The 119,046-nt window shown below is 33.7% G+C and overlaps 8 protein-coding genes across 11 annotated transcripts; 4 read left to right on the forward strand and 4 right to left on the reverse strand.

Annotated features, from left to right (window-relative positions):
* Window positions 1–4,203: 4,203 nt before the first annotated feature.
* On the forward strand, window positions 4,204–12,203 carry LOC130657070 (uncharacterized). Its single transcript, XM_057460035.1, has 9 exons — window positions 4,204–4,689; window positions 4,909–4,974; window positions 5,048–5,215; window positions 10,160–10,290; window positions 10,448–10,510; window positions 10,586–10,691; window positions 10,832–11,061; window positions 11,593–11,787; window positions 12,125–12,203. Exons 1-9 carry the CDS (start codon window positions 4,360–4,362, stop codon window positions 12,201–12,203), a joined length of 1,368 nt encoding a protein of 455 aa, XP_057316018.1. The 5' UTR covers window positions 4,204–4,359.
* A 1,217-nt stretch (window positions 12,204–13,420) lies between these two features.
* On the forward strand, window positions 13,421–15,534 carry LOC130657716 (uncharacterized). The gene is made up of 4 exons (XM_057460727.1): window positions 13,421–14,155; window positions 14,944–15,061; window positions 15,286–15,360; window positions 15,441–15,534. The coding sequence occupies exons 1-4, from the start codon at window positions 14,091–14,093 to the stop codon at window positions 15,522–15,524; spliced, it is 342 nt and encodes a 113-aa protein (XP_057316710.1). The 5' UTR covers window positions 13,421–14,090; the 3' UTR covers window positions 15,525–15,534.
* A 251-nt stretch (window positions 15,535–15,785) lies between these two features.
* Window positions 15,786–30,621, reverse strand: LOC130657709 (uncharacterized). Its single transcript, XM_057460718.1, has 16 exons — window positions 30,507–30,621; window positions 28,451–28,546; window positions 26,999–27,981; window positions 26,677–26,868; window positions 22,047–22,342; window positions 21,878–21,959; window positions 21,430–21,681; window positions 21,010–21,083; window positions 20,477–20,659; window positions 18,712–18,888; window positions 18,048–18,203; window positions 17,367–17,447; window positions 16,817–16,997; window positions 16,606–16,666; window positions 16,393–16,456; window positions 15,786–16,318 (listed from the first exon to the last, which is right to left on the reverse strand). Exons 3-16 carry the CDS (start codon window positions 27,173–27,175, stop codon window positions 16,273–16,275), a joined length of 2,022 nt encoding a protein of 673 aa, XP_057316701.1. The 5' UTR covers window positions 27,176–27,981; window positions 28,451–28,546; window positions 30,507–30,621; the 3' UTR covers window positions 15,786–16,272.
* Window positions 30,622–32,544: 1,923 nt separating this feature from the next.
* Window positions 32,545–52,270, reverse strand: LOC130657707 (uncharacterized). Of its 2 annotated transcripts, XR_008985202.1 has the most exons (15): window positions 51,739–52,270; window positions 44,976–45,176; window positions 44,182–44,477; window positions 43,047–43,131; window positions 42,578–42,847; window positions 42,194–42,267; window positions 41,533–41,715; window positions 41,185–41,382; window positions 40,106–40,255; window positions 39,818–39,904; window positions 35,383–35,563; window positions 34,946–35,006; window positions 34,754–34,820; window positions 33,416–33,563; window positions 32,545–33,381 (listed from the first exon to the last, which is right to left on the reverse strand). XR_008985202.1 is itself a non-coding variant. In XM_057460717.1 (14 exons), the coding sequence occupies exons 1-14, from the start codon at window positions 51,874–51,876 to the stop codon at window positions 33,527–33,529; spliced, it is 2,028 nt and encodes a 675-aa protein (XP_057316700.1). In that variant the 5' UTR covers window positions 51,877–52,270; the 3' UTR covers window positions 32,545–33,526. The 2 variants fall into 2 exon arrangements, 1 of the variants encoding a protein (XP_057316700.1); XM_057460717.1 differs by having other exon boundaries at window positions 32,545–33,563.
* Window positions 52,271–52,602: 332 nt separating this feature from the next.
* Window positions 52,603–67,983, forward strand: LOC130657703 (tight junction protein ZO-1-like). 3 transcript variants are annotated; one of them, XM_057460711.1, is made up of 25 exons: window positions 52,603–52,933; window positions 57,737–57,778; window positions 57,862–57,989; window positions 58,096–58,198; window positions 58,279–58,911; window positions 59,216–59,667; window positions 59,996–60,146; window positions 60,391–60,493; window positions 60,838–60,883; window positions 61,036–61,209; window positions 61,391–61,536; window positions 61,998–62,045; window positions 62,219–62,314; window positions 62,406–62,863; window positions 62,972–63,102; window positions 63,387–63,515; window positions 63,593–63,683; window positions 63,758–64,377; window positions 64,484–64,604; window positions 64,712–64,888; window positions 65,007–65,563; window positions 66,211–66,401; window positions 66,529–66,669; window positions 66,838–66,948; window positions 67,030–67,983. In XM_057460711.1, the coding sequence occupies exons 1-24, from the start codon at window positions 52,895–52,897 to the stop codon at window positions 66,945–66,947; spliced, it is 4,887 nt and encodes a 1,628-aa protein (XP_057316694.1). In that variant the 5' UTR covers window positions 52,603–52,894; the 3' UTR covers window position 66,948; window positions 67,030–67,983. The 3 variants fall into 3 exon arrangements, with proteins under 3 accessions (XP_057316694.1, XP_057316695.1, XP_057316696.1); XM_057460712.1 differs by having other exon boundaries at window positions 52,604–52,933; window positions 65,007–65,389; XM_057460713.1 differs by having other exon boundaries at window positions 52,604–52,933; window positions 65,007–65,251.
* A 1,313-nt stretch (window positions 67,984–69,296) lies between these two features.
* On the forward strand, window positions 69,297–79,586 carry LOC130657705 (tudor and KH domain-containing protein-like). The gene is made up of 10 exons (XM_057460715.1): window positions 69,297–69,820; window positions 74,384–74,474; window positions 74,699–74,843; window positions 75,045–75,203; window positions 75,993–76,217; window positions 76,599–76,755; window positions 77,219–77,280; window positions 77,443–77,594; window positions 77,806–77,863; window positions 77,956–79,586. The coding sequence occupies exons 1-10, from the start codon at window positions 69,534–69,536 to the stop codon at window positions 79,089–79,091; spliced, it is 2,472 nt and encodes an 823-aa protein (XP_057316698.1). The 5' UTR covers window positions 69,297–69,533; the 3' UTR covers window positions 79,092–79,586.
* Window positions 79,587–82,516: 2,930 nt separating this feature from the next.
* Window positions 82,517–91,922, reverse strand: LOC130657715 (transmembrane emp24 domain-containing protein 7-like). Its single transcript, XM_057460726.1, has 3 exons — window positions 91,459–91,922; window positions 84,072–84,189; window positions 82,517–83,499 (listed from the first exon to the last, which is right to left on the reverse strand). Exons 1-3 carry the CDS (start codon window positions 91,612–91,614, stop codon window positions 83,147–83,149), a joined length of 627 nt encoding a protein of 208 aa, XP_057316709.1. The 5' UTR covers window positions 91,615–91,922; the 3' UTR covers window positions 82,517–83,146.
* A 1,199-nt stretch (window positions 91,923–93,121) lies between these two features.
* On the reverse strand, window positions 93,122–118,495 carry LOC130657704 (tyrosine-protein kinase Fer-like). Its single transcript, XM_057460714.1, has 15 exons — window positions 118,110–118,495; window positions 117,164–117,440; window positions 115,712–115,898; window positions 115,012–115,149; window positions 113,622–113,750; window positions 112,986–113,040; window positions 111,818–111,891; window positions 111,627–111,705; window positions 111,418–111,540; window positions 109,018–109,164; window positions 107,858–108,043; window positions 95,793–96,180; window positions 95,370–95,600; window positions 94,911–95,077; window positions 93,122–94,334 (listed from the first exon to the last, which is right to left on the reverse strand). The coding sequence occupies exons 1-15, from the start codon at window positions 118,392–118,394 to the stop codon at window positions 94,164–94,166; spliced, it is 2,637 nt and encodes an 878-aa protein (XP_057316697.1). The 5' UTR covers window positions 118,395–118,495; the 3' UTR covers window positions 93,122–94,163.
* Window positions 118,496–119,046: the final 551 nt, after the last annotated feature.

Below are 119,046 nucleotides of genomic sequence, written 5' to 3' on the forward strand. Positions count from 1 at the left end.
TCACGCAAGGGAATTAATATATAAGACTAGCTGAATACCCGTGGGGGAATCCACTGAATCTCTCATTAAACCGATGTAAGGGATACCAAACGAAAACATACAACACAGTAATATGAATTTTTAAAAGTCACAATTTGTATTATTCTAGTTTATAACCACTAGAACAAAACGTCCAAAAAAATAAATATGTGCAGCAATAAAAAAAAAAAATAAAAGAGAAAAAAACCCTGGGATTGAAGTTGCTCACAATCTGCATTATATTTGTACCCGCTGAAACAGAACAATGTCCAGCAACAAATAAAAATGCAAAAAGTTTAACAAAATCGAAGGTGGCTAACAAATCTGTTAAAACTATATACTTGCTTTGCCATACCCGAAACATAAAAGGGAAAATGGTATACCAGACATTAGAAAAAATCGATAAGTCACACAAATAAGGTTATTGCAAAGTTTCCACAACGTACAGATTCTAATGCATCATACCAAATTAGCTATTTAGTCTATTGCATATAGCAACCTTCCCAATGCGCAAACGTGCAGTGCATGATAACAATGCAGTGTTTTCGAATTGAAGAATCGAATATTATTTTACACGGTAACGTAACAAATGTAAACATTGATTTAACTTTGTTTACATTAAGGTTTATTATAACGACATCAACCACTTCGCAGCGTTAAAAACAGTAACAACGAAAAAATACTTTCTACATTTTATATAAACTCTTCTCTATTATATACACGCTGTATTTTATAAGAATAGCGTTTTATTTTCCCCGTTTCGGCCTTCATGTTCTTAGCTTTCCCTGGTGTACTTGCCCATTGTTTTGGAGAGAAAAAGGTTCAGTCATACAAATTTTTATATTAAAAGAAACAACCAAGCTTAGACATATTCTTAGGATATTCTGACCCATTGTTTAGAGTATATTCTTACAAAAAATGTTAAATATGTTCAGGCTAAAGACAAAACATATTTAACTTCATATTAAAGGGAAAGTTTAGCTGGAAGCGTGTAAACGACTTAAAAACGTCGCTTTACATTATAGATTCTTATAAAAATTGTGTCAAAAGAAAACGCATTTACGCTCAAGACTCAACAAGGAACTAAAAATTTAAAGGAAAAGCTGAGCTCTGAAAGTCAAAACGGTTAAAAAAAAACGTTACACACCTAAACTTATCTCTTTACCAGATAAACTAAACAACACACCTGCCTTTCTTTGGCTTTCTCAGTTAGCTAGCGTCTCTGGATAAAAGACCAATCAGTTTTTTACTTCGATTATTAAACTTCGCTTCATCCCAAAGAAAACAAATTGAAAATGTATAGCTAGCTACAATTGTCTGATACATTTCCAATCAGTTCTCTTTTTGACGTTATATTATCGTACGTCTTTCTTCTTTATAACAAATATTTCTGGCAACAACATAAACTTTTTTTATTCTCGCTCGACATCAACAGTCGCTCTACAATGACAACAGTTTTGTTTACTTCTGTTTTGTTTACTTCTTAGATTCGAATTATCATTCGAATTTGATAGTTTTTTTAAAAGAAAGCAACTTCGGTCCCAGAACACAAAAAAGATAGAAGAAACAAATAAGCTTTAATCTAACCTCGTGATGAGTAAACCTTGTTTGAAATAACTTTTTTCAGGATTACTTTGAAAAAGAGACAACTTTCTTCGCTTCGGTTTTCATTTTTCAGTTAATAAACTTTGTTTCCGTGAGATACGGCGCGCACATGGTAAACCGGGGGTAAAATTTAATTATTCTATCTTAAACGACCAGCGGGCTTTTACAACAAAAAAACAAATAAAACCATTTGAAATTAAAATAAAAATTAATTTTAATGAGTAAGGAAAAAGAGTTTTATTTTAAAAAAAAAATAAGAAAAGAGAATTAAATATTTATATAGTAACCCCCTGATTTGCGTTTTCTTTAACTTGGTAAATTTTAGCGTAACGCCACGTCGTAAGAAAGTGACCTGTGATTTGTGTGACGTGGCCTCACCGTGCGCACACACACACAAGGCGTATTAATATATAGATTCATTAATTTTACGCCTTATCAATTCTACGCTTTTTATTTTACGCCCTTTATTTTTCGCCCTCAAATTTTCGCGCACCCAATTGTTATATCACATTCGCGCGACCTTGAATTTTCGTCGTGCAATTGAAAAAGGTGAGTTTCAAACCTGTTTCTGTACAACGAATGTAGTTATTATTGTACTCTCAATATAAAAAAGTGCAATATCTTTGCTAAAAATTACATCATTTGAACACATCAAGCAAGATTGTCGATGACCTTAGATTTTTTTCAGATTTTATGATCAAATCAGGTTTCTTTTCAGGAATCTTAAATTTGGGAACAGAAAAAAAAGCCTTGGGAAAGTGGTTGGATTAAGTGATAAGGTCAAAAAGTAAAATATGTTATTTTATTTTTTCTGATTTCTTACACCTTCAATTTTAGCGCGAAGATACGCGCGCGAAGATACGCGAAATTCAAGGAGATTAACGTATATCTGGTCAAACGTAGTTTGGAAATTTCAAAGAAGTTTATTTGTTTTTAGGGGAATTAACATTTATATTTAAAAGCTTTCTCAGATTAACCTTAAAAACCTGGAATATCCTAGAATTAAGATACATCCAAAAATTTTTACATAAGGATTGAAGGTACCCTTGAATAATTTCCAATGAGTCGCTTCTTAGTCTAACGTAAGATTATCAGTACGAAATATAAAGATGAGTTGCGAGAGAATAGTTTTAATTCCTGGTCCAAAATCAGATTTAGTTGAAAAAGACAGGTTAAAGGTACTTTTAACAGTAAAATTGTGAGATTATAAAGAAAAAGAAAAAAGTAAATTTATACATTGACAGGATAGTATGAAGCAGGGGACATCAGGGCTGGCTCAAACATTCTTAAAGTGTGGCAACCTCGTCCCTAGGTCTTTTTTTCTCTTTCTGACAATTTTCGACGGCGAGATTGTTAGCCGTCATTGTCTTGTCATTTACAGGTTGTTTCGCGCAAAAACATATACAGGATACAGCTAAATGGAGGTGGCACATGCACTACCTGATTCGCCGTCCTTGGCAAACGTTTAAAAATTCTCCTTGCAGTTAAAAACATCCAGGCTAAACCCAACCTTTTCCTCAGGACTAAATAATAACTTAATAAATAAAAACCTAACAAGTCCTGGGAACGAAGCTGGGCTATATTATATTCAAAGCAAAGAAATGTAATGTCAACATCATGTTCAGAGCCCCCTTTTTTCGGTCAATTTTTGTTTAACTGTATCAAATTATTTTTCAATTGTCAAACGATTGTTACAAAAGAGAAGGAAAAACAACTGTTTGAACGGGACTTCGATCACTAGCACTCTTTACCACGGGTGTTTTGGACATCGCGTTTTGTATTTAGATACAACATTTGCATTTAATTAAGAACACCCAAGGTTTGTCGCAATTTTTAAACATAAAATCCGCAGCCGAGCTCAAATGCGCTTTTGACACGGTATTCTCTTGCTTTTAAAGGATGTTCACCCTCGTCCCCAGGGTTTTACCAAAAATCCATAGGACGAGGGTGCATGGATGTTGAATGAATGTTTTGGGTTAAAAGTCAGGAAAAGTTGCATGTAAAACTATTACTTGGAAAACATTTTTAAGGAAGGCATGACGTAGACAGCATGCGTAATGCTTGTGTCTTCGTTTGCTGTTAATTCTACTTCTGTATTGGCTTCATAAAAAATGTGAACTGGGCTTTAATTTTGATTAAATTGAAAACGCCGTTGCAAAAAACAGAAAAAGGAAATTATTCCATCACTTATTTTTTTCTAGATAAATCTTGTACCGACTAAAATACAAGAGCTGCATCTATTATTTGTTGCAATAAGAAACGACAGAGGTAATTAGAACCCATTATGATTTGTTATGGATAGAAAGCAAACCTTGTCCCCGGGCTCTTCTACGCCTATGATGTTCTAATAGGGTGAAGTCCTAGGGACGAGGTTGAATCGAATCGAACTAAAGCTTTGGTTTACATAGATACTTATCAAAGAAACATTATGGCTTAGTGGTTCTCTCTGGTATCAAGACATTTTTCTGCGGCAGTGTCATTAGCAAAACTACTCTACTACTTACATATTTTTACATAGTCTTACACTTTTCCTGAGTTTGTCTTCCTTTGCTAGATTTTATTGTCGACACTATATTTTAAAATTGGGATATTCTCGACGGACTTCACTACGCTTGATGGAGGCGCGGGTTCTTGTACTGAACTGAACTAAGCTTAATGAAGCCATTACACTTTTTTCGCTAGTTCGACTGGATTCGGTTAATAAAACGTAGCTCATTCTAAGGAAAATCGATCAAAATGGTTACTTTACAGAGTGCATCTTTACCATCTTTGCCAACAACTAGCAATGCAAGCGAAATTACAAAGTATATAAAGCAAAACATTGACCTTAATCATGGTCAAGAATACAGATCAGAAAAAGTCAAATCAAGGTCAGGACATTCTTTTGACTCTTATCGCAGCGACGATCAATGGAAGCTTAATATGCTTCGAAGAATGGGTCAAAAGCAATGTGGCTTTTTCGCAAAAACAGATATTCCTTACAAAGAATGCGGAAATGTCGAATTGTTTTCAAGACGTTTAGTACTTAACAGCCTACAAAAGCTTGGTTATAACTTTGAAAATAAGGTTAATTTCTTCTTCTTCTTCTTCTTCTTCTTCTTCTTCTTCTTCTTCTTCTTCTTCTTCTTCTTCTTCTTCTTCTTCTTCTTCTTCTTCTTCTTCTTCTTCTTCTTCTTCTTCTTCTTCTTCTTCTTCTTCTTCTTCTTCTTCTTCTTCTTCTTCTTCTTCTTCTTCTTCTTCTTCTTCTTCTTCGTCTTCATACTTGTCTTTTTGAAATATTTGCAGGTCAACCTTCATAATACAGAACCAGGACTTGAAGACAAAAGTAAAGAAAATGGCGACGTTGAACAGGTAACTATTATCTTTTAATAGCAACAAAAATAGTAAAATAAATATTTAAAATATTCACTTTTCGATTATGTAGGGAGAGAAAACAGTTAGAAAGAACTCGAGTCGTCCTCGCCAGAAAATGGAAAATGAGAATGGCATGTCAGAAATAAAAGAATGTTTGCGAAAAGCGGAGAAGAGGATAGTTTCTGTAAAAGCTGGTCAACCACTCAACGCTTACATACAAAAAGAACAAGAGGAAAAGGTATATTTCTAAAAGCAAATAATTTGCATTTTAGTTTACAAGTATAGCAACAAGCTTTTTTATCTTTATTATTATTATTATTATTATTATTATTAACATTTATTTGGGTTCAATTTTGTACAAAATTGTTCTTCTCCCTAAAATGAAATATAAAAATGAAAAAAAATTATAGATTAAGAATAAATAAGTGTTCAAAAAATAAATTTTTTTATATACATTAAATAAAAAAGAAAACCGCGATGAGAAAAACTGAAAAGGCTTGAAAGAAATTGAAACGCTCAAATCGACGAGAAATTAAGAAACGATATATGGAATCAACCTAAATTGTAACTAGACAAAAAGCAGAGAAAACGATAAATGGCCTTGAAAGTAAGGAAAATATAAATAAACTATAAATAAAGAATAAATAATTGTTCAAAAAAATATTATCTTTTTATATATATACATTATAAAAACCGCGATGAAAAGCAAAATTAAAAATAAACTTGAAAGGCTCGAAAGAAATTGAAACACTCGAATCGACAAGATAAATAGAGACGATATTGGAATCAACCTAGATAGGAGTAACTAGAAGAAAAACCCAGAGAAAACGATAAATGGCCTTGGAAGTAAGAAAATATAAAATAAACTAATTGAATTATGAAAAAAAAAAATATTTCATATATATACTTGGCTAGTCGCAAAAGGAGAAAAGGCAAAAGTAAACACAAGCTGAAAATGAGTAAGGGTAGATTGTGAACAGGTCGATAGAATATTGGCACCCAAACTTCGGCGAACAGAATTCAAACAGACAAGACTCTAGCGACTGCCTTATTTAGATAAAATTGTTTTGCTTCTTTAGTAAATTTTTCTAGAGTTTCAATAATTTTTATACTATCCGGGATTTCATCGTAACACCGTGCTTGGTTTTGAAAAGTGCCATTTCCAACATTTTTAACAAGAGGCTCCTTCGTAGAAGATCTCAAATTTCGTGTTGGTACAACAAACTCTACGTTTAGATAGCTTGGATGGTTGTTATCAATTCTCGATTTGTGTACAAGTTTACTTATACTGAATTCAATATGTTCTTTTACGGGAAGCCATTTTAGATTCGTGACTTCTTGCAGATTAGCATAACGGCGGAGAACGTAACCAGCAGCCATGTTTTGGATCTTTTGTAGCCGACATATCAGATAATCAGGTATTTGCGAGAAGACAACATTACCGTAACTTATCCTTGATAAGATCAACGTTTCCGCCAAGGTTTTGCGTACATGGAAAGGTGTGAAACGACTAAACTTTCGTAGAGCACGTAGTGTTGAGTGCGAGGATTTTATAACATTGTTTATATGGCAGGTCCATGATAGATTTTGATCGAATTGAATGCCAAGTAACTTAACATTTTCTTCCTGCTCGATTGACATACCAGCACAACGACAAAGATAGCTTCGGTCAGAATCAGATGCTCTCAGTCGCTTAGAATGGAATATGATTAACTTAAGCTTGTCACTGTTGAACAAAAGATTGTTTTCTTTTGACCAAGCTAGAAGGTTATCTACATCATTTTCCATATCTTTGATTGATTGAAATAGATCTCTGACTTTGCAGTGTTTATATAATGTTGTATCATCAGCATATTGGATACTGGCGGAGTTGATTTGATTTGATAACTCGATGACGTAGAGGTTAAACAGGACAGGGCCAAGTATGCTACCCTGTGGTACACCGTAAAACATTGATTTTAAAGATGAAATTTTGTCTTCAATTTGAACGTATTGTTTCCTATCTTTCAGATAACTTGATAATATCTTTAAAGCACGAAATGAAAAATTCATATCACGTAGTTTCAGCAGCAGATTTTTGTGATCAATCGTGTCGAAAGCTTTGGAGTAATCGATGAGGATAGAGAGTGTCACTTCACTTTTCGCCATTGCTTTTTTTATGTCGTCACGAAGCTTAAGCATCAATGTGGTAGTCGTATGACCTTTGCGAAAACCGGATTGTGTTTCATTGTAAAGTTGATTACTTTCGATGAATTCACATAACTGAGATAAGATTACTCTCTCGTAGATTTTTGACAATACTGGCAGTACTGAGATTGGACGATAGTCCTTTGTGCTAATTGGTGTGTCGATCTTTGGTATTGGGCAAACACGAGCAATCTTCCATTGCTGGGGAAATATTTCTTTGTTGATGCAATTGTTAATAATATGGACCAGAGGGGATGTTATGAATTCTGATACTGGCTTGATAAATCGTATTGGAATATTGTCATGACCACTGGAGCAGTCATTCTTGAGGTTTTTTAGTATTTTATTTATTTCATTGTAAGTAGTATGTTGAATTTTGAACGATTGTTCGTTTTCAGTAGTTTTGATATCATCTGGTAATGTAGACTCGACGTTTGATTTCCCAGTTAGGTTTGCTGCTAGATTGCTAAAATATTCATTCATTTCTGAAGGATCGTGTTTGATTCGTGTTTTTTGATTGCTCAGAATACGATGAATAGTATTCCAGACAGATTTTTGATCCTTTGACGATAACGATTTCTTGAAGAACGAGTTTTTTATTTCCTTCAATGTCTTTCGATAATTAGTGCGTTTTTCTTTATAGTCATTTTGTAATTTAGATCTTCTTGGGCTTTTTTACGATAAAATTCCAGTTGGTTTCGACTGTCTTGGATGGCAGGGTCTTTCATCCACGGAGCGATCGGGCGTGTTAGCTTTACTCGCTTCAGTGGGGCATGACGTTCAATACAGGATAATATGAGATGATTCAGTGTATCTATTTGTTCATCTGGATCATCGAATGTAAATATCAAACTAAATGGTAATTTTGAAAAATCGTCGATATAGGAATTCATATCCAGATTTTTTTCGTCATGAACGAATTTATATCGCGGTTCGAAACGTTCTTTTTTAATGCTAAGTAGAATATATGGCGTGTCATGATCACTTATTTCGTCAGTAATAAGCACGTCACTGTTTGTCACTTTACCAGGAATGTTAGTAATAATATGATCAATGAGAGTAGCTCCCTTTCTGGTTGGTTTATTGACATGTTGATACAAATTGTACGAATTTAGTATGTCTTTATAACGTTTGGTGGATTCTTTTTCTTGGCCTTGAAGGTCAATGTTCATATCACCGGTTACAATAATGACACCGCTCCATTTAATAGATATTTCGGCTATCAATGTTTCAAAATTATTGAGCCATTCGATCTTTTGCTCTTCCTTTGAGCTTGGTTGATATACTGTAATTAGAAGGTAGGGTGTATTTTTGTTCCGACCACGAAATTCGACGCATAAAACTTCCATTGAAGAATGTTTTGTCAAATCATCTCTCGATTTAAAGTGTAGAGAATCTTTGGCATAAATCCCAACTCCACCCCCTCGAGATTTTCTGTTTTTGAAAAGTGTCTTATATCCTGGTATGTTGACGTAATCTAACTGTTCCTTGTTGTCTTGAAGCGAAGTCTCGCTTAGGGTTATGATGTCAAAGTCATAAATGTTTAACATTAAAGAGAATTCTGTGAATGTCGATAAGAGAGATTGGGTGTTTATATGAGCGATAGACGTTTGATTGCGATGCTTGTTTAAAAGCTTTAGATGACTGTTCTCGGTAGTTATTGGGTTATCAGTAGTGTCTGTGTTAAATGCGATATTACGTACGCCAAAGTAGGGAAGCTCTGATAATATACATCCACTACATGTCCATTTAACAACAATTCTGGATGTCATACGATTCTGTTCAAAGATGGGAAGGTTAGAACATGATGCATGTGTAAAACATAAACACTTAATACATTGTAAACGTTTTCTATTTGTTCCAACTCCTTTATTACACTCAGTGCACTTGGATGAACCAGGTCCTGGATTCTCTTGAATATCTCCTGACAAAATTATGTTAAATGTTGATACAGAGTTCGCATAATAAACGATAGGTGATTTACCTCTCTTTATCTTTGTACGAATAACATTTGCTTTATAAACGTTTGTATTATCTTGAGATGCAACATCATTAAATGACAAAGTGTGAAAGATGCCAATTAAAGCAATTAAAACGACGATATTTCTCATGTTTATAAAGTTATAAATGCCTGGTTTCTCCGTTCGATGTTATGAGAGAAAAAATGTGTTTTGAGTGTAAAAAAGATTTCTCCAACATGTAAGCAAAAAGTACATAACTTGAAAAAAAATTCAATATTCACCACAAAAAAACAAGTCAAAACCATTAAGCATGACTAGTATAACCAGTAGCGTTATTTCGATCGATTTCGTCATAAATATTCAAGTTGAAGTAAATCGAATAAACAAAACAAATTTATAACAACTTTATAAAACCAGAACACGTCTGCTCTCTCCCAAAACGTTTCCACTGGTTGGTATGTCAGAAGAAGGTCTAGTTACGTAATTACAAGGTCCGTGGTTCGGTCCACAGCACGCCATGTTTAGCAAAGTGCCTTTACCACAACTACGGGTTAACGCATGCCATGTGAGAGAAATTCGGTAGGTACTTAATGTATACATTCTGAACACAGGACCCATATTGATAACAGCTACAGGTTAACCCATGCCTTGTGAGGGAAAATAAGTTGTCAATGGCGGTGTATACCTAATGTATACATACAGTGCTTCCAACACTGAAGTGGCTATATCCTGCATAAATATCTTATATAATAATTTTATATAATTTTTTTTTGTATATGCGCTGCTGATGTTAGTAAAATCTGCACAACAACCTAATATTTTACCTGAGTAGATTCTTCCACGGGCCTATCGACTAGTTCGTAATAATAATACCATTTTCACAGTTGCCCTCATTTTCATTTGCCAAAATTCCCCTTGGCTAGAAAAGGTTTATTTGAATGTACGCAATTGGAATTCAGAATAAATTTTGTCGAATACCGCGTTTCGGAAACAGCGAACAAAGAAAAATGATATACAATGTGTCTGGTTCATAGGAGCTGCGTTTAAAACAAGAAGAAGAGAAAAACAATAATACACTGGATATGCTTTTAATAGATCCACTGGAACCAGGCGGCATGGAGGTTGCCATGACAATGGGAAATGGCGACAAGCACGCTAAAAAGGAGTATGTCTTGCTTATTTTTTGCATTTAAACTATAGTCTTGATTGTGATAAGCACTCGCTAAGTTTTCCAAATTTTGAAAAATAAGATATTAAAAAAAACAATTTGCAGCCAAGAAACTAATTCGCTAAGCTAGCTTGAAAATTTTTCTTTTTTCTAGACTTTCTGAACGAATTAAAGAACGTATCCTCATCAAAAATAAAATAATTTTTCAGCCAAAAAGGTGAGAAAATAGTTGTTTGGAAGTCCATCCTGATCAGCAGATTATAATCTTTTGTTGCACTTTTTTATCTTTCAGACCTACACAATGTCGTAAAAAGTCAAATTTTGTGAAGAAGCTGGACTGTTTAATTTCACTCTTAACCAGCATAAACAATTTGAAGATGCGTGACTTAAAAACAAAGGTGATGGAGTTGCACTACTCCTCCCCCACTTCGCTAACCTGTCTCTTCTTTGTGTAATTTGCGGAATCAAAACTACGCCCCTTATCGTTCAAATTAGTATCTCCTATGTTTTTTCATCATTGACATAATTAAACTTTTAGGTACCGTTATCCAAAGAATCACTAAAAATACTTCGCAAGCGACCGCTATGCGATCCGTTACAACCTAATCGACTTAGCAGGAAATCTATTATGGTAACCAATAATGTAGTCCCACCTGCTCAGCATTTGGAAACTAACAAAACGAACAGGCTTTTACCTCCTATACTTTTTGAAAACACAAGTCGACTGGAATTAGCAAGCCCAGCGGCGACGACAATCCCTCGGAAAAGGTTTGTAACATCCGCTACAATTTTTTTTAAATGAAAAGGATGAATACGACAAAATAGGAATTTCTCTTTGATTTAAGATCTTACATTCTTCTTCTGTGGTCTAAGTGTTGTTCGTTAAAGGATTGTTCTTTTCGCTGTTTCTGAGAATTCCCTCACTAAAAGGCTAAAAATGGTCCTGACGTTGGCTGTTGTTCTTAGCACGACCGTGGTCTGTATTTTTGGTTGGTTTTAACTTGTTCTCCAAAATAAACTTATAAATGTGCATGGCTTATGTCCAATTTTAGCTCCCATCTTTAAAATATATTATATTTTGACTTTGATAATATTCTCACTATATAAAAGTATTATATTTGATTTTTTCAACTTATTCCCGGGTCTTCCTAGTAACGAGGTTGAATTGAATATATAAACAGGGAAGATAGAAAACTTAGTAAAGTATTCAACCCCGTCACCAGGGGTCGTTAGCGGCCATCGGGCAACAAACCACGGGGACAAGGGTGTGATATATTCCGTATCTAATTCATTCGTCAGAAATTTTCACCAACGACACAAGAATTCTCCCGTGGTCCCATCCATCAATGTTACGAAGATGGAGACCTGGGACGATTTAATGTCAACGGAAGCCAACTCATCACGCACAAACAGCGCGACATTGGAACTGTTAAACAATAATTTGAGAGGAGCATCACGTACGGGCGTCATTCGAAAATACAGCATGTACAAACGGTACACATTTTTTTAATATTTGTATCTCCTCTTTTTTCTCATATTTGTAGTGTACAGTCAAACCTGTATATAGCGTACATGCCATAAAGCAGACATTTGTAAAACTTGTCATCCAGGGGATTTTGTATCTTTTTTGACATCGGACGGCGATACAAACATGTTGGTTTAGCCGTTCTGGTTATAGAAAAGCAACAACAGGCGCAGGGAACGAAATGGATATCTATTAATTTTTTTATGCATCGTTTACTGTCAATTCCTTATAAAGTAACCTTTACATAGAAAACACCTGCACATAGCGGACATTTTTTTTGGAAACACAGGTGAATGCTACATACAGGCTGCATCAGCATTATTTTTGTTTAACTGTTAACCAAACCAAAAATTTTGCTCAAAGTAATACAACTGTCATTAAATAGTATCATTCTGACAATCGCCAATCGAGTTAAAAGAAAAACAAGTCTTTTAAACAAAAAAGTTACATTCACAAATGTGTACTTCACAAATTAATGGCCCTCAACTGTTCTGTATGACACTGGTGTTTCTCTTGGATATGAGAGGAGTAACTGTAAAAAAGGCTAACGCGTATTGCGTTCGTTTAGACGAGTTGCATCATGGAAAACTGCGTCTGAAATTCCGCCATGGCAAAAAATATTACAAGAGCATCGTGACATTTGCGATAAAGGTAAAAGAATCGCTTAGAAATTAATTACTTCACAAAACTTTCGTCTAGCATTCAGCCTAACCTATCTGACTTATTTGATCGTTTTTGACTCGTTTTTTTTGACTCATTTAAACTTACAAGTTCACTTTTTAGTAAGATCTGATAAGAAACATCGAGCCAAGGTTTTGCCAGTCAAGAGTTAAAACAGTATTTTTCTCGGAATATTTTATTTCAATACTTTGCTTCGTCATACTCCTCGATATTTCTACAATCATTTACCATTCTTGAAATGAAATTTTAATAAATTATCATAATCTTTTTTTAGATGGACAAAATACACGAGGCAAACATAGGTAAGTACAACCTTGTTCCCAAGACCTTTTCATAAGAGTTGCAGCAAGTTCGACTTGTAAAAAAAAATTGTTGCATTTTTTAGAAATGATACGAAATCGCGAAAATTCGGTGCTACATTGGAGAAATTAAAAACTGGATTTGAACATACAAAAGAATTTCATGCGAATAAAATGAAAGAAGAACTGGAAAACAGGATCGAGTAAACTTGTTTTTGTCGCCATTTTGGAAAACAACAATGTTTAACCTAACTCTTATCGGTTGCGAAAATAAAAGCCCTTCGGGGAGGCTTAATAAACACTTAGAAAATTATAAAGAAATTTTAAACAAAAAATAAATTTCGGGGCAAAATTAGAAGCTATCTTCAGTGCAAACAATTATTTCGAAATATTTGGTTTAATATTCAATTGCTTTTACGGTGATTGAAACATTATTTTCATATTTATCTGCCGTATTTTGGCTCGTTGCTAGGGTAAAAAGTTTTCTCAAATAAAGTCTTTAAAATGTATTTTAATTATTTCACAAGCAAGTTATGAAAAAGAGATAACAAGTTTTGGTATGGTTTACACATTAAGCCTTTCGTATGACACGCAGGGCGTATCATCTTTCTTAGCATTTTGAAAAGACTATGTCTTAAAATACTGTGATCTATGGACACTCTAAGTATTGACAGGTTGCCTCCTGCGAAAAAACAATCTGGACTCGTATGAAAAATCTTTATTTAGAAAGTTATTTTTTATATTTTTACAAAAACTTTCTTTGTCTTCAAAGTTGCGCTAATGATGAGAAATAAATGACATCCTGAACCAGCACTAAAAACTTGTAATTGTTGTTATTGAGATAAGTATAGTAATTAAATTTTGAGATTTATGTAAAATGTTTAAAACATAAACTGAACTAGCCAAAACACATTTTTACCCTATATGCTTTGTCGAAACTGTTGAATACAATACTACACTAAGAGCTAGTTCATGATGTCATGCATAATTAGTGGAACTTCTAGGTCGAATTAATAGACAACCTTTTAGTTCTTTCATATAAAAATTAACTTGTTTTTGTTGCGGGAAGTAAGTTTTAGAAGTAGAATTGGTATTTGCTATGTTCGCTACAATCTCGTCTCTAGAAAGGAAAAAAGAAGCGCTGGGAACGAGATCGATGTTCGCTATTCCTTTATTTACATGTAAAACATACAATATAGCTTTTCTCCTAATTTGAGTAACGTTTTAGGGCGTATAGAATACAGTTTGAATCGTTAAAGCTTGGTCATCTAAAAGAACAAGATTTGAAAAAGATGAGAAATGATGTCAATGAATGGCGGCACAAGATTAACATGAGTGGGGCGCGGCCACCATTGTGGTAAGTAAGAAGTTGGAAGTTACCTATATTATTTATTATGATATAGCTGTGTTTAATACTTGAGATACAAACGTATAAACCTTTGAATACCAACGATGTGTCAAAATACCGTTCCGTACAGGGTTCATTCTTTAAATCTCAATATTTCTCATAAAAGGCGTTTTTGGCTAGCACAATTTCGCACGTAGTGTAGTAGATTTGCTTGCGGCTCGCAATTCTGGCGACAGTGGATCGAATCCTTTCACTACAAGTCAGTGCGTTACCGATACACCTGCACCGTGCTTTAATTATATTACACCGATATGCCCATCCGACATAATCGGAGGTTAACTCGGGGCGAACCATTCTAGCAAAGAATGCGTATGGATGCAGCCTTTCTAATTCAACTTTTTTAGCGTCATGCCGGCAAACTTTTATTGCATGTCAGCAATTTATATTACGTGTTGCAATCGCATGCTTCTATAAACAAACCACAGTTTGATTAAGAGAGAAAATAAGAGCAAAACTTATGAAAGTTTAAGTTGCGCTAATTTGAAGATTCTCTCTTAAGAGAGAAAATAAGAGCAAAACTTATGAAAGTTTAAGTTGCGCTAATTTGAAGAAAAAATGCGAAACAAAAAGTTGCCGACGCAAAGCAGAAATTTTTGTAAACACGCAGGAAAGTGCCGTAGAGAATTAGACTGCGTAAGAATGTGACATGATGAATCTCCATTCTTAGACATGACCATGCAAAAAATATATCCCAGTGCTGTCAAGTGTCATAAAATACGCAATTTTTGTGCTGGTAGGTTCGAGCTGCTGCAACAAGAACGAGAAAACTGTCAACTTCAAGATGATGACCAAACAACTGAAAAGTTAAAACATTTGACAAAATACAATGACTTGAAATATTCTCCATGCATTCACGTAATATACAGTTCGTTGACCATTCTCGTAACTTTTGTTCCTTCCTTACTGCTAAGAAAACTAATGACTCTCTCCCCTCATCTTTTGGCGAGGCTTTCAGCAAAATTATTGTGAATTCCAACAGAGGTACGATAACTATAACTTTATTGCCTCTTCACTTCTCTCAGTAGACCTTTTACCTTCTCAATTTTTTTTGGTTAATCAAGTCGTATTGATTTATTTAGGCGAAATTATGTCTGTTGGTGTATTCTCTCCCTTTGTACGAGTTATGCGCCCTTCACATGCTAGATGCTGTCAAGGTCAAGATTAATTTTCGTTTATTGCACCATATACCTCTTGACACGTGTTCCAATAGTCTGACCTCTTTAATTTTTTTTAGTTTTTCGTCTGTCACATATTGGAACTACCAGAAGGATGCCACAACGAATGGCTTGAGGAAAGAAAACTTTTAAGAAGAATCTAAGTAAACACAACCATATTGTTTTTTTTTTGTTTTCACAGGGCTGGCTTCAGTTCTAAACTAAATTGTGAATTAAAGGTGAATTTTGAGAAAAGCGATTTTAATCGATCCTAAAACCTGTACTACCTTGAGGGAAAAGAAAAGTTGCGCATTTTGGATAATAATGTTCTTGTAGCAAATAATTGTTCCAAAAAAAATTTTCGAGACGCGCAAAGAAAAATTTCTATGGTAGGGAGGCTATTATCAACATAAAAGATACGTATGTTTCTCCTAAAGACCATTTATCTTTCCATTAGCAATGTTTAAAAAAATAAAAATTATGATATAATCGAAAAATATATACAATACAACAAAGACTAACAAAATGTCCTTGTACCTAGAACTTTTTCCCCTGGTACCGCACGACAGCTGAAAAACGTATAATTATATATAGATATCTTATTCGTACAATTTTTGCGTGTAATTAAATTAAGAAAAATATGATTTTTTGTCCATATTCCTAGTGCACAAAATAACCACACTAATTTTCCCGCGTTTTTTAATTATTGCGCATGCGCACATGAGTACGACAGCAATTGGCTATATACATACATTTAGTAACGTCATAAGAAAGTCAACAGGAAAACTCTTCTCGATACAGTAGGTAATACCATGATGGCGAGCACAAAAAAAGCTTTATAATACACGTCAAATTGTTATGCAGTTCTGTTTTCTTTTGTCTCGTTGCTCCAATATAGTATCGCCGCATATCTTAATCATCTTTTTCTTTTGTTTTCAAAACTTTGCTCATCATCGTTCTGAAAATAATCGAGACAAAAATACAATTTTTGTTGGTCAAAACATTTCGAACACCGGTAAGCCTTAGACTTACTTTATGGCGCTTTTCGAATCGTCAGTTTTGTCGCCGCGTAGTTTCACCCAATCTTGAAGCAGTTCTAAACATTACCACGTGACTAAATATTATGCATCATGTGACTAAACCTTATGCATCACACGACTTTGATATGTCATAAATTAGTGACGTCACAAACGGTAGATATCATTCTTTCATCCCTCGTGAAAAGAATGAGAAAAACGTCCTTACCTGACACTAGAGTGTCGTCACTAACATAATCACCTTCGACATAATATGCCATGCGTACATTCTAAAGATAAGAAACTCCTATCTATAGTTGTTAATCTTTTTCACAGATACCTACGCGGCTTTTGTTAGCTATGCACAGAAGACCAGTCAATCTCTTTACACTAACAGTGAACAAGCACCTGGTAACTTCAAAAATCCATCGTAACCTCACCCTGTTTCGAAATCTGCTTTTCTCTAGACGTGTAATAAATTTCGCTTTATCAATACTGTACTGGATCTCTGCTTCTTCTATGGCAGTTTCGTAACGGTAGCTTAACTGACCAATTAAAATGTTGACCAGAATGACAATGATGACAAACATATTGATCATAATGAGGATGATTACACCCACACTAAAACGAAACAAGTATTTTGCAAGCATTAGATATTTTAGGTATACTTACGCGCTATTCCCTTTCCTAAACTGTCATACCATCCATGTTTTGCGTAACATTCAGTTTCGAATTGCTTAGAATTAGTTCACTTCACACGCGACTATTGAAACTACTCGGTAGCTCGTTAGCCCGTCTTTTATATAACGCATTTTGTGTTTCCGTAACACGACTTTTCTTATCGCGCACAAACAGACAGGCGGAATACGGTTATTATTAAAGAGATGGTGTCTTGATTTATTATTAAAGTATGGAAACGAGGGCACATAAAGACGTCACACTTGTGGTGAGGTATTTCCAATTTAGAGGCTTTTGCTGACGTCAGCGTACCTGTAAGCATCGTAGCTTTCATCAAATGGATTTCCTTCTGCTAATGCACGCACTTCTTTCAACAAAACTTTCCAAAAACTCCTAAACGAAATAATAGGGAATAATTGACAGAGATGTATATAGTAAGCTTGAGTGGCATACCTTAATGAAAAATCCGTCGGTTATAAGTGACGATTTGTCAATTTTAGCCAAAGTACTTTTTTTTACCGATGAAATTAAAGAAACGAACATTTTTGGCCGTTGAAATTTTTATTCGACAAATTTTATTCACTAAGAAGGTTTTAATTAAATCTAAAAATACGTTAAAAGGAAGAGCCAATTTTAGATTACAGGTGATGATTATAATTATATACTAATAATTTGTTTTTGAGAAAGCCAAGAAGTTCCCGGCCTGCAATTGCTAAAAATCGATGATAAATAAGAAAATACAATGAAAGTTAATATTACCAAAAAAAATGTTTTCTCAAAATATACCCGGTCAGAAAATTTCGTTAGTTAAAAATGACGAACTTTTTGATAAAATTAATGACCAACGGATTTTTCACCGATAAGATACTACGTAGAGGAGTTATTAAAATAAAAAGAAAACGTCTACAACTTATTCATCCATACATTTCCACTGACACTAACTAGACTGGTTTCCGATATCCAGCAATCACTTTTTAAAATAATAACACTCACAGCGAGTTCGTTCCAGGTTTGCCAACAGCCACAGCTTTCAAAGACATGAAAACAAATCCAGTGAACGCGAACAACACGATAACATAGAGCACGGCGAACTTCGTGATATCATAGTAGATAATTTGTGCAAATGTTTTCGAATACACACCAAGTTGTCTAAAAAACACAAAAAAATATCAAACTGAAACATCCACAGGAATCAGTGCATTTCAATTACATTATTGCTGGACGTACGTTGAACACATATAGCCCATATATATTTCGCGGACGATGGATTAGCGATTTTCTGAAATTAATTTTGCGATTATTTTGCGATAGGTTAAGTAGCAGCATAAAACTTCACGTTAACACGTCATAGATTTACCGATAAAAGCAGGTATAAAAATGTAGGAGCTTTATGTGGTCTAAAAACAATGTCTAAGTGCAAGAGTTTAACGCCAAAATTCTTTTACACAAAAAATAATTAAGTTCGCTTCGTCTGTTTCTATATAAAATAAGTTTTTAAAGTAACTTAACAACCACAGAAAGACAAACTTTGAAGATCTTTTTTCAGTGAAATCTAGTTATTGTATCAGGGATGGGCAAGGCTATAAGAAAGCGCTCGTATTAAGGAACCAATTTTACTGGGAAGAAAAACAATCGTGCTGTCAAAGCAACAACTTACTTGAATGCTGGGAAATATTTGAACACTCTCAAACAGTTGAACAAAAACGCAACGCCGGCTACAGCAAATTCAGCTTTGCTATGATCAGTGTAGCGTAACGGAACGATCAATGCTATTAATATCAAGCCAATCAAATCCAAGTAATTGAAAGGATCTTTCCAATAGCTCACGCGTTCTCTGCAAAAATAAAAAATGAAAAGTCGTAGCTCTTGGCTTAGAGTAATTTTGTGTTCGAGAACACTGCTCTTTTTTTCAAGAAAATATTTCACAAAACAGGTCACTAGAAACAGGAAACTATATATTTTCAAACTTAAATGGGGTGAATTTTTTTCTTTTGTTCCAAAGTGTAAATTGATACAACAAAAAGGTATGGAAATAATAAACAAAAATATCAATAGCCAATCAAACTTCAGGAATATTCTGTTTCGCTTTGTTCTGAAAGTGAAAAACCTCATCACGAACACCGTGTATGTAATGTAATAGTAATTTAGCTTAAAAAGGACCTGTCCTTGTAATCCCTCATAGAAACGTAATCCTTTAAAATAAGTGAGGTTAACCACAATAAAATAATAATAAAAGAACACATGAATTTTAACGAGAAAATAGAAAATAAATATTTCCATGAAATAACTAACTGCCTTCCACAAAATAGTGAGTCATTATTTAAAAATGAAGTAGACAGTGTAATGCCGTTGTCAAAACTGTGTAAAAAGTAAACAATATCACAAAAATAACACATACTAAGTAAAAAACACACAATAACACATACAACAAGTAAACAACACACAAATAACACATACAACAAGTAAACAACACACAAATAACACATATAGCAAGTAAATAACACACAAGAACACATATAACACATATAACAAGTAAATAACACACAAGAACACAAATAACACATATAACAAGTAAATAACACACAAGAACACATATAACATGTAAATAACACAAATAACACATACAACAAGTAAACAACACACAAATAACACATACAACAAGTAAACAACACACAAATAACACATACAACAAGTAAATAACACACAAATAACACAGATAACAAGTAAATAACACACAAATAACACAGATAACAAGCAAATAACACACAAATAACACATACAACAAGTAAATAACACACGAATAACACACACAACAAGTACATAACACACAAATAACACATATAAAAAGGTAATAACACACAAATAACACATACAACAAGTAAACAACACACAAATAACACATACAACAAGTACATAACATACAAATAACACATATAACAAGTAAGCAACACACAAATAACACATATAAAAAGTAAATAACACACAAGAACACATACAACAAGTAAATAACACACAATAACACATATAACAAGTAAACAACACACAAATAACACATATAAAAAGTAAATAACACACAAGAACACATATAACAAGTAAATAACACACAATAACACATATAACAAGTAAGCAACACACAAATAACACATATAAAAAGTAAATAACACACAAGAACACATACAACAAGTAAATAACACACAATAACACATATAACAAGTAAACAACACACAAGAACACATATAACAAGTAAATAACACACAAATAACACATGCAACAAGTAAATAACACACAAATAACACAGATAACAAGTATATACATAACACATAAATACATACAAATAACACATATAACAAGTAAAAAAAACAGAAAAACACATAAATAACAAGTTAACTACACACACAAAATGTTGATGGTTAAAGTCTTACTTTTCCATTTGATCGATTTCTGATATGAGATAAAATAATGCAAAACACAAGGTGAGGATTTCACATGTTCCCCGAAAGTAATCCAATGAATTGGTGTACTTGCGATGGTCGTGAGAGCCTGTGTCTGCAAACAATGCAATGCCCATGATAATCAAAAAAGTGACATATTGTAAGAAATGTAATCTAAAATAAAATTGTAAAAAATTTGTCAATACAAATTAAAAAAAGTTGTTCTGTATACGTGAAGATGACAACAAAAATGTTAACACAAGCATAGACATTGAATCTAGGGATGTCAAAATAGTTATTTTTACTACACTAATAATAATGATGAAACCGATGCCCAAAATTAAAAAAACAAACAAACAAAAAACCAGGGGTAATAAGAATTTACTGACTCTTCCAGGTCTTGATACTAAGTATTTTTAAATACAATAGTGCTTTACAAAGGATTTTTCCCTTCAAAAAAAATAGGCTAAAAAACCAACTAAATAAAACATAACACATTAAATAATGAATAAAATAACGTGTACCTAATCTTGCTTCTTCCAAACTTTTCCCATTTTCTGTTCACTAACATTCGTATAACAGGGTGACTTATAGCATCCTAGAAATTAAGAATAGGCAAATTATATACATGCTTTATACAAAATCGAACTTTTTTAGCTTCAGTTTTAATGCTTCCAAACTTCTGAGCAATCTTTCTAGGAATCTATTAACCCTAACTCTCTTTCAGCCTAAAGTTTCTTTTTCCAGCTTGCTTTATTAATTAACAGATTCCCCTATTTAATCTCTTGGATATATCGCAACCTGTTAAAGGTATCCATAATATCACGGATGTAGAAGAGGTCAGGCCCAGAAAAATGTTTGTCAATCATGATTAATATAGAAAAGAAATGTTTGAGAAAGTATACTAAATAAAAAGTTATTTGAATTTCTCAAGTAAAACATACTTCACCATGAGGACTGTCAGCAAGTAACTGCAAACAAGATGGCGACCAATGATCAAATTCAGGATTCATTTCGTTGTTAATTTTAGCTGGCTCACTTTTTTGATCTCCATCCAAAAGTCGGTAATAAAAATGGTATCTCAATGGCATATCTGGTATTTTGGACCATGCTTCTTCCTTTCGTTGACCACTTTTAACAGGAACATATGGCCAATCAGCATTCACACAGCAGTCAAGAATGGTGATAACTGTTTGCTACAAAAGTTTTTTAAATCAATGTTTACAAGAAAGAATTTATTTTATTTAGAATTTACTTTACTTGGAATTTACAGGCAAATCTTTGTTCAGACATAACATGATCAGCTCTGATGTCTTTGATTTATACTACACTTTGACTCAATCAAAATACTTTCATAAAAAAAAGTAAAAAAAATGATATATATTTGTGTACCTTCATTGTTGGATCTTTGATAATATCAGCCAGCTGAAACCTTGCATCAAATGTTTCATTAGATTCAAATAAATCTCTTACTCTACACAAAAGATAATAAATCATTTGTTATTACATATCTTTCCTCCCTGAAAACTGGTATGTTTAAATATAAAAATGCAAGCCATACCTCTCATGAAGCATATGCTTTGCTAAAAAACTTGAGACATCGTCATATCTTTTTAACAAAGAAAGCTCTAAAGGCAATCTATCCAATCCTTGACCACTTGTAGGTTCGTATACCAATCCTGGATAAAAACCAACATAGATTTCAGCTATCTCAGTTAGATTGCGTTCAGCAACAAGATGTAATATTGTCTTTTTTCCTTCATTGTGTATGTCAAGTGGCCATGCATAAATGCGATTCTTCTGTTCAAATGTAGATTGATAGTCTTCTGTGATGATGATATTTGCAAACTCCGAGAGCTGAAATATGAAACACAGTCTTAAATTGTGTGATCATACAGCTGCCAAAAGTGGGTTAATTCTAAGAAAATTATTTTTAGGTTATAGAAAAGCTCATCTAAATATATAAAAAACAGCTTTTGAGAGTCAATCATTTTTTGTATAACATTTACCTTTTGTCTAGTATTTCTGGTGAATCTTGCACTACTAACATTTAGACAAAAATGAGTATGCAAAAAAATAGATGTAAAATCGTATTTTTGAAAAAAAACCTACAAAATGATCATTTTATACCTTCTAAAGAATCAAAAGTTGCTTATCAGGTTTTTCACTCTTAAAAGATTTTTTTTTAAATTTCCATCCTGATCTTATGACAACACTATTGATGATTTCATAAGATCATAAGGTAGTCAGCAAAAATTTGTTTTTTAAATTACAAAATAAAATAAGAGTATTAAAAATGAGTAAAATGATTTTGGGGAATGTATGCTCCTAAAATTTCAATATTTTATAGGAACTGTAAAATATTGTTTTTTAAATTTTTTTCCTTGACATATGTGCCCCTTGACAGATTTTATTTATTAATTTGCTTCACCAAATTTGCTGTATATTATACATGCAATGTTTGAAGCACCTACTATACTAGTTACATTTGAAACAAGTCGGCAAACATTGCAACCATTTTAATCTTGAAATAGGCTTTAGAAATAATTTTAATAGGTCTTGTATTAAAATAAACTTGTTGTACAATTTAGATAAAAATTAGGCGACTAGGGCATTTCAACACAAGCCTGGTCATGAGTTTTTCACCTGGATTTTTTTTACATATGAGTTAAACCTCAATTTGTGAACTTTGCTGGAACTCGCTCTTCGTTTGTTGTCCATGTCAAAACAAAAGCCAACCTGTGCGGTTACAGCTGGTAAAGAAATATTATTATTACTTTCAACTGCGAAATATTTATTTCATAAGATATCCCATGCACCACATGTGTTCAGTCGCGTCCTTAAGAATTAAGAAAACAAACTTTCCTTCACGTTTTATCGCAAGTTTATTTCCTTCGTTAAATATGAATGAAATCAAAGATTTTCCTTGTGTATATTCTGTCAAAACCCATCATGTAAATATAGGCAAATCATGGGAAGTTAAGGATTAGCAAGCAATGACTTCCCTTACTGCAGCAACAAAAATTCATGCGCAAGAGCAACAGCAGTCTGTAAGTGCAGTCATGCAGAATTGTTTCATCTGTGCTCCGTCAGTGTTCACCTCCACATTAGTTAAGGACTGCATGGCTGGACTTCTTTTGGAAGACCTGGTTACCAACAACGAAGTGGCCAGGCAATTGAGATTCATGTCTACGTAGTTTTTTTAACTAAGTCAGGAGTCGTTGATTTAGCTAGATAGTCAGACAACTGAGTCATGGATCAGGGATATTCAATTATTACGTCATGTAAATAAATGGAAGTGGTTGACCAAGAATAAAATCTATTGATTGTCAGATGAACATTAAAAATGAGCTGTGGAAACGACCAACCAAGCTGGAAATACGATGGACAATTTTTCCAACTGGTCCAAAAAAAATTATTTTGAGGGCTGTTACGGTTGTAATTTCCCATTATTTTATTTATTTTTTTGCAACAAGTGGTAGTAGTAGTATTTATTTGCTGCTATATAGATTGTACAGTATATAATATATAAATGTATAAATGTATATAAAGTTGTATGTTGAAAAATAAAAATAATACAATACAAGCTATAGTAGTCAGGAGACCGACCACTAGCAAAAGCTAATCTAAGGAGGTCACCTTTAGGTATAGTTTCAAAACTATTTTTGTTTATGTGCAATATGCAAAAAAAGTTGTGATTTTTTTTGAGAAATGTACAGGTAAATAATTTAAGTCTAGAAAGATTAAGTGAGGTAAGATCAATAGAATGGAAATGCTTTTGGAGAGAGTTCCAGTTTTTTATTGCTTGATAGTGAATAGAATCCGTACCATAAGTTAAAGTCCTAATAGATGGTATAGAAAGAAGTTTGTAGGAGCATCCTCTAGTTACATGATTATTTGGCAGATAAGTCAGATTGAAAGAATTTTGTATATACGAAGGAGATAAGTTGTTAAGAGTTTTATACACTAAGAAAACGTTTAATGTGAAAATTATATCAGCAAGGGGAGGTATATTTAGAGTATCAAAGAGCGGTTCAGAGTACGCATAGTAATCAGAAAAAGTTATGAGGCAAACTGCAGATTTTTGTAGTTTAAAAATACAAGAGTTGAGTGGAAGATTTTGACCCCAGACTTGAGTTGCATATGATAGATGAGAGTGAAAAAGGGCAAAATATACAGTGCGTAGGTTTTTCCGAGATAAGTAATAATGTAATTTTGAGGGAATACCATTGGCTCTACGAAGTTTAAGAGCAAGAGTGTTATAATGATAGAACAAGCTTAAATTTTCATTTAAGTAAACCCCCCAGGTATTTGACTGATGATGAGAGTGGGAGATGTTTAGAACCTAGTTTCAACTTGATGTCATAGTTAATTTTTTTCCTGATATTTCTGAAAAAGGATAACTTCTGTTTTGGTCACGTTAAGAGCTATCTTATCAGCATTCAGCAATTGTAGTAAGAGTTTTAGATCAAGTTTAACTTTCTTTTTGATAATGCTGAGATCTTTATGAGAAAATAGGAGACAGGTGTCATCAGCAAATAGGAAAGTTTCTGAGTTAATTACTGCATCAGAGATGTCATTGATATAGAGTAAGAAAAGGAGGGGTCCTAGAACAGAACCTTGTGGTACGCCATTTGGAAGAGATTTGAGATTAGAACTGTGGCCATTGATAGACACATACTGGTTATGATTGAGAAGGTATGATTTAAACCATTGCTTAGGCAAACCTCTAATCCCATAATGATTTAATTTGGATAAAAGAATTGCATGGTCTACAGTATCAAACGCCTTTTGCAGATCAATAAAGACCCCACATGAGAAATGTCCTTTGTCTAGGTCTGAGTGAATTTGTTCAGTGAGACTGATAAGTGCATGAGAGGTGGAATGCTTACTTTGAAATCCGAACTGTTTGTTAGTAATTATGTTATGTTTATTTAGGAAGGATGTTAATCTAGAATGTACAAGTTTTTCAAACATTTTATCTATGTTGGAAAGAAGAGATATCGGCCTGTAGTTAGTGACTTCAAAAGGGGAACCTTTGTTTTTGAAGATGGGGACTACTTTAACTAATTTTAGTGCATTGGGAAAGATACCTGTTTCAAAAGAGAGATTAAATATATCTATTAAGATTTTAGATATGTCTATTAGGAGAATATTCAATACTTTATTTGGAATACTATTTGGTCCAGTTGCCTTGTTTGGATCCAAAGATTTTATTATTTTTATTACCTCATGTTTCTTTATTGGAGAAAAGAAAAAGGATTTAGCAGAATGGTTGTTAAGAAAATGTTTAAAAGTTTATTAGAGCATGGGATATGTTGTTTTATTTTGTCTGCTATGGTAGTGAAATAATTATTGAATGTGTTACTTAATATGTTAGGATCAGTCTCAAGCTGATTATTAATGTTTAAAGAGATTTTAGGAGATTCACTTTTACATTTGATATTGACGAGTTTCCTTATTCCTTTCCACACTGACTTAGAGTAATTAATATTTTGGTCAAAGAACTTTTTATAGTAATTAGTTTTACTTATACAAAAGATTGACAATTTGATTTCTGTAGGATTTATACTGATTATGATAAGTATCTTTAAGAGACTTGTTTTTATTTAATAATCAAAATTTAATTTTCTAACCACAAGCAGATAAGCAGGGGTAACTTGTTAATGTTGACAATGATTTACCATCATTGATAGTGGTGCAGTGTTTGAGGTTCACTGCTCATGGCGCTTGCCCTGAGAATGTCCCCCACCCCTTAAAATAGATAAGGCTTTGTGCGCAGTGCGCAAAGTAATGGAAATGGTCTTGTTTGAGTCCATTGAGTACCAAAGTGGCCTAATCATTTTGGTGCAACTAGGTGTTAAGTAAGGCATAAAATTTATCATAGCGCATTTGATTTTGTAGGTATGCAGTTTATCACGCATCTAGCTTACAATAGGAACATGCAGTGGTGTGGGCCTATAATCACACAACGTTTATGACCAGGCTTGCAACATATTCTTTTTTGCTTGTTCCTATTTGAACACTTGTTCCGTTCTCCAAAATTTTTACCACGTTGTTTTAATGGATGTTGTAGTCAAAAGCATAAGTTATGTAGTCGGTGGAGTTGCCTTATTATCGTCAAATCTGTTTATTTAGTTAATGACAAAGATGTTATACGAGCTAGCTACAAAAAAAAGTATTAAACTAACCTGCTGTTTAAAACTTGACACGATTTGAGGATCATTGGCATATTTGACATATTCATCATGAACTTCTGTTAATAAGAAAACTAAAGGGTCTTTCTTTTCTAATCTACATCTTTGTTGTATATTGCTAACTCTTACTTTATTTAGTGCTGTGCTCCATCCTATTTCTTTGCCATCACCAAAGAGTTTAGTAACCTAAATTGAGTTTAGAACCCGATAAAAGATCCAATAAAGAATTTACTAATTGAAAATTTGCATAAAAACAATAAGAAACTAGAACTGCTATTATTGTGGCAAAATCTAGAAAAAAAAGATTTTACAATACCTCATCCCAAAAGTCAGAGTTACTGAAATCTTCGTTAAATGGATTTTTAATAAATTCTTGAATACGATGATCTACGTCAACGATAGCTTGTCCGCCTGCTTTCACAAGCGGGATATTCTCAGTTTTACCAGCAGATGTGTTATTTGACTCTTTTTCATCGTCAGTACTTCCATACATTTTAAATTATTACCAAATAGCTAGCTAGAGAAACTGCTTGCAAACAGAAATATTTTCCAGAGCAGCAACACAGCTGATAACCACCCCCTTTGGTCCACATGCGTCCGACTGTGCATTTTTAATTTACGGACCCGAAGTCAAAACACGATTTTTATTTATAAAGATTGACGCTTATTATTTTCAAAATAAAATAAAGCAAAATTTACAATAGAAATAAAAAATTTACATGCTTTTTCAGACCTGATGTTGAAAAGCATAAAGTCTTCACTCTCTGAAAGTTATAACGATGTAACGATGTACCCCTTTTGCTGTTTTACCGTCTCTTTGCAATAATTTGAGCAATGACTTGGTTAATAAATGCATTTTCGTTCCCTTCATTTTTCACCACTGGCATGCCGGTTAAACATTTGGGCAGAGTCGTGTCTCCGTTTAATGATACAAGGATCAATTTATGAGGTGATGATTTGACTTCTTTTTCAACAAACTTTTTTAAAACTGTCACGCAGTCTTTATAATTTTTTAGCATCACATCTGGACATTTTGATTTATCTTTTTTATCAATAAAATTTGCAAAGTTTTGTGAGCAAATAATAATCACTGCATGTGCGTAAACGTTAAGAACATTCTCCAACTTTTTTGCGAACGTTGCCCCTTTGGCTTCCAACACGTTTTCCATTGTTTTAAGCGTTATTGTACCACTCGTGGTTCGAAGAGTTGTTGCAAGAGTTGCAGCTTGGGATTCAAGATCTTTATCGCATAATAAGAGAAATCCACGAGCAAGTTCCGAACTCATCCTTGTTAAATTTCTAAAAAAATACAAAGCCGCGTAATTATTATATATTCAATGCGTAATTACGATAATCTGGTCCTTAAATTATACATGTCACTTTAAATCAAAAGCCACGATGTTTGTAAACAAAAAATAGCAGTAAGAAAATCCGGACCAGATAACGAAAGTTATAAAAATCATGACAAAGTATTCACTTAAATTAATATGGTTGGAATACAGGATATAAAAATAAAGTGAATAAAATTATCTGTTGAAATAGGTTGTATCAAGTAGATGGCGATACATAGTTTAAACACATACAGCAATAAAGGGAAACTTACAGAAAAAGAAAATAATATGTAAACAGAGAGTAGGTAAATTACGCACATTTCACAAGGAGTACATTTTAACTGGTACATACGGTTTAGGAAAAATGCTAACTAGTTTTTAATGAACGTTAAAGATAAAAATTCACTTTGTTCGATTTCTTTTAAGAAGAAACTTACCAGAACAATAAGCTCTTATGTCAGGTGATTTTATAAACTCCAAAATAAGATCGTGGATACTTTTGTGATACGAGCGTCAACTGTCAACAAACACTCCTGTAACGATAAACACAAGGAGTTAAAAACCCTTACATGCATGAGTGGAAAATGTCCATCATACTCTCTCAAATTAACCAATAGTATTATTCAACTTCTATAGCTTAACAATTTCCCTTTGTCCGCGTGTGATTGACATTTTTAACAGAGTTAAATAGCACATAAACTAGAACTCAAGCCCTTAATTTGACAAACAGCACGTGATTTAATAATGGTAGAGTCATCTCGCTAATTTCCGCGGGAAAATTTTCTTAAATGCGCGTCAGCGATACGTTCCGAAAATTCGTCCCTTTCAGACACCGCTTTTCACCTATTTAAAACCAGATTTGTAAATTTTTCTTTCTAAGTTCTAATAACAGCCGCCAGAGGAATATAATAATGTTCGTACTTAATGTTTATATCTTTTAAATTCACTAAACTGTTTACTGGAGGCGTATCATAGAAGAAGAAACATCTTTTTATCGTCAATTTACGTAAATTAAAAGAGGAGCTATTGTCATATTGAAGGCCCAGTCGGAAGAACAGCATCTAAAGCACTTCTCAAAAATATAAAAAACACATCTTATCCATCAAGAACCTCCGTTTCCAAAAGTCTAAATAAACTAAAAGTGATACAGAACTTGTTTTAGGTTCAGTCATCGTGAACGGCAAAGAACGTAATTTGCAGACCAATCCGGGTCCGCAGAATACACACTATAAAATTGAAATCAAACTTTAGCAAAAAGCTTAACATAACAAAAAAGCTATACCCTTATATTAAAAAGTCAGGCTAGCACTCTTTCTTAACATTCAGATACTTCACATTTACACATTATTATTTTATGCCCTACTTTGCTTTTACAATTTTCATAGGTATATAACATTTGACGCTTTTTTATGGTGTCGAGCCTCGTTTTAAAAATAGTAAGCTCAGTGGCTTTGATACACGCACTTAGCGCGCTGCACGCCAGCACGCGGTTTCACCATTAATCTTGTTGTCTTGTAAGAAAGCGATTTATAAGAACGGTGTTACTATTCACATTTTACTAGTGTTTTATCAACTCGTTGATAAAAATCAATTTCAAAACCTACCTTGTCCCCAGGACTCGTTTCTATTTCTGACAATTTTTCGTTGTCCGAGATTGTCAGAAATAGAAAACGAACCTAGAGACGAGGTTTTTCTACAACAATAAGATAACTTGTGAAACATACCATATAAAAAACGGAATTTTGGGGAAACAAGGAAGGAGGTCGTTAATTAAAAAAAGCTTTTCTTAGTCCACACATGCCATTAAAATTAGTAAAACAGATTTTTTGGAATTCATCTTTGTCATTGCACGAATTTTTGCGCGGATTCATTTTTGCGAAATTTATATAAAAAATAAATCTTTATTATTATTTCAGCCTCTTGATTTTATATCAAATTCGCTAAACTCTCGAAAATCAGTGTACCTGCTAAGTTGAGTACTCTTAATAAAAAAATGCATTGAGAAACTTTCTTAAATACCGTAGCTGCAAAAGTTGAGAAACATTTAAAGCAAGACCATTTTCTTGGTTTCTTTTATAAAACGTGCAATTATGGAGAAAAATGTTGCTCACGCTTTTTTATATAATATAAGAGCATTACGCTGAAATATACTCGAAGATTAAAAATTATCTTAAGAATAATACAATACTCAAACGACTTATTATTATCAACCTTTTTTCTGTCTCGCTTCTTCAAATGCTATCTTAAACTGGTGAACCGGGTCAATATTGCACATATATAAGAATATGTTGAGAATAATTTTAGCCTGAAAGCTGATGAAAATTAAGAACATATTTGTCTGCTCAAAAAAGGCCGTTAGAAAAAAAGCGATCGCTTCTTATTTATTTGAAAATCGCATAAAAATTTATCATAACCAAAAAATGTTCCCCTTTTAAAGTATAGCTAACAAAAAAATTGTTTCTTTGGGAGCATAGCTAAAAAAATATTTCTCACCTTGCGTTCCACAAAACAGAATTAAATGGAATTAACTTTGCTATGATCCGAAACAAACATATGTTTTTTAATAAAAAGAAAAAAGAAAAATACAGATACGTTACACTGATAGAATATTCTTCTTTAAAGAATCTTCTTTTTTAATAATTTTCATTCACCATGTAAAATATTGTCTATTCATATAACGCTTCTAGGTTGTTTCGATCAACTTGTCACAGGGCTTTTTTTCTCTCGTTGGCGCTGCGCTTATTGATAGATCTGTCTCGCTGTCAGATATGCAGAGACAACGGGCTTTGGGATTGGGGTTGTGTTTCGACGAACCTAAATTATTTCTGTTACAAGAACCGATAAAAAACAGAGGAATTAATTATTTACATCCTCGCAAATACGTTTTTCTTTAAACACGGAGTTATTAAACTTTATTTGCCGTAGCATCTGTTTAAATAAAATGTGTCTATCATGAATAGACGAAATAAATATATATTGAATTAATAATATTGCCATGGCAATCTTATCACGTCGTGTATCGCGCGCCATCTTATAAATGTTGTAGCCTCTCTTCACTCTCCCACTTCCTCGTAAAACTACATTTCATCTTCACATTATCCTCGTCCCAGGGTCTTTTAGCCCCCGACTCGTTATCATGGACCCTCGTACAGATTTTTGGCGATATTAAATTCATCAAAAGGCAAAATGCCCTGGCAAAAAGGTTGTTTTTTTTATTAGACTGGCCGAAATTTAAAAATCCATAAAAAATTTCAATCACCATATTTTCAGTTGCTCTACCTTTTTGTAATTTTAAACGGTTTTGAGTTATGACTGTTTCTTTATTATTTTTTCGGATATATATAAGTTGGTATGCTTCTAAATTCCAACCTTGTACATTATTATATACAGTCAAAGCAAACGTAGTTACCAAGACCCTGGAAACAATAGGTTTTCTAACTAACAAGCTTCCATGACACGCCTGAGTTAAAATACAACATATGACAATAATTGCTAGTAGCCTAACCTCGTTCCCATGGCATTTGCCTTGTTGATGAAGTTGATAGCGTTAGCCACTCCGTAATAACGACTCAGGGGTCACAAAACCCTGTGGATGAGGTTGGTAGTAGCCGTCTATTTATTTGCAGAATAGCACCAATTTTTTAAAGCTTGTATTTGGGTCATTTTTGCAAAATTTATTTTCCCTAATTCATTTCTTAAAGAAAAAAAATTAAATATTTATTTAAAATTTTTAACTCTCACTAAAAATTATTGAAAAATATAAAAATTAGCCGTTGCATTACCGTCACATGATAGTTCGAAAAAGTCTGTTTTAATAACAACATAATAACACGGGCTGCATAACGTAATGGGTTCATAACAGTGAAACCGTTAGCAGGCAGGGTAAGGGTCTTGAAAAACCTCAATCCCCAGGGCTCTTTGTTTTTTTTACACTCGCCGTACCATATCAAAAAGAGAGAAAAAAGCCCTGGGGCGGGGGTTGTAACTTTCGCTGCAGAGAGGTGTTTACTACGTAGAGGTTATTTTCAAGTTGATTTATGGCGATAGTTAAGCTGAAAGCAAAGAGCATAAAAGGGACAATATATTGTGAATAATTATATTTTATTACAGAACAGAAGTTCTTTCCTAAGAAAAGTGTCCGTTGACGCATGAGGTGTCCATTATAAGGAAGATTTCACTGTAATTTACAGTTAAAAACCTTCATTTTAATAAAGTCATTACCAATTGGTATTCTCATTAAAAAACGAGAATGCATCTTTTAGGGCGTGCGAATTCGAACAGGGCGGTTATTACAGCGTAAGGCGTTATTTTTAATCATGTTTATTGCGACAATACTTACAGGTTTGAAAGAACATTCATCAACTAGTGTTGACGCGAAATTAGTTTTAGCAGCTTTTTAACGCGCTTAAAACATATAGTAGAAAACTACCGCCCTTAGAGCCGCCTTAAAGAAATTGAAAAGACTTGCAGTGTGTTTTTTGAAGAAACTCAAACACAAAACGTTTATTTGCATTCAAAGTACAACGCAAGATTGTTCTTAAGTTTTTATTTCCTCCATTGCCCAAAAAAAGTATCAAAAGTTACAAATACTTCAAAAATAAATAACTTTCAAAGTGAGAATATTTAAATAATAACGAGTATAAATACATATTTGAAGTAAGATGAGTAGAATATGTTTCTGTCGACTCATAGCATTGAAATTACGTGTGCGATGTGTATACGTTTTTAAAACAACGGCTGTCTGAAAGAGTTTCTTCGCAAGAACTTATTTAGGCTACCCATCACTTAACTTCCTAATATCTACAAACAGTGCGAATAAATACTTACAGAGTAAATACTTGATATAAGCGCTCCTATAACGCTTTGACATTTTAAGACAGAATACGGCTATTATTGAAGAGAATAGCCGGTAGTCCGTGGAAAAATCTACGGGGTCGCCCATCCTTTATATATCGCTTATTTCGTGTTTCCGTAGCACAATGTTCTTTTTCGTGTACAAACAGTCCTTAATTTAGTCCTTATGGTAATGATCTATTAAATAAATGCATTGAACCGGTAATTATTCAGTTTAAGTCAAGGATAACAATAAAGAATATAAAAAACAACGTGCTTATAAAAATACAAAAATAGGTGTTTTTTAAATACAAAAATAAAATAAAAAATAAAATAAAAAAATAAATAAATAAACTTAGGTAAATACTCAAAATATTAACGATGAGCTTAAAAAATTACAAAATAAGTGTTGAAAATTCAAATATTTATCCCTCATACAAAAAAAATAATAAAAATAAAATGAATAAATAAAATAAATAAATACAAAATTGAATAACTACAAAATATCTGGAAAAACTTAACTCAACTAAACGCCAAAATAGTGTCCATAGTTCAAAAACAACAACATAAAAATAGTGACCATAGTCAAAAACAACAACATAAAAATAGTGTCCATAGTTCAAAAACAACAACATAAAAATAGTGTCCATAGTTCAAAATGTTTTCCCACATGCTACAAATTAAAATTTCTTCGAGCAAAATTTTTTCATCAAGGATCTAAATAAAAATGTGTGTTTAAATTATGACATATAGCCTAACTTTCTGGTCAATTCTGATCTTACTGTAGCTGTGGCGATGATGTCCTTGAAATTGACGTCGACGCTCGGTAACTACTGTGGGGCTTGCCGTAGACACGTCCGAAAAAATATAAATACTAGTTGTTACCCCGTGGAAAAATACACGTGCCCGCGAACACATTCCGGTCCTCAGATTATTGCCCGTCGTACATACGTCGAACATCGCTCTTTCGTGCATCCTTAGCACGAATGAGCAATCGGCTACCATTTTGACCACACAGGCGAGTATTTTTTAAATCTTAATCATAAAAAAGCTAAAAATTGCCGACATGAAATCAGCTTTTGCCGACAGCACTCATTAATCTCTTTAATAATAGCCGTATTCCGTCTGTCTGTCTCTGCGCGGACCCCCCGCTGAGTTAGAAGAACGTGCTACGGAAGCACGAATATCAAATGCGATATATTTTATCCACTTTGTTGCGACGGGTAAATATAAAGGACGGGCGAACCCGTGGATTTTTCCACGGGAAACGACTAGTTCTATATTATAATGCTCGAATACGTCTGTCTGTCCATCCGTCCGTCTGTCACGCAAATGGTAGCTTAGCTGCGACGGGCGAACCCGTGGATTTTTCCACGGGCTAACGACTAGTCTCTATAATAATAGTCGTACTCCGTCTGTCTGTCTCTGCGCGAACCCCCCGCTGAGTTAGAAAATGATGTTACGGAAACACGAATATCAAATGCGATATATTTTTATCCACTTTGTTTCGACGGGTAAATTTAAAGCACGGGCTAACGACTATCTATATTATTATGCCCGTATACGTCTGCCCGTCCGTCTGTCACGCAAAATGGTAGCTTAGCTGCGACGGACGAACCCGTGGATTTTTCCACGGGCTAACGACTAGTCTATATTATAATGCCCGTATACGTCTGTCCGTCCGTCTGTCTGTCACGCAAAATGGTAGCTTAGCTGCGACGGACAAACCCTTGAATTTTTCGACTAGTATTGCTTAACTACCCACAGTAACTACAAATAGCGGTGCGTTTCATAAATGGTATTACAACTTTCAAAATGAACCTATGAATCACAAAAGTTAATGTTGATGTTTATTTTTTCAAAAAAAGGTCTAACAACACAGTTTTTCAGTTGATTAGATAGCTTACCTTACGGACTCCTTCCCATCGTCCTTAAATTTAGCAGGTGCAATAGATTCCCAGTCGTTAAGTAATTCTAATAAAAACCATTAAACAACTATTAAAATAAAGAACATGGAATGGCAGAACTGTCAAAAGAGCAACAAATACTTAGCCCTCTGTATGAACAACACCTTATAATTTAAAAAGCCATGGGTTTACCTTGAACAACGGCGGTTTCCGTGATATATGCTGCATCAACATAGTATTTTACCCGCGAATTCTAAGGGAAACAGCAAGATGATTAGTTTTCAAACTGCGTACTTATATGCATTGCATTATCATTGCTTAGAATTATTTATTAGGATACAATATGGAATATCAAATCAATGTTTTGTACCGACCAGAATTTTTTACTGAATTTTTTTTACAGACAACTGCGAATCAAAAATTATAGAAACTGGACAGTATCGGGCCACTAGGGAGTGTCGTGGTGTTGATTGGTGTTGATAAAAGTATTGATATATTTCTACAATTTTAGAATAAAGCTTCCGAATCAAAAATTTTAGTTTTCTAGCAACAAGAACCGCAACTAACGGCCCTGTTGGACAATAATAAAATTGAAATAATCACACTAATATTAACAAATAATTATTTACCCAGCATTTAAATCTACTGTTTTCCATTCTAGTAAGAATCTTGGTTTTGTCAATGTCATACTGAATTTTTGCGTTATCTAATGCATTTTCGTATCGGTAACTCAACTGACCAATTAGAATGTTGGTCAGCATGACAATGACTACAAACATGTTAACCATGAGGAGGATTATCAAACCAACACTAAAATTAAACATACAAAAAAACAACATATTATATGGAGCCACTAACAGCATTCTTAAGAAACAACACCCCATTTAATGCTGTCCACGAGTAGTGTTATTAAACTTTCAGTAGAAACCTCAAACACTTCTTTTTTTAATATACACTGATAAAACTAACGCAATTCATTCTTATTATTACTACTATAATTTACCCAGGGTAGCCTCTTTGGTTCCTAATGATACTATTATCAATAAAGGTCCTAAGAACTGAAGTCCCTATGCATTCAAAGCTCCTATCTAAGCTACTAAAGGGGTGAAAGCACAACATCCGCTCAACTAGACAATCGCATAAGATATCAATGCTATTCTTTTGCTGAAGATTAAGCAGGGAAGATTGATTCATAGTTTTAGTCTCTTGCATGACTTTGACAGGTATTGAACCCACGACCTTCCGCACTGACGGCAAACGCTCTACCACAAGGCAAAAATCTTCGCTTTGTCCATCAAAACATGCAAGTTAGTGCACATAACAAGCCAGTTAAATGCATTACGTTAACCACATGCTAAAAGTAGCCTGCTGTATTAATGTATAACATTATAAGAAAATATTATTTATTTTTTTATTTTTATTTTTATTTTTCGGCTTAACGTCCGTTTTCCATGCTAGCATGGGTTGGACGGGGTACATTAATGACCCTCTTCCAATCTGATCTAGACTGTGTTATATTCAAACTTAACTTCCTCTGTATCAAGTCTGTCCTTATAACCTCCTGCCAAGTCTTTCTCGGTCTGCCTCTGGGCTTTGCCCCAGAAACTATCAAGTCTCTACACTTTCTTTCCAATTATCCTCCTCCATTCTTTCCAAGTGCCCCACCCAATTCAATCTTCTTATCTGGATAACATCTTTAATTCTACGGAGACTTAGCCTGCTTCTTAGCTCATCTGAACTCTTTCTGTCTCTCAGACTGGCGTTACACATCCACCTAACCATTCTCATATCATTCCTTTTTTAAACGGTCAAGATCTTCCTGCTTCACTGCCCATGTCTCACTACCGTACAACATAACACTTCTTACACAGGCCTCATACAACCTACCTTTTACCTCAATTGACAGGACTCTGCTAGTCAACAAAGGAAGTAACTCTCTGAACTTTTTCTAAGCAGAACCTATCCTGCAAGTAACACTTCTTCCAACACCCTCTTTACTGCCCAACATATCACCTAAGTAACAGAAATTCTTAACTATCTCTGATGAGCCACTGTTGTACATCATTGAAGCTGGAAATACTTCATTCTCTATAGTCTCACCTTTACAATGCTTCCATACAAACTGAATGTCAGCTCATAACCTTCCATTGCACTTCTTATGTACACAATGCTTGCAAGTCTGACAAAAAATTGAGTTACTACCAACCCCTTTCCTGCAAACATCACAAGGCCACTTTCCAACTACAAGGTCACACTTGACTGCAATATTACTAATCATGACTTTAGACTTTGCTGTGTTCACCTTTAGTCCTTTCTTCCACTTCTCAAACTTTTCAACTAATTCTTCCATCGACTCTGCTATGAGAACCAAATCATCTGCATACAATAACTCCCATGGACAACCTGTTCTGAACTCCATCGACAGCGCTAGAACAAACAACAAAGGACTAAGTACTAAATTCATCACTAAGTGAATCGTTAATCCTGACACGACTTGCATTGCTGTACATAGACTGTACCATCGTAACTAGCCACTCATCCACACCTAATTTTCTCATAGCCCACCAAATAACTTTACGTGGCACTCTATCAAAAGCTTTCTCTAAATCTACAAAGGCAAAATAAAGATTCTCTTTTTTAAATACTTTTCCTAAAGCTGTCTGAGTAAAAATATTGCATCTGCAGTGCCACGCCCTGGAACAAAACCAAATTGCATCTTATCTATATCAATTCTTTCTCTAAGTAACTTATCAACCACTCTTTCAATAACTTTCATTACTTGATCAACCAACTTCAAACCTCTATAGTTACCCCTTTCTAATGCATCACCCTTGCCCTTAAAACAATTCAATATTACACTCGACTGCCACTCACTCGGAATAGCACCATCCTTTATAATCTGGTTAGCAAGACTTGTAATAAGCTCAACTCCAATATATCCAGATGCTTTTACCACCTCTGCAACAATACCTGATAGTCCTGCAGCCTTGCCAATCTTCAATTTCCTAATAGCCTCCACTACCCATTCTGTCTTGATCTGCATAGCTGGCCCTTCTACAACATCATCATTAGACAAATTATCCTCGTCCCAATCAAACTCAGTGTTAAGCAATCTCTGATAATGATTCTTCCAAGCTACCCTTTTCTCCTCCTCTGTGCTAGCCAAAACACCTTTATCATTACGTATACAATTCTCACCTACAACATCTTGATTAGTCTTCTTCATTTGCTTTGCTATCTTGATTACCTCATTGCGCTGGTCTTCCCTTCTTAACACATCTGCAAATCTGTTTCTCTCTGCTTCTGATTTTGCCTTATACACTGCTGTACGAGCGCGACGCTTAGCTTCTAAGTAAATATTTTTATTACAACCTGACTTCCACTCTTTCCAAAGTTTCCTCTTTTCCTTTATACACTGGTCAACCTCATTATTCCACCACCAGGTCTGTCTATGTCTAGCTGGTCCTTTCGTCCACCCACAGGTATCATCAGAAGCTTCTAGAAAACAATTCTTCAAAGTAGTCCAAGTACTTTCAACATTGTCACTATCACATTGACCATAGTGGGCTAACTGCTGAACTTTTGCACTAAATTGTCTTGCTACAATCTCTTCCTTCAGCTTCCAGACTTTTCGACGGGGCCTGGACTTTCCCTTGGCTTTTTTACCACTCTTCAAGATAATATCACAAACCAGCAACCTATGCTGGGAAACACACTCTTTCCCCGATATAACTTTCACGTCCTTTACCACTTTCTTGTCTGACTTTCTAATCAGGAAGTAATCTATCTGTGTCTTACAACCACCTGACTCATATGTTATCAGCCTACTCTGTCTCTTACTGAATGATGTGTTGCAAACCACCATTTCCGTTACCATTCCAAACTCAAGCAATCTCTCCCCTTCCTTATTTCTGCTCCCAAATCCATAGCCTCCATGCACACCTCTATAACCTTCAGATCACTTCCCAACATGACCATTAAAGTCGCCGCCCACCATGACAAGGTGTCTCCAAACTTTGATGTGACTGCTATTAACTCATCATAAAACTTATCTTTATCTTCCTCACTGAGTCCACACTGTGGAGCATAAACTGACAGAAAAGTTACAATCCTATTACCTATCAAAAACTTTATCACTATAATACGACTATTAACACGCATAACATCTATTAGTTTTTCTACCCACTTCTCTGCAAAATATCTATACACGAATTCTAAGAAAAAAACGCCTAAGAAAGCTTGCAAGAAACAAAAATTGAACACAATATTTCTTTAAATTAAATTTGTATCAGCCAAAGTATTTTAGGTTTTAAAAAAATTTTAAAAAATAAATTAGGTCCTAAAAGATAAAACAAGACAGAGCAGATTAAGATAGAGCAAGTCCCGGAAAATCCAGGAGATGAAGCAAGCAGTAAGAGATAAAGTTAGACCCACAGGATTTCACGAATACTAGACACCCTGATCATGCATCCAAACTACCCGAGTTAATTAAATTTTTGTGAAGACTTTTTTTCGCGAGGTCCAGTGAAAGATTAATTTTTCGCGTATCAGTCATGTTAAGAAAGTTTTTTTTCGCAAATGAACCTGTTTAAGATTTTGCGAAGATTTTTTTCACGAATCTAGTATTTTTTGTGATATAATTTTTTTTAGGTTTATTTATTAAGATAAGGTAGCCTTTATTCCACTTGCTTACACCACAGAGGCTGGCAATTATTTTTATCAACTACAAAAAAGAAAATTAACAAAGAAAAACTAAAAAATAAAAAAATCCTTCAGATTTCGTGAAGATTTTTTTCGCGAATTGACATTCTCGGGAATTTTCGAGCAGAGAAATCTTCGCGAATAGGGAAATTCTCTAAAGTTGCGGAAATTATTCAACTAAAGATACCTTAAATTTTACCGGTTTTTTTACCATTAAAAAAGAGAACTCCAATAAAAATTTCCCCCATATGATTGTTAAGAAAGAAACAAAGTTATATATAGTCGATAAAGTAAGAAATAATCAAACTAGACGCGAGGCAAGACCAAAACAAAACAAAAAGAACCAATAAAAAGCGAATATACCTGAAAACACCAGCATAACTGTCATGAAAACCTTGACCTTCTGTAAGTGCTCGTATCTCTTGTAACAGAACGAGCCATCCAGTTAGACTAAAACAGAAGGGATAACTTTACCCTCAATAAAAATGTTTTTTTCACTTCCTTCGCAATCTATATTAGATTAACCATATACGTCTGTGGCAACGAGGTATTAAAAGAACGGGCAAACCCGTGGATTTTCACACGAGACACCAACTAGTATAAAAAAATTTATAGCCAGTTTACAATAAAGAAAACTATAATTATAACTACCCTGCTTTTGAGAAGCCATCCTTGGAAGCTTTGAGGGCTAAAATAACACTGCCAGTGAATGCTGCCATCACAACGGAATAGAGCAGAAAGAACTTCGAAATATCTGAGTATAAGATCTTTGCGAATGTTTTGGCGTAAACACCGATTTGTCTGGAAAAATAAAGAGGGAAATAAATAATAACACTAGCAAAACACGTGGTTAGGATTTAACAACAGCTAAGCTCGTTTTTCTTACAAAGGTGCTTTTTAAAGTAAAACATGATAAACGAATGAACAGTACGATTCAAGCATCACTTGGTTATTGAAGTACAAAAGAGTTGTAAACAAATTCTGACTTTTAGACACTAACTGGCTAACTAATCATGTTCGAAGTAAATTTAATTGAATTTAAAACAATCGATCCAGTATAGTTGAATATTTATCATAGCACATCTGCATTTCATTCTCAACAGAGAATACTTCACCCCGATCAGACCTCTGATCATGATGGGCGAGTATAATGCCTGTAAGTCATATTGAAGAAGAACTACTTTGTTCACCACTAACATACTGCCAAGCAGTAAGCGGGATTTAATCCGCGGTCCCCAGAACTGGGAGCTGCAGACAAACCCACTACACTACATGTGGCAATATGTTAGTGATGATCTTAGATAGTTTATCTGGATGGTGTGTATACATATAGTTGAATATTTATCATAACACATCCGTATTTCATTCTCAACAGAGAATGCTTCACCATGATCAGACCTCTGATCATGACGGGCGAGTATAATGCGTGTAAGTCATATTGAAGAAGAACTACTTCGTTCACCACTAACATACTGCCAAGCAATGTTAGTGGTGAACAAAGTAGTTCTTCTTCAATATAATCGATCCAGTCTCTTTAATATAATCATATAAATAAAAATCAAAAGGTTTTATAATGTACTGGACAACATTCATATTTTTTTTTTAAAAAAAGTATATAGAAACAAATTTTTGTGTTATTGTAATGTTGTCTGATATATTTTGTGTCTAATAACAAACTTAATCAATTACAATTTTATAACAATAAGTCAACCCCTGTGAATGAATGTTACCTGTAAGCAGGAAAATATTTGATGACTCGCAAGAAATTCACAAGGTAGGCAATAGATGCACATATCCATTCCACTGCTGACGGTGTGCCAGTTATCATATCTACAGTCAGCCACTTAATTGGTAACAATGCAATAACCAAGCTGAGACCCAGAAGGTCCATGTAATTGTAAAAATCCTTCCAATACATTAGTCTCTCTCTAAAAGTTTGAATTTTAAAATGTAAAATCAAAAATAATTTATAATAATTAACAATGACGAAAACATTAAAATACACAATAATACTTTTTTTTTTAAAAAAAATAACAAAACATTAAACTGATATTATCAAAACATGAAAATTCCCCTACTTGAACATTTGATCAATTTCTGATATGAAATATATCACTGATATGATCAGTGTCAGGGCTTCACAAATCCCTCGTATCTTGTCCTTTGTTGTTGAGTAAATTGTCCTGTTGTTATCATTAATCGACAAAAAGAATGCCAATGACATTAGTAATAGGTACATGAAGTAGAAAACAAACTGCATCCTACAAAAAAAAGCACCCATATTAAATCATAACTTTGTGGAAGAAAATTTTGAGACAAAAAAAAACGGTGAAAGGAAACTATTGAAAATGGCTCCTTTAAAAATTTTTCACGAGAAATAAGTTTTGCAAATGCATTTTGGCAATTCTAGTGAAAACTAACTTGGTTTATTGTGAGAATAACTTTAGCTGATTATTATTTGTTCAAGGAGGCTAAGAAATAAGCGTGTAAAATTTCCATAAAATGCCAGCCACAATAAATCCACAGTTTTGAATTGATTGAAAGAGTTGGTTAACAATTATCACATGAAACCTTAAACATGATGAAGCCAATTATTTGCTATTCCAACTTTTTCAAATTGGGCCAAACATCACAAAAAATCAAAAGTGTTTTTCCTTTAAAGTATATTCCCAATATATTTTATCAACAAATTTCCAGAAATATTTTTGAAATGAAAGATGTACAATTAATCCAACCTACTTTATTCTGAAATGACCATACTCTTTCCATTTCCTTTGAACCAAAAGACGAATTGCTGGGTGAACTATGATATCCTAAAAAAAGTCTATATTTTGCATTTGTTGTTAATGAGGACTGTATCAACATTTTGCAATATTTACTTACTTATACTTGATATGTTGCTTATTGGCAAGATTTAGGTTAAAAGAATTAAAAATAAGGTCAAATTATGAATTGGTGAAAAAATTACATTATTATGATCACAAAAAGATTTGAAAAGATGTATATACATTGAGTAAACTATTAATGTGTATGAATTTAGCCTGATGTACATCTTCAGAAAAAATTCAATGTACTGGAAATTATCCAGTGATTTAATCAACTCTTGAAATTTAAAGTTCTTACATCATTATATGGGCTCTCAGCAATTAGTTGCAATGCAGATTTGGTGTTTTGATTAAAATCCTTATTTTTAACAAATTTTCCAGTTTTCACGTCTTTTATTTTTGCCGGCCTGCCATTGTCATCACCATCTAATAATAAATAATAGATGTGATACCGCATAGGCATGTCAGGTATTTTTGACCATGCAGCTTCTGTTTCTTCACCAGGTGGCACTGGAACATATGGAAAATCAGGATTGATCAGACAATCAAGCACAGCCAACACAGTGTCCTAAACATTAAAATAGATATACATCATTGTGTCAAAAAAAATCTGACACACATGTTGCAGTATAAAAATTAATATATTATTATCCTTTCTTTATTTTTATATATTAATTATGAAAAGAAAAAGGTATTCTTTAAAATCTTTAACTTTGCAGAACTGCCTCAAAATATAAATAAAGAAAACTTGGCATTCACAAAATCACCTTCATCTTTTCATTTCCAGCAATGGCAGCAAAACTAAATTTACACCGGCCTAATGCTTCATCAAACTGAAAAAGTTGACGCACCCTATAATAATAAAAATAAACCAGACTGATTTGTTGCAGTACCAAATAATTTTAACTTAGATTATAATCCACTGGTAAAAAGTTAAAAATAAAATAGTTCTTTTAAAAAGAATTGTTAAAACTCTATAGCTGGCTAAGTCAATTATTAAATACTAATATAACAGCTACGCAATGGCTAATACCGTTGCTTTTGGAATAGCATGCTATAAATAACAAATGTAAAGCTTGGTTTTTAATAACATAAAAATTGTCAAACAGCATTTACAGCAACTGCTTTATTGGAAACATGTCTTGCACAGGACAGAGACACAAAAAAATGCTGCACAGCAAACGCTGTAGAATTTTTTTCTCTCAACGATAGTCACACAACTGTTGCACAACATTACAGACTTTTAAAAACCAAGCTTAAGTGAAAAAAATCAATGCTTAAAAAAAAAGAGTAAGCATTTATTCAAAAAAAACAAACGTTATTATTATCATGTCAGAAATCAACAAATGTATTTAGAAATGTAGATGCCTTCATAAATGCTGTTTTAGGTTAACAAAGCAAAGGCAAAAAAATTGCAGCCGTCAAAAAACCCCTCGTAGAATTACAAATACATAAAAAATATCATATGATAATTTTTTCTTTTCTTTTGATTTGGTTCTTTCACAGTTTGTAACATCATGATAGACATCTACTATTTGGTTGTTTTGCTTTTTTGATTACACCGTGAATTAATCATATAAAACTAAAACATTGTAAAGGTTATTGCGAAAGGTTCATCTATCAAATTTACATAAAAAATTTGACAATGTAGGTCATATTAAATGACAGATTGACAAATAAAGAGAAAAGAATACACTACAAATTCTATCATTGTTGCATATTACATAAAAACAAGGTCCAGGATTATATACTCGTCAAAGTTCTCTCTCTCTCGCCAGACACAGCTAGCAACAAGTAAGAACTGCTCTCGGTTTGCAAGGAGAGGTTCTATTGAAGACTCTGATGACCTCTGTGATATAGAACTTTACTAAAGATCTATAATGTCTATAAAACTCAAATTACCTTTCATTTAACATATTATGAATAAGAAGAGCAGCCGTACTGTCGTGGTATTCAGCAAGTGCAAGTTCTAATGCTATCTTTTTACCAATAGTGCCAGATGATTTGATATAACATTGACCAGGATATAAACTGATGATATGACTAGCAATCTGCTTTAAATTTCTTTCAGCAGCTAAATGCAGAACTGTCTTTTTCGAGTCTGTGCATTTTACAAATTTTGAGTATGTACTTTTGCGACCTGACTTTTTAGACTGGTCATAATCTTTGTTTAAAATCAAGTTGACGAGTTCAGAAAGCTAAAATTAAAAAAAACAATGTATATTTCTATATAATATTTTATATTATAATTTCAAGGGCTAGTGACACAGTGATTTTTCCTTGCAGTGGTGGATGACATCAACTAAAAAATATTTAAACCCAAATATCCTCACCTGCTCTTAAAAACATGGTCTTCTTTTGATGGATATAAAGTTTTTCTATTTTAAACAATACTTCAAAAACAGTAATAAAACATTTCCATAACTATTTTCTTTTCTAACCAAACAGATCTTCCACAAGCTATTCAACTCAAGCCTATCAATAAGGGGAGATCAAACAGATAAAAATTTTTTGTAAATATTTTCTATTTAAATATGTTATTTTAAACCTTATTCTATTTATTCAGGTTGCTCGCCCAGTCTGAATTATTTTAACCTTGGGCGAGCGATTTATTGCTTGAGTGTTATTTTCTTATTGATAGGCTTGCAGCTAGTCAACCCAATAGCAATAACAAATAACGACAGTAAAATACAAACCTGTTGTATGAAACTTGGAAGCAATTCTAATTGATCTTGTCTAACAGACTCGTTATAAAAATTATCGTATACTGTCATTAGCCCAAAAATAACGTCTTGTCCACTTTTTTTAAACTTTTCAGTAAGAAAGGAAACTCTAACTTCCGACAAAGCCTCTGCCCAATTCTTTTCTCCTTCACCATCTTGATAAAGATCAAATACCTAGAATTTAAAATATGAAATATTTATTGTAATTCTAACTAGGTTATTCATGCTTTTTATGTAAAAAAACAACATCCCCAGAATTTGTAAAAAAATAATTGCATGTGGCACCATTTATTGACCGAAAAAGGAAAGAAACATGGTTCAACCTTTTCCCCTTTTTACTACCCAAAGGGAGGCGTTAAATAAAAAATAACACAATTTTAAAAATATACCGTATATATATATTTTTTTATATGAGTATATACAACATTAACTTATTCTTCTTTTTATGTTTATGATCATTATCATCTATTAATAAATGTTTAACTACTTCTACATATCACTCTTCTGTCATGACTAAAAGACAGGATACAATACCCATACATATTTTGGAGCAAATATTGTAGATGCAGTATATGGATATAATTGTCTATGATATACCAACAGTTTCTATGATTACTTTTTTCACTTAATTTTTTGGGGGGAGGGACTAATCAATTACGGCAGGTGTGCATTGTGCAGGTGCAATTGCATGGCAGGTGTGCATTGTGCAGGTGTAATTGCATGTCACTTGCAACTAGGTTTGTTGTTTTGTTAAATTTAAACATTCTTTAATTGCTTTTTATTGCAGAAGGCAAGCTTTAGGGTTATTCTGTGTCAAATGAACCAAAATCAGGAGAGTTTTGATGTTGACCATCTCAGATTTTCTAAAAATTGTTACCACAAGTTTATATCAATATGAAATTTCCCAGTCCCAGTGGTTCCTATTGTTTCAAAAAATATATATACACTTCCAGGATGGCATAGCTTCATGTCAAGAAACCCCCATGTCTGAAAGTCACCAAAACTACACTCCCGATCGCGAGTAACTATACACGAGTATACGAGTATGGGTACATTAAATGCCAAGTAAAGTGCAAGACAAGTACGAGTAATCGGCGAGTATACTACTCCATACACTCGAGTATAGCCTCTTGCGCATGCGAGTACAGTAAGTGAATGATTTGTGAGTATGTGATCGAGTATAAGATAAAAAACGGGAATTCGTCGTAGCATAATTTTTATCAATAGCTCACATTTGTCTGCTACCTTACACATTGTGAAAACTTTTACTTCGTATTTGCGTCATAAGAAATAACATTTTATTTTACATAATTTTTTTTTATGTTGCAACAAATTCTCTTTAGTTTACATAAAAATGTATACGTTGCTGTAATGGCTCTTTATAACTTTGAATTTATATAGTTAATTTCTCACCGACGAGGAAACCCTTTGCTATTTACATCTGTTATCTAAATGCTTTCTTCTCCTAGTAAATGTTTTGTTGCTACATTCAAAAATTATTCCTTTTTCTTTGCAAGCCTGAATTAAACAATGAACTCCGGAGACTAAATTAAGCCAATCGCATTTAATTTTATTGTTTTGTAAGTAACCAAAAGTAAAAACTTACCCAGCAGGGAAATCTTGGATCCAGTGAGAATGATATGCATCCGAATTTTAAGTGAGTTCCCTAATTACTTAGATAGATAGATGTGCATATTTTACATGGCTAGCCTCACAAATATCGAGGGATATACCCTGTCTATTATTTCCAGGAGGGGCCATGGCGTAGATGGAGAGTCCTAGAGTATTTAATGCTCATTTTGAGCTACGCAGACCCAATTAGAGCCCGCGCTCTACTAGACAACTCCCGGCAACATCCAACGGCCCACACAGTGTGCCATCTTCCCAATTTCCCTCACATGGCTTGGGTTAACCCGGGGCTATGGTAACATTCACTCGCCCATGTTGAATCGCCGTCAAGAGGAATCGAACCCCAGTCTCCCGCACAGAGTACGAGAGCTATAACCACTAATCTACGGCGCCACAATACGAGAGCTATAACCACTAATCTTCAAAATGGGTTGTCATAAATTATAAGTAGCTTTCAAGTCTATCATGTAGCTATCAGCATTTCGCCATTTTGAAAGTTTAAAGGAGCACTTCAGCACTAAATTTCAGCACTAAATTTTGTTTCTATGAAGCTTCATGTTCTTATGTGAAAAATATTGTATTAAAAAATAACGTGTATCAAGGATATGCGTCTTGGTTAAAATGCATAAAAATAAACAAAATAATGAATTATTACAGATTGTCTGTAACAACGATGTACGGAAGATTCTTTCTCATGTTTTTATAATTTTATTATCCATTCTCATCTTACCAATCATAGTGTGCATAATAAAATAAGCGGCAGTAATGGGGAGGACAAAGTTTCACGTGTCTTATTAATTGTATTTTTAATTTTCTTCACATATTTTGTGGGCACCTGTTGTTTGAAAGTAGCAAATATAAAAAAGAAAAGAAAGAATGAATATCATTCAAACTAAATTGTTACATTTTTTACTGTTTTTTAACAGCATTTATCAATTTAGTCCTGGGCACTAGCTTGTGAAATACACGTCAATAATTCGTAAACATGATACCTGCTATATTGTTCTATCACCAGAAGCAAATCATTTCAATATTTTCAATGTGATTGCAAAGATATAAATAGATTAGAATAACATTCAACACAAAAGAAAAATTTATCTCCAGAATCGTGTTTTAGAGAGAGTCAGATCTTTATAACGCAGACAACTGAATTTCATTCTGAGACTTAAAAATCATTTTTCAGAAGTGACGTTGGTTTGATTGTTTGTTCAGAAGCAAAAGAGTTCGCTTGAAAGTCACGACTCAGACGTAAGGCAATTGAGGTTCTCCCTCGTTCTGGCTATCATATATAGCTTGCGTTGGTGCGCGCTTTCCCGCAGTTGAGTTGAATATAACGCAAATCATTTTAGACTTGTCTGGCTCTTCGGAGTGTCAGGTCCCTGTGGCATGGTTCCAAATGAGACTGCTGATTCGATCGTAAATCAACAAAACGCCAGGGCTTAAAGTGTAAGCATGCAATCTCAATGCCAGCTTCAATTCACTATTGAACATAGAAAACTAAAAAACAAAGAAAATAACACTGTAAAAATAGTGTTTTTCAATAAATCCAACACCAACATAAAAGCATATTGGCCGCAAATGCATTCTCCGCCAGCTTCTCGATTAATTATATCGTTTGCCTTTCGAGCATGCTAGCTAGTACTGTGTGAGTACAGTAGCAAAAATGTGCAAGTATTTTTGATGTACTTGTACGCGCATTATACTCGTCGCATACTCGTGGAAGAAATTGTGGAAGAAATTACTCGTACCTGTAGTTTAATACTCGTGATCGGTACTGTAGAGTATTCTACAAAATTCTGAAAAAAATTTGGGTAGTATCTATTTTTTTTAGAATTTTGCCATTTTGGATTAAGATATTAAAGAATATGCATCAGCATGCTTTTTTAAAATTTTATTGCCTTATTAAATCCAAAAATAAATGTTGCACAATACCTGTTCTTTATTGCCAAAAAGAACAAAAAAAACTTTCCAATCTAAATCAAAATGTTTTATTTTGATTTGGTTTCAAAATATGACCTTACAAGACACAGTCCACACAAATTGTCCTGAATATAAATAACATTTTAGGTAAAAAAAGCAATGCAGGAAGTAATTTAAAGCCTTGGAATTTTTTGCAGATAATCTTCGCAGTATAAAGACCGATAAAAAATAAAAAAGTATTATACTTACAAGGGAATTTAATTAAATAACTTTTAGCATTAATTGAAACACAATGTTCGCATGTTTAATGTTTGTGCATTGCTGTAGGAGGCAACTGAACTATAAATACTCTAAAAAAACAATTTCTTTTTTTGTTGTTTTACTTTTAGCTTTTTTTCCATGTACAATTGCAGGATTCCTATGGACTACTTATATTGGATTTTACCACAGCCAGGCCTCAGCAGGAAGAAAAATGCTGGTGTGCGAGCTTCGCACGTCTTGATACTTTTCAATCATTTCGAGGCGTGCGATGTTCGCACAGTATAATTTCCGATGGCGTGCGATGGCGTGTGCTCATTTTTCTTCCATTTTTTTTCTCGAGTAAACGTAGAACTCGCATACAGCAACACTAATTTTGCCATGTTTTGAAAAGCAGGTAATTTGTTTCCACGAAACTAAAATGTGCTGTGCATTCATTATTCATTATTTTTGAATAAAAAATTTATACATAGCAACAGAACGAAGAAAATTATAAAACGTGCATGTTACAGTCATAAAACTCTTTAGTTAATAAATTTTTAGTAAATATTTTTTAGATGTAAATATTATTTTATTTTTAGATTTTTTAAAAAAAGATATCATTAAACATTAAACTGCTTTTTTATAAAAAAATTCCCTCACCTTATTATTGTTGCTTGGATCTTAAAACATCCCCCCAAAAACAAAAACAAAACAAGCTTTGTGACATCCTGTCTCTATGGTAACATTATAAAATTATACAGATTGTTGTCAGAGTTATACAGCAATGTTTGTTGAAAAAAATATTCAGAAAGCAAAGTCTGCATGTGGCAATTGATTAAAATAACTATAATTAGATATCATGCTGACTCTGTGCTTGGGAAAGAACATGCTGGAAGTGATTTCATATAAGGAAAGAAGTGAAGCATGAGAAGAGAAAAAAGTTGAACTTTAATTTTTTTTTTAATTTAAAAAGAGCAACTAAATAAAAAAAAAATAAAAATAAATAATGGTGAATTAAGATTATTGTCTTATGTTTTTCTTTAATATAACTTGCGAGTAACATGATATATAATTTTCAAGATTTACTTGGGAGTAGTTTATTTATTGCGTACTCGCATTAATAAAAAGATTACTCTTATTTATTTTACTCGCACTCGCATTGTACTCTCACTCTGAATTATTTTAATTGCATTTATTTGTACCCATACTCTCAAAGATGTGTTGCTTTACTCACAATCGGCACTGTATATTATTCCCCTACACCTTCATTGAACAAAATATTATTTATTTTGCTGTGCGATTAGCGCACGTCTGAGGTATTTAGTGTTTTTTTGGTGTGCGAAGAGAACATTCAAACATGGCGTGTATGGGCGTGTGCATGTGCGATCGCACGCCATTCCTGATGAGGCCTGACAGCACTATGTTGCGAAGTTATATATTTTAAAAGTATATACATCAAAATTAACTCGCTTAATGCTGTTGCTGAGTGTCGTTATAAATTATGAAAGGGTGCATTATGACTATTTAGCTGACATATATCAGTACTAAAGCAAAATACAGGTGAAAAATTCACGATATGGTCATAATTACTGCGTTTTTATATTTAAAATACTCTTTCAGGGGGTTAAAAATGCAGTGAGAACAATAAATTAAAAATTTATGTTGTCCTTCAAATTTCCAGAAATAAATGTGGGCATAAATTTTAATATTTAGAAGCTGCTTTTATAAACTGTATCCTTTTTATAAATAACAAAATAAACCTAAATTAGAACTGAAAATAATGTGCAGAATTTGGTACTTTTGACATTTTTGCCATTCCTGGGTTTTTAGCCATGCATAAAACCCAGCATGGCAGGCCTCGTAAGGATTGGCATGCGATTGCACACGCACATGCCATATTTTGTTTTTGCATGCAATAATTTGCATGCCCAAATAGAACAAAACAGAATTTATACAGAAGTTAGACACATATCGCCTTTGTTTTTAAAATTATTTCATGAAAAGCAAAGCACACCATAAATTTCTTGGCATGCGATTTCTGAAATTAGATATGTTGGCAAACAACCACACAGCATAATTTTGCTTCCTGGTATAGCGTTTATTTCAGTGAGCCATTTTTTCCTTCAAACAGTATGAATTAGGTTTTCCTAATGTTCTCATTTTGAAAGCCTCAACATACACACATATATTTTCTAGGCGATGTTCATGTTAAGTCAATGCACTTGTGGAAGTTAATTTAAGAAAATTAACTTCCACAATAGGGAAAGGATCATTTGACAATTAAAAAGACTCGAAAACACATCATTTGAAATTTATAAGCAAGTAAATACTTGTGATAAAGTCACAAAGAGCTTTTTATATTTATGTGTTAGAAAAATAAAAACTACTTAGTTCAGAACTTTAAGTTTTATATTTAATAGAATTTACTCCTTTTTTATCCAGTAGTAAAATAAGTATAACCCTATATATAATTCAAGAAATATTTATTCAAAAACTGGTAGCTACATTGAAAAATGGGAAAAATCATATATATATATATATAGCTAGCTACATATAGTTTTACTTCACACCTAACAGATTTTTTGTGCACAACAAAAGTGACTTTCTGACTGTCAGATATCATGAGTTCTTAAAAAATAACAATGTTTTAGTAGAAACAAAATGTTTATATAGTGTGATCAACCAAAAAAATGGCCATCTATAATATCTACAGCTGTTTTAATGTTGTCTGATACAACAATTACCAGAGCAGGGATTAACTAAATGCGATTTAAATATTATTTGGGTGCCATTAAACAACCAATTTTTTAAGCCATTATCAGGTAAAATACTACAAGTTTAAGAAACAAAATTAGCTAGCTCTAGCTAGAAAATTTAGCTAGTCATATCCGGCGTGAAAAAAGGCACTCTGATAAAAATTGTCAAAACTATCTTGCGCTGCACTTACAGATTTCCAGAAAGTTTCATCAAATGATTCACCAAAAGGATTATTTGGGAAAAAGTCTTTATCCAATACGTCAAGAGCAATCTGGTTATTTATCATCTTTTGTTTTTCTTCGTCGATGCTGCCATAATTTTTCGCCATGACAAGAAAAATGCAGAAAATGATCCCCAAGAGAATGATGTTTTGTGACCAGAATGCTCATGGCCGTTTTATGTGGGAGGCATCTGCAAAAAGCAGACCGATTGAGAGCGCGCACGTCAATCAAAATCAGATGTATTCCGGGCACTACCAACTTCTCCCTCCCCGTTCTATAAGAAAGTTTTATGTGATGCAGAAAAAGTAAATGGAAAGATAACACAAATTTTCTATGGAAGAGAATTCTCGTCAAATAATTTAATCAAATTCAAGCTATTTTAGCCTGCCAGCCTCGTGTCGAGAAGTTTTATATTCCATCCTTCCAGGCAGTAACCGCTAAAAATACGCAAATCACTGGTACAACCATTATAACTGTATTTATGTAACAGGGGTAATGCAAGAATAATTTTGTTCAGTTGTTTATTTTAACTTGATACAAATCAGAATGGATATTAAACCAATGAAGTCGTTAAGTTGATGTTTTTGATTGTATGGGGTTGTTTTTTATGTTGCGTTTAAAAGAATGCCTTTCATAACAACATAACTTTTTCAATGTATTAATAAGTAAATAATTTTCAGCTTTAAATAGGCCTAAATTAAACGCTCACTTATTATTCTACTGTTTACACTAGATAATTTCATTTCTAGATAATATAATAACCCCCGTCATTTTTCGAATGACCGCCATCTTTACGCTTCAATGGGTGTTACGAGAATGAAAATGTTTTGTTGACGGAGAAGAAACATAGCGTTTTCGTGATTATGGTGTGACAGGGAGTAAATAATATTTAATGTTAAGCTAAGCAGTTCTTAAACTTTACTATGTTACGTATTTACGTGTTTTGTGCATGATATTTTTTTAACAGTTCCTAGAATTATATTGAGAATAAATCATACATCAAGTCCGGCAAAATATAAACAACACCTTAGATTTTACAAGCTGGCTGGCTAGCCACTTGCTGGAGAGCTAATCGTAACCGTACGTCAAGACAATACAGGTTTAAAATTAATAAAGTCGAACAAAATGCCAGCGCCAACTATATCGACAAATACAAGCATGCAGGTATCGAGTGGTTTTGTTATTTTTGTTATTATTAATTACTTTCTTTGCTAGGTGTGATGGAAAAGTATTTTGGCCAATCTGAGCTGAGTAAAGATTAAACTTTCCGTTGATTTTCTAGATAGAAAGACTTTCTTTTCATACAACTTAGCATTAATAACTAGATGTAGCTATGTATTGTTCAACTTACATAAGAAAGTTTGTGATCAGATAACTAAATTATTTTAATCCACAAAATTAATTTAATATATCAATTTTTAATGTATTAAGGTACTCCAGTTTAAAAAAATTTAGTTCAAGTTTGTATTTATTATATTTTAAAGTAAAAGTCTCTGCCCTAATTTTTGTAGAAAAATGCAGAACATTTTTTATGAATCATTCACATTAAATTTGACCTTTTATTGTTTTCCATTGTTTAACAAATGACTCATTTAGTTCACAAATAGCATTGTACAAGTATATGAACAAGTTCACCATAAAGTGCTGAACAAGCCATACCTTTGAAATTTAGAACAGTAAATATGTCATTATTATTATTATTGCTTCCAAAACCAAACCCTAAATTAAAAATGCATAATTTCTGTATTAAGTAGTTTTTTAATAATCCAACAGTCTACTGTGGTGAAATATAGACAGTGTTTAAAACTAGGTATAATAACTAATTTTATAGATGATAAGCTAGGTCTCTAAGCAGTGGTCCTTTTCATATGTAAACTTGTACTTCATTAAAAGCAAGTTTTTTTCAATAAAAATGCAGTTTTATAGAAGGGTTTTACGATTAGACTTCTTTTTATCACAAGCGATGTTTTCATTACATGGTCACAAAATATGATGGTATTTTACGCACTATATGTTCTTTGAAGAAAACTGTTGATCTACAGAAAACAGTAGATTCTTTTCTTTTTAAATCTTTTATAGTGTGTTATATAAAATGATCAATGAATTAGATATACATTCAAACAAACCTCTTAATTTGTTTTTACATATGGAAAAATGAATCAAAATAACTAATAATACTACAGTAATGTTAGTTTGGCAACCAACACTTTTTATACTTTTTTTGACAATTAGATATTTATAAACAAATTTAAAAGAAGAGGAAAGTTATAATAAATCTTCTGTGACAGTTAGAATTCCAAACAGTTAAAACAGCGAATTGGGTGGCTTCTGATTGTTTTTTTTAAAAAAATTAAAATGAAGAAATAATTTTTTTTGGAAAGACCAAAAACACTCCACAAAATTGTAAGATTTTTGCTAGAAAAATACTCAAAGAACAAATTACAAAGTTTAAATGGACAGACTAAATAAAATAAAAATTTTGCTCTCCAACAATAAGGTTTACATGGCAGCTTTAACTTTTCACCATTTTTGTTTACTCGAAAATATATAAAATTAATGTGTTAACAAGGGAATGTATTTTATTAAAGAATATAGATATATATATATAATTTATATTTACGATGTAAATATAGAAACTTTTAGACTAAAAACACACTTTTAATACTTTAAATGCTTACACCTGGTTTTTAAGTATTTGTATATATTGTTGCCTTGTGTAATATATTTCCATTCTACTATGTCAAAGCAATTTTGTTCATCACTAATGAAGTCATCAAGTAGATAACTGATTTAGACAACTGAAAGTGTTATCATTGACATTGAAAGCCAATCTTGTAGGACTCCAAGTGTTCAAAGTTCTTTTTAAAAATGGTCATTTTTGTTTAGAACTTACCTGAGGGTTAATTTTTTATTTTGTGCTTAATAAAGTAGCCAATAGCTGTGAAAAGGAAGGTAACCACTTTTCGCAGTAGTATTTTGGACTGTTGTTAATCCTGGTTATGTTTTACTGACATTACAACACCAGTTGTATAAGATGGAATTAATAATAGATATATAATTTTAAAAGAATTTTTAAAAATTGTGTCTTTTTAAAAGTAACAATTCAAATTTCTGGAGTAATTTGAGGCTTTAAGCTCCCATTAGTCTTCACATAATTTTTGAAACTATCACAATTCTTTGGTGAATTAGTACAATTAAACTTCACCACAATAATTAAATTATCAATTTGTTTTTGATGTTGGGAAATGATGTTGATTAAAAGCAACTGGTCTTAATTGGCCTTAATGACTCAATAGTAAAATAAATTTGCTGTGAAATAATGTTTGAGAAATTATTCAAGTGAAATTTTGTGCTTCTTGACTTAGTTTTCTGAGGTTAAGTCTGAGTTTCCTGCATAGTACAAAAGCTGTGACTTTGTAAATATTTTTTTTCATGAAAAGCATTCGAAAAGAAAAGCACTATTAATCCAGCATGCTCAAAACCTCAAATGTGGCTAGAAAATGTTTTTGAATTTCTTATGTGTGCTTTTAAGCATTTTTTAATTTTATAATTTCAAGTATCAATATTTGTGTTTTGTGACTTAAGTTTTATTATTTTTAGGGTGAATTGTTTATATTTCATATTAAATATTTTTCTGGTCTCCTCAATGTTTGTTTAATAAAAAATATATAATTCTTTTAAAAAAACAGCAACAGTGGTTTCAATGTGTTTCAGTCAATGCAACTGAATTGTGCACATGAGAGGGCATAATGGACCTTTTACTAATTTTGACCAACTCCTAATGTTTATGATACCGAATAAATAAATCAACATTGTCAACAAAAAACTAATACAACTATAGTTTTCGAACTGTTGTACAAAAAGTGTTTTAAGATGTGTGAGTAATAAAGTAAAGACAGAAGGTTGTATGTTTTTACTGTAAACAAACAATCTTAAAAATATGATGCTAGTGAATAATTGAGGTGGTATATCATAACATAAACTTTTTAGAAGGATTTAAATATATTTTTTTCATTGTCCAAAATTAAGTCCAATGACAGTAACTTTGTTGGTTATGTCTGTTGCCATAGAGTGCATATTTTTTTGCCTAACACAGTGACATCTCTTTTTTCCTTACGTTGTACTTCTTATCTTAAATTATATATAGGAATTTATTTTCTTAACCATATTTGGTCCAAACAAAAATCTGTTTTGCAACGCTTCATAACTATCTAATTAACATGTGCATGTTAAATTTTCAGGTTCCATACCTATAGAGCCCTATATATTAGCCATTACTCAAATGTGTGCCTGAAATTTCTATGAAATTCATTATATATTGTTAGGAAATTTAATTATTCTGCAAAATTTGGACACATGATTAACCTGCTCTCTTGATTTTTAATTTCACTGAAAATCAGAAAAATTGGATTTCCAGCAATATTTAAATTTTTTTTACATGGATCATGTAAAAACAAGAAAACTACTTTTATTTGGCTACTAGAAACTTTAAATAAAATGTTATTTAGGTATTTTGGACAAATTTCCTACACATCTAATGAGGACAGAAAAGTGCTGTCATCATCAAATTTAATGCTGCCATTTTGTTCCTATTCCATTTAGACAACCCTATCAAAAGTTATGGAGAGAGGTATGCTGAATTAGCCTGTCTGAAATACCACAGACTGAGTAGTGTTAATATCCATGGAATAATTGAAAAGTTTGCCCTCCTTAGAAATTCTTATTGTTTATCAGTTTGTGTAAAGCAGTTAAAATTTGTTGTAATAGTATTGGAAAGATTTTAAATAAATTTTGTTTTTTTTAAAAAAAAATTTTTATCCTTTATTTTTGAAATAGTATCCTCAGTTGCAAAAATCTCCTTTGAAATCACAAACTCTCCTTAATGTATTTAATGTAAGAGTGATCAACCTTGTGGACAATATTTTTTTATACATTTTTATTATGTACTAGTACGTACTAAAATACTTGGATGTGCTTGACTATATATATAAAAAAACCTAGTTTTTAAAATATGTTTATTTAGGCTAGTTTTAAGGGTTGTTCTTAGTGATAACTACTGTTGCTTCTGATGTCTGAACATTGTTGAATTCTGTCAATAATATGTCTGATCATGGAACCACAATGATGTGTCTTGTAGGACGTTACAATATATGAAAAGATAAAAACAAATAAAGCCTAGTTAACATTTCTGAATATTATAGATTCTATTTCTTATAATATTGTTCAAAAGAACAATTATATAATTCTACCATACTGATACTAAAGATCGTAGATAAAATAGGTTATAATGAGCTAGATTTCCTATACGTAATGGAAAATTGTATATGTATTTTTCAAAACAAAGAAGGTGCTGGTAATTGCTAATCTGTCTATAGTGTGCTAAAAAGTATTATAGTTTAGAACAATATTATGTGTAGTCAAGATGAATAAGTTTATACGTAAAATTATATTTTTGATATAAGTCATGGCACATTATTTATGAAATGTAATTCAGACTAATAACGATTTAAAAGTTAAGGGCTCTTAAGGAAGAAAATATGGAAACAATAGCTGTGGTAAGAAACTTTGATATGAAGTTTAGTTTTCATCATAATAAATAATGTAATCTCATTTAACACTTGTGTTTCATAAATAATTCAACAAATACACAGTATGCTATATAAGAATCAAGTTTTGCTTTCTTTAGTTTTTCCAAAGTAGAGATTCTAGTTGGTTTGGAGAAGTATTAAAATGGTAAAGTTGTACATTTCATATTGTCCATGAATAGACTAGAAACTTTTAGGAAAGTTTGCCAAAATTGTTTTTAATTGGCAAGGTTTTAGAGTGTAGATAAGTCAGTGAGGAAATAGATGTTTGGCTAGTTCTGAGTATTGTTCACAGTAAATGCACCCAGGAGAATTAAATTTTGTTTAAAGTTGTTTACTGTATAGATTAAAATTAGCTTTATGCTGATTCTTTCTTTTACAGCATGAAGATGGCTGGGAAGTTTTGACAGTTGTACTTGAAAAGGTAAGAACAGGTTTTTTTTTAAACTTAAACATGTCATTTTGAACTGTTGATGTTTCTATATGTTATCATTACTATTTTTATAGTCAAGTGCACGTCAAGGCTTTGGAATTGCAATATCAGGAGGAAAAGATAATCCTCATTTTAAAACTGGTGATGTATCAATTATTGTGTCAGATATCGTAGAGGGAAGTGCTGCAGATGGCGTGCTTAGGTAGACATGTTTACTTTTTTAAACAGTACTTAGTGGTACATGACTGTATTTCAAAATACATGCTTAAAAAGCTGTGTTATAAATTTTTTGTATTATACCGAATTAGAGCTGGAGATAAACTAATATCGGTAAATGAAAGATTAGTCCATGGTGGAACACATCACGATGCTGTACAAGCATTAAAAGCTGCAGGAATGCAAGCAAGAATGGTATGTTCGATTTATAGGGTATCTTAAAAGGTTTCGAAAAATAAGCACAATACTTTTCTAATTAATTGTGGTACTTGCAGGAAATAAAACGACCTGTACCATACAAGTCTAAATCGAAAGACAGAAATGAACATTTAAACCCTGCTGACAGTAGCACACCCAAGGGGTCACCAAAAACAGAAGAGCGAGGAAGAGAAAGGAAAAAACCGAAGGAAATGGATAAAGAACATGGAGAAAGACATAGAAGTAGTCGTAGTAGAAGTCGTGGAAGAGAAGGTGAAAATGGTGAGCCTCGCCGAAGTCGTAGCCGAAGCAAAGGCAGAGAAGGTGAAGATGGTGAAAAACGAAGAAGCAGAAGCAAAAATAGGGAAGAGGGAGAGAATGGAGAGAAACCAAGGCGTAGTCACAGCAGACATCGAGAAGAGGGGGAAGAAGGTAAAGAACGTCCTAAACGCCCAGGTAGAAGCAAATCTAGGAGTAGAGACGATTTAACACGATCTAAAAGTAAAGAATCTCTTCACCGTAGCAAGAGCAAAAGTAAAGAAAATTTGAATGGGCTACCACCAAATGCAGAGACTCATACTATTGTGTTGGAACGTGGAAATCAAGGGTATGGATTTTCTTTGGGACAACAGATATTTATTCGAGATTTGGCAAAGGAAAGTCCTGCAGCGAAAGCGGAAAATCTTGATAAAGGAGATATTTTACACGAGGTATTTCTTTATTATTGATCCACACAGTAATTCTAAAGCATTTTATACTGTTTAAATCTTTGTTTTGGAATGTCTATTCCAAGAGCAAATGCTTGGCTCAGTGAAATAATCCTAATCTATTTTTTGTCTGTTCACTGAACAAAATGACACAACAATTAGAATTAGGTAGTTGAGGACATTTTAAAAATGTTAAAACGGTTTTAAAACAAATATTTTTTAATAACTAAAAAATTATGAAGCCATAATCAATTTTAAAGAACTTCTTTCATCTAATTGTGAAATTAAAAGTTCTCTCAATTTATAGCTTAATGGAACACCAGTAGCCAACTTAAAGATATCAGAATGTATAGATATTATAAAAACAGCTACGGAACAATTAACACTAACAATTATAAAGAAACCAAAAGAGTCAAGTAAAGACGTAACAGATAGCAAAACTAAAAGTGCAAAACCTACAAGACCTATAGAAGCTCCTGAAGCAAGGGGTAATTTAGGAAGGGGAAAAAATAAACATGAAGAAAAAACTGAAGAAAAACACAAGGAGGAAACACCTCATGAAAATGTTAAGGAACGTCCACGACAACCTACTCCTCCAAGCGAACCTCTAAATGAGACGAATGGCTCGTGGTCGCAGTCATCACCAACAAAACAATATTCGACAGACGATGCACGACCTAGTGACGAAATTGAAACTATGGACTTGAAACTGGAGAGACTAAAACCAGGAATGAAATTTGAAAGAAGACTATCCATGTTGTGAGTAATTTATTTACATCTAGAAACAAAGTGCTGTCAAAATTTTTTTTTATAACCTTTAACACAAGGTTAAAGATAGAGAAATCAGCACTTCTAGCCAGCTTTGGGCAATAAGCATTTGACATTTTATCCTAAGATTTTGATTGGCTATTTAAAATTAACCTTGGCTTTGAAGAACAGAATCAGCAACAGGAAAAAAAAAAATATTTTCTTGCTGAAAAAAAATTTATTGAATTTTTTTTTGTCATTACTCTACGTAAACCTTACATATTAACCTTATTTTATTTAATATTTTAAAGTATATAGCGCAACTGTACTGTTTGCTTAGGCCAAATGCTCGCGTTATATCGTTCCATAAAACTGGCAGCGTGGGTATCCAAGTGGCAGGTGGAAATAACGTTGGGATATTTGTTGCAGCAATTCGACCAGACAGTGCAGCAGCAAAAGAAGGATTAAAACCAGGAGATCAAATTATCATGGTTAGTCGAACTTTTTATCGTTTTGCCACAAACAGTATTTTTTTTTCTCTAACTACTATTCAATAACGAAAAATAATGTTAATTAAAAACAACCTGGAATTTAAAAAGTCCTACAATAAACTGAATTTTTAAAGATATATAATTTTGGGGTTTTGAGTTCGCAGAACAGTAACTAAAGCACAGATGTTTGCATCAAGTGTTCTAGGTGGTGGATATTTATCATTTTTTATCAAATGCTTTTCAGTGCAACGAAATTGACTTTGAAGACATAACACGAGAGGAAGCTGTACTCATTCTGTTAGCTTTACCAGACGATGTTTCACTTGTTGTGGAGAGCAAGAAAGATAGTAAGTTGTTGTAGTTTTGTTACTCTGGAAAGCTGCGTTACACCAACAGAGTTGCCTTTTTGATGGCTAATTTATGTTAAAAAGTTTTAAATAATTTTGTTGACTATAAGATGTTAAATACATGCAAAGGATTTTTTCAAATGTTTCTTTTTAATTCACATTTCTAACTGAAAAAAATAATTTTAAAACATAAAAACTTTGTATCCTTTAAGTTTTAAGGCATTTTGGTCTTAATGCACTATCATAGGTGAAGCAAAAGTCAGGGGGGAAAACTTAATCAGCAAAAAGTAGTTGATAATAGATTTGCACAGTACTGAATATTAGTACTTCATATTTTTTTACAGCTTTTGACAAAATCAAGAAAGATCTAGGAGACAACTTTTTTATAAGGTAAATATGTTTTTTATTGTTTATACTTTACCTGTATTTTTTGCTACATGTTTGCTTATAACTTTAAATAATTGTCAAAATTATATATGTTTTGTCTACTATTGCTTTGGTAAGAAATAAGGTAGTATCAAAACTCCTTTGTTTTGCCCTAGAGTCAATTTTGATCATGCTGACAAGTCAAGTAGTAATGAGTTGATGTTCCGCAAAGGTGAAATATTTAACGTTCGTGACACCATGTATCAAGGACTGATTGGTTACTGGCAAGCTCAAAAAGTCGGCCGAAGTGGACAGATGTTAGAGCGTGGAATTCTGCCAAACAAATCAAGGTAAACAATCTTTTTACACATCCCTAACTTTTGTGTGTTATGATGAGTTTTAAACTACCTGCCTGGATAATTCCTCTCCTCCTCATGATAATCCTTACCGTCTCAATAATCTCTACCATCATCTCGATAGTCTCGGCTATTTATTGTATTTTTTTCTAGTGTTGATTTAATTCCATTTTAGAGCTGAGCAGTTGGCTATTGCTCAAAAAATGGAAGAACGACAAGCGACTTTACCTGGTCGGAAATTAAAAAGAAAAGGTTCAATTGGTGGAACACTTAAAAGACAGAAGTTTGTTTCACAAGACCGTTTAGATGAATCTTCGTTTGGTGAGTTGCTTTCGTTAGTCTTTGTAAGTGGGTATCTTAGATCGAACTTTTGAAAGAAGTGTTCCACAATGTTTTTCTGCATCTTGACGTAAATGGGTAATGGGCTCCAGTTTAAAATGAGGTGGATTCATGTTAGCTTAAGGTTAAGCTTAAAAATGGTTTAGTTACAGTCAAGAGATGAAATAACCTTTGCAATTGTCTATTTGTTTTTCTTGGAATTATGTATTTGTTATTTTGACTAACAAGAAATTTTACATGTGTTTACTTTTTAACATTTTTTTTTTCTTTTTAATTTTAATTTTTCGGGTGGAATTCGGTAAAATAAAGAAATAGTAGAATTGTTGGGGAGATGAGTTACTGTCACACGATGAATATTATGCTATAGCGCCATAGCAGAGGTATATATTATGCTTCTTATTACCATTATCTTCTTATCTCAATGTTATTTATTCTCCTTATAGCTGAAGGTGTTCAAATCCCAGCCTATGAGAGAGTGGTGTTGAAGATTGGTAAGTACTAACTTATTTATTTATTTTTATTTCAATAATATTTGTTTATATTCAGTAAATAAACTGTTCTTCCTATATAATGGAAGCTCTGACCCAGAGCCATTAACCTGTTGGTCCATCTGTGTCTAGCTTTTAAATACCATTTTTTATGTTTACCATTTGCTATTTTTCAGCTGATTTTATGAGACCAGTTGTTATCCTTGGAGGTCTAGCTGATTTGGTTCGCTTATATCTTTTGGACGATTTACCAGACCGCTTTGATGTACCTAGTAAGTAAATTTTAGATTATCATGTATCCGAAGGTATTTTTTCGAATGTATTTATCAAATGTATTTATTGAATGTTAATTTTTCTTCTTAGCGCCGTTAGACGTCGGTGGAAGTCGCCCTTACGACGATTCTATTAAATTGTCCGAAATTCGCAATGTTATCACTAAAAACAAGCATTGTTTACTCGACACCACTCCCGAGGGAATTGAAATGCTAATGTATGCTCAACTCTGCCCTATAGTGGTACTATTAAAATCCCCCAGTAGAGGAGCTGTAAGGGAAATGAGAGAATCATTGGTGAACTTATTAAAGAATTCGCCGAGTCCGTCTCGACCACCAGGCTTTAACGGCGATCCGTTATCATCCAAGCAAGTAAAACGTGTCTTTTCAAATGCAAAGAAATTGGAAGAATTTTACCCGCATATCTTTACTGCGAAGATTAACACGCACGTGCAGGGACAAGACATTCACCAGCATGAATTTTATCATAAACTTAAGGATATTATTTTCAATCAACAAGCACAATCCGCATGGATGCCAGAAGAAAAGGTAAAACTCAACTTTATTTGTGCTCTTGATGCTGTGGTTGCTGCTTTCTCTTTTGTTTTAAAAGGGTTTGGTAATCAAGTTGGTAGTCAAGTCTTTATTTCCTTATAGCCTGCTGATTTCCTCGATGACATGGTCTTCCATCCGATCAACATTGATGGGATTGGTAATGATACTGATACAGAAGGCGAAAGTACAACCTCGTCACCAGTCTTAGCAAGAAAGCATTACGAAGAAGAAAGGTAAGAATTACATTATACAAGAATGATTAGGTTTAACTTTGTGTGGATATTTTACAGAATATGTTGGCTGACAACTGGTAATTTCAATATAGATCTCAAACCAGACACATCATTCGTATTTTCATATTTGGAATTCTACTCCAATCGAAATTCATACCAAACCATGTCAAAGGTTATATGAGTGGCTCTAAAAAACATTTTATGCAAATGATCGTTTGTGATTATCTAAATAGTTTACTTTGTTATGTTCGAGATTTAAAAAAAGTGTCTTTTTTGTCACATAGTCCTCTTCCATCACCAACTGAACACTCGGCATTTGCCCCTCCCGTGGTTGAAACAACAGAGCCGAAGAAGCACTACCATGAAAAATCGAAAGATCGGAAACACAGAGATCGTGAGGGATCCTCTGATAGGTGGGGTTTTTTGTAAGTGTTAAAATAGTTTATCTTTTTATTGTATTCTAATATTATGGGATACTTCTCCGTTTCAGGGAGCATCGTCGAAGTCGTCATGATAGGCGAGACAAACACGATAAGCATGAAGAAGATGCACCTCCGAGCTTTAAACCGGAAGAGCCACCGGTACGCAGAAACCTTAACAGAAGTTTATTTCTTAAATCACTACCCAGCAGTAATTACTTATACTTTCCTTTCAGCGTCGCTATGAGGTCCATGATTATAGGGAACCCCCAAGACGTGACTTGGACGATAGCAGGGACTATCAAGACGATAGTAGAGATTATCGAGACGGTAGGGATTATCGTGAGGAGAAGAGGGGTTTGCCAGACAACAGTAGGAATTATCAAGACGAAAGTAGAAGAGAAGACAGTAGAAATTATCGAGAAGACGGTAGAAATTATCGAGAAGACAGCAGAGATTATCGAGAAGACAGCAGAGATTATCGAGAAGATAGCGGAGATTATCGAGATGACAGCAGAGATTATCAAGATGACAGCTACAGAGATTATCGTAACGATTATAAAGAACCACCTAGGCATGGTCAAGAATCTCCCCGTGATTATGGTGCCCCTTCTGTTAATCGTGAAATTAAACGAACTGTTGAAGAACACGTATCTGTTGCGTACGAAACAAAAGTGCATGCAGTACCACACAATGAGACCACTGACTTCATGTATGGAAGTGGCCCGCAAGAACCAGGGGAGGATCTTCCAGTCCTTATGGATCCCAACTACGAAATGCCGAAAATTATACCTGACTCCCCTCCTTCAAGAGAGGCACCAGAGGTTAAACCTAAACCCTCCTCGAATGCTATTAGGTAATTCATTACTACACTTACGTTTGAAATTCAACTTGATCGCATCTTCACCATTGTATTACATTTTAATTTCGATCGTAACGTAACTGTGTCTTCAATATTTTAGAGTATTTCCAAACGAGTTGAAGAATGAATTCAGCATGGAGGAAAAACGACGTTCGTTGAAGAAGATTCCAGATTATAATGACAACCCTTTAAAGGACTACGACGAGCGTGCGGGGGTTAAGGTGTGTCATGCTCACTTTTAAATTTCCTACGGGAAATATTATCTCCTTCTTTCAGTGTCAAAGTTATTTCGTGTTTAATTACCTAAATTAATTTCGATATTTTGTAGGTATCCGATGTATGGAACATCGAACGCACAAACTCGCCAAAGAGATCATATCAAGAACAGGATGATCTGCCACCATATCGACCTCCACCCCCTGCTCAAGAAGAAGTGCCAACAAAAGTGATGACGCTGCAAGAAAGGATGAGCAAATTCCAACAGAAAGTCACCGCCCAACCCAAGGTTTTTTTCTACTTCAGTTGAAAGAGGCTTTTTTACAGTTGAAAGAGGCGTTTTACAGTTGGGAGAGGCTTTTTTAGTTAAAAAACGACGTTAAATTGCATTTTTAAAATCTATTTAGAAGCAACCGCCTCCAGTAGATGATGACGCACCACCTGCCAGACCTGCTGCTCCTCGGAACTACATTATTGATACTAGGCGCGGTGCCCAAAAACAAGACCAGTACGCGCAAAACAGTTACAGGCCATCAGCTCAGTTTGCCGAAGTCACTCGTATCACACCAAGAGCAAAACCTATTGAGGAGCCATACGTCAACATTCGTGAAACTTCAAATGTGCACTCGGCGCCGGATTCTAGATACGCTGGGTATGATTACGTGAACCCAAAACAGCACGCACGATCCCCTTCCCCTGATAATCACACGTACGATTACCCTCGTCCACCACGCGACGATTACCGCACAGCTCAAGACGACCCACACTATAGACACCCCCCCCCATCAAGGTATGATGGCTACAGTGTCCCTCCATCGTCACGTAATGATGGGTACAGCGTACCTTCTTTTAATGATAAGCGAAAGTCTTTCGAGGATGATTATTACCCTCCTTACCAACTCCCCCGCACTGACAATCCAGTTAGAAATGGACACGACGCACGAATACCACAGACGAACGAGGGGTACATATAACACTACTAATTTAACTATCTGACTTTTTGCGGTTCTTTAAAAATGCGAATTCAAATACCTTTCTGGCTTAAACTTCGTCTGCCTTAAGTGACGAACTTTTTTGGTGACAAAAATCACAGCTGACAAATTGTTTGACAAAGTTTAAATATTTTAAAATGTAGATTTCTGAGATGTTATAAAAGAATTTTGACCATTGAAGTACTTCAAAGAAATAGATTTTTGCGAGAATTTGCTTTCGGAATTTTGTTCATCCTTATTAAATATGAAGAGGGCACAAATTATTTGTCGGTCCAAATACTTCATTATAACTAAATGACAAAATTTTGGGTAATAAGGAGAATCAAAACCGACTAAAATTTTTAGGCAAAATTGGGTCAACCAGGCTGGATACATTTTGCTATACAAGATAAAAAGATTGCCCATACGTAAACTTTTGCGCATGCGTAAAGGTTACAGAGCAGTATAACAAAACGTAACCAACTAATAATTATAATAGCATGCATGTTTTTGTTTTTGTTTTCATTATTTCACCTCTAACTTGTTGAGATACTTACCTACATGCACGCATGTTATTACAATGCGATTTCAATATTCCTTGTGAACCATGTCTTCAAAGTTACATGCGTATCTATTTCAGGGAAGACGAACCCATTGTAATCGCAACAGCACGTGGGATGTTCGATCACCGTGGTGGTTTACTAGAATCCGCAGAAACAAATGTAAGCATATACATCCCGGCTGGCGCTCTACCGGAAGGACGAAAACAGGAAGTGTACTTTAAAGTCTGCCAAGATAGTAAATACATGCCACCATTAGATTCCCGAAGTGGTAAGTTTCTATTAGTTAGTTTGATGTGCCAGCTGTACTTCTCCCTCTGTTTATTTTTGCTGTTGATTTTTAGTTTGATGTGCCAGCTATACTTTTTTCTTGTCTAATTATTGTTGTCGATTTTTAGGTGAAACTCTTTTAAGTCCGTTGGTTATGTGTGGACCACATGGTTTGAAATTCCGCAAACCAATCGAACTTCGTCTACCTCATAAGGGCGCAAGTAATGACAGCATGGCGTTTTCGTTGAAATCTTCGGATAGTCCAGTTGGTATGTATCAACTTTCGTGCTTACAATACAGTCACTTTAATACAGTCATTAAAAAATGATTTGGACACTAAGAGCTACACCCTCAGTCAAGAACGTTTGTTTTCATGTCTTCTCCTTTGCAGCGCTTAAATTAGACAGAAATACGAAGTTTGTTTGTTTCTCCTTTAGGTCATCCAGGACATTGGAAAAATGTGAAATTAGGTGGAAAAGATCTTGATTCTGGACGTGCGTACCAAGTTACCGATGATACTGTGTCAGTTTTAGTGGACCATTTTTAATGTAAGTAATATTTAGTCCTGAACACTTGGTGTATTTATTTTTTACGTTCATTTTTTTGAAAACATCTTCCTTTGTTTTTAGAAACCGCCAACGTTCGTTCAAGCTTATTGTGAATAACTTTATAATAATCTCCCAATTGAAGATATGTAAAAAATGATCTATTTTTATATTTCCTTTGATTTGAATTCTAACTACTCATAATCTCTTTTTCATTTTTTTATGCATCCGTACGCATGCGTGGTCTTGTTTTTGTCTCATTTATCTTCCTCTGTTATTAGTATCTGCGAACAAACTGGGCTATAGATAATAAAGTAGGTTTTCGCTGCGAAGTAATTCAGTTATAACAAAACCACGGGGGATTGAAAATTAATCTTAATTTTTTTCTAGAAAGGATAATAAATTCACATTAACGTTAAATTATTGTAAAACGCATTCAACGCATGTACTTTACTTTAGAACGCAATCTCATTCCCATGTTTCTGGATACCATATGCTTCGTGGATAAGGTCATACCTAAAAATATGGGATTGAGGTTGCGTGCATTTATTTGGAAGCATATTTTTAGTTTATTGATTGTATTGTTCTGTATTTTATAAATGTATTTACGGTTATTTTAATGTGTAGCGGTAATGAATATTTCCCATTTTTTATGGGCTTAATAACTCGTAATACTATTCTTCTTTGATGTTTACAAGGTAATCAACATTTTTACCAGGGCTTCTTTTCGCCTTCTCAGATAGTCGGAAAGAAAAAAATATTCTGGGGCGAGGCTAAAACAATGCACGTCACATTACGTAATTGGGTGATATACTTGGTTGAGGTATTAAATACTTGGTTTCAATACTACTTGTACCTTGAAAAAGGTTATATATCTGATTGTATTATTAGGAATAGATAATGTATAGTTTTTACCACCATTTTTTGATTTCAAATCTGTACAATGTATCTTAGAATGTGTACCCATGGTCAACTTTGTAAAAACTCTTCTGTGGTGAATGTTAACTTTTTGATACGAAAATTTACTTTTATTCTACAGTTGGCTTCATCTTATGCAAAAAATTTTTGTGGATAACAAAAGTCTTGCTTTTACATCAGGTGAACTAGCTATATGTGAGTTTGCAATTTAAAAACTAGACTGCTTTCCGCCACAATAGTTCTTTATTCTTGATATGAGGCTGCTATTCTTATGTTTTCTTTATGAAAAATAAACTTGTATTGATTTCATATTTTTTAGATAAACGAAATGTAACAAAAAATGTTTTTATTGAATTTTAAGAATGCAAATTTTTTTCATAGGTCGATATATTAGGCAACTTTTTTTCAAGGGGGTTACTTCTTCCAATTTTGATCTTTTTCGGGTAAATTTTCCTCATTAAAATTTGGGAATTTGCTAAACTTTAAAATTGTTTTTATTTTTCATAAATTTTTCAACACATGTTTTTCTGCTGCGACCTTGAAAAGGTGACATTTTCCAGAACGCTGGACCTCCAGTAACTTTCCCGCAGCGGCTATTTCGCTAAAATTAGCATCAGAAAGCACAGAGCTGTAGCGTTTTGTGGACGAGGTTTAAAACCTGGACAGAAAGAAGGTAGGGAATTTGTCAAGTAGTAAAAATTACAATGTTATAAATTTGATAAGGTTTTGTTGCGTTTACTGGTGACAGAAGACTGACACAAAGCCTTAAGCTTAAGCAGAGGTACTGATCATCCTAAAAAAGAAAGATAGACAACACAAACCGAAGATTGAATAATATAGATATTATCATGTCATAATCAAGCGAGCGACGGGCAATGATTGTAATCATATTTTGCTTTTTGATGTTAGTTGAGGAGAACTGAAGAAGTAAAAAACAAGAACATCATAAGAATATGTAAGAAAAAAAGGAAAAAAAAAGATTAATTGATATAGAAAAATTGTTGTAAATTCAAATCATAGAAGTATGGACAGAAACACGAAGGGATGCAAATTAAAATGCAATGTTATCAGTAGTTTTCAATGAAAATGCTTGATGAATATTTGAATAATGGTTGTATCTCGAAAGTTGATATATGATAGTCTAAAAGGAAAAATTAGTTGCAACTCATTCCATTCTTCTACCGAGTGACAGTGAATAGATTTTAAACGATAAAGAGTTGACCTGACCTGGGATAAATTAATTAGAATCCTTTTTTTTCGAGTGAACATTTGGGATATGCAGAACTTCAATTTCTTCATTTCTTTAAGCGTAAGCTTGTGCGCGAAATAGCCCGGCCAGTCGGACTTTTTTTTTACGACCTTTGTTCTCGCTTTTCTCGGAGGGTTTTGAACAAATTACATATTTACCATCCCTGTCTTGCCATTATTTTTATTTTTCATCAACTCACTTTGAGCACGGCTTTTGCTTATCAGTTATTTAGGATTTGAGCAAGCTACAACAATGATTTTGTAAGAAAGTAATTTATGTAAACAATGACCCAAATTCGTAACCGGGACTACGAATAATCCGACAAACAAAATATAGGCGCTCAGTTTTGACTAACTAGACTGGATGCAATCTGGCCCGGATTAAAATCAAGTTTGGTGGAAGAGACGACATTATCCCAAAAATGAACCAGCAACAAAGGATAATCGCTCTTGGAGGAGCATCAGCTGCTGTCGTATTGATTGGAATCTTTCTATTATATCGTAAAAAATCAAGAGATTCTCATCTTCAGGAAGATGAGCTAGAAAACAAGGACAAATCTGAATTAGACTTTGCTGATTTAAATACTGAAGAAGTTGCAAGTGCAGGCCAAACTGTTGTGGAGGTCAAGGTCCCTCCACATATAGTTGGAGGAATAATCGGAAAGGCTGGTGTGAATATTAAAAAACTAAAAGCAGAATTCGGTGTCAGGTTGGTAAATTAATTTCTGTTCTGTAATAACGAAATATTTAGGATTATATCAATACTCAGCAAGCCACACCTCCTAAATGCTCTACATTAAGGAAATAAATGAATGTTTAAGAAAAGTTGGTGGACATTCCCAATTGTTTATTTCTCATTTTACTTTCCTATTGACCTTTAAGTTTGGTGCAAAATTAAGTTCTGCATTTATCTTTTGTAAGCAAGTTACCACAGTGATACTGTGATTAGCAATTATTTTTTATCAGTGTGTTTTGTAACATTTAGCTAGCTAGTCAGCTAATGTCCCAAAACTTCTTCTGTTGCCTAGTCAAAATTAAGAAACAGGAAATTTGCACTGAAAAGATGGATAAACAGGTCGGGACCAATGTGACAGACAACAGCCAATGGGGATTAAAAAATATTTTTTTTTAGGATATATATATATATATATATATATAGCTTCTGAAGCAACCATTTTAGAGGTTGAAATTTCGTGACTTTTAATCATTTTTAATTAAGCTCAGAATATTCAAAAACTTTCGGTGTAATGTCACAACCTGTTAACCAATGGGTTAATCATTGGTTAAGAGGTTTTCAGAAAAAGTTGGGTAACATAAAAAATGTTTTCTTAAAATACTCTTATCAACACTTTTCCTAATTCATATTTTGGCCTTTTTATGCACCTATCAACTAATTTTATAAAGACGTTTAAAACATTTTATTAAGACAGTTAAAATATTTCTACATGTTGTTATGTCAGGTTTATAAATGACCTCATTTCAGACTGGATAATGCCATCCAATTTTTTCATCCCAATTTTCCTCAAATGTGTGACCTTTTGAACCCCTCCTCAAAAAACACCTGTGTTAATGTGTCTGGAATGGAACTAATTTCATTCTTGACACACTTTGTGTTAAAAAGGCTTAAAATTTTTATTCCTTCTTGTTAAGCCGTTTTAAGTTTAAAACCTTGGAGTTAAGCTTATTTATACACACTCTAGTGGATATTAGGCTACCTATGTACCATTTGTTTAAGTTTCAGTATCAACATATATAAGTGGATAGGATGCCTACCTGTTGTATCTTATTTTTGGCCTATCGGCTCTTCTTCAGCACTTACTACATTGGTTGGTCTTTTATGCAACATGCCTCTTTTTTGTCTGCCATTAATATGTTGAAAGGTAAATTCTTAGGCCATTCATCATCTATTCATGATTATCCAAGTGCCCACGGGACCACAGTCTGTTCCAACATCTTTAATTGATTAAACTCAACCAATAAGGAGTCAATTGTGTATAGTGTCAGCTCTTCTACAAAAGTGACTATAATATATACAAACTACAAACATAAATGAAAATAAACGGTCTCTTACAAGCTTGGATAAATGCAAGAACAAAGGCTCATAAAACAAAGTAAAGGCTATATAATACGTAAAAACATCTATGTTATATAGTAAGAGTATAATCTGCTGAATGAAAAAGGCAACAACGCTGAGGACTGTATTGAAGACTAAACCAAAAACTGCCTAAAAACAATTGAATAGCATAAGTCTAGGCAATAGTTGAAGTACCAATCCAAAGTGAATTGGTGTGAGAAAGAGAAATAAAATTAAGCTAAATGTGATGCAATAACCTGTTGGGCGGACACGCGCAGCGCCAGGGCCATATGTAGGTAAAGATACATTGCATAGGACTTCCAATCACCCAAAAGGGAGATGACATCTAAAGAAACCCCTGCTTCTAATGCAAAGGTAGCACCACCACGCCGGAATGAGTGGGTCCCATACTGAGAAGCAGTAATGCCTAACTCTAAAAGACCTGTTTTATACAAGACATAAATGATCTAAAAGTAAAAACATAGAGCTTAGGGGTAGAGGCATCTCTCCAGCACAAAGCCTGGCTATTATGTATGGCTGCTGTGGTAAAAGAAGATGCATGTTGGGCAGCTGTAACAGGACATAATGAGGAGCATGGGATAGCCACCAATGGAACAGCAACTGTACGCTGACTAAGTTGAATGGTTTTGCTCCGTTAATGTAAAACCTGTACTAGAATACACAAAGTCTGACCTAGTAAATTGGCGCTTAGGATCAAACGAGGCATCAAGATAGATTGCATATATAAGCACAAAAAACTATTAGAGGCGGGTAGTGCCTCTTTAAAATTTATATGTAAAGCACTGAGGGACGGGTAGTCTACTAACAGATTTGAGTAGTATCAGTCAGCTAAAAAGTATGCATCGACTGATGAACTGCATGCATCAGTTTGAAGTTCAGTAACAGGACGTTTTTCATGAAAATCACATTTCCCATTAAACTGTTGAAGGACATCATGCCACCACACCATGTCTCTGTGGAATTCGAGTGTCAGTCGACACTTCAAGGCAGAGTTAGGTAATGATCCCATGAGGTCAAGAATGCGGCATAGGAAAGTTCGACCTCCATAGACAACTTTGCAAGCCCAGTTTAAGCGACGGAAGTGATGGAAGATACCTGGTGCACTTTTCCCCCCGAAAGGAAGTCTAGTGTCCACCAAATAAGTAAAATGCTTGTGACCTCTAAAGCGCCATTTTAGACCTAATGCCGACCAATTAGCAGAGTGTACTGGGACAGATATGTATGCATGTCGTAAGTCAACCTTAGCCATATAGTAGCCAGGAGGCAACAAACGAGGAGCATCATCAAGTGTTTGGAATTTTTAAAACTGCAAACCTAGTGGGCAGCAGTTCTTAGAGGTCAGCAGTAGGAACTAACCAAAACAAATCAGCTGCAGTGCTGTGTGAGGACTTCATACTAGCTGAATTTAAACCCTCAAAAACTTATAAGGAACATTAAGACCAAGACAAGAGGAAGATCTATTACTAAAATTTGATATTTTGAGGTCACACTACATATCCAGTAAATCATACTCTGCAGCATGCAGCAAGTAAGCATTAAATATATTTAGGTACAACTGACCAGGTTTTACTACCATACAACATCACGCCTATTAAAAAGGGGTGGGCAATTGAGCACGCAAAGACACACCCATTTTGAGAAATGAGATAATAGCTGTCGGTTTGCAATCAAATTTTGTAAGTAAACATGTATGGCTTATACAAGCCTACCCACAAACTATTGCATTGTTTATTGCAAACCAACCTGTAGATCCCCAGTTATTTGATGCCAGCAAAAAATTATGAATTCTGGGATGAGCAAACAAGTGTCATTTTGGCAAAAAAAATTATGTTAATCAATAACCCTTGTAATATCTATGCATTGATAAAGTTTGAATGCACACCCCTTAACTGGTCTAAAATTACTGATAAAAAAAATTTCCAAATTTGCTATTACTTAAATATGACATTATAATTTATTCAACATAATTAAATCTGAAATTCTTTAAATGTGAACATCTTGAGAATGAAAAAAGCTTTTTAAAAATTTTTAGAAGACTCGTTAACCAACTTTTTAAATTCTATAATATAAGCCTAACATCATTTTATACCTTGGGTTCCCTTTCATTTCTTAACACTAGAAGAAAAATAATTATTATTCACCGGGCTGAGGTGCATGATCAATATCTCTTAGGAAAATATAATTGCCAGGATTTTGAAAGTAACTATCTTGTAATCGGCAGGTTTGAAAACATTGTTTAAATTACTGGTATGGTTGTCGTATGGAGAGGAATAAAATAAGTAAAAGATAAAAAGAATCTTTTACAACAAGGGGGTATCATTTTTAGATAATGATTTTCATGATCCATCTTTAGCGTTGTTATTATTAACCTCGGTTCTACTTTCTGTAATTAATTTACATATCAATATTGTTTGTTCTGCAAGTAGTCATATAAATATTGTTTGTTTTATAAGTAGTCGCAAAATTTTATTAACAAATGGACTTAAGTTTTTGATTTTGGGGTCGAAATTTCTGGCTGTGAACATTGTTGAAACTTGTACTTCGCATGTTCACCTTTTTTCATAATTTTATATGTTAGGATCGCTCACTCAAACAAGGTTTAACTAACATAACAACAGCACTGTCCGCACACAAATGATAAAGGCATTTACTCTAAATTTTAGTTTTATTGCTTGATTTGTGAGAATTGATAGTAGTTCTCGCAAAGCCCTCCATAAGAAGACGGTATGAGTTTATATAGTGTCTAAACTGTACCACCACACTGTGTTATCTATAATTGTATCACTAAGATATTTAAATGTGACTTTAATTTGAAAACTGGGATGTTTGTACTCAACAAGGAATTTTTTTTTTTTAAATGGACACTTAACTTTTCCTTTACTCTCTGTAACTACCCAATAACCATTCAAAGGTAGTGTAACTCCAACAATAAAAAAAATACTGATATCCTCCACACTCACAACACACTAATATCTTGTTGTGAATGAAAATTTTCAACAATCAGTCATTTTCTATGCTAGGTGTTATGCTAGGTTGAAGGTTTTAATATCCCTATTTTACACCCTGACGACAGTATAATGAAATGGCTTAGAACAAGTTGTATCTATTGATTATATTATTTTTCAAAGTCTACATTGTGTTAATTGTTAATTGTTTAAGTGTACTTATTATTCGTAGATTTGATTTTGATCGAGAGGAAGTAAAAGATGGAATTAGCAACACAGAAAAGAAAGATAGAAACTTGGTGATAAGAGGAGAGCGGGAAAAGGTATCTTATTTTTTGTAAAGATGTTGATAAAACAAGAAAATATTATCTAAATTGCAAGTATTGCATCTATTTTTAGTAGAGTAGAAGACACTTAAACTTTTTTATTCTGCGAATATAGCTATATTTCCAAAACTAATAATAATCTTTAGTCACCTTTATTGGATGTAATATGTAAAACTAATTTGTGTAAAAAAGATTACAAGAGCTAATTTAAAATTTTATAGGTGCTAGCTGCAGAAATAAGAATCAAAGAAATAATTGCTAACACACCTAAACATGTGGAGACTGAGATGTTTGTTCCACAAGAAAGTTGTGGTCGAATAATTGGGAAAGGTGGACAATCGATTCGAGAACTATGTAGTGTGTCAGGTAAATTTTACTTGTATTTTAATTCATGCAGTTTGTCTGCAAAGCAAAAATGATAGCTGCAAATAGTGACGAGGAGAATCCAATGAATTTTTCCGACCAGTGAAGTTCTATGGATACGGCTAGTTTTTACAATTTTATTTTGCATGATGTGTTTGACACGTGTTTCTCATAGAAATTTAACTGCCATATCAAAACTTTCAGGTGCAAAAATTATTTTTGACCGTAACGAAGATCGATCATTGGGAAACCAAAGGCGTATTTTTATTTCTGGTACATCAATGCAAGTTGATTATGCTAAGTTACTCATTGAGGAGAAGGTTGAGCAAGACAAAGCAGCAGCACAGAAATATAAAACAACAGGTTTAGTTTTTGTTAACAAAAAAATTAAAAAATTTATGTTGTCCCAGGTAAAAAATATATGTGTAAGAAAAAATATATGTCTAAGATCAACTAGTAAGTACATTGTTGACTTTAATAAATTTTGAAGATTTTTCCAGAAACACAGTCAGGGAGTCAGATCTTAATATCTTAATAAATACACCCTAAGAATTACCACAAAATAAAACAAGTTACTTGTCCCTTATGACCAAAATTAGGCAACGTTTTATAAAAAATTTCTAGCATCATTTTAGAAAAATATTGTCAAATCTAATTAATGTATGTGCTACACTTACTTTTGGTAATTTAAGAAATCTTTTGTAATTTACGTTAAACTTTTTCGTTTTCAAAGCTAAAGTTTTACATTATATTACCTGGATAGTTGTTATTAAGTACACTCCCCAATCAGGATTTTCCAGGAAGATTTTAATGTTTTGTGCAGCCAGAGACATAACGTCAAATGTTTTAGATGTGCTTTTAGGTTTTCTACCTTTCTTAACTTCCTTCACAAAAGATATATCCCTTTCTATGTGTTATTGATAGTGTAACTAAATTACATTTTTATTTATGTGAAAAAGAAATCACGCAATCACACTTTAATGCTGATGAAATTGATTTTTTGCGTATCTCTCACCACTCCCCACACACACATTTGCAGTTGCTTACCCTGGTTGGTTATCCAGGAACTCTTATAACATATCCAAATGGGCCAAATAATTTTAAACTCCACACCCTGAGATTTATGAAATATGTTAATTTTTTTCTTTATAGCACCAACTCACACATCAAACTTTATGAAGTACCTGAATGACTTTCCTGTCGCATCACTTCCAGATGAAAAAAATTATTTTCAAGTTTTTGTATCCGCTTTATTATCACCTGATCATTTCTGGATACAGGTTGTCTCAACAGAATCTGTCAAATTAGATGTATTGACGAAAGAGTTGACCGAGTACTATGGGAAACTGGAACAAACTGAACAGCGGCTTCAACAAGGTATACTTTCAAGTTTTATCATTGTTTGTAAATATGATAAGAATTTTGTGATGACTACTCGAATGAACTAGCCAACTGATATTTCTAAAACTTATAAGTAAGCATCCCGTTTTAATTTGTATTACATTTAAGATGAAAATGCGTTTAACCTTTTTCAAATTTATTTTTCTGGAATGCTGGAATACAAAGACTAACTATAAGCATACAACGTTGTGAAAGTAAAAAAGTCAAATGTTTTTGTTTGTTATTCTATACAAAGCCACGACCCCCGATCAAGTCTTGTCGACCCAAAAAGCATCCTTTTCAAGTTATTTGGAGCTTCTCTGCCAGTTCATCTTGTATCCAAATTGTATTGACATTATGTTTGTTTTTTTTATTTAGGTAAAGTTGGCGACATTTGTGTTGCACCTTTTGAATTTGATAACCAGTGGTATCGTGCATGCATCACTAATGTCAATGCTAATGGCACTCTTGATCTCTACTACATCGATTTTGGTGACAGTAATCAAGTGAATATCAATGATGTCAAAGCTATTCGGTACGCAGTCTAGTGCTTAAATAGCAATTCGTGAACATAGAATTTACCTGCAAAAACTTGTGAACTTGCGAATGTAAAAATGTGCAAAGCAAATCGATGCTCTTGGAAAATTTTGCGAGCATCAGCTTTCACGAATCACAACCTAATTATTTCAAGGATGGAACCTTAAAACGTATTCTTTTATTATCAAAGCATAAATTGTAATTGAAATAGATCATTTATAGCGGAAATTGTTTGCTCATTTTAGTTAAAACTCGTATAATCAACGAAAATTTCTCCACCTAATGTAAATCAGTATGAAATTACGACAAACTTAAATCAGATATAGGAAAACAGTCCCTTTTTGGGTATTACATCTAACTCCTATTACAACACGAACTAAGCTATCTGGACAGACTTGTATCAGTTTTGAAATTATTGTCGGTCAACGTTTTAATAAAGTAAATATTTTTAATAATTTTAGAGAAAAGGATTTGGATTTACCAGCACATGCTAGAGAATGTTATCTCCCTATTAAACCAAACAGTAAGTGAATCTATTCCAGCGGATGCAACTATCACAATAATTAGTTGATTGATTTATTCCTGATTTTGTTCGCCATGCCTTCATTTGCCAGCATGTTTTCCCGCTGTTTTATTTTGTAGTTATATAACCTTCATTCTTGTTAATTTCCCCCCAATCTTTCAGGTTTCACTTGGACAAAAGAAGAAAAGAATCGTTTTGAGTCCCTTTCCCATTGTGCACAGTGGGTCGCCCTAATGGCTAAAATTATAGGTTACAAAAACGTGGAGGGAAAAAGCTATCCTGTACTGGAGCTGATCGATACGAGTGGAGGAAAGGTTAGAACGTGTCTCTTGTATTTTTTCTGTTCAAAATGGCTGCGTGCAGCTTTATTCCGGATCCCCTGCAGATTAAAAAATGTTTTCATGGGCCGAAAGTCCCGTAATTTTCTACGTAACAACAAATTTTGTATTATTTTTCAAGTTTACAAGAAGAATAAGAATAATCGTGAATATTTTGACAAAACATTATTTTTAATATTTTTTCCAGGACATAAATATCGCTCATGCTATGGTCACTGGTGGTCATGCATCAGAAGAACTAAAAGGTAAACATGCAGAATTGATTTTTTGTTAACTAATCTTTTTTTTGTCTATTATACAAGCTTATACAGCTACACGACATTGTTTTTCTGTTCAGATTATCACGTTGTTGATGGTAGCAGCGAGAAGAAAGTTGTACAAGAAGATGATATATTTGTAGAAAAAGCCTCCTTAGATGAATTCATCAAAAACAATGTCAGTGGGGATGATGCAAGCAAACCAATAAATACTGAAGGTGTCGCAGAAGTGCTCTCTCATTTCAAGTCTTCCAAAAATGATTATGCTACTCCACAGAAATCTGCTAACGAGGAACCTAAAATAGATGACGCTTCAGCACTAACAGAATCTGATTCACATTTAAAGAATGAACCAAATCCTATGGAGCAACGCTCAGATGTTGATATCGAGTCAAAACTTGCAAGTGGTAACTCTGAGGAAGATTTTTTTGAAATAAATAGTGATCAGAAAGAAATATCTAAAGATGAAATTTTAACAGAGGAGACAGTCAGGCGAGACATGGATGATAATCGAGATAAGGGTGATAAAGTTAAGCCAGCCAAACCCGCTTCAAGTAAATTCCGACAAACCTTGGTATCCGACGAATTTGTTGACATTGATGTCACGACAGTTAACGGCGCCATCACTGCAGTCGTGAGTGAACATTTTCCTGTTAATGACGAGAATGACGAGCTTAGCGCTGACGATAAAACTATTGTTAATGAAGAGGATATTGACGAAAAAGATGAGATCAAAAATATGAATGGGGCAGAGAAGGGTGAAATGTTAGACGAGTTGCAAAAGTCTTTAGACGAAACTAGCCGCAAGAATGTTTTGACCAGCATGGAAATGGCGCGTGAAAATCTGGTTTCCATTAATTTCGATGATTCGTCACTTAGCAACAACGATTCTTTTATGAGTGCAAGATCGCAATTGACTGTTACTGACACTGATGATACGAATAGTTTTATGACGCCAAAAGGTCGTCTATCGCCTGAGATTACTGTTAGCTTGCCTGATTTATCGTTTTCTGGTCTTGGTGACTCGAAAAATGACTTGACTCCTCAAGCAAGCCCTAATACACGGCGTTCAAGCGGCAATAAATTTGAAATTCAATTTATTGACGAATCAACAAATAGAGTAATGTCAAGGGAATCTTTAAGCGCAACATTTGAAACGAGTTTGACAAAAGATGGTAGCCCTAGCAGTGTTAAGGGCAAAGAAACAACTGTCTGACGCTTGGTTTTTATTTTTTATGCGTGCGAATTGGTAACCGAAAAAATCTCGTTGATATTTCTGGCTTAAGATTACTCAGAAAGTTTTAATATCAGAAAATAGCTTGTATTTTTTATTTATTAAAGATACCAACGTTTATATTTTTCGAATTACTGTACAGAGCTTAAATATGTTCAACATGTGAAGAAATGCGCTAAATAAATAAATAATAATTGCTTTACTTTACAGTCGTAGAAGCAGCTCCCAGCGTTTAAACTTTGGCGTTCATTGTTCATTTTCCAGTCCATTAGAAATGGTAGCGTTTTCTGAGTTCTTATTGGTTGTTAAAAACGTTTCCCGCCTTTTAACGCTTAAGGGTGACTCTTCTACTTATACTGATTGGTTAGGAACGATATCTCTTTTGTTTGCATAGTTTATACTTGTAATATTATTTTTATATATTTTAGCTCAGTGTGTAGATGTGTTTAACGTAAGAATAAGTTCATGGTTAATAAATCTTTTGCCTGTCTTATTTGACTGGGAAAAGTTGTCAGGGTTACTTATATAACTAAGGGATTTTTTAAAAAAATAATTCGTGAATCGATATAATTAAAATCCGCGAAATTTGATTTCACGCGAGCATAATAATATCATTGTGAAATTATTCTCCCTAGAGTGAATAGATTACTCGAGTCAGTTTTTTCAACTGAGCTATTCGCGATTGCAACCTCATTCCAGGGTCTTGCGGCTGCTATTACGGAGCGCCCAAAAATGGCTATCAAATTTATCAGAAAGGCGACCCCAGATCTCTTAAAGATAAACCTCGAAAGTAGTTTCTTTTGAGTGCGACTTCACACTACATACTTTCGAGGTTTTATCTTAAAGATTTCTGGGGACAAAAATATCAAATGTGAACGGGGTTGTCGCGGTCGGGCTTTTTTTCTTTTTATTGTAATTTTCAGGCTTCAGACGTTACGTCCACCCTGGGGATTGTTTTAAAAGTAGAAATGGTTTCAAGCGCAGAAAGTTATGTTTCGGACCATTTAAAAAAGAAAAATCGCGAAAGTCTTTATATTATTCTTTTTTTTTTGTTCCATGTTTATTAGCTCTATTTATTATTTTCTCATACCGTAAATGTGAAAGCAGCGATGAGCGGGAAATCTAAAAATGCATATTAAAGTTTCTCACATTTTTCTTTAATCGCGCAATTTACGAAAAAGCATGGTCTGAAGTTTCTGCATTTAAGAGATGGTTTACAAATTGAAAAATGTAGGTTAAAGGTCAACACGACAACGTAAAAACACAATGTTTCACGATATGTAAACGTAAAAGAACTTAACACCCTTTCTACCTAACGTCGGGTTGACCTTTATCGTACAACTATCGATTCGCAAGCCGCCCCTACCATTACCTTCGTGTTATAATTGTAACATTTCAACTTTACATCTTTTTAAATCGAAAACGATAAAGACAAATTATTTAATAGGCCATCAGCTGCATCAACTTAACTTTTAGTTCGTAGCATATAAAAGGAGGCCCGCGAGTTTTTTGTTTAAAATAAATCTGTTTAATGTATAAAATTAAAATCCCTTGGTTGCCCGACCTGAAAATCTTTCGTTTTGGAGGAAAAGCCTTTGAAGAATGCTTTTTCGTGTGTTATCAAGCGACATCGTGTGGTCATTCCGTATAAAACTATAATTTTCAGAACCGATTTTTTGTTTGCACAACGGTAAAATATTTTTACTGTGGAAAGTTTATCATTTCTTGAACATGATAGTTTAGTAGGCGACGTTTCGGGAGATCCTCCTCCCATCATCGGGCAAAGTAAAATGATGTTGAGCATGTATATATATAATTGCAGAGGATCAAAATTCATAAAAATTAACCAATCAGAAACGAGCTGATAATTACAGTAAATTACGGTAATTAACATTCTGGGACCTAGATGTAGGTAACTACTTCTTCTGTAGGGCTGGTAACCAAATCTCAGGAAGTTGATGCGAGATGCTTTTTATGTATTTTTTACGTTCTACACTGTTGATGGTTTCTTTAATCTTCCTGGCCGTTGTTCTGGATTCTCTGTCAACGATTTTCTTCTCATCCCAATTAAACTGATGACTTCTGCTCCAGCTGTGGTCCGCATTTTCGTTTTCTACATCCCTGTTTCTCACTGCGCGTTCTTGTACTCGTTGCTTAAACTTTGTTCTTGTACTCGTTGCTTAAACTTTCTTTTTGTTTCGCCTATACACACTGCATCACAATCTTTACACGGGATTTCGTAAACAACATTGCTTTGCTCTTCCAGGTTTATTTTGTCTTTTGGTTTAGACAAAGTGCTTCTTAGGGTGTCTTTAGAGGTAAGAATGCATTTGATCTTGTGTTGCCTTAAAACTCGACGAAGGATCTCGCTGGTACCTGGTACGAAGGGTAGGAATGCTGATGCGATAAATTCCTCTGATGTTTCCATGCTGTCTCCGTTGCATTTTCTCTTCATTTTATTTTCTACTTGCGGGACTTTATGACTGTATCCATTTGCGATTAATGCATTTCTTACACGTTGAATTTCTCCTTTCCTCTCCTGTTTGTCACTTACTACGCTGTTGGCACGATTCAGTAATGAAGATATGACACTTTCTTTGCAAGATTTCTGACAGTTTAATTCGAAGTTAAGGTACTGGTCAGTCTGTGTTGGTTTACGATACACTGAAACTGAAATGGAACCATTCTTACGTTTGACCAAAGTGTCCAGGAAAATACATGCTCAACATCATTTTACTTTGCCTGATGATGGGAGAAAGATCTCCCGAACGTCGCCTACTAAACTTTCATGTTCAAGAAATGATAAACTTTCCACAGTAATATGAAAACTGAACAAACAAACCGAAATAATATATTCGGTAACATATTTGTTCGGCAAAGTATCTAAACAAAAAGCGTAAACACAACTGAGTGTTTAAATAGCTTGGTTGGATAAAAAGTAAAGATTTGTGTCTTTAAGAGTTCCTTCTACACTTGTTATTACCTCCTCACTTTTTTAGAATTCTAAACTTTTTGACATTTTTTGATTAATTTTTTGAATTTTCTCAGCTATTTTTAGGCTTGAGTTACTCTCAAAGAAGTTAATTTTATACAAGAATATTGAAAAAAAAATCGTTACGACCAGATCCGAAATCCAACTCTCGCCTTTACTCTGAAATGTAAAAATAGTTCTAATTCACCTTGGCAACCTAAAATGTCTGAATCTCTTACATTTTCCTGACATATTGACTATATTTAAAAAACTCCTTACAGAGTGGAAAACCTGTAACTAACCGAGTTGCTAAATAGCCGGTCTATATTCCCTTAAGTCCGGTGTAAAAATAACAGAAAGGTTACCGGTAAGGATGAAAATTTAGATCTTTTTAAGGTGAATGTGCATAGCAAAAAATCGTGTTATAAATAACAGATAAAATGTAATAAAGTTTATTTGAACATGAAAATAAGTCCATTAAATCTTTCCACGCAACAAAACATATGTCCGTACAAAATCAATTAAATAACAACCCAGTTTTTTCAAGCCTATTTTAGAATGTGCAGAAATAACTCGTAGGCTTTCCTTACCAAAGTTTCACATAAAGTTAACTCAATGAGAAGAAATACTTTTCAATGAAAGATTTTCGCTCTATAACATTCACGCAACTTCTTCATCTATGGTGCGTTGCAATACGTGCCATAAACTCCTACCGCATATAAACTTTCAGGTATATAGCGAAAGGTTATGATTGAGAATGTTTCTATTCCTACAGGTCGCAGGAAGTCAAGAACAGTCGAAGCTTTATGTGAAACAGACCTAACTAGACTTAAGTATGGATAAATACAAAATTAATAAGAATCCATTGCTCAAAAAGTATAATAAAATAAAATATTTAAAAATAACCAAGATGATGAATTATACCACTACATCAACAACACTAAGGTCCAAATTTACCCTAATAAAATAACAACATGAACATGTTGGTAACAAAGTCAACAGAAGCGGGGAAATATAATCTACTACGCACTCTAAATAAATTACCACAGCATGGCTTATAATACTACTATAACCTATCACGTTTCTCTGCGAAAAAGTTCCTAAGAATATAAACCTGCAGTAAAGACATGGCCATAATAATCACACCCTGTCCAATAGACCAATACTGTACTCTTTCATTTAAATATTCAGCCATGTCTCTGGAGGTAGCTTCTCTTAATCGATGATGTGTTTGATAGTCTATGATAACTTTTAAGGACTCGTGTATTTGCACAGCAGATGATTCAATCATAGTTAGCGCTGTATGGTGGTTCCCTATTCCTGGTATCTGTGACGGCTCCTCGCCAGTTTGGAAATCAAAATAAACTGTTTTGTGCGTGACGGAAGAAAATTCGTTACTAAAGCAGAACGTGTATTCCCCTAAAAAAACATGAATAGCACTAAATTTTGAATGCTAATAAAAAACAATTTTTATTGATAACAACAATTGTTTTTCAGCATCAGGGAGATGTCATAATTTCGTATAATTAGTGAAACTTCTTGAGAACTAATAAATTCATAGACAACTATCCAAGTTCTTTCATATGAAATCAATTTGTTTTCAAGTGGGAGGTAGGCTTTAGATTAGCAGCATGATTTACATATAGATATTTAAACGAATTTAAAAATTACCTGATTACATCCTTAGTATGTTTGCTTGAACACAATACTTTTTTACAATAATTTATCTTAACGATGCTACTTTTTTTGTGTTTTTTAAACTACAAACTTAATTGTTATAAAGATGTTATCGGAACATGTTTTGTGTACAACACCTTTTAATCTCTTCTTATTTAGTTATTCTTCTACCTTATTCAAACCTGGCAGGTAAAAGAGACTGCAAAAATGTGGCTGTTATATTTTTGAACTACACATAGCAGACTTTGAACTTATGGAAGTGTTTGTAGCATACAAAAGAACTGTTAGAAACATCAACACCAAAAATTTCTCACCTGGTATTTTTGAATCAAATGTATGACTATCATATTGCTTCTTCTTTTCGTCATACAAAATCTCTCCATTTGGATTTTTCAGAACAACATCAACATCGTAATGCCCACCAGTCACAACCTAAGGCATATCAAAAATGAGATATTACAAGGCTACCCATCCAATGTTCTATTTTTAGGATTAATTTTACTGAGATATTCTAGTGGCAAGATCCAATTTCCAGCTTAGATTATTTCCCGAGACTTCTAGGTTTGGGAGCATTCGAAAATTATGTTCTCTTCCCTACACCCTATATTTGTTTTAATCAGTAAATTTTATAAACAGTTGATGAAGTGGAAATGTGGTTGGTCAATTTAGCTAAATGTAAATTATCACCATTTCGTTTTAGCGAGTTGTGTAACTTATTAATTATATATCTATCACACAAATTGTAATAAAGTTTAAGAACTCTATACCAGCAAAATTACGAAGTTTGTTTGTTATACCATTTACAGTGTGTCTTCCATTATGTTTCAAGTTAAAGTTATATGTGCAGAATTTTTTAGGAAACAAGGCTTGATTTCATACAAGTAAATTATTTTGTCTGTGCAGTTTTTATTAATAAACAAAGTAATGTGGACATAATTTCTGTGTTTTTCTACTTTAGATAAGTTCCCATAGACTTTAAGGATACAACATTGGTGCTGTATATACTAAAACCAAAAAAAAAATGTTTTTTTTGTTTTTTTTATATTGAGGCTCTTTCCACAAAAATTATTTATTTTGAAATGTCGAACTCCCAAGTCCCAGCATTTTTGTGGCATTTTCAGCAAGTCCTCATACCTGTCAGCAATGCTTGGTCGAATTTCCAACTTTCTTTTTTTTATAAACCCCTGGCAAGTTTCGATACATTTTTTTGGACAGCCATAATTGAGGGATCCCTCAACTGCACAGCATATATTTGTCAAAATGGCATCCCTTAGGCAGTGTAAGATATCAAAATCCATCAGGTTTGAAGTAATAATTTTGTACCATTCCACGTGTTCCAAATATGTCATTTCACAACAAAGACAATAGGAAAGAAGGCAAGTTCTTTTTGCAATTTGAAGTCCTGTTAATATCAGCAATTAGCAAAAAAACTCTTACAGGTTTCCTTTTTTCCCTATGTGAATTAAAGTATTGTAAGAGACAGCATTTCAGAAGGAATGTACCCGAAGGGAAAAAGAAAACTGTAACATTAATTTTAAATAAAATCTCATGCAATTGAAAAGTAGTGACCTTGCGTGAATAGAAATGATGAAATAAACACATAAATCAAAATTGAATTGAGTTCTTATAAAGAACAGCCAGTTAGGACAATACACTGCATGGATATCTGTTAAGCCGTGCCTAAACAGAATCATTATGCAAACAATGGCTTTGTTGGGTCAGGTTTAGTAAGAATGTGAAAAGATTTCCTTCTGGGTTATTTGAGAGCATTTCACAGGTAAACAATTTCCCCAGCATTATAAAACATTATAAAAAGCTATATGAACTTTGCAAAAATACCTTGATTTTGATTGACCTGATGGTAACAAGGTCTGGCTGCAATATAAATAATACTTTATATGCAAAATAGGAAAAATCAACAAATGGATTTCATAACTGAAAAATTGTGCTGGTATCCCCTATTCATAATATTCTGAAGATGGTGACGGCTTGATGATGGAAAGATGTTGCTCTGTTGAAAAGTTTGTAAGCTCCAAGAGCCCTTGGAATATCATTTGCAGTAAAAGAGGTTGCCGAAACAAAACTCGCCATTCTCCCCGTTGAGGGAGGGTTCAGACTAGAATTTTTGAAAGCATGCTACAAATTTACAGTACGATTATAAAAAAAAGCAGTTAATAGCAGCAGCAATAGCAGCAGTAATAATAATAATAATAATAATAATAAATATTTAAAGTGGCTAGCCCAGAAAATCACAAAAACCTATAGTTAGTGGATTGTTTCCACTGGGGGCCACTAGAACAAAAAAGAAACAAAAAATGATAAACCTTAGACTGCCTCAGCTCAATCAAACATAGTAACATTTATAATCTGTGAAAATTGAAAAGAAAAAGAATAAAAAACAAAAATTAAAAAATTAAAAAGTGATCTCCATTAGAATTTGCCAAATACATTAGAGATGGAAGTCTTAAACGAAAGCAGACTTCCATCACAGGTCACTTGGTCTGGAAGATTATTCCACACTTTTGCAGCTCTAAGGGAAGGCTTTTTTGCCAAATTCCGTGTTGACCAAGGGAAGTGTGAACCTGTTTTTTGAAGCTCCTCTTGTTTGATGATTATGACAGTTTTTTGTCAAAAGGAATTTTGAGCGCATGTAATCAGGAGCAATGTGATTCATGGCTTTGAAAACTAATATGGCATCGTTTTTAATGAGTAAATTATTCATTGAATATTCGCTCTCTTTCCCAAGAAAGGTACGGACACATTTTAATCGTTTTTCTAGTTTTCCCAATCTACCTTGGGTGGCACAAGCCCATGCCGAGGAGCAGTAGTTGAAATATGGCATGACAAGTGCATTAATTAAAAGGTTTTTTGTGTGAGGTGTTAAACAGGATGCAATGGTTCTAATTTTAGAATATTTAATTAGTATTTTTCTATTTATGTCATTAATGTGCTTTTCCCATTGCATTTTTTGATCAAATGTTACCCCAAGATATTTAACTTTTTCGCTCCTCTTCAAAGGAATACCCATATAGTTGATAGTTTTGTTCTCAACTTTTTTTAACTGGCTGTGGTTGCCGAAAAAGATTGTTTCAGTTTTGTCCGTATTAATAGTCATTTTGTTATTATTCAGCCAGAGGTCGACTTGCGAAAGTTCTAACTCGACCTGGGAGACAAGGGTATCCAAGTTTTTATGAGACAAAATAATTATTGTATCATCCGCATATAGATGGTGGTAGTTTGAATTGATGACAGATTTTAAGTCATCAATATACAAAAGAAAGAGCAGGGGCCCCAACACAGATCCCTGTGGCACCCCAAAAGCGTCTTCATGAAGCAGATCTGATCCTGTGTCGTTTACAAGAGTCAGCTGCATTCGGTCCGTTAAGTAGGACTCGAACCAGTCAAAGGCAGCATCTCTGATGCCAAAACACCATAGTTTTTTTAACAAAATTTTATGATCAACAGTGTCAAAAGCTTTTTTAAGGTCAATGAGCACAGCACAAACAAAGTTATGTTGGTCGAGCTCAGTAAGAATAAAATCAGAGACATCGACTACTGCAGTTTCTGTGGAAAAGAGTTTTCGAAATCCGGACTGTCTGTCATTCAGGAAGTTGTGCTCAGAAATAAAATGAGACATTTGCTCATGCACTAACTTTTCAAAAATTTTCATAGGAATTGGCAAAATGGAGATAGGCCGATAATTAGTAGGATCTGTTTTATTGCCACTTTTAAAAATAGGCGAGACCCTTTTAGTCTTCCAACATCATCTTCCACATCAAAGTTTGGAGACACTGAACTTGTCATGGTGGGCGGCGACTTTAATGGTCATGTTGGGAAGTCATCTGAAGGTTATAGAGGTGTGCTTGGAGGCTATGGATTTTGGAGCAGAAATAAGGAAGGGGAGAGATTGCTTGAGTTTGGAAGGGCAACGGACATGCTGGTTTGCAACACATCATTCAGTAAGAAACAGAGTAGGCTGATAACATATGAGTCAGGTGGTTGTAAGACACAGATAGATTACTTCCTGGTTAGAAAGTCAGACAAGAAAGTGGTGAAGGACGTGAAAGTTATATCGGGGGAAGAGTGTGTTTCCCAGCATAGGTTGCTGGCTTGTGATATTATCTTGAAGAGTGTTAAAGAAGCCAAGGAAAAGTACAGGCCCCGTCAAAAAGTCTGGAAGCTGCAGGAAGAGATTGTAGCAAGACAATTTAGTGCAAAAGTTCAGCAGTTAGCCCACAATGGTCAATGTGATAGTGACAATGTTGAAAGTACTTGGACTACTTTAAAGAATTGTCTTCTAGAAGCTTCTGATGATACCTTTGGGTGGACGAAAGGACCAGCTAGACATAGACAGACCTGGTGGTGAAATAATGAGGTTAACCAGTGTATAAAGGAAAAGAGGAAACATTGGAAAGAGTGGAAGTCAGGTGGTGGTAAAAATATTTACTTAGAAGCTAAGCGTCGTGCTCATACAGCAGTGTATAAGGCAAAATCAGAAGCAGAGAGAAACAGATTTGCCGATGTGTTAAGAAGGGAAGACAAGCGCAATGAGGCATTCAAGATAGCAAAGCAAATGAAGAAGACTAATCAAGATGTTGTAGGTGAGAAGTGTATACGTAATGATGAAGGTGTTTTGGCTAGCACAGAGGAGGAGAAAAGGGTAGCTTGGAAGAATCATTATCAGAGGTTGCTTAACACTCAGTTTGATTGGGACGAGGATAATTTGTCTGATGATGATGTTGTAGAAGGGCCAGCTATGCAGATCAAGACAGAATGGGTAGTGGAGGCTATTAGGAAATTGAAGATTGGCAAAGCTGCAGGACTATCAGGTATTGTTGCAGGGATGGTAAAAGCATCTGGATATATTGGAGTTGAGCTTATTACAACTCTTGCTAACCAGATTATAAAGGATGGTGCTTTTCCGAGTGAGTGGCAGTCAAGTGTAATAGTGAATTGTTTCAAGGGCAAGGGTTATGTATTAGAAAGGGGTAACTATAGAGGTTTGAAGTTGGTTGATCAAGTAATGAAAGTTATTGAAAGAGTGATTGATAAGTTACTTAGAGAAAGAATTGATATAGATAAGATGCAATTTGGTTTTGTTCCAGGGTGTGGCACTACAGATGCAATATTTTTACTCAGACAGCTTCAGGAAAAGTATTTAGGAAAGAGAAAGAATCTCTATTTTGCCTTTGTAAATTTAGAGAAAGCTTTTGATAGAGTGCCACGTAAAGTTATTTGGTGGGCTATGAGAAAATTAGGTGTGAATGTACAATGGTACAGTCTATGTACAGCAATGCTAGAAGTCCTGTCAGGATTAACGATTCACTTAGTGATGAATTTAGTGTAAATGTTGGTGTACATCAGGGTTCTGTACTTAGTCCTTTGTTGTTTGTTCTAGTCTTAGAAGCGCTGTCGATGGAGTTCAGAACAGGTTGTCCGTGGGAGTTGTTGTATGCAGAAGATTTGGTTCTCATAGCAGAGTCGATGGAAGAATTAGTTGAAAAGTTTGAGAAGTGGAAGAAAGGACTAGAAGAGAAAGGACTAAGGGTGAACACAGCAAAGTCTAAAGTCATGATTAGTAGCATTGCAGCCAAGTGTGACCTTGTAGTTGGAAAGTGGCCTTGTGGAGTTTGCAGGAAAGGGGTTGGTAGTAACTAAATTTTTTGTCAGACTTGCAAGCATTGGGTACATAAGAAGTGCAGTTGTATTAGTGGAAGGTTAAGAGCTGACATTCAGTTTGTATGCAAGCGTTGCAAAGGTGAGATTATAGAGAATAAAGTATTTCCAGCTTTAATGATGTACCACAGTGGCTTGTTAGAGATAGTTGAGAACTTCTGTTACTTAGGTGATTGGGCAGTGAAGAGGGTGTTGGAAGAAGTGTTACTTGAAGGATAGGTTCTGCTTGGAAAAAGTTCAGAGAGTTACTTCCTTTGTTGACTAGCAGAGTCCTGTCAATTGAGGTAAAAGGTAGGTTGTATGAAGTATGTGTAAGAAGTGTTATGTTGTACGGTAGTGAGACATGGGCAGTGAAGCAGGAGGATCTTGACCGTTTAGAAAGTTCCAGGGGCAAAGCCCAGAGGCAGACCTAGAAAGACTTGGCAGGAGGTTATAAGGACAGACTTGATACAGAGGAAGTTGAGTTTAGATCTAACACAGTCTAGATCAGATTGGAAGAGGGTCATTAATATACCCCGTCCAACCCATGCTAGCATGGAAAACAGACGTTAAGCCGAGAATGATGACGATGATTTGAAGCATGCTTAATAATGTGAAGGCATTTTTGCTTTATTAAAATACCTTTCAAATTTATGTTTACTTGCCTTAAACATGCTTTGAATAAAGCTTTAGCTGCTACAAGTACATGAAACAATAGAAAAAATATGCACAAATATTTAAGTATTAAAAGTGAGCAAGGATTTTGATGAAAGTGAATGGGTATTATGAAAGTGATAGTTCGTTTGTATGTGAGAAAAATAAAAACACGAACATGAGTGGAAATCAAAATATTCACAAAGGATACCAAGCATATGTAGATTATTATAGATCTGCATTTGGAATTGGTGCTGCACCTGTACCCACATTTTCCGAATGGTTGTTTCAAAATCAGATGTACAATACAGCTTTATTCTAGTGTGAACCCGCCATATTGTGTAGTTTAAGGTGAGTTTTTGCTCTTTTAGCTTTACTTTACTTCAGATGCTTTAAGTTCTTGTTTAATCAAAGCTTCTTTTGTGAAATTTTGACAGTGAAAAGTACGAGGGTGCCGATAAGCGGCATACGCCGTAAAAATTGCAGGAGTTTTAGGGTGAGTTCGAATAAAAATCGAGTATTCGCGGGAAAAAACCCGCATAGGCCCGAACATAAACACAAAAACACTTAAACACTCAATCCACCACAAATGATTCAAAAAACTATAAAAATCAAAATACACTTACTATGTGGTTGTGAAGTTCTTAAAAGAACTGTTTTTGATGGTTTTGATATTTACTTGATAAATAAGTTATATATATATATAAACTTTATTAACTCCTTTCTCTTCAAGCACCTTCTTCTAACTGTCGTCCGCATGGTATGTTTACAAGGAATTGCATTTTGGGAATGGTTGGGCAAGTTCGGGAAAGTGCGAGATGTTTTAGAGGACAACAGCCAATTTAATTTGACAAGTCGCCCAAACTCACCTTTATATTTGCGGCCATTTGCGACTTATTGGCACCCTTTTTGAAAAGTTTGTGTTTTCCCTTGAATGAAAGTGGTACCACATGTCCGACAGGGAGTAAAAAAACATTGCTTTTATAGTTTATTTCACCAGTAGTACCTATAAACACATGGAGTTAATGTCCTGGATATATGATATTTTTTGGGGTCATGGTGTGAAAGGAATAAATTCTTCTTCCTCCTGGAGGCTAAAAAAACAGGAAGGCTGTTGCTTTGTTTTTGACTGTACTATACAGGTACCTTTTTCGCACCTATTTTAACAGGAGCTATTCCAGATCAGGGTTTGTTCTGGATGCCAGCTTAGTTATCAGGCAGATGTCATCAATATTTGGTGTTGGGGAACAGTTTGAAAAGTTAGAATGACAAATATCATTCTTGATTTGTCTTCCATAGCTAGCTAGCTACATAACTAGGTATTTTTTACCGTTATTATAATTGCGCCTAATTATTTAAGAAATTAGCCTGTTTTCATAGCTAACAACTAACCTGAAATTCCAATGTACATTTGGTTTCATTCATGATTCGTTCATAAAAACATTCTTTTGCATTATCCTCTAGCTCAAAAGTCAGTTCAACAGAAAATGATGGGTCAGTTACAAATAAAATAGCAATGGATATCCCAAGAAAATGGATAAAATCCATATTATAGTCTTTCCAGAACAGAAAATGCACAAGTTAGTGTCTGAGCCTTGATTCGCTGTGCGTAGCTAGCTGTTTTCGATTCTCCAGAAATATACTCACAGTGAGGACGCCATTAATTTAAAGCGTAAATCGCCGTGGACAACTGCACAGTGTAACATGACCCAAAATGACACAGTAAACGTTTATGGTAAGTGTGAATTTTAAAAGCGTTGCAAAAAGACGTGGCAGCAAAGAAAAACAAGTTGTAAATTTTCATGACCTGGTTAAAATTAAAAGGACAGTAATTAGGAATAATACAGAAGTAATTTGATTTTATAGAGGATTTCTTATTCCATATGAAGGTTAGCAATTTTAGAATGGCTAAAGAAATCTATCCCTTTTCTTTTTCCCCATGTGTTTTCTTTCGTTTGTTGCGCTGGAATCCGAAAATTTGCACGACAACTCGCTCCGTTTTCGTACTTTGAAACACATCAGAAAATAAAGAAGCCACTCGTATGGTCACACTGAATCTGGTCCTATCCTATTGTCAAGACGTCACGTCACAACCACACTTCCCGGCCTCACAAACGTTAGGAATGACATCCAGAAATGTATCTTGTTTTGTTAAATAGATTACGCAGTACTGAGCACGCGACTTTTTTTAATTCCAAAAAGATTGCTTTACCGCTTTAAAATTATTTAAACCTCAATATAAACACAGTTAACTATATAATTCATAAAATCATGCAGCAAAGTTAGAGTGAAATCATATGATTACGGGGTAAACTCGAGCCACTTTTTTTCTGAGGGTGAAATGGAATTTTATTGCTTTTCGTTGTGTTGGGGGAATATATCGTGCCCAAATTTTTCTTCTGTCCTATTAATGCACGTGCAATTAAAAATACAGAGCGGGTTCTTAGCAATGGTATGTCAATAGGAATGTCAAATAATCGTATGAGATTTCCAAAACAAAACTGTGGTTAAATTCTTACACAAAAGCATATTTTCTACAATAAGAAACATTACATCATAAAATATTTTTTAATTTCTGTGTCAAGGATGTCTCGATGATAACATATGATCAAAATACAACTGTGTCACTAATCACAAAAAAATGTGAGAAGCGGAATTTTACATAACGTAGCTTTACTTCTCCTTTCTTTTTTTACAAGGTGTAGGAAGAGCTTCATTGTTTTTCAAAGAGCTAAAAATCACAATCCAAGCGTTACTATCTTCCAAAACGGCACCAAATACAATATCTTAATTTGATCAGTAACCCGGGTGCTCAATGCAAGGGGCGGACTTGTTTTTATTTGATTTCTTCTTTTTCTTCGAAACTTCGTAAGACCCTGTTTACCAGTGTTTAGTTTTCATAGAGGGTAGAGATTTTGAGAAAGATTTAGCACCACCACCCCCTCAAAGTCCTTGCGCATGTTAACTTTTAAGATCCTCTTTTATCCAACCTCGTTCCCAGACCAATTGGAAACGAGGTTGTCTTGTATCAAGTACATGATAAAATCACAAGCTATCGGTTCCATTCTTATGTAATTCGTGTCAAAATTACAAGAAGTCACTTGTGCACGTTAAAATATATATATTTACAAAAATTATCAAATATATAAAATCTTTATATTTCATACAAATACAAAAAAAATGCTTTACAAACTACAAAAAAATTATTTAGTAATTGTATCTTTTATTGTTGTATAATGACAACATAGTGAAAATTTATGTGTTTCACAACATTGAAGCAAAGGAGATTTTTCCCCATATTCGCTTCCAGGGGGAAACACACTTTTCAAGACATATTCTGACAGTAAATATAAAAACAATACTATTAAAAATGTGCGATATAATATAAATCAAAAGATCGGAGTTTCTTAATCCATTAAACTGAAATGATTTACAGTCAACATTGAAATTTGTTCGTTACTATTTTTTTTTTTTTACATTTTTCGACATTAATTATTTTGAGCAGAACCCGAAAAAATTTATGCTCTATGTTAACAACTATCTGTCACAGTGACATAAGTAAAAAAAAACAACGAATTTTATCTGTTCGCTATGCCTTTTTAAAACTTTCTAGGAATTTAACGACTTGCCTTTTTTTGTGGTGTTTGGGGAATGGGGGTGGGGATCGGGGGTGCTTGGGTTGTGTAGGAAATAGTAACAGGTGCAATCAAACAAAGCCCTAAAAATAAAAAATGGACACCCCTAAAATCGCAGCCTATATAAAAAATTAAACCAATTTAAAAAAATTAAGTCGAATGCTTTTAAAAATATATTCTAGAAATTCAAAGTACGCAGAAAAACGTTTTTCTTACTTCTCACGAAAGAATAATGAGTAGTCTCGCTTCCTTATTCTGTTATTGCAACGAAAACTTGATAAGACTTTTGTCGCAGAACAAATTGATCAGTGACTAGATTTAGGTTCATTCTTCAGACCTGGGCTTTTAACGAAGGATTAAAAAATCGCATTAAACATATACAAACCCAAATAAATAGGTATTTAAAACAAACAAACTAACCAGAGAAAAAACAAATAAACAAACAAACAAATCATGTTTCCTCTAGTCTCCAAATATTTCTCGCATATTGCCCAGTGTTATGACTATCTCCGAAAAGTGCGGCCTCAAGCTATCGTTGGCATTCCAACATTTCTGCATGATTTCAAAGATCTGCGGAGGAGTACCACTTGGTGGCGGAAGTCGGTAACCCTTGTCAATTTGTTCACGTGTTTGCTGAAATATAAGAACATGACAATAACATTCAAGATGATATTATTCTTCCATTCTTAAGAGGAAAAAAATTAACGTTAAAGTAACTGCGGAATGTTTCTACATTTATCTATATGTACACGCTCCTCCGTGACGCTTCTTTTTACAATGTCGGAAACCTACAGTACATATAGACTTTTTGCAGTTCCAGCCTTTGGTATGTCACTGAATTCGAAAACAAACAGCCGTTTTGTGGAACAAACAACTTAAGAAACAAACAAACACTTTTAAAGAGACCACAAATCGTTTCCGGAAACCTCCGTGCACATTAATTACCACCCATGTTTTATGTTGCAAAAGTGTACAATGAACACTGAATGTTGCAAAAATGACTACAATGCAGGGTTCATTATAGATACCGGCGATACCAGATTTTAATGGCCGAAGTTAAAATTAAAACGGTTCACTTCGTGGAGTCCTTAACAATTTTTTGGACTTAACATATGAGTCCCTATTTTGGCTATGGTAGCAAAAATTAAGGTCCATGGAAACAAAAGTTTTAAGATATATTTCTTCCAAAAGCAAAAGTAACTACATTACCCTGTTATTCCACGATGAGTATGGCGTGTTACCCAACGAAAATATTTCCCATAAGGTGACGCCATACGCCCAAACATCCGACTTGGTTGAGTAAGTCGTATACTGCCATACTTCAGGTGCACACCATTTAAACGGGATTTCTTTCGTACTGTGTATAGTATATATACCTAGAAATAAATAGCACAAGAAAAATACCGCAAACATTAATTTTATAAGCAGGTCAACGCTAGCAAAGTGGTTCGCGGCGGTGCAGGTTTGATCAATAATTTGAACAACTAATTTTATTACACCCGAGTTTTTAGTAATGTGCAATCAAAAATGCTACGACCCTGAGGCGGCCCTGAAGTTAAAAATCAGTATTCACTAGATTATTAGATGAACAAGTACAAATTAAACTGGCAAATCACTTCAACTATTTTTCTTCGAAAATTGTGAAGAGCTCAACAAAACATTACGTACCCTCATTGTCCTCCTCCCTCGACATACCAAAGTCAGAAATTTTGACAATGTTATCTTTAGTGACCAAACAGTTCCGTGCTGCTAAATCACGGTGAATTATCTGCATCTTTTCAAGATACGCCATCCCCTCGGCAGTGTTCAACGCCATATTGTACAAATCTCTTACTTCGAGCCTGACGCCCTCCTTTTTTAGCACGTTAAGTAAATCTCCTTTATCACAGAGCTCCATAACTAAATAAAAGGGAGAAGGCAAATTAAAGGGAAAAAATGAAAATATATAAGCGAAACACATTTTACATCACAGAAAGAGCTTTTTTTATTGCAATTCAAGTCCTGGTAAAAAAAACATTTCCTTAATTTTTAAATTGCTAGTCAAAATTCTTAAGTAACCAAACCAAAAACAACGTGGTCAACTCAACCTACTGATGTAGTAAGGTTCGCGATCGTTACAAACACCAATCAATTCGACCACGTTTGGGTGCACACAGGGCTTCATGATTTTCGCCTCTTCCAAAAATTTCGTCTTTATTTTTGCGTCCACGTTTTCTCTGCATGTTTTCACAGCGATTGATCTATTTTTGGAGAGAAGAACTCCCAAATAAACTTCACCGAAATGCCCACCACCTAGTTTTCGATCCAACTGCACATCGTCGTGAGGAACAGTGAACGAATCACCGCTAAAAAACGGTCGCTTTATCGCATTTACTAAAATTATGCCGGTACTAGCCTGGATGACGATGCGCTTTTCGTGATGGTGGTTAATAAGCGCGGGAATATTGTGAAACGAATCCGCCTCCAACTTGTACTTTCCCTAAAAACAAAAACAAAAGTAAAAAAATCACTTAAATTGATAACTTGAATTGATAAAACACTGACTTCAGCACATCGTTATATAAAGCACTTCCTTGTTTACGTTTTAAGCACTTTTCGTCTTTGGCATCGAATAGCGCTTTCTCCTACACTACTAATTTTTGGAATTTTACATCCACGAGGACAGTCTTATTTCATACCATTTCAATTCAGGATTGTGTGAATTAAAATTTGTATTCATTATCAATTTTTTTGATTCCAGTACACGAGAGAAACATACTGAATGTGATACACAATTCATAGGACCTTTTAAAAATATATTTAGATTTATTTAGAGTTTGTTATATTGTAGTTCTTCTGTTTTTTATGTTTATATCACTCATTGTTTCATCTGATTGTTTAAAAATTCACGAGTCCCCAAATCTAGAACATTTTTACCCCGTTTATTCCACCCCTTCCTACTGTTGGTATTTTGACTAATAACCTTAAGAAAACAGCAGTAAATACGATATTATTATTCCTACTCTCCATTTGATTTGTTGTGTACTTCATACCGAGGGAAGTGTTGACCGCCTTATTTGCTATCATCACGAATATTTTGAATCAAAATGAGTGTTGTATTATGTCATGTTTAATTTTGCGCATGCGCACATTATGCCTTATGTATGCGCAAGTGCTTGTTGGCTATCAGTTCTAAAATTCAATTTATTGTGTAATGATTTTTATACGAAGAAATAAATTCAGAGTTATTATTCTAAAGAAGTTTTCAGTGAAACTTAAGACAAATATTGTCACTGAAAGAAGTACACAAAACAGGATGTTATGAACAAAGAGTTTTGATTTTAATTAAAATCGTGTGATGGCCAATCTTTTACTGTTTGTCGTCAGACATGGAAAATACTTAAAAAAATCAACCACATAATAAGCTCAAAGCTGTACCCATAGCTACAACTTTCTTATTGCTAAAAGTAATTTAATCATCGAAAATCATTTCAAACTCGTTCGTATCAAGAGAAGAACAGACAAAATCATGAACTGCTCGTTGAAATTTCTACAAGAAAATAAAGCACACAGCATCGCACAAACAGTTATTTTATCAGTATTTTTAGCCGGTATCCTTCTTCTAAACGGCATGGCAATAGTAATCACAATGATAATAAACTTTTACAACAATAAATTTCGGTGTTCCGTTCGACGTATGTTTTTATCAAGTTACATTGGAAACATTCTTGGTGGTACGTCCTTACTTATTAATGATATTATATACACAAAAGATGGCTTGCTAAAAATGAGGTGCCAGCAAAGTATGGACGGTTTCTTCTTCTTATACTTGGGTGTAGCCATCAACATGATTATAATCGTGAGCAACACGTACGTCAGGTATCATGGCATGAAGTCGTTCAAAAGAGTAACTACGCAACATACAAACAAGGAAATATTACTTCGTTTTACATTCCCTGCGTGGATTGTTGGGACATGCGTGGCAGCTGGGTTGACCGTAGCCAGTAACAGATACAAATTTTTACATCAAGTGTACTTATGTGTGGGGTTGAGCGTTCCATCGTTGCTGGTAGCAATCGCATGTAACATAGGGCTCAACAAAACCCTGACAAATGCACGAAGAAATACAACAATAGCAGGACAGAAAAAATCCGCGAGGAACGTACACAAGGCACAGACCATTATCAAAACAACAATAGGAGCGCACTGCCTACTGGTCATATTAGGTTTGACCTCCTCCGTTGTGATGAAATTTACAGGGACGGTTGAAGAGAGTTTTATAGCTTGCACGTGGACAATGCGTTTCATCTATATCTTTATGTTTAGCATAGAAGCTGAAGTGTTTTTCCTGTATACTCCGCAAGCACGGAGGCGAATTTTGAAATTATGTAGAAGAAAATCGAACGAGTCAAATGACAAATCATACGAAATGAGCAACACCAGCTCTACTCCATCAGAAAAAAGATAGTGGAAAATATGATTATAAAACGAGATAGGATGCTATGAATTTTTTATTAATGTTGTAGATTAAAGCTTTAGCTTAAGAAAGAAAAAACGCTTCTCTGAAAAATTATTTTACACAAGGTGGTTTTTTTTAACCGTCATATGGCATCTACACAGCGTTACAACCACGCAAGTTGTCAGCAGTTCCGCTTCAAGTGCGTGGGAGTGGGAAGTTTAAAATTGATACACATTTAATATACCGAACAAAATGTCACTCGTGAACGATTTCTCTTCTGGAACAATCACTGATTGACCGTACTGGTCGAGTGGTCACGGCGGTTCGCTTCATAATCACAAGATGGGTATTTCAGTCCATAGATCAAGCATGCTTAGCAAGTGCCGTTACCGAAGTTGGGCAATGCCGATGTATAGCTAACGTATACTTTTAGAATAAAGAATCGCATATTCTAATAGTGTTTTGAACACTGCCGTTGTGAAGGAATAGCCAGATATAAATAAATAAATAAAATAAAGAATGCTATGATAATATAGCTCCTCAGTCTCGATTACTACTGAAAGTTAAAAAAAGAAGCGCTGAAACAAATGTAAAAAACGTTTCTATCTTGTGGAGAAGGGGAATTCCAAACCTGTATGAACTGATTGTTAATATGTGACAAGCAAAAGAGAACACAGATTAACGATGAGATCTCAAAAGAAGTTTCGAAAGTTCTGTAATGCTGTCAGCATTGAAATAATTACCGTGCAATGACTTGCCTTTGCCTTTTAATCTGATCTGTTTTGAAGTGGGAAAAATTCAGACTGACATTGTTTTATTTTCTTTAAATAAAAATCACCAATATTTCAGAATACAACTTTAAATATGGAACATTGGACAACAACCATTGTAGAATACCAACGAAACGAAAAAAGTTAAAATTAAGAAACATCAGCACAAAGCCATAAATTTCTCTTCAGGTGATCAAAAAAAGCTGCGGCGCGTCTATTTACTTGATAACTTTGTAGTTGATGAATTGCAACCATTTCTTCATATTTGTCAGCAATATTAGATAATATCTACAATAACATCAGTGGTACAGTAAGTTCTACTTCTGCATACACCTAAGTATATTAAGCTACCTTATCCGCCAAAAATCCGTCGGTGAAAAATGACGAATTTTTGACTTGGTGACGAATAATTTTCACCGACGATATTTTTCACCGACGAATTTTTTTCACCGACGAATACTTTTAACCGACGAATTAGTATTTTTTGGGACTGTCTATTTCTAGTTTAAAGACACCTTAGGGCTTCCTAATTCTTAATAATAAGTACAGTAATCTCTCTAATTAACAGACACCTCTAATTAACGGACAAATCTTTTTCACGACAGACAGAAATTTTCGACCATAGTTGCAGCAAAAATAGGAATGTAAAAAACTTTTTCTAATTTTTTTTGTAAAACTCCCCTGTCAAAAAAATTCGTTGGTGAACAGTGACGAATTTTTGTCTAGTTGACGAATACGAATATTTTGTACCGATAAGGAAGTGTCTTTCTGATATGCCAGAATTATGGAATAAACCACGTCAGGTACTATGAAGTAATCTCGCAAGTCATGCTAACGCAACAATTAACACATAGAGAGTTTGGATGTAACCAAATAAAATATAGTAGTGTTTCCATTATCAGATTAAGATTTTCATTCTAATTAAGTGAATTATTTTTACCAAAAAGTGCGATGGTACTATGTGATGAACGATAAGGCAAGCTTAAATTCTGGATCAAAATTATGAGTGCTTATTCAAAAGATATAGCATTTTTACTTTTATATGAGTGTTTACCCTGTCCTATCCCTGCAAAACTTTACCAACCTGGCTATTGATAATTTTTGTCAGCAATATTAGATAATCTACAATAGCATCCGTGCTACAGTTAGTGCTACTCTTCACCCACGGATTTTATACCGATAAGGTAGTTTAAAATGCGCTCGACATGCTAAAATGGTAGAATAAGCTACGTCAGGTCCTATGAAGTGCAGAATTTAACACATAGAGAGTTTGGATTTAAACAAATAAAAAAAGATCCTATACCAGTGTTTACATTATCAGATTAAGATTTTCATTCTAATTAGTCTCAAATGCGAATAATTGGCTTTGCTTTCTTATCCCTGTCTTTGTATAGAGGACTCCTTCCCTTTCCCAAGTTTAATAAAAGTTTCTATTTGTTGACATTTTGGTTTCTTCAAAGATGTTTTTTTTTCGTGCTTTTAAAATCATACGAATTTGAAAATCATTAATATTTAATAAAAAAAAAACTGTTACTCTTTTGGTTAATTGGTGGGAATTTCATTTTTCAGATTGTGTCTGCTGACACATTTGACGACAACAAAGCTTTTATTTTTTCTATTAACACTATCAGATTTTGACGAATCAGATAGATCTGTCAGACAAAATCTGATAATGTAAACGCTGCTTAATTCTGCCGTGAATATTAACGAATGAAGTTTGACACAAATTGTGCGACTCTAGCATAAAAATTACTTGTGGCGAAGGACTTCAAAATTTGCATTAGTGCCAAAAATTCTATTCACTGATTGTAGCAACCTTTAATAACATGAATAAAGCAGGACAAGAAATAAAATTATATTCACTGTTCTTAGTAGCTGTCTAGCTGAGAATACAGAAGATACTAAATTATTTTTCATATTTATTTATTGTAACAAAAATTAACGTCACCTGAAGAACAAATGTCACATTGCCAGAAAATAGAATGAGATGACGTAATTTAGCTGATTTAGTCCCCAGTAACTACTAAACCCTCCTTTATTTTTAAAAATAAAAATTTAAGGCACACTCCTCGTTTTCTAAACTAAATAACAACCTTATACATTTCAACTGGACAACAAAGTTTGTTAAAACATCGCAAACCTTTAAGACTCGTTCCCATTCGACTGCATTTTCCGCTATAGCGAAAAAAGCTCACAAGCTTTCAGTTAGCGCGTCCGCACTGAGATAAAATCGCTAAATAAAGTCTGTGAGCTTTTTCGAACTGTAGAAGAAAATGTAGTCAAATGGAAACGAGCCTTTAGATTTTAAAACAATGAAATCTAAACAAAGATCGCAGATCTCAGAGGTTTATTAGTACGTTCATGTTTTCTGTTATATATTATTTTCATGCAAGGTTTTTTTTAACATCCGGTTTTTTAACTAAATTTCCAACAGTGCGGGTTTTAAAGTCATTCTTTGTCAGGCGGGATATTTCCCGCGAAGCGGAAAATCAAGAATTATGATTGTATTTTAATGGCGGAAAATTCCGCTAAATTATTTCGCTTTAAATCCCACAGTCGACCAGCTTTTTCGCTTTTTTTTCAACTTTCAACTTCCAACTGTGTTAACATGATCAACTTAAAAAGCAAGAACAGCCGGCGACATGTTCATTGACGATGTTCTCATTTTTTCCGACGACTCGGTTTTTATCGTTTTCCTTCTCATCATGTTGATGAATCCTCTTCGGGCGCATGGCATCTTATAAAAATACAACTTTGCTTCGACCGAAAACATCGTGATGTATACCAACCTTAAAACCCATGTGCATATAAGAACAGAAAGTGCATCCATTGCTTTTGATTTCATCACTACGGTGGAGAGCAAACCAATCGCAATGAAAGCTGTGTGTGCTGCAATGGTGGCCAACACCATAGATTGAGCATTGCTTATTTTTACTCTGGATGATTCCTGTCCGGTAACTTCAGCGTTTTCCCTGCTTTGTTTTAAAAAACGATTCAGCTGTATATTCCATATAATGGAAACAGCCAACGCTGGTACGCTCACAATAAGAGAAGTATAAAATTGATGCGAATTGTGTTTGTGTTGAATCACGGTCAACACTGCAGCAATGCAGGCTGAAAGAATCCAAGATGGCATCGTACATTTTAGAAATACTGCTTTCTTTGTAAGATTCGGCTTTCGGGCCAACGATCTCAAGCCTTGATATCGCATGTACGTGTTCCCCACTACAGTCACCATATTGATGGTCACGCCCAGATAAAAGAAGTAAAACTTATCAAAACTTTGCTGGCATCCAACGTTAGGAACACCCTTCTTCGTGTAAATTAACTCGTTAATACTTAGTGACACTTCTCCAAGGAGGTTCCCGACATAACTGGATAAAAAAACTCTACTAATCGGGCAGGACGTGTTAGCGTACACAGTCACAGCTATCGCTAGCCCGTTAATGACGACGACAAAAAATAAAACACACGACAAAAAAACCGTCTGAATAATGCTATGTTCTTTGTTTTCCAGTAAAAAATTTGTGGAACAATTCATTTCGATAAAAAAGACCCTTCGCTATTAAACGTAACTAACAAAACTCGAACTTTAAATAACTTAAAACTGCTTCGTCATCCGCACAAACAAGCTTAGCAAAGCGTTTTTACTCAACAAAAACACGACATCTAAATGACCATATAGCTCAAAAATGAATAAAAGCAAATAAAACTGACATTGTACTTTTAAATTACTTTAACAATAAATGATGGTTTTTAATGATGTAATTGATGTTGAAAGTTCTCACTACATTCAAATTTCGAGTCTCTATAGGGTATTTATAAAATTCCTGCGTGAAGCCTTCCTACAAATAAGAAAAACCGAAGTTGTTGTTTTGTTCCTTACTCCCTGTTTTTATACCATGTTTGTGAAACCGTCCTCAAAAAGAAAATGAGTTTTTAAAACACTGTTTGATATAGGTACGCTTCAAAAAAAGAATTTTTCAAAAAAATAATTCGTCTTAAACATTATGTGAAGGTCGGTGCTGTTTCAAAGAGAAAACTGGATATGAGACCTAAGTACAATTCAAAAAAACTTTTACAAAAAAAGCAAATAATTGAAGGTCTTTCTTTTGTGGAAAAACATGAATAATTCATCAAATTCTCAGACCAATTAAAGTTCGCAAATATTGATAAATTGAGGTGATCTTGAGCGCGTTTTTTAATTCACCCCAGCGGTGATATTAAGGTATATGAAAAAAGCACATAACATACATGGTGGAAACTTCTCGAAGCTATTTTCACAAGAACATTTTCAACATTACCAACATTGCATGAACACATCAGTATGAATTGTACAGTTAGATTTCTACATGGACTTGAAGTATACAGCGTCGCTCAAACTGTCATTTTATCACTATGTGTAATAATCATCGTTACATTAAACCTCTTTGCATTAGTTATGACCGTTATGTCAAATTGGAAAGCCTCGACATCATGTCCTATCACGAGACTTTTCATCTCAAGTTACATAGGTAATATTCTCGGCGGGGTATCACTCCTTGTCAACGAGATTGTATACACCGAACACGGAATCCCTCAAATAGGATGCCAAGAAAACTACAAGAAGTTTTATCTTTTTTACTTCGGACTTGCAATCAACATGGTCGTCGTTGTATTAAATACGTACGTGAGATATCGTAAAATTACGTCGCTTAAAAGAACGCCTGCGTTCTATACCCACAAGCATATCATATTATGGTATGGTATACCAACTTGGTTGTTTTCTCTATTTATTGCCCTTCTATATACATTGCTCCAAATTAAGCACAGACTTCGGCAATTTAACCTCTGTCTGTCGATCAGTGGACCTTCATTGATGGTGGCTATCGTGTGGAATGTCTTACTCAATAAATTTCTACAAAAAAGCAAGAGAAATACTCGAACGGTCGGTCAAAAATCATCAGAAGCAAAAGTCACAAAAGCACAAAGTTTCATCCAAATGACAATAGCAGCGCATTTTGTTTTCTTGGTAATCGGTGCGATCGCAGTGTCAGTCAGCACTAATATTGACACACACACCAAAACAGGAAGTGTTGTGTTTGTGGTTTGCACCTGGATCATACGACTCATGTACATCACTATGTTCTCAGTTGAAGCGCAAGTTTACTTTCTAAAGCATCCCTTCAAACGAAGAGAAATTATAGAATTTTTCTCCAAAAAGAACGACACAGAGGAGCAGCCACCTGTTGCCATAGACCAATGCTGATACCAAGAGACTATTTAGGTGATTAAAACACCAATAAGTAACACGAAGATGTAAATATAATTGATTATAATCATTCTGCATGATTCCCGCCACATATGTCAATAAAAAGCTTCGACTATTTTTTGCTTATTTTTTTTATAAGAATCTAGTTTATAAGAACGTTGAGGCTGAGATCAAAAATTAAAAACGTATTAAGAACGTACTCAGTCGAAATCTCCTTCGTAGATTATTAAAAACAAAATAATGCGAGTCTAGAATTACTAACAAACAGGTTTTCCCTTTTTCAAAAAATACGTATGTATTTTTTAACAATAAGATAAACTTCAAATTCATCTTTTAACAAAAATAAATTAAAGTTCAAAACATTTTTGAAAGAACACAAAGAACATTCGAGTCTGAGAAAGCATTTAAAAATTTTCACATCAGGATTCCGCTGAAATTCAGACATCCTCCTAAAAAAAACGTGTTTCTTTCAAATTGGGATTTAATGGCAGCTTCCTGATTTATGTCGGCACACGGCAAATGCCGATGTAAATGCCGACGTGGTTTGAAAAAAAACAACTTTACGTCGGCAAAATTTAGCTGAAGCGAATTTTTTTTCGCAATTAATAGAATGCTTCAATTGCCTTGAATCCATCGTAAATATATAAAAAGTATAGATAGAAAAGCGATAGAAAGTATTCCTTGCATACAAAAATTAATAAAAAAACATAAAATTAGTTGCTGAGCATTTTGCTTTTTACCCTGAATAGAATTAAAGTAGTTTAAATGTAAACAAGCTGGCTTAAAAAAGAAAAGCTAGAATTTAAAAGCTAATTTGCCGACGTCAGAATCATAAAAACGAAAATAGACGTCGACATTTTCGTGCCGACGTGAAATGGGTAAATGCGGACACAAAACAGTATAACGAAGAAAAAAAATTGAATTAGAAAGGCTGAATGGAAAACAACAATGAAACTGCAAAACCTTCAAGCGTAATAGGTGGAGGTTTATGTGCGATCTGCAGTATCGCTTTTAGTCCATTTGAAGCTGTCGGTTGATAGTGCACGGGTTGATATGGTATGTCACGGAAATAATTATCTTCCAATGCCAAAGTAAAACTCCATCTCCACCATACAAGCAGAAGAATTGTATTAAAGTTTTCACATACCAAAAACACGAGTTGATATCAAAGAAATTTCGAACTTAAAAAGTGACTCATTCTATAAAATTGGTAACCTATTCTTAGCGAATACCAAAAAAGGCAAAAGTTTCGAAACTAGTTAAAACTGCATAAGATATTTAAAGAAGATAACATCATAGATATCACCGAAGATTAAAATAAGTAGCTACCGATCAATACCACATACGATAGTCATGTTTTAAACACAAATGAGGTGAGTGACACCCGGAAAGCTGATAACGGAAATGAATGATTTGAGTGATTTAAAACTAACCCCTGCAACATTTTAAATACTGCGAATACGGCGAATGAGTTGTTGTGATAAGTGGATAAGTACACATAATCTGCTGATTTTGCATAAAATGTTTTTCACTGTCTTGAAAAAAAATGCTTATTCTATTGTTGTAACAAAACGGATTTTCCTCACATACTTTCACCTGTACACGACACGCCCATTTCATTTATCTCAATCATGGCGTATTTATTCTAAATTCCCATTTTGTTTATAACTAATGTGAAAAATGATGTTTTGTCCTGTTTTGTCAAACATCCTGTCTTTACCTAGGACTTCATCTACACAGGCGTTCACTTTAGAATGGGCGTTCACTTTAGCGTGGGCGTTGATATTAGCGTGAGTGTTTATTTCCCTTTTTACGTTATGCATATGAATTCGTGAGTACGGAAAATTAATCTTCATTCAGACAGCAAAAACAAACTCTAAAGACGTCAATTTGTATTACAATTTGTTTTTAATAATCAGAAGAAGCAGATTGCAGCTCTGCATGTGTGTTTTTCACATTTATCAGAGAAAAGAAAAATCATTAAAGCTAACTACAATAATTTTTATACAAACCTTGGTAATAATGTTCAAATAAAAAACGATTTAACCATTTTTTGTATTCTCAATGAAATGTGTTTTTCTATTTTCGCTGAACCTAATCAACTAAGAAGCGATAAATGAATACGTCTAGTCTTCACAACATTCACACTATCATACGAATGATGAAGAACACGACAGACCAAGTCTTCGCACATAACACTGAATCCACCATTTTTGTAGTGCTCGTGTCGACATATGTCGTCGTATTTAACGTCACTGTCTTGGTGACCACAATAAACTGTGGGTTGTTATCAAGTTGCCCAGTGAACAGATTATTAATGTCGAGCTATGTCGGCAACATTTTCGGAATTGCATCAATATGCGCGAATGAGATTTACAAGATGTGTAATAAAACAAAACAAAGTATTGACGGCTATTTTTTTCTTTATCTTGGTCTGATGACTAATGTCATTACATTAGCAGTCACCAGTTATACCCGGCATCGTGCTATTACTTTGGATAAAAAGACAGCGAAAGCAGAATGCAGTGGACTGTTTAAAGTTGTAATATTAGCCTGGTGTATTTCTCTTACTATTGCAGCCGTATTGACTGCGACAGAAGATCTATGGAATGAGAAGGTGGCAATCAAAGGCTGTATTGCAACTGTCATACCGATAATATTTTCCGGTATTTACTACACCCGCCTTCTCTACTTTTTAAAGCGTCGCCAAAAAAACACAGCAGAACGGGAAATATCAGTGCAAAAACTGCAGAGAGGGATCATTATTATTCAGTTCACTATAACAGCTTACGTTGCGTTCCTCATCACGACTTTGACAACACTTCTGGCAATGAAACACCTGTCACATCAACAAGTATCCGTTCAATTTGCTGCATTGTGGACAGCTCGTGTCATGTACGCAATAGTTTTCACCATAGAGGGTGTGGTTTTTCTGTATAAAACACCGAATGCGCGACGAAATATCCGGCATGCACTAGGTTGTGAAAAGCGATCCACTGATTGTAAAATCTCAACAGATGAAAACAGAACTGGTGCTACTGAGGGAAACAAATAAACTGTATATAAAAAAAATTTAAAAATATATATACGTAAATACATAACAGGAAAAGTATTAGATCAGTCATTCTATCCTATTTTGTATTTCTATAATAATAGTGGTATTTTGTCTGTCTGGCCACGAGAAATGCGAGCACATAAAATAGCATGTAATTTACAGACGGTCGACCCCGTAAATATTTCTACGGGTTAACGACTAGTCCTTTAATAATAGCCGTATTCCGTCTGTCTGTCCGCTAAAGACGCGTCTTGTTACGGAAGCACAACATGTGATATATAAAGGACGAGCGACCCCGTGGATTTTCCACGGGGTAACGCTAGTCTATATTATAAATAGCCGTATTTTGTCTGTCTCTGCGCATGACCGCCCGCTGAGTTAGACAATCGTTTTTTCTTAAAAACAAAATAATACCAGTGGCCACCAAAAATAGACTTACCACCAATCAAAAATTGGCGTTCAAGATTAAGAAAGTTGAAGGAGGGGAGCTAAACTTTAAACATCAAGATCACCATAAAAACCTACAGACTAAATTTTGTGCAACTTGTTTTTGCGGATTTGGACAATGATGCAATTGAAAAAATTTTAATTAGAAAAATACGCAAATAAGCCAATAAATAAGTCAATAAATAAATCATCTACCTGGTCATCTGGCTTTAATATAAAGTGCTTTGTACTTTCCTTCCACTTCACACTCAACACAATGTCTCCTGAGTCATCAGACCTTTCACGAACGATAAAATCACCATCATTCTTCAACAAGCGTTGTACATCTGCACGTTCTATCTTACCATGAAACCACGAGACAAACTCTAGACTTTCAAAAGGCTAAACATAAGGTAGAAAAGGAAATCTTAGCAGTGTGTCTACCAATTTCATTTTTCACCGTTTTCTAGTACGTTTCAAGACTTACGCAACATCTTACTAAAAGGGTTTAATGACTACAGGGTTGAAAGCTACCAAGGTATTTTTTTAAAAATATTCATATTTCAAGGTTTTTAATGTTTTTTTCTAGAGAATACTGGATATCCATGGTTTTTAAAGTTCCCAGTATAATTTTTAAGGTCCCGCAGACATTCTAAAATTTTTCAGAGAAGTTCTAGTGACTACAAAAAGCTACATGGGTAAAAAAATCTGGAATAAGTTATACTAACATCATAAACGATTTTCAAACAATAAAATATGATTCAGATTCTTGAAATAGAAAAAGTCATAAGTGTCTTTCGTAAAACCCTTACGTCTATGACCATTGGCCTTAACCTTGCAAGTATAAAGGGATTAAAAATTATATTCCTTCCAATTCATGTCTCTATATTATTAACATCCATGTTTTGTACGCGAGAAAAGATTCGTGTTACGTACGTACAAAATATTTATGCATGAAGTAGCAAATGCGACATATGTACAACGAACGAAATAAGTAGTCTAATGTACATAAACAATAGTAAAGTAAAGCAGATCAGTAGCTAGTTCCCACACTCTTTTTTAGTTGTGGACATAATCAGAAGGGGCGTTGATTAACAGAATGGTTGCATTTCAAAATATCTCCTACAAACCTTCTGTAGGAAAAAGGCTTTAAGTCATAATCGTGTTCAAATAGATATTTTTTGATTAAATGGAAGGTCTTTCCCATTTTTTATTTGTAATGATGACAGGAGGTTGGAGGTGAGGTTGCTTAAAAGAAAATTTTGTGGCTATAAATATAAAGTACTTTTAGCTTAAAGTATCTTTTACATAGTTATCTTACAAGGTGATAAAAAGGACCCACTAAGCACTAAGTAGTTTGTTACAAACATTGCTACCTCTTCGTACGATTCATCAGAACAACTCGAAGGTGGTCGTTGGTTTTGGTGTTCTTCAGTGGTTACAGTAGAAACTGGGCGTTTACGTAGCTTGCCTAACAATGTGGAACTTCTCTGCTTCGTGTCTCCATTAACAGGTGTACTATTCTAAAAAAAAGAGTTCTTCCTAAATTATTTTTAACTTTTTTTCTTTATTCAAAAAGAGTTTATGAAATCATAAAAAACAAATCCAGATGGCATAGTCTAAATTTTCACCGTAAACAGTAGTCCATCCTGATAAAATTAATTAATACCCAAAAAGCTTTTGCGTTCAATTTAATTCACATTTAAAAGATTATTTGATTCACGTTCTTTAACATGATTTAAATTTTATCTGTGAAGACTTTCATATAAAAGCTAAACCCAACTATACCCTAAGAGGATATTTTCTATAAACATTATGCTCAACTATATATACTAGCAATAAAATCAAACTTTGCTGGTATTAGAAGATCTGTATGTACAACTAGTCTTCAGCATTTTGCAATTTTTCGTTATTTTTGCGAAAAATCATAAAAATAACCATTGCAAAAGTTTATCCAGTAAAAACATTCTGATTGGCGCTTCTCAAACGTTTCTCTGCTAAATTTTTTTTTTAAGAAATTCTTTAAAAAATTGGAAATATATTACATAAGTTTTTACAAAGTTTTTAAAGTTTTTAATGCCTTACAGCTACATTTTTCCTCAAAAATTTATCATAAAGCAACAATATCTGGAAATAACTTTATCCCTTTCCTGTCATTAACAATATAGGCCACTCTGTAAAAACACAAAAAGAAGTTGTTGCATTGCGTATTCATGACAATTCTAAATTTGTTTCAAACATATTTTTTTTTCTCTGCAAAAAAATTATAAATCACAAATTGCATGATCAACTGTTCTTACGGCCATTAATAAAGAGTTTTGGCATTGTTTTACAGTTGGATGCTCTTCCTAGCGCCAACCGTTCACAGACCAGGCTAGGTGTTTTTTTAAAGTGACACCATCACTATGTGACATTTCATGGGACTTCCACAATCGACCCTTTAAACTAAGGTATGGTGGAGGACGTCCAACTCCTCTTAAAGAGACCTTTCAACCAGAGGTTTGAAGTTGGTTGATCAAGTAATGAAAGTTATTGAAAGAGTGATTGACAAGTTACTTAGAAAGATTTGATATAGATAAGATGCAATTTTGGTTTTGTTCCAGGGAATGGCACTACAGATGCAATATTTTTACTCAGACAGCTTCAGGAAAAGTATTTAGGAAAGAGAAAGAATCTCTATTTTGTCTTGATTAGTAGCATCGCAGCAAGTGTGACCTTGTAGTTGGAAGGTGGCCTTGTGGAGTTTGCAAGAAAGGGGTTGGTAGTAACTCAATTTTTTGTCAGACTTGCCAGCATTGGGTACATAAGAAGTGCAGTAGTATTAGTGGTTAAGAGCTGACATTCAGTTTGTATGTAAGAGTTGCAAAGGTGAGATTATAGAGAATGAAGTATTTCCAGCTTCAATGAAGTACAACTATGGCTCGTTAGAGATAATTGATAATTTCTGTTACTTAGGTGATATGTTGGGCAGTGAAGGGGGTGTTGGAAGAAGTGTTACTTGCAGGATAGGTTCTGCTTGGAAAAAGTTCAGAGAGTTACTTCCTTTGTTGACTAGCATAGTCTTGTCAATTGAGTTAAAAGGTAGGTTGTATGAGGCCTGTGTAAGAAGTGTTATGTTGTACGGTAGTGAGACATGGCAGTGAAGTAGGAAGATCTTGACGGTTTAGAAAGGAATGATATGAGAATGGTTAGGTGGATGTGTAACGCCAGTCGGAGAGACAGAAAGAGTTCAGATGAGCTAAGAAGCAGGCTAAGTATCCGTAGAATTAAAGATGTTATCCAGATAAGAAGATTGAATTGGCTGGGGCACTTGGAAAGAATGGAGGGGATAATTGGGTAAGAAAGTGTAGAGACTTGATAGTTCTTGGGGCAAAGCCCAGAGGCAGACTGAGAAAGCTTGGCAGGAGGTTATAAGGACAGACTTGATACAGAGGAAGTTGAGTTTAGATCTAACACAGTCTAGATCAGATTGGAAGAGGGTCATTAATATACCCCGTCCAACCCATGCTAGCATGGAAAACGGACGTTAAGCCGAGAATGATGATGGTGATGATGATAAATTGCATGGGTTTATCTCGAAAGCAATTTCAGATACAGTATTTTTTTAATTTGGGGTTTTGCAAAAGTTCATCCCAAAGATTTGGTGAGTTTTTGAACTGATTCTCTTGCAAAAGTTTCCCAGATTTCTCTTTATGAAGTTGGTCAAAAACCTCAAGTGTTTTCAGGTTCCTATGCAATATGTGAAATGAACAACAGTTTTTACATTAATTTTCTACCTCTGACTTCGGTAACTTTCTTGGTGTAGTCTGAGACTTGCTGGGTGGATTAAGATCAATGTATGGTCTAGGACCGCTATCTTCCACAGTTCTCAATGACGTCTCAACCCAATCATATTGAACCTAAAATGGTTAGTTAGAGACATTTCAGTTGCACCGTAAAAAATTCAATTAAGTAAATATTTAAAAAATTTACATAAAACCAATACCTCGTTCAGACCTGCCCTACACATCGCCTCTTTCACTTCTAGATGAAGATTGTGGCAGTTGATGCATTGTTCGATTGTACTAAAAAAATACATATTAAGCTTGAATATAAGGATATGAGAATAAATGTATTTTGCAGCTTCCAATTATTTACCCTTTTTTTCACATATAGGAAAAGTTACAAAGGTTTTACCTGTATATAGCTTTGTTATGTTCACCAGCAGACATCTCCTGAAGAACTCGTTTTTGTTCATTGTAATTTTCTTTCTAAACGAACAATATGAGATATTCTAGTACAAAAGTTTCATTAACAAACTGACATGCGCTGGGAAAGTGAAAAAAGGCAAAACAACTCACATGCATATACAACAAATTAATGCACATAACAATGTATATAATTACTCTAAGAGTCATGTTACAGAAGAGAAATTTTATTTAGTCTCTACATAGCTGTGAGTATCAATGGGCAAACTCCTATTGATTTTCCATAGGGTCACAAACTTTTTATATTGACATTTATAGGTTATCCTTTTTATATATTGTTTTTCTTAGGCCATCTAAATTAAAGTTTTTTTATGGTTGACTGCTAAGTTTACGATTTTTGATATTGCAGCATTTCCCTTGAACAAAATACTCTTTCGGTAAAAAAACTAGATGCAATTGGATGATTAGTAATTACATGCATAAGAAAGGTTTGTTGTTAAAATATAAATTGTGTGAAAATGTAATCTGATAGTAAGTTCAACAATTTAGAAAAGGTATTTTTTATTCCTTGAAAATGGAATGGAATGAAAAATGGAAAATAAGAAACAAAAAAAGAAACGTTTTTTGCTATGAAAAACATTTAGTCGAATGTTGATTTTTTTTAAACAATATTTTCTCTCTAGAAGATATTGAATTTTTTTCTCTACAATTTTAATTGATGCTTTACACTTCTTTTAACTTGTTTTTTTCAAAAATGTTTTTTTCTTGTCTACACTGCTGTATTCTTTGAATGTTACATGCAAGGAATTAGATTTTTTGTATCGCACTAAAACAAGTCAAGTGTGAGGGTTTAGTAACCCCTGGTATAGCTTCTAGCAGTCATACTCAGTGGATGTCTTGTCATGTTTAGACCCTTCTAGACGTGACTAGATACCACTTAGTGATAACAGAAGAAAATAAGGTAAAAATCTTATCCACATATCAGTACTCCCATTTGAACCGATAAAATGATGATGAACAAGCTTTCAAATATAGATGGCCTTAGAATTGTATATAAGGAGTGATAAGTTCGTGCTTAAAGATTTTTATTTTTTTTCTTCATATTCATGTGACCACATTTGCCATAATCAAAATAAATTATATTTCATCCAACAAACCTTAGAATTAATAGCTGCATCTAAATCGGATTGTTTATCGGAAAGCTCTTTCTTTCTACAAAGCAAAAAAACTTTTACAAACACATTTGTCCTTAACTTTTGACTATGATCCAACATTATCCATAAGTGTCGGTGATGTCAGCGGAATATTATGGACCTTGTAAATAGAATACTGCTTGCTGTTACTTAAAAAAACCATGCTAAGCAGAATACTTGTCTTTAAAGAGTTCATATTCGTTAGGTGAAAACAGTAAATGATTACGAGTTTAGTGGGAGATTATTGTTACTCTAAAAAACATCTGAATGGGTAGTATTAAAGTTAAGACTATTGAATATTAAAAAAATATATATAAAGAGGAAGAGGGGACATACGCCTCACCCTCTTGGTATGTCACAAGGAGGTAGTATCCTTGCCTCGTCTACTACATGTGGTAGGGGGATATAGCATCGGACCATCAATAGTGCAGTTGGTAAAGCAATCGCCTGGCAAGCGAGAAGTTGTGAGTTGAAGTCCCACTCGATCCCTTATCTTTGCAGCACTTGGGAAGATAATGTGCAAGTTTACTTATACCAAAATATAAACAAATTTCCTATTTAAAAAAAAAAAACACTTTCAAAACACAATTATTCACCTACTTGTTTTCTAATTGAATGTGGGTTAGGTCATTGATAGCAAGACTGTCTTCTGTTAATCCTGATGTTGCGTTTTTGTCTTTTACTAAAGTGGTGTCAAAAAAGTGAGGAAGCAACGGTGCAGGAGGTTTTCTAAAACAAAAAAAATCATAGTAGGATTATTATCAGAATATAACAAGATCATAAAACACTAAGTGTTGCAAGAAACTCAGAACATATAAACATTTATATACAGAATAACACAAACTCATTCTTACAGATTTAAATTTGAGAAATTCTAATAAACAGCTTCTCGTGCACATTTCAACATGTTTATCTATACATGTTGTGTTTATGTGTCCTCGCTCTAGTCTGGTTTATCCTCCTCCAGTCTGCTTTATGAGATTTTACTGCTTTAAGAGGATATGATGATAAAAAATAGTTATGTTTGAGGCTGGAAATTAATTTTAAAGGAAATCTTTTTTTCCTGTGGGATAAATTAGTGCACTTCAACCTATTGTATAAAATGATTGTCCTTATAGACATGAACTAATTTTATTTATAAATTTTTTTCTTTACTTTATGTTTATTACCTAGCATAATGAAATATATGTTAGAAGTTCACAATGTTCCATGGTTAAGTAAATCGTACCTATATGCAAAAGGGAAGATTAATATTTTTTTGCTTAAGAGGGAGATGTTAATGTTGCAGGATGGTTTTGTATTTAACAACGGAGACAAATTTTTACCCCAGAAATTGAATGTGTGAAATATGCCATGGGAATTCCCTGGTGCAAAACAATATAGCAGCAAAAACACAGAATTATTTTATGCACATGTTTATACAACTTAGGAGCAAGTACTTAATTTTTTTATTATCCAAGATTTAAAAAAAAAGATGAACAGGACGCAGTGTGAATTCCCTTTTATAATGAGCAAAATACAAGCATTTTCGTTTTTAACTTTATTTAAATCAAAAGAATTCGTATTATTTATATTATATTGGTTTGTTTTACTTGCATAGTCAGTGGGCAAACAATAAAATTTGTTGACCATGAAACCATCAAATTTTTATATAAAAATAAATTTTGGTTCTGAAAACAATCGTGTTGATAGAATGGTCCAAAGTAGTTTCTATTTATTCACTTTTCAATTATTTCCATCTACTTAGAAGTTATAAGGCCTTAAACTTAAAAATCAATACAATAGCTTTACTAATTATATTTAAGTTGTAGGCGTCAAATCAATGTTTAAACATCAAGGAAGATCTAATTTTCTTGACAAACAAATAGGAGATAAAAGCATCCTGCGCATAAGTCACACGCAGATACAGTTATCATTTTGCTTTAATGTAAGACATTTAGCAAACGACTTTAAGAAAAATAACAGGTAAAAAACTAATAAAATTACTTACTTGTTAGCATTTATAAAACCATAATATTCTTTTTCACTCTCGATTAAATCCAGACTTTGCTTTACTTCTTTCTCAGATGTGATAAATTCTTCGCGACACCAACTGGTGTTATACTGAATATCAACAAAAATTTCTTTCCTGCATAAAACAAAAATATTAAGCACATGACAAGGGTAAGATTTAGGGCTAACTAGCTAGACCACAATACAGTCCTTATATTTTAGCCTCGTCATAGTTGCATTTTTTAAAGTACATTTTAAATTTAACTTCAGTTTCTGTTTCTGTTTATGTATTGTATTGTTTATGTAATGTAGCAATTTAAAAATGTGTCAACCTGGTAACCTCTTTTATTTTATAGATTCATTTATCTAATTTTTGCTTGTTTGTTTTAGGTAATTTCTTGTTTTCTTACTCTTTTGTATATAAAATTGTAAAGTTTGGGATGATATATGGTGCTTGCCACTATAAGTCAAACTTAATAATACTAGATATAGAGGCCATATTAAGTCGATTAAAAGAATGGAAAGAAAGGAATTTGGTTAGTTTGGTTACATTAGGCAATTGCATTAAAGTATGTAAATTACCTCTTTCATAAAGTGCTTAATTCTGTAATTTGTTTGACTTCCTCAATGCATTTATTTCATTAAAGCCAAATTTTTCTGTTAAAAGACAAGAAATTTAAAGGGCTAAGTAAACTCACCAAGGTTGAACTAGTCGCTGTTGAACATCTTGCATTGAATCTAATAAATGTGGTATCAATTCTTCATTATGATATTTTTGATGCTTGTTTAATGCAGCAAGTGATAGAAAATATTCATTATGATTCATATGCAAACTGCGAGAAGCATGATCAAGCCTTTCTTTGAATCTGTGCCAATCTTTTTGTGCTAAAATACAAAACATACAGTAGTTATCTATCAAGCATGACCAAAGTTTGTTTCATAGTATTGTTACTGTGGAAAAAATATATTCTTAAACTTAAACGCAAAAAAACAGAAGTTCATTAAATATTTTAAAACTTGCTATTTTTGAGCATAGTTAAGTGGGGGGACCTTTAGCAATGCACATAACCTTCACACATCATAATGCAAAAACATTTTTATGGTGAAATTTTGTAATTTTAAAAATATGAATTTCTTATTTTTAAAAATACAAAAATTGATATTTCCTTTTTACAGAAATATGGAATTCATATTTCCCTTTTTTCAGACATACAACTGAAATTCAAATTTTGTAAACAACTCACTCATTTCTGTTTTAATAACATTGAAATTTAGAATTTTTATATTCACTCTCTTGCAAAATTTTACCATTGGTAACAAGTATTAAACATGGATAAGAAAGATAACTTTAAGCGAATAGCTGTCAGGGCATTTAAAAAGGTATGAATACTTATGTTGAGTCAAAAAGGCAGTTATTTCATTGTAAAGTTATAAAAGTGGCATCACATGAAGCTTTAAAGATGTTCTAATTTATTGTAGCGACAAACACAAGGTCATATAAAGCTAAAACATTGCCATATTTGGGTCGCATAACGTCTAAAAATCACTGTATTTTGTTCTTAAGTAAAATATGTTTTCGTAATGCCTGCAGCGTGCTTTAAAGCTTAAAAATCAATGTACATTGATCTATGAAGAGAAAACAACCTGTGAAGCTTACAAATTACCATATTTTATTCTAAAACGATGTGAAAACGTCCCTTTAAAGCTTAAAAACACTATAATTCGATCTAAACAAACAAGGGAATCTCCCTTTGTAAAAAATTTGCCCTATTTTGTTTTAAAATGATGAAAAAACAACCCTTTGATGCATAAAAATAGCCATACTTTATTACAAAAAAAATTAGAAAATGTTCTCAAAGATCAAAAATCTTAAAAATTTGTTCTAAAATGATGATCCTTTAAAGCCTAAAAATATTGGTATTTTGTTATAAAGATAAGAAAATAGCTGCGTAAAAAACATACACGCCATTTTTGGTTGTAAAAATACTGTACAAAGCAAAGAATTATAAGACTTTGTTTCAAAAAACTACAATGCGCTGGTTAAAGCATATTCGTGCAATGGTTGCGATGCGGCCACTTTCATAATGGGTAGAAAAATAGTTAAGAGTTTACTAGTTGATTTTATTGGGCCAGTTGAAGCAGAAACATACCTCTAGTTTTTTGATAAGATTCGTCGATTTTATTTTTCCATTTAGAAGATTGCCTCAAAGCATTTTTATAAGTATTTTGCAACCTTGTAACTTCCTCTGAGCTCCAATTAAAATCCTTCTCTATCCTCGCTCTACACGATTTGAAGTTTTCCAAAACTTCTTTTCTACGTGCTATTAAAGTTTTAAGCCTAGGAACAATCTGTTGGTTTAGCAGTTTTGTCATGCTCAACATTGTAATGGCTTTATTTTCAGATTCATTCATAAAAGTTCTCCATGCCTATAAAATTAGAAAGCTACACTTTTAACTATTGCATTACAGCAAGGCACAATAACAACACTTTTGTGACAAAAATCTAAATTCAAGGAGGTAAAGGTACTCTAAATATATAATGTATAATAATATAATAATATAATATAATAATAATAATATATATAATGTATTTATGCCTGCTATTGTGTCACAGTTTTTACCAAAGTTACTAAACATTATATATATATATATAATGTATTTATGCCTGCTATTGTGTCACAGTTTTTACCAAAGGTACTAAACATTATATATATATAATGTATTTATGCCTGCTATTGTGTCACAGTTTTTACCAAAGGTACTAAACATTATATATATATAATGTATTTATGCCTGCTATTGTGTCACAGTTTTTACCAAAGGTACTAAACATTATATATATATATATATAATGTATTTATGCCTGCTATTGTGTCACAGTTTTCAAATCTACCAAAGGTACTAAACATTATATATATAATGTATTTATGCCTGATATTGTGTCACAGTTTTCAAATCTACCAAAGGTACATACAAGCACTTGAGTTGTTTCTCAAGGGGCACAAAATATTGTGCCCTAAAATATCTACTTTTTAAAGGCTTGGTGGGTTTCATAACAAAGAGATTATACTAAAAATGTGGTACAAAAGCCATTACCTTATCAAGGAGGCTTCCACTGTTATAAACGTTTATATCTGTTAGTTTCATTTTGTCATGTAGTTTACCTAACTTTTCAGCATATTCCATGTCAAGATGAGCTCGTCTTTCAGAATACAACTCCACCTGTTCAAGAAGTTTGATTTCTGTGAGATTTAATTGCAAAACCGAATCTAAAGCTGCTTTACCAAATAGCTTATCACCAAATTTGAAAGATTCCTTTTTTATTGCTGATGGTTTGGCAGGTACAGCTGGTTTATTGTTCTCCACCATTGTGTTGTTCATTGTAACTTTCAAATTAATATTTATTGCAAAAAAGTGTTTCAAAAACCATTATTAAAAATATACTGTGCATTACTTATCTAAAAAAGAAATTATTTAACAGAAAACAATAACGTAAAACACAACGAGTATATTTGTACAGTCCTTTCGCAAATAGTGTCAGTCTTTTCACCTTTTCTTTTAAAACCTCAAAAAACCCAAAGGTTTTAAAATGACCCCAAAAGACCCATCCACTAATCATAGTGCCATGTAAGTTGCACAAAAGTATTAAAATTTTGTTATTTTTGCAAAAAATTTGTAGAAGATTTCATTTATGCAAAACTTATAAGTACGAAATATTTTATAAACTGTATTTATAATACACATTAAGTAATTCTATATATATATAAAATCATTTTAGACATTTTTTTATTTAAACCATGTTTAAACATATGTTGAAAGTGTAAAATGTTCTATTGTTAAGTAAAACATACCTATATCTAAAGGGGAAATATACCATGGGTATTTCCTAGTGCAAAACAATATAGCAGCAAAACATATAATTCATTCAGATTATGTAAATAAAATAATGTCCATGGAAAATTAATTGTTTATCATAATCAACAATTTAGATAAATTATCCACACAAAACATATACACTAATAGAGATAATTTC

This window comes from Hydractinia symbiolongicarpus, chromosome 9 (genome assembly GCF_029227915.1).
Source record: "Hydractinia symbiolongicarpus strain clone_291-10 chromosome 9, HSymV2.1, whole genome shotgun sequence".
Taxonomy (NCBI): Eukaryota; Metazoa; Cnidaria; class Hydrozoa; order Anthoathecata; family Hydractiniidae; genus Hydractinia; species Hydractinia symbiolongicarpus.

Bases quoted from the DNA above. Each gene is read 5' to 3' on its own strand.
- LOC130657070 (XM_057460035.1), top strand. From the start codon at position 4,360: ATGGTTACTTTACAGAGTGCATCTTTACCATCTTTGCCAACAACTAGC. The intron at 10,511-10,585 runs GTGAGAAAATAG...TTTATCTTTCAG, and splicing joins ATAATTTTTCAGCCAAAAAG to ACCTACACAATGTCGTAAAA. The intron at 11,062-11,592 runs GTTTGTAACATC...TTCATTCGTCAG, and splicing joins ACGACAATCCCTCGGAAAAG to AAATTTTCACCAACGACACA.
- LOC130657716 (XM_057460727.1), top strand. From the start codon at position 14,091: ATGAGAAATGATGTCAATGAATGGCGGCACAAGATTAACATGAGTGGG. The intron at 14,156-14,943 runs GTAAGTAAGAAG...TTGTGCTGGTAG, and splicing joins GGGGCGCGGCCACCATTGTG to GTTCGAGCTGCTGCAACAAG. The intron at 15,361-15,440 runs GTCAAGATTAAT...AATTTTTTTTAG, and splicing joins ACATGCTAGATGCTGTCAAG to TTTTTCGTCTGTCACATATT.
- LOC130657709 (XM_057460718.1), bottom strand. From the start codon at position 27,175: ATGTATGGAAGTACTGACGATGAAAAAGAGTCAAATAACACATCTGCT. The intron at 22,343-26,676 runs GTTAGTTTAATA...TTCATATTTCAG, and splicing joins TGTCAAGTTTTAAACAGCAG to CTCTCGGAGTTTGCAAATAT. The intron at 21,682-21,877 runs GTACACAAATAT...AAACTTTTGTAG, and splicing joins TCAAAGATCCAACAATGAAG to CAAACAGTTATCACCATTCT.
- LOC130657707 (XM_057460717.1), bottom strand. From the start codon at position 51,876: ATGGCGAAAAATTATGGCAGCATCGACGAAGAAAAACAAAAGATGATA. The intron at 40,256-41,184 runs GTAACATTCATT...TTATTTTTCCAG, and splicing joins AAATATTTTCCTGCTTACAG to ACAAATCGGTGTTTACGCCA. The intron at 39,905-40,105 runs GTAGTTATAATT...CTTCTGTTTTAG, and splicing joins GATGGCTTCTCAAAAGCAGG to TCTAACTGGATGGCTCGTTC.
- LOC130657703 (XM_057460711.1), top strand. From the start codon at position 52,895: ATGCCAGCGCCAACTATATCGACAAATACAAGCATGCAG. The intron at 58,912-59,215 runs GTATTTCTTTAT...CTCAATTTATAG, and splicing joins AAGGAGATATTTTACACGAG to CTTAATGGAACACCAGTAGC. The intron at 65,564-66,210 runs GTACATATAACA...TATCTATTTCAG, and splicing joins ATACCACAGACGAACGAGGG to GGAAGACGAACCCATTGTAA.
- LOC130657705 (XM_057460715.1), top strand. From the start codon at position 69,534: ATGAACCAGCAACAAAGGATAATCGCTCTTGGAGGAGCATCAGCTGCT. The intron at 74,844-75,044 runs GTAAATTTTACT...CAAAACTTTCAG, and splicing joins AGAACTATGTAGTGTGTCAG to GTGCAAAAATTATTTTTGAC. The intron at 75,204-75,992 runs GTTTAGTTTTTG...TTTTCTTTATAG, and splicing joins ACAGAAATATAAAACAACAG to CACCAACTCACACATCAAAC.
- LOC130657715 (XM_057460726.1), bottom strand. From the start codon at position 91,614: ATGGATTTTATCCATTTTCTTGGGATATCCATTGCTATTTTATTTGTA. The intron at 84,190-91,458 runs GTTAGTTGTTAG...GATATGCCTTAG, and splicing joins AATGTACATTGGAATTTCAG to GTTGTGACTGGTGGGCATTA. The intron at 83,500-84,071 runs GTGAGAAATTTT...ATGTTTTTTTAG, and splicing joins ATTTGATTCAAAAATACCAG to GGGAATACACGTTCTGCTTT.
- LOC130657704 (XM_057460714.1), bottom strand. From the start codon at position 118,394: ATGAACAACACAATGGTGGAGAACAATAAACCAGCTGTACCTGCCAAA. The intron at 117,441-118,109 runs GTAATGGCTTTT...CTAATTTTATAG, and splicing joins GTGGAAGCCTCCTTGATAAG to GCATGGAGAACTTTTATGAA. The intron at 96,181-107,857 runs GTAGATGATTTA...TTTTGTTTTTAG, and splicing joins TATTAAAGCCAGATGACCAG to GGAAAGTACAAGTTGGAGGC.